The sequence below is a fragment of the Zonotrichia leucophrys genome, chromosome 1A, assembly GCF_028769735.1.
Source record: "Zonotrichia leucophrys gambelii isolate GWCS_2022_RI chromosome 1A, RI_Zleu_2.0, whole genome shotgun sequence".
Taxonomy (NCBI): Eukaryota; Metazoa; Chordata; class Aves; order Passeriformes; family Passerellidae; genus Zonotrichia; species Zonotrichia leucophrys.
The window spans coordinates 56,706,286-56,838,538 of NC_088170.1; the positions used below are offsets into that span (position 1 = coordinate 56,706,286).

General features: G+C 42.8%; 2 protein-coding genes across 3 annotated transcripts; one reads left to right on the forward strand and one right to left on the reverse strand.

The window, feature by feature from the left end:
* Nucleotides 1-7,881: 7,881 nt before the first annotated feature.
* On the reverse strand, nt 7,882-84,399 carry GRAMD4 (GRAM domain containing 4). The gene is made up of 19 exons (XM_064702800.1): nt 84,214-84,399; nt 60,357-60,567; nt 51,464-51,584; nt 38,280-38,400; nt 30,775-30,836; nt 28,737-28,869; nt 28,213-28,238; nt 26,331-26,422; nt 24,668-24,759; nt 23,702-23,750; nt 22,816-22,887; nt 21,469-21,512; nt 21,261-21,370; nt 19,899-20,053; nt 15,791-15,938; nt 15,241-15,334; nt 14,095-14,179; nt 12,317-12,385; nt 7,882-11,761 (listed from the first exon to the last, which is right to left on the reverse strand). The coding sequence occupies exons 1-19, from the start codon at nt 84,240-84,242 to the stop codon at nt 11,660-11,662; spliced, it is 1,815 nt and encodes a 604-aa protein (XP_064558870.1). The 5' UTR covers nt 84,243-84,399; the 3' UTR covers nt 7,882-11,659.
* A 192-nt stretch (nt 84,400-84,591) lies between these two features.
* LOC135442701 (histone H2B 5-like) lies at nt 84,592-103,548 on the forward strand. Of its 2 annotated transcripts, XM_064702801.1 has the most exons (3): nt 84,688-84,786; nt 93,041-93,137; nt 98,970-103,548. In XM_064702801.1, exon 3 carries the CDS (start codon nt 99,002-99,004, stop codon nt 99,380-99,382), a length of 381 nt encoding a protein of 126 aa, XP_064558871.1. In that variant the 5' UTR covers nt 84,688-84,786; nt 93,041-93,137; nt 98,970-99,001; the 3' UTR covers nt 99,383-103,548. The 2 variants fall into 2 exon arrangements, with proteins under 2 accessions (XP_064558872.1, XP_064558871.1); XM_064702802.1 differs by lacking the exon at nt 93,041-93,137 and having other exon boundaries at nt 84,592-84,786.
* The last annotated feature ends 28,705 nt before the right edge of the window (nt 103,549-132,253 follow it).

Consider the following 132,253-nt stretch of genomic DNA (forward strand, 5'->3'; position numbering starts at 1 on the left):
AGAGGCCAGTTTCTGCTTGGGCAGATATTTATCCTTACCTTGTTTTGCTCTCCCTCCCCAGAATGCCTGACATCAGTAACCAGGCAATGTAGACAGCAGGTACAGGCAACACACCTGCCTGTGTGCAGGCCTCATTTAGCAGCCTTAGGGCACAGGGTTTGCCATGCACAGCTCCCTCCAGCCCTGTAAAACCCAGTGGTGTCTGCTCAGGAGGGGCTGCCCCTTGGTGTGCCACAGAGCTCAGGAGCCACGTCCTGCCATTCAGAGCACCAGGAGTGCCCTGTGGGGCTCAGAGCCCAGGAGGGAGCTGTGGGTGAGGGAGGCTGGGGAAGCAGTGGGGAGCTACCCCAGCCATGCTGGCCAGCCCCTGGGGCAACAGAAATTGCACTCTTGAGGGTAAAGACATTTTCCAAGCGATTTTCCACCTGTTGTCCTTGTTAGAACCTAAGGAACCAGCACACATCCAGCTGGAGTTGAGGCCTCTCCATCCCTCTCCTGCCTACATATGCCAGACTCCTGTGTTGGGGGGTGTGGGATAACATTTACTTCAGCCTTTAGCCTCCACCTTGGTACAAAAGCTTTCCAGTATTACAGAGCACTTGGATTAACAACATTGCTTCTTGTGACAGTGTTCACAGGGGTCCAAGGAAGAGGGAAGAGATGAGGATCTGACTCCATGTTTCAGAAGGCTTGATTTATTATTTTATGATATATATTATATTAAAGCTATACTAAAAAAATAGAAGAAAGAATTTCATCAGAAGGCTAGCTAAGAATAGAATAGGAAAGAATGATGACAAAAGCTTGTGTCTCAGAGTGTCCAAGCCAGCTCACTGTGATTGGCCCTTAATTAGAAACAACCACATGAGACCAATCACAGATGCACCTGTTGCACTCCACAGCAGCAGATAACCATTGTTTACATTTTGTTCCTGAGGCCTCTCAGCTTCTCAGGAGGAAAAATCCTAAGGAAAGGATTTTTCATAAAATATCATGGCTACAGCTTCTCTTCTTGGAATGGGCAGAGTTTTCTTATAAAGGACTTAGGTGCCTGCCAAAACTTGCATCTCAATGCCACTGCAATCACTGGGCACAGGGACCTTTTCCAAGACCTACGCAGTAGCCAGATACTATTTTCACCTCATTGCTGATGTGCAAGTCGAACCTGCCAAGGAGATCTAAAGCAGCACAATGAACTCCAAGTTCCTTCCCTTCATTTTTAAATACTTGCAGAGGGAACCAGCCCAGGGCTCAGGGAGGATGCAGGCTGTCTTCAGCTATGAGCTGAATGCTCTCCACCAGAAGAGCTCACAAAAAACCACATTGTTAAAAATCCCACCCCAGAGGCCTCAGAGGTGCCCAGGTGAGCAGTATTGTGGGTGATGGAGACTCCAGCTTCAGCACAGTGCAATCCTTGTGCCCCATGGGAATGAGCAGCTCTTCCCCATTCTGTGCCCAGAACATGTCACCCCACAGCTCAGCAGGCTCTGCATGTTACACACCACAGCAGACAACAGTGCCTCTGCTTATTAAAAACACAAAATTAGACAAACCACAATGTTGCTTTTCCTGAAGAGAGCGTCAAAACCAACATCTGATAAGTATGCTTCATTTCTCACAGGGGCTTCCCTTCAAATTGGTTAGAAACCTCACTCAGCAGCTGTATGTCAGGAAAAAACTAACAAAGGGAAAGGACATTTAAATTACCTCAACCACATCAATATTAAGAGCAAATGGAGACCAAGGGTCCCCTGAGCCCAGACTGGCAAATCCCCCTGGCTCTGACAGCCACATTTCGGATCTGCAGGCTTAAGCCTTAAAAGGAGAGCCTGGGTAGTTCCTCCACTTCAGGAACTATGAAACCAGACAGAAAATTGATCTAATAGAAGAGGATAAAAGACATGGGACAGGGGAGACACTCATAACGGTGTCCCTCTCTCTTCACCATGGCTGCTCTCAGGATTTTGACACAAGGAGAGTCTTCTCCTGTCAGGTGCTCAAGTCTTTGTTCGTTGACTCATCCACCCCTGAGCAACCCAGTGCAATCACCAAAATAACACTCCTGAAAGCAGGAGAAAAGTGTCTTTCATTAGGGCTTTCTTGGCAGCATAACTCCTAAAAACAAGAACAAAAAAGTAGCTGAAACCTGGCATCTATATTCTGGTAATATATTCCCCACCAAAAACGTTAGCAGCAAGGAGGATTAAAATACAGCATTATAAAGTATTTCAGCCATAGAATAACATAAATAGCTTATAAAGTGTGATATGTTTCCGTGTGGGGCTAACAGATCAGTTTCCCAGGTCTGTCACAGGAACCCCTCAGCCTCAGCAGCACTGAGAGACAACCCAACCCAACATTCCCCACCCTGCTCTGGTGTTGGTGGGCTCCACAGCTCAGGCAGCTCATGCTCTCAAAAAGCAGGGGGACAAAATCATAAAGACCAAGATAAATACAGCAGATGCTGAGATCTCTGCAAGGATGCAGATCTGGGGTGTTTACGTGCAAGGTAGAATTCTTTCCAGGCTGAGGATATGGGGAGTACCAGGAGCAGGACATCCCCCATCTAATGTGAGTTAGTCCTATCTTGGTTTAAAAAATAGCAAGCATTAGCAACTGTGTACACCTGCAAAATATTTATATTCAGGCATTTGTGTACTAGGATCTGGGAAGCCTGAACTTTTTCCCAGCAGCCGCTGCTACTGCTGCAACCCACAGCACATCTTACATCTCAACTTAAAGATGAGATTTTTTGCAAAGATACAGGACAGCAGCAGGTTTTTTACATGGCTTAACAACCCGGTCCTGTATCTACTTGCATTTTATACCACCTCAGCAGTGCCACCACCCACCAAGCCACACAGTGGCACTCGGCCCCTGTGGGAGCGTGATGTGGCTGGAGGCAGCTTTGGGAGCTGCAGTGGGAAAGCTGCAGGGGCAGGATGGGCTGGGTGGGCAGCAGGAGCAGGCGGAGTGGGGCTGAGGGTCTGGAAAAAAGAGGGCTAAGCTGTGCCAACCTTCATGTGAATGTATCTGCTATGCACAGAGTGGTATTTTCAGTGCACACAGCTACATGTCCACAGGAACACATGCAGAAAGAAGGTAAAATTGAAGAGTAACATGGGCTAAAAATGCAAATTAAATCAAAACCTTTTAAAATTTAAATTTAACATTGTCCAAGGTCCTTATTCATGGTTTTTAGAATGAAAACATGCCACACACCAGACAACATGCCCTCTGCTTCTTCTGCATGGAGGCTGTGAAACAGCCATCTCCTCCTTGGAAGCTCCTGCTTCCAAGAGGGATGAGTCTAACCCAGCACAGCCCCTGAGACAACATGCTCAAACAAAAAAGCCCATGACCTCTCCTGGCTGTATTTCCTGCCTCCTCTCTACCCATCCCTGCTCTTATTGCAATGACCCCAAAAATTTGATGAGCAACAGCCACTCATCTTTTTGCCAGCTCTAGTTGAAATTTTGAGGGAAGGAGCTGGGAAAAAGTCAGTGCTTGAAGGAATTGGATTTAGCAGATTAAACACACCTCTAACAACGGCATCCCGATTCTTTAAATATTTGCACAATCAAATGCAGGTTGCACACATGGACGTTTTAGCTCGGTTTCTTTGCATTATCCTTTATTACTATATGCTCAGGATTAGCCCTTAACATTTATCCAAGTTATATTCAAAAGTTACCTCTGAAATCTGATGGACATTGCAAACCTGACAAGGGGAACACAGAGGTAATTGTATGTCAGATCCCTTATGGCCACCAAGACCATACCTGGGCTGCAGATCCAGGGCAGCCTGTAACACCTCCTGTGCTTTCTGGAAAGGGGGATAATGCACTGCTCTTCTTCTCACTGCTCTCATCCTGTGCTGGGCTCCTGCCCTTTCAGGAGGGTTTGGTGAGCCCCAGAATTGGCATAAGATAGGAAGCAGGAGGCAGGGAGCTCAGTTTGGCATGAAACCACAGGCATCTCAAAATGTTTGCTTGAGCAGAGCTCAGGTTTTTTCAAGGTGTTTACCCAGCTGGACATGGAGCCTGGCACTTCTGTAGAAGCAAGTGTTGACAGGCTCCTGTCATTTCCCAGCCAGGAGATGCACAGTAAGTCTTCACTAAGCTGTCCACATTGTCAGGATATAAAACAATAAAATTTCTCATACAGTAGAAATAAATCTTAAGCAGGAGTTAGTAAAGCAGCAAGTTTAAGATGTTTGCTGAGGTTTAGAGGATTTTATGTTTATTTTCCCGAGAAGTCCCGAAAACTGGGATTTGCCACCTTGCATGATGACCATAATGGTCATATTTGAAAATGTTTGTATTACAGCAATGCAGTCAAGCTAGATTTTTAATATAGACATTCTTTATACACTTTTTGGCATATTTAAATGAAGAGTCTCAACATATTTATACAGCTTTGAAGACAGTATCTCCCCTTTTTCCAAAAGTCTTCCTGAACCCTGCTCAGCCACAGATGGTGTGAGGAGCACCCACAGTCATCACAAATCCAGTTTTGGACTCAAAGCTGCCTCTCCCTCATATCCCATCTGTCTTCCCCTCACCATCTCAGCCCTGCATCACACAGGTGAAGTTCAGGGCTTAGCTGTGCTTTGCTTCCCTTGGAAAGTGCCCAGAGCCACTCACCTTGCAGAAGGATTTGAGCACAGACCCAGCTGCCCCCACTCCATGAGCTGTGCATCAGGGCTGCTATTTTGGTCAGTCACAGGGGTCAACACCCCATGAGAGCAATGTGAAGTTCCCTCCTTGAGCAGGAAAAGGGCTTTTTAAGGCATCTCCCCTGCCAGGCGAGTGTTGGGAGTAATGATGACATCCTGTGTAGCTTTGGAAACTTCTAGAGCATGTCCACTAACCAACACCAACACACTTCCTGTAGGCATCCCAAATGCAGGGTATGGCAAGAAAAAAACATCTGAAACACAGGAAAGCCTTGCATTATGAGAGTAAAGAAAGGTAAATATACACATTCACACTTCATGAGAAATGTCCAGTGGAGGCTGCTGTAAGCTCACACTCCAGGACCCATCAACAGTTTTTTCCCGAATAACATCTAGAAGATTTAATCCTTTTTACTTTTTTTTTCTTATAAGGGCTTCTTTTCACCCCAAATACTTCTTGTATATATCCCCTTTCTACAAATATATAACTTGCATGATATTTTTAAGGATTGTTAAGTTCAGAATCAACTCATGACTCTTATTCCTGCTGTGTGCCTGGTTAATATCTGTGACTGGCCAAAGACATTTCTGGGCAGGGGCAACATTTTTTCATGAAGCAAAACCAACACTGAATACAGTTGCTTTGTTCACAGACTTTATACCAGGAATCCTTCCCAAATACTCATCTGACATCTAAACAACCTAGGGAGAGAGGATTTGCAGAATTTCTTACTGACTTAGCCACAATGGGTTAAAACCTCACACCCTGTGCTCAAAAGATTGGCATGGAGATGCCTCAGCAAATAGCTTAGGCTCAAACATTCCTTCCCAAACACCATTTTGCAGCAGGCAAAATCATCTATATCTACATTTGCTCCTCTGCAGATACATGTTTTGCTCAACCAATGCTTGTCCCTGTAAAACTGGCTTTTTCAAGAAGAGATTGTTTGCTTTAAATAACTCACTCCACAAGTTAAAGAAGCATCTTCTTTCCCAGTCATGTAGATGATCAGGAGCAAAGACACGACAAATTAGCTTGAGGAAATGGAAGCCACTGAGTAATCCAAACCAGCAGACATAGCAATTTAGCTCCAATTTATACAAAATGGAAGATGTAAGAGGTGAAGGCAGCTTTAGTGAACTTGTGGCATGCTCACTGCGACATGGTCCATCAGTATCTCTAAATAATCAGAACTGAAATAATATTTATATATAATTATAAATAAAAAAATAACAAAAGAGTTATTTTTGTGAGAGGAAGAAAACTGGAACAATGCTGAAGGAGAAAAACAAAGGTCAGAGGAACCAGTGGAAAAGTTCTCAATTCAAAACTGTCACAGAAAAGGAGAAATTTGGGACATTTGGGAATGAAAAAAGAGCAACTTTTATCAATATCTGATATGGAATAGGGAAGGATAGTGAAAAAGGAAAGCTGAAGGAAATCATTATCCATATGCAACTATATGTCACAGAAATTGGAAAAAATAGAAGGAACTTCAATAGAGAATACAAAAGCAGAAATTTTGCCTAATGCACATCTCAACTAGGCTTTGCAGCTTTCAAGGTACAGAAAAGTGCCAGCTATTTAAAAAACAGGAAAAGGTATTTATCTATCCCTAATCTCTCTGCTTCCCAGTCAAAGTCAACGTGACTAAATACAGCATCAGTTCAAGCTAAATCTAGTATTAAAGACATGCTCATAACTACGTCCTTCAGGCACTGCATTACGCCCACCTGACTTCTGGAGCATCCACAAATCAGTGAGGACACTGTTGCAAGGGACTGATCCCTTTGCAATATCCCAACCTCTCTAAGACAAAAAAATCAACTTTTTACATCTGTATATCTTATGTTTCAAATAAAAATATTAAAAAGCCTAAGATGAGCCAATAATTAATGCACTAAACACTTAGCCTAACCTAAAACTAAGGAGAGTAGTTTAGTGAATCCAAGGATTCAGCAGAAGAACTCAGACTTAACTTGAAAATTACTTAAAAGTAACAGCAAAAAAGCCCTCAGCTTCTCCAAGCTGAAAGCTGAAACTGCCCTTTATCATTAACCCAGGGCTGCCCAGGCCATGCCTTGCTCAGGTGCACTGAGTCACCGTGCGTGGGTGACACTGCAGAGTGTGGCTGGAAAGCCTTTCTGCAGCAGGAGCTGGAGTACAGGGACAGCAGGTGAACAGCTCATTCAGCTCCATTCTGTCTTCCATGGGCTGCTGCAGTGACCTTGGCACAGCAAGCACTGTTTTCACGCAGACCAAGTCCCCTCAGACATACCATGGTGTCTATAGCCGAAACCAGACTGCCAGGCTCCACAATTTCCTTCCACAAAGCCTCAGGCAGGTGGGATTGAATCCAACCGCTGTGAGTAGTGCTGCAGGTGCAACTCACCTTGTACAAACACTTAACAAAGAACACATTAAACCAGTAAGAGAGGGAAGTTAAGTACTCTCTGAAAAAGTTAAGTATTGTCAGAACACTTAAAATAACAGCCTAAAACACCATTATACCACCAGCTGCATTGCTGCCACCAGGAGAGAACTAAATACTGAAATAAGGAGAGCAACACACTTTAACTTGTGCAGGATCCATCCCAGACTGGTCTATTTCAGCTGAGCCAAGCACTTGGAGCATTGCAGAGGCAAACAAAGGGGCAGGATGGGCTGCTGTGAGCAGGGAGCTGAGGTGACACAGAGGCTGCAGAGCAGCTGCTCCTGATGAGGGAATGCTGCTCCTGATGAGGGAATGCTGCTGCTGAGCACCCCTCCTGCACACCCTTGGGATGGAAAGGGCTTGTCCCTACCTCTGGCAGCACAGTGGAGTGGAGTTCTGGCTGACAGAATCTTGTACTCCTCCCAGCACTCTTGTGTCATCCATGCCCTCCTGCAGTGGCATCGTAAAAATCACTGTTTGCTTTTCCATTCATTAAATTAACCATGTAACTACAAAGGGACTGATGTACTCACAGAAAATACTATCATACACACCAAAATATACATACACTCTACAATAAAGTAACAGAATTATTTTAAATAAAATTCCAGTTCCTTGGGCTTCAAAAGCAATGACACCCACCCGCCTCCCCCCAGAGATGGCTGTGAATCTGCAAAAAGCACTAATTTACTTTGTTCCAAGAAATCAGGTGTAGTTTTGATAGATAAATAACTGAAATTTGCAAGAAGCATTAGCACAAAGCATTTTTAGGTTTATTTAAATAAAAATTATAATTTATACAAGACTTTTTAAACAAACAAGATTTTCTTAAAAAATGTACAGGGCAAATAATTTCATTATTTCAATTATTCGTACAGTATAAGTCTTCTGTCGAACAAAAGTTACACTGATAATGAATTATTTACAATTTCAAAATATAGACTCAAACTTCAGACATAAAAATTTTAACATCCATTATATTTCAATGATTAGTAGAAATTAAACATCTGCCAAAATGTACAGAGTTCAATAAAAACTACCAATGTTTTCAAACAGGTTTAAGTAGCCAAAAATCAGGTACATCCTTTCATCTCTTCACAGTCGGGTAAAATTCCTTTTCTCTTTGTCTGCAGAACGAGGGTGGAGTTTTGCTGCTGGCATCCTGTGTGATGTTGCTACTAATAAATAGCTTGTTTCATTCAATCTTGCCTCAAAAAAGCTACAGTGCACAGAAAGGCATGATTTCATATTTCAGCTTGTTTCTCTTTTGAATTTAAATGGTCAGTGATAAAGAATTAGTCAGTTTTCATCTCCCTTTTTTATTGTCTTTAAAAGGGACTCAAACTAACCAATGAACTTCTAAAGAAGTTAAATCCAATTACACGTGAATGATCCAGACATCCACAGACATGAACAGAATTGCAAATATAAACAGCAATCAGACAGACAGAATGACAAGAACATCACTTTCAGCTATTTAAAGCACTTTACATTAAGTGTTCCGACCCAGCCCGTTTCTGAAGGGCACCAGGCTGTACTGCAGAGCTAAGCGGGAAGATTGGAATTTGAGGTGGGAGCTGCAGTGTGATCACACAAGTGCAGGATGCATTCACTCACTGCCCATCCCCTGCTGCCCTCCAGAGGGTGCAGCAGGAGAGAAAAGCCCGAGTAAACACCCAAAGGTCACCTCCAGTCTCTGAAACCAGGGACACCCCGGGAGGAGCAGCTGTGCAGCAGGGAAACCGGATAACCCAATGTAAAGTGAAATTTGAAAAGTATGTACACACATGTCTGTCAATTATATTACAGCTCTATTAAAAAAAACCAAACAAAGAAATCCAGTCTGTTTTCTCTACACTAGAACCAATGTTGCATTGCAGTTTGCACTAGGTTTGCTGCTTTAAGGATTGCTAAATTTAAGTTCCCACTGTTAAAGCGTGGATTCATTTCAAACATCAGCACATCAGACTTTATAAGACATTTCTAATTTCTTCGTTCAGAAAATAAATTTTAAGAGTGTATTGTACACATGAGGCATTTCAGTCTGGGAAAAGGATAATGCTATCTTTTCTCCCTCTGGGAAGCCTAGGTGTGGTTCATTGTCCTGGCACCAGCAGTGTAGATCCTATAGCTCCTCCAGGAACCAGAATCTAGGAGAACCCTGGACACGAGGGTCACCAGTGAAGGGTGGAGGAGGTAATAAGTGCAAGTCAACTGATTTCCTACTGAAACTGCTGTTATGATCAGAGTGAAGGTATAAATTACACTTGAAAAATGATACAAAAATAAGAAAAAGAGCATGCTCTCTGTAAAAAATATAGTTTTCTGTTTTTTCAAAAAAAAAAAGGATAACCTTAAAACACATCCAAGGGATTTTCTTCTTAAGACAAAATGAATGAATCTGATTAAGATTTATATAACATTAAGCTATTTTAATGCCTATTTTTTAGCTGCACTTGCTATTCAAGGAAGATTCTAGAAAGAAAAGCCAAATTATAATATGTAGCAATTACAAAAAAGATATTAACTGATTTTAAAGTAGTTTTGATGAGAAAGATTTAAGATCAATAATTTTTTCTTAAACACATAACCTGAATGTGTAAAGTTATGAAACCATAAACTGTCAAGCTACATCCACTTTAAACGGTGGCAAAATGGATTTCCCACCAGTTCACTTGTATTTGAAGTTTCCAGGCCCTGAGTTACAGCATACCAAAGGTGGTCTTAGAAATGCACCCATTTTTCAGGTCATGTACAGACATGTTCCAGTGCTACTCTAAAGTGAGAACTTGAAAATTGCATTTTAACCGTTACAGTGGCTTCTCCCCCATTCCTGCTTACATTTCCACCCAGGGCATACCCCATCAGTGTTTCACTTTACAATACTCAAACAAATTATGATATTCAACACAATTGCTTCATAAAAAATTTCTATTAAGTTCTCATATCCTACCCTTTCATGGCCAGACTAAAATAAGGTTTGTAGAGTTTGACCTCCACCTTCTTCATTACTCCTGTACTTATTGACAGACTTCAAGTTAAAACTGTGCTAAGAGTTAAACACCCTTTGGTGTTTGCTACCCCTTTCCCTCCTTCATTTTACCCCTTTCCTTACAAAGAAAGGAAATTCCTGTTTAAAAAAAAAAAAAAAAAAACCAGAGAAAAAAATCCATGAAATTAAGTCTCATTTTACATCAGAATTTGCATCTCCATTGCTTTTTTTTAGGGCCATTCATATAATGTCTGGAGACATCTATACTACTCAACTCAAAAGACATAGCAAAGGAAAAGACACTCAGGAAGGCTTGGCATAACTCCTACTGTGCTTTCATGAAAATGCAAATAAAACTCTAAACCTCTCAGATGGGTGCTATTATATAGAGTATAAAAGCTCTCTAATATTAAAAGACAAAGGTCAATATGTGCTTTGCTGCTAGACAGGCCTGAGAGAGTTTAGAGGAGTGCAGCCTTCCTGTTTTACCTGGCAGTTGGGTTTAATTGTTATTAAAATTTAGTTCTGCAAGGGGGAAGACAGAAGCACACCAACGCTCCTCAAATTATATTTTGAGAGAACTGGTGCTTTCAGTTGCTATATTATAGCATAATTTTATCACAAGGTAACTCAAGAAAAGAGCCAAATTAAAAAAGATCACATCTGAGTTTAGTTTAATCGTTCCCACCTCAACACAAAAAGCCTTCAAGTCTTTAATGCATTACATACAAATGCCTTGTACATGCAACATGTACAACAGCTGAGCCCTTCTAGGACAAGTACCTATAGAAATATATTTATAAGATGCCTAACATTTTAGGAACAACATTTTGGTGCCCTCTTTTATAAAAAGTATCTGCCTGCCTTCCATCCTCTTGCTTTGGTTAACGAGGAAAGGAAGATATAGTTACAAACTTTCTCCTCCAATTTACTGTACAAGTAATTTAAACATCTCTATGCAGGAAAAATTGAAGTTAACCAAACCAGTAAAACATCCTTCTGCAATGCAAAAATTAGCAAGGAGGAGTTACTTTAAATGCAGTTGTACATATGGAAATACTAAGAAGCTAATACTTCCTTGGTGTTGCCATTGGTTTTAATAAAGGACCCAATTAAAAACTCCAAGCTGAAGAAGGTGACTTCAGGCTGCTGCAGTCATCATTCTCACATCTCAGGGAACAACAACTAAGATAAAGGGACAAATGAATCCCTAGTGACATCAGTGGAGATAAAGGGATCAATCTGTTATAAAGTCAGGTCTCCAAGCATCTTCCCAGCTTTTAATGTCAGTAAATAAACATTAAAAGTGCTTAATGTGCAAGGCTAATAGTGATGATAGCACTTTCACTGTTTTCATTTGGTTTTTTTGTCTTTTTTTACAAAAACCTTAAAAACAAACATGAAGGCATATATAAAATACACTTGGTTTATGTAACAGATAGAATATAAACCACCAGACAAGAAAAATTATTGCAAAATAGATGAGGATGTTCATTTTTTCACTACCAAGTCATACAAGAAGGAAGTTTCCTTTAGTTCTTCCAAGATAAGACACTAGCTTTCAGTGCTGGATGATGCAGATGTGATTTTCATGTATTGGCTGAAAATTGCCTCAAAAGCTTCATCTCTGTGTACCATGGCACCAAACACCAAAGGCTAAATGGCAGAAAAAAAACACATCATGTCAGTCCACAAAGAAAAATAATTTCCTCTAGGTATATTTTCGTCAAGTCACTAGGAACAGATTAATTGTGGTAGAAATGCAGTGATAAAGACAAAATAATCCTTTTGTCTATCAAATCCTTGACCACATGGCATATTTTCTAATATTTTTCATTTCCTTAAAACCTTCATCTGAGGGCCAGGCTCTCCCACCTCAAAGCCTCCTTCCCCCCCCATGGATGCTCTCAAGCCAACAGCTTTTTGTTTCAGACTGCATAGCAGGCTGCATGCTCCTGATGGAGGGTGCTGGGGAAAAGCTTTCTGAAGTGTTAGAGTAAAACACTCCAGATGCACTAGACCAAGCTGAATATTTAATACATTAAAATTCTGAAGACAAACACACTGAATAATAGACAAGTGAATTTTTTAAAAAGAAAAACCAGCCACTGGCATAAGGGGGAAGAAAAAGCCTTTATGCTTGTGCTAACCAGAGGAGGAAAAGAAAGTAAGAAATCCAACGCAGCAATACAGATACAGCCAGCTACTTACTTTCTGTGTAGATGGTGTTGATACAGCAATACCCATCCCTGATCCCGGGAGAACAGAGAGCACTTTATACTAAAAAAAGCAAAAAGAAAGCCACACACAAAGACATAAGATACCTTCTGTACTGAACAACTGCAAAAGATGCTGCAGAGGTTACACAATCCATCACTGGCCTGTCCTCCCAACCATGACTCAGAGACATCCAGTAAAAGCAGGATGAAGGCAGCTGCCATTCTCTGGAGCCTCATTCTCCTGGCCTTGCTGGGAACTGGCCAGCCAGGACCCTCCTCTCCCCTTCCTCCCAGGAGCTGCTGGAAGCATCCCCAGCCCCCCTGTGAGCATCAGTCCTGCCCCAGCCCAGGGAGCTGAGTCAGCCATGGTGAGGGGAACACAGGCAGGGCACACACGAGATGGGCCTGAGAGCATCACCCACAGCCTCCCCTGCAGGGCACATCCACCCACTCCTTGCAGGAACAGCAAGCAGACCAGAAAAAGCTTCTTTTTCAAAATTAGATAGAAAACAGAGTATCACAGAGTCACAGCATCATTAAGGTTGAAAAAGATTTCCCACCTTTGAACACCACCATGTCACCTAAACCACAGCACCCAGTGGCACACATGGATTGCTTGCTTGTTTTTTACAAAGTCCATAAAGATAAGAAGGAATACAGTTTGCTGAACTCAGAAGTATTCACAGGGAGAAAGTGACATTCTAGTCAGACCCGGGTTCCCCACCTCCAAATAAAACCACAGTACTTTTTTATGCTTGACTGCATGATCCCTGTCTCATTAAAAACACTACACAGATGCAAAAGAAACTTTATGGCAGTAAAGGCCTACTGAACAACAAAGTAAGTTGAAGCATAACGTTTGAAAGCCATTAATATGAATTATTAATTCCAGTAGGAATGTTCAATTTGAGCATAAGCTGTCTGCTTTACAGACATGTCAAAGAAATAGAAGGAATTAATTTGAAAATCTGGAGGTACTTATGCAGTAATAGACACCAGGCTGAGGTGCTTCTTTGCTCAACATGATTTAATCTGTTGTAAGGATGCAGCAGAAAGCAAGGATGTCTGTGTTCAAGATAGGGAGAAGTTCAGAAAGGGTAGCAAAAAGTGATGTTTAAAGGCCACAGAGAGTGGTGCAAGGCACCAGTAAACCCATTAGTAACCACAGGCTGATAAATCTCAGCCAGAGAAAGGACAACACTGCCCTTGCTTTGCTTCCAACCTTCCACTTCTTGCCTCTGTTACTGATGGGTCCCAACTAGATGAAATTCCAGCCCATCACAGTCTGGCTATTCTGATGATCTAAAAATTTAGATCATTATTTATCAATTTATTCTAATGATCTACATTTCTCCACTGACAACAATCCTGCCTCCCTCTAATGCCTCTACTTTTAAGGTGGTGCATCTATCAATATCCACACTCAAACTGAAGTTAATAATACACGATTCCTGTTACCAATAGATCTTCTTAAGGCCTACACAGCTCTGGTCAACAATGGAGTTTGTAAGCAACATAACTTAAATTTTAAAAAAATCTGGGAGTGTAAGGGTTTAGTAAACTAGTTTGTCTTCATGATTAGAGCAAGTTTGCTTGTGCTGAGTCTGAAAAAGCAGTTCTGTGAAACATTCATAAACAAAGAATTACATTTCACTTATACAAATGATCAGTGGCGTGCTTTTCCAAAATAACAAAAGCACAAATGCAAAACATGACTAACTGAACAGAAAACCAGTTTTCTCCCCCATTTCCAACACCAACCAGACATACCTTCTGGATATCTGTTATGTCCGACAGCTTTATAACTTTATTTCTTTTTGATGAGCCAGATTTTGAGCTTTCAAAGCACAAGTAACTGAAAACAAGAAAAGAAAGTGTTCATTTTAATAGAGTGTTTTAAAATAAATTTCTCAAATATCTTCTTGTCTCTTCTGAAGTTTGAAATCTCACAAGTTAACTTTCAAAATAAAAAAAAGACATTCAGTTAAGTTATGTCTTCTAATTGAGCACAAGCATTTATAAATTGTAGCAGCTGGCTGGTGTGTCTGAGAGCCCAGAACATACAGTATGCATACACACAAGAATTCTTGTATTTATATCACTGCACTGAATGGTTAAACCTGACAAGCATTTTAAAGACACACAAGGGACATATATCCTTAAACAGTTGAAATACCAAATGTCAAAAGGCTTATATGTCTTTCACCATCCTAAAAGAAGATTAATGAGAAACACTGTTAGTTTCATGTTATTGTGCTGCAGACAAAAGCTCAGATTTCTTAACACTGGAGAGCAGCCTCCATCACTAGGTGACACTGCATACAGATGAGCTTTACTTCCTTTCATTACACTCCAAAGGAATTTCAGTGCACGACCCAAACAGTAATGACCATAGCTATTCAGTCCTGGGAGGCTGGGAGGTAAGCAAGGAAATTTTAAAAAACAACCACTCACCCATAAAAATGTGAATCCAAGGCTTATTTGTCAGTTTTCTTTTTTGTTGCTGGTATTTCAAGGAAGCTAAACATTCAGCTTGCTTGAAAAAAAGCCCAGACTAAGAATATTTGTCAAATAGCTGTTGATCACAATTTTCAACATTCACTTAGGTTTTAGGTTTCTATTCTAATATCTATACAGTTAGTATGTTATCCACATCAAGAGCTGCAGCTTCTAACAGCTGTCTGTACAGAGCTACTTTGCATTCCTATAAAAGCCTTTCCAAGGCAAAATCTCATCAGTTAAGCACAGCCACACACCAGGCTCAGCTCTCCCTCTCCTATGATACAGCCTTGATGCTGCAAAGCACCTTGAAATGGCATTTTTGTTTCAAAACATCATTAAAGGACCCTTTTTAGATTCAAACACTTTAATGTCTTGAATTCCCTCCTAAGAAAGGTGTGGAGTGCAATGACTCACTTTTCTGTGACATAGAGAACTCCATTCCTGATGTAGTCTGTGGGCATCTTCCGATCTCTGTTGATCAAGCAACAGCGCCAGCCATTTTCACACACTGAAAAAGGCACAACAAGAAATCTGACTTTAAGAAAATGAGACTGGCACTATCCCCAAGTCTCCTTATACAATAGAAAACACTGAATATTAAACTTTAGATACTTAAAAGTGCTTAGAAAGAAAGGCCTAAGTCTTGTGTTCTAGACACCATAACATCTGTTTTAACACTTATTTTGAAAAAAAAAAAAGAAAATAAAACCACCCACACAATTATTCCCTTTAACTTGACTACTGGATTTGCATAACCATAAAAGGAACACCAGGCTGTGCACTCTTTCCAAGAGCTGCAAGGGTATGGAATGAAAGAGACCACCTCCATTCATTCTAATTTAAAGCAAGACCTTTAAATCAAAAGCTTACACCTACACAATGCACAGAAAAGGAATTCAACTTTAAATTATCCTTGGCTTTTTACAAAATATTCTACTAATGTAGCCTTCCTGTGGCATCATACCTGGCAAAGGACGTTCATTCTCTGGCAGGTTAAAAACTTCATGGAAATTTCCTCTCTTGGTGGAATGAAAACGACTTGTGTCCTCATCTTTGCTTATTCCAGTGGGGGCACTTGAGCCCACATAACTCCTGGCAGTTGCTGTTTGAAGCTGCAGGAAAAGAAACGTTATTCCAAAATCTGAGCAGCAACATTTAAGCTACACTCTCAAAAATAATTTAGCTAACTACTCTTTCTAAAAAAAAAAAAATTGAAAATCTATAATGCAACAATTTTCATTAACTACTTCCATGAATTAACTTCAGACTAGTGCACTATGCTGCTGCTAGAGCACAAGCCTCTAATATGCTACCTGAACATAACCTTTCAAAGTGCTGCCCTTTGATGGACACACTTTGCTGGGGTGAAGCACATGGTGCTAAATGCACCTATCTTAAAATACCATTTTTCTACAGTAAAGGCTATGTCTCATTAGATACAGTTAAGTCACTGCAAACAGCTCCAATGATTGTAACTAGTGGGATTACTAACAGACAATATATTATCAGTACTTGGCTTGTTTTCAAGAGATAAACAAAGTATTACTGCACAAAAGAAGTTAGAAAGAAAAAAGAGAGGAAAAAAAGCCACACAGAACTGAGTAAGCTCATTATGAATAGAAATGCTGGAAATGAAAGGAAGTTTTCCACACTATGATCCATACCTTTTCATGCCCTGACAGCTAGCAGGAAAAGAAACAAACAACACAAATGTGACAGTGACAAAAGAAAAAAAGTGAAATCTATTTAACAGTATAATACACAGAATAAAACATGAACTGAGTGGCACTGCAAGACTTTGCTCACAAACCAAGAGACTACATACAATGAATGCAATTAAAAAAGAGTTACGAGTGGTTAGAGCACACCAGTTCAATTTATTCAGGTTGCATTGGAAGCAGTGATCTTTTCTGTTCTTTGAAGTTGCACTGAATTTTGAGAGTGTTGACACATAAAACAAAATCTGAATGGTTGCTGGCATCCTTGGGAAGGAAAAAAAGTACCATGGAGCTCCTAAAACCATACTTGAGTAAAATCTGCTTCTAACAGAGATTGAAAGTCACTGGGGACTGCTCTGGCAACAAGCCCTGCTTCTGGAAGGAGAGCAGGCAGGTTCTTTTGGACAGCTCTTCCATTCTCATCTTGGTGGGGCACCATGACTGCAGAGCTGGCACGAGCAGCTCTGCTCTCAGCCCTCCCATGCTCATGCAGTTAAACAAGTGACAAACTGACAGCATGCCAGCCCAGGACTGAGCTCTGCTGCTGTAAATGCCCGGTGCTGCTGAGGGCCAGGCAGCCTTCAGCTGCTTTTTGTTCCTCTGCACTAAATTGGCAGCACTCAACCCCTCACAGGATTTACACACTAAGGAAAGAAATCCAAAGCAAATGAAAACTTGTGAACTGCAATTGCTAACTAGAAATCAGACTGACAAAAGAGGCACAGCTGAGGGCATGTGCCCTCTTACCTGCTTAAAGGTACATTTTTAGGATACTTGTAATGCAATGATGCCTCAGGGGAAAAAAATAAAGTTAACATGGAAAGCAAATGGCTGATGGTAACTAATATCGTTTCTGCAGCGCTGAGTCCCTGGAACCAAGGAAAAGAACAGCTTCTTCAACAATCTGTGTGCAACTAAAGATGAAAAGAATTCTCTGAAGGCCTTCTTAGACAAGCTGTTTGGCTGCACATGCACACAACCAGGTGAAGCACCATGGCCCAAAATATAAAAATTATCAAAGCAAGAGGTCTAATGCTCTTTGTGCTGGAATAAGAACAATTTCTGCTCTATGCTACACTGCTTCCTACCTACCTGCTATATAAAGAGATTTAAAAAATGGGAGTTTAAACTTCAGTACCATTACCATTACATCTGGTGGCTGAAAATATGAGTAGTTCTGCCCTTTCTAGTCCTAACTAACACATGCAAATGTTTCCTCTTACCACTCAGGCTTGAGACAACCAATGGCCAATTACTAAGATAAAAGCATTTCCATAAGCCTTAAATCTAACTGTGATTGGATTTGTAATGCTGGGAGAGTCCTGATTGTCTAAAATATCACCAACAATCTGGAGGTATTCCTTTTCACCTGATCTGCCATCAGCTTTTGACATACAACCTTTACCCATCAGATACTGCTGTCAGGACTGCTCTCTAAGGACACAAGGTCAGAGTGGGGCAAAGGCAATTAATATTGCATTGTGTCTAAGTTTACTCTGCCTTGTACACTGTTGAATAATAAGGAGCCAAAGCAAATGCACACATGCTGGCACTACATGTTTTGGGCTCTGCCTTTCCCATGGAAAAAAAAAATTAAAACTCTCTTTGGTTTTTACCTTTTAGTACAAAAATCTATTTTTCATACTATGAGGTTTGCAGAAATCTCTCAAGAGGTAAGAAAGTTTCTCTAAAATTACTGAGATGAAGTTCTTGTTTTCAAAGGCATTTGGAAGCAGGTAATGCAGTCCTCTACATCCTTTCCAGGCAGATGAGCCAAGGCCACTGAGCCAGATCTGGTAGTACAAAACCCCTGTCTCTACTTGTAAAACTAAAACCACGAAGAACAGCCAAAAGGAATCATTACTCTCTAAGTTTATGGACTCAAGTTCAACAATTCAGAATCCTTCCACCTCTGAGGCAGATTAGAGAGACTCAGCAATATGATGTCACAACTACCACAGTATGTACAAGATAACCTGAAAGAGTGAGCTTTTAAGATCATCTTCTGCAAGTAAGAGAAATACAGGCCATGGATGGCTTCATCCATGTGCTTATTTACCCCTCTCATCCCCTGGAAAACAGGAACGGGAGACTCACTTTCTGTAAGAAACTGTCCTTGTCCACTTCCTTCTGAAATATTCAGTTGTGCTGCAGTTATTTTACCATCCTATGCTCCACCACCCCCCAAGCCCCAGATTTCCTCTTAATAACTGAGGGTTAATTTCTTATCCCTTTTACTTTCCGGTTGTACACCCAGGCTGAATTACTGCTCAGTACTGTGTATTACAGACAGTACTCAGAAACTCCATGAATGCAATTCGATATTGTGCTAAGAAGCATTAAGCAAATGCTAAAATGGCATTAGACTCAAGGTTTACTACAACTATTTTAATTTTTAAACTAACAAACATTGACAAATCCAGGGATATGGAAAACCCTGACTCAGTTACCACGTCAGGCCCCAAAAGAATTTACCAAGATGCACAAAGCACAATACTTAGTGATTTAACTATGACATTTTTAAAAAAAGAAAATGTACTTCTGGAGTATGACATGAAGTCATTTGTCATCACTATGCTAAAAGGTCACCTAATACAAATAACCATGAGACATCATGTCTCATATGTAAACTACCTTACTACCTTTGTAAGTGATTATCCCATTAGAAAGCTAATATACTTTTAAAAAGGTAGTTAACTACCTTAATACCTCTATAAGTGATGATACTTACAATGGTAGTAAACTAATAATTTAAAACTATAAATAAATACACTACTATAAAATAATAAAAACTAATTTCTAAATTAGAAAGCTAATATACTTTTAAAAAGGTAGTAAACTACCTTAGTACCTTTGTAAGTGATTATCCCATTAGAAAGCCAATATACTATAACATTGCATATTATATTCAAACCTTTATCTATTTTTTAACTGCACTTCATTTGGATAAGTATGTAAATTTCCACTGAAAAGGGATGTCTAAGAATAGAGAAAGTGGATACAAAAATACTGTACTTGACAACAGTATTACACAGAATGTAGATTAAAAAAATTGGTATGAATATGGATGGTGTTATATTTGTGTGTTCAGCTTCATGATTCACAGTATCTCTATACATACATACACATTTTTGATAATTGATTCCTTTCCTACAAGAAACAGAATTCACAGAAGAACTGTAAATCTTGAAAATAATAAAAAAAAGGCATTTTACAATCAACTAACATTGATTGTAAGGATTTAATTAACCTTCTCTTTAATGTGCTCTAGTCACTGGAGAAAAGGAAAAGGGAGAAAGGGATCTGATTTTCAGAGGCTGAGAACACAGGGACAAAAAGATTCATTGCCCTTACCCGTCTCGACACTGTAGCATTAGATCTTTCTTTGAGCTGAGGATCTGTCAGGAGGTTTATCCAGATGATATAAGGAGTGTCATACTTAGCTCTTAGTCTGGGGCATCGTTTGAAGATAAAATCAATAAGGAAAAACTTGACTCCAGCATAGAGTCCTGAAAAAAAAGGTCACTGCAGTTTGAATGCTGAAGAGGCATTAAGAACATCACTGTTTTGATCATATTTTCAAAAGTTCACAAATGAAACAGAATTCTGTATATTTAGTCACAGTGTTAAAACCATTCTCCTAGGTTTACTATTTTGTTATTCCTCTTGCAACACCAGAAAATTATTTTTCTTTCCTTCCCATCCCCAGTTCCTTTAAACATTTACATAGCCACTATTATGCAGAAGAACATTTGAATAATTCAAACATATGTTCCTTATTACCAGAAGCATTCTGAAAACAGTATATACTACCAAAACAAAAAACACACCAGAGCATTCAACTATGCAGCTCCTGCAAGAATTTTAATGGCAACAGAGGGCTCTCATGTACTACATAAACCTCTATCTTCCAGTCCCAACTCTTATCTTATACAAGTTATTTCCTTGCATTCTGCCATTAAATCTGGGCTTAAAATACTCTCTAAAACCTTACGGAGTGCAGTTCAGATCTCCTAAGAGTCAAACAATTATTCCTCACACATCTAAATTCAATTGCTGTGTGAATCAAACCTACATTTATGTTCAAGCTAACTAAATGTAATACTAATTTGATTGCATCATTAGTTTAATGAGAAAAAATTAGAATTCTTAGTTCACAGTATAGGACTTCATACCATAGCAAGGACTCTCATGGTGCAGTGAGAACCCTTTTCTCCATTCCCAGCTGAGAATGAATGTCTGTAACAGACCCACTGTAGTCTGTTCATTTTGTCCAGCCCATCCTCCAAGTTTTACCAGAAATCCCTCTAATACTTTCATTTTTTCCTACATTTCATCCTACATTCCTACTTTCATGCCTCCTGTGCCATGTCACATATTTCATCTACAAGGATGTATGAGCAAAAAACCCTCAACATATAGGATTTTCCAGAAGCCTTGGAGCTGACAGTCTGAGAAGTTCTGCTAACAGCTCATCATAGACTTCTCCTCTTCAAGAAGCAAAAGCATTATCCAGTCTTTTCCTATTATACACTGAGATGGTTTTCAAAATGGTCATGACAAATGATGCCAAGCACAATGAAAATACTTTAGAACACTGCATGATTTATTAATGCAGGTTTTCTCTCTTAAACTCTAAAATTCTCCCTCTAAAGATCATGTAAGCTTTAACCATTAAGTCTGGACCGTAAGAGGTGAATTATTTATTGTGTTTACCCAATGCAAGCCCAAGAATCCTGTAGGGCAAAAAGCAGGATGCAATAAAAGCTGCCCATAGAGCAATGTAGAGCTTCTGTGTTATTTCTGGCTGGACCCACATGAACAAGCTGAAAACAAAAAAGAAGCAAAATTTCATTACCAGTGTTACAGATATTGGTCAAGTCTTGTTTTAAAAGGGAAGAAAATCTCACATCAGATAACTTACTTTTTAAATTTCTCCAGTATGTCTGCCATCTTGCCAAAAAGGTTCTGCACAAGAAGCAAGAAAATTAAAACTAAGTCCTGCATTGTTTTGGGGTTTTTTGTCCACATAATGAAAACAAATAGCTTTCTGACTTTGTTGGTAAGCAATTCTCAGAAGTGACTTTTTTTAAACTAATTTTTAGCCATTTATGTACTTCACAACTTAGTAAATACAGAATAGTAATACAAGATGACTTCCATCTCGTTTAACCTAGTTCTGTAACTTTTGTTTGATCCTTACAAGTGAAGAAACTATTTGATCCCACTGTCATGACTGGAAAGCACTTACATTATTGCAAATATTTTAAATTAAACTGTCAATCTAAGAGTAAAGAGCATCTGTTAGTAGGTAACAGAACTGAAGGTCTCTTCAGACATTCTGAGTATTGAAATTTCAGGAAGTGGTAAAAATGAATTCATCAAAAGGACTATCAGCTTCTTGGAAACAGACCATTATCAGTTTTTATAATAAACCATTGGAGACAGCAGATTTCAACTAATTCCAACAAATGGGGAGGCAACTGACCCCTGCTCAGGACTCAGGCCATACTCTCTGACCAATCCTTACTGTCAGAGCACCTGAAAATTTCACCTTCCCAATAAATTTCCGAAGGTGTTCATACGAACACAGGCACCACCCCAGCAGGAGGGAGGAGCAGAGCAGCCACAGTAAGCAGGGAAGGTTCAATCCCTTCTGACAGCAGCACAGCAGCAAGCAGGGCACAGGGCTGCAGCCACTCAGCTGCCACCTCAGCCAGCTCAGGGGGCTGGGAGAAAACCTTCCTTCAGCCTCACCAGTAGATTTCAAGGCTTGGAGGGGTTGGAGCTTTTTAAAACATGCTGTTTTAGAGATGAAGTGCAAACTGCTGAATTGACACAGCCAAACAGATCACAGCCTTCAGCTAAATCTTAAAGGAACAGAGTCTTCTTCATCAGTTTTGTGATTAGCAGATTTGTGATATGGATCCACACTCCAGTACATTTTGAGGATTCACCACCCAATCTACTTTATCAGAAGCTTCTATGATACATAAGGTAGGAAACTGTGAGAAGTTGCTTCTGTTCTCCTCCAGAGCTTGCTCAGAGCTGCAGTTAGGGAACCTCAACCCATCCTCTGAAGCACCATGGCATTTCAGAAACTCCAGGAATCTTACTGAGATCTCCTCTGCTCACAGGTAAAGCTCCCTTTGCAAGAGAAGTATTTTCTCTTTAAGCATTTGTTTTCACATGCTGCCTAACAACCTCCTTTGACCACCTGGAGCATGAACCCCCTTGTTCCCAAGGAGGCAGCCAGAGAGCAGCACAGTACCTGAGCCTTCTGAGCCACATCCAGAACAAGCTGGAACTTCTCAGACACGGTCAGGTCCTCTTTAGGGGGCTCCTTAAGCAAGAAAGAGACAATCCATTGATTAGCAGCTCAGATAAAATGTGTTTTTACAGAACAAGGTGACTCCTCAACATTCTCAGCAATACTCATCTCACTTTTAATTGTCTCTACATTTACCATTTTCCTCCCTTGTTTCAGAGCTATTTTTTATGTCTTTCAGTGGTGGTTATTTTAAGTTTTCAATGCTGTGGGGGGCTCAGGGGAGACTTTATCCTTATCTACAACTATCTGAAAGGAGGTTGTAATGAGGTGTGGGGCCAGTCTTCACCGCCAGGTAACAAGTGACAGACCAAGAGGAAATGGCCTCAAACTTTGCTAGGGGAGATGTAGATTGACTATTCAGAAAAATTTGTTCATTAGGAGGGTTGCCAAGCCTTGAAACAGGCTGCCCAGGGAAGTGGAGTCACTATCCCTGGAAGTATTACAGTGACACTTAGATCTGTCACTCAGGGATGTGTACCCAGACCCAGTGATGGGGCTGGCAACGCTGAGTTAACAGATGGACGTGATGTTCTTAAAGAAAACAGAATGCAAGACCTCTTGAAGATCCCATAGGACCTAATTTGGTCCAAGCTGACAAATTTAATTTTAATTTCAGAAATGTGTTTTAAGTTTGGAATATTTTAGGGTGAAGCATGTGAACCCAAGAGTGCTGTTACTAAAGACTTTTAAATTACAAGAGAAAGAAAAAAAAACGTAGCTGCAGCTTGCTCTTCCTTCCTTTCCAGCTACCCACACAAACACAGAGGAAGGTTTAAAGGTGCAATTTTTTCTGCGGGCATACAGGTGAAGCTGATCAAAGACCTACCATCTGTTCAGAAACTTCAGGCACAATGCTCCACTGTATCCTCCAACCCCTAGGAATGATGGAAATAGTTAGAGAGCAAGAACTCCATCCATCAACACGGCTTGTTTGTAAAAGGTAACAAAGCAGTTTTCTACAGTAAGCACTTATGGCTTAAAAGCAAATAATATAATCCCCAAATTAACAAAGAACCCACAATATAAGAGAAGAACAAGTGGCCAACAACAGCCAGCTTTAAAAATATTAGTTAAGTAAATACTAAACAGAATCACTACTTGTGGGTTTTACAACAAAACTTAATGGTGTGCATGGAGTAAAGGATTAGGAATATTTTCTCTTATTTTCTCATGCAAAGAAAATTACATCAACTTATTCAGAAGCCTATTTGCTACCAGCCATTTCCAGGGAATACAATGTCAAACAAGATATCAATTAAGAAGTCAGAAAAGTAGTTTACAACATGAACATTAAGGTAATCTACACCATTTTAAGGTGCATTTAAAAAAAAACAAACACCCAGACTTAATTTTTAGAAGAGATTGACTTTACAACTGGAAGGTACTTTGGATAAAGTATTTCAAGAGCTATGGAAAAAGGCAAAACTGCCATTTTAGGCCTAGATGAACATTCTCTGCTGGGAAAAACAGCAAGCTTCAGTATTGAAGGTGATGTTCTTCAAGTACTCTAAACATCACAGAATTAGAAATATTAGAATTTCAGTGAGCTGAGGGATTTGTCTTAGAGCATGCAACATTGTTTATGATAACCCAAGCCACAGGATACAAAGATAATTCCCAATAATAGTAAAAGATTATAGAAACTGAGCAATGACCCTTAGGGTATTTGGGTTTGAATTTCCCTGTGTTAAATGCAAGAAAAGGTAGCAGTTTATAACTCAGTGCAAGGATAATAAAACATCTTTCAAACAAAGCATTACTTAAGAGAGTAAGCTAGTATTTATGCAAATACCTGGCTATGAGGTAATTTAGGGATAACCTCAAAATTGCTAAAAATAAGAACATAGGAATGGCCCAGCCATGCCATACAGCATTCATGTAAATCTGCAGATTAAGAAGAAAAAACAAACAAAGAGAGGTGTGGATTACAAACTGGGGTACAATGAGTTACATGAAATACCACTTCCCACTGTGCTCTTGGGCTCAGAAACATGCAATTAATAGAAAAAAAATTAATACATTTTAGCCACTCTGTGATTGACAATGGCCCCACACTCAGGAATGCAAAACCAAAACTAAGAATGAACCAGATCTCCAGAGATGACACTTCACTAGTTCTCATCAGCTGCCTCAGAGATAGTACTGGGTATTTTCAACACTACAATTACTTGGAGGGGTAGCAGGGAAAAAAAAAAAAAAAAAAAAAAAAAGAGGTAAACCCTCAAGTCTGTGAATCTGCTACATGACCATGATATGGCCAGCAATGGCACAGAAGCCATGGTACAGAAGTGGAGTTACAGCAACTAGCCCCATACTGGGCAACAGGATAAACTCTCACTCTATTATTTCAGGTCCATTAAATCAAAAATTTTTACCAAGATGAAAAAGATTGCAGGAAAACAGGTTTTATTTTATGTAAAAAGTACAAACACAAAAAGCTTCAAAAGGTATTCTGTGCCCAGCTTCTGAAAACAGAGACTACAGTCTCTGTGAGAGACCCTAGGGTTTTTACTGATAACCACAAAGTGAAACCTTGCTCTGGCTCCCAGGTACCAGAGCTTTCAAAAAAAAAAAAAAAAAAACCAGCTCAAGTTTCTTCTTTCAGTTTTTATCTGAAATATGGGCTTACCAGGTGAGGCAAGAGAAAAACCAGCAGATATGGAGAAGGAACAGACAAAGGGCACTGGGAGGGAAGTCTCCTCCTCAATATTCATTCAGCTGTGCCATACAAAATAGCAGAAGGCCCATAACTTACAGGGAGTTACTATTTAACAAAAAGGTGTGTGATATTTTCACCACACAGCTATTGCCAATTTCTTTGACAGAAATTAATTTCATATACACTATGACGAAAAGAAATTAGATCATTTAATTAACAATAGGAGGAAGGAAAACAAATCCAAACTCCACTAGATACTTATGTTTCTTTGCAGCATCCAAACCTCATTAAGATAGCAGAGAAATGCTTGAACTTAACTCATAAACCTGATGTTTGCACATTGATTCTTAATGAAATCAAGGCATTTTGCCTCTCCTCAGTATGATCCTATCAAATGGCAAAGAGCCCTGATGGGGACAATAGCTTCTCACCAAATGTAACCACTATCAGCATTTCAGCCCTAGACAAAAAGAAACTATGCAGAGGCTGAAGTAACCATTGAATTACCAGGTCTGGGAGACTAGAAACAAGAAAGGCATGAACAACACCCAGACAGTTCTAAGTTATTTTAACAATTACAAAACTATGCTACAGGAGACCCAGGAAAACACAATTTAACTGGTTTTATATATAACAAACTGACCACTACTGTTATTTTGTGTCAAATGAAATTACATTTTTGATTTGACTTGAACTGTAGCACAACCCCTACTCAGATATGGCAGTTTCAAAGAATTTCAGCAAATAATGTATTTTTTCAAGTTCTTACTACTCCTGGAGGAGTAGGATAACTTACAATAAAGGCAATAGCAGAAGTGTAGATAGAATACCAGTCTAATAAGGCAGAAAGATTCTTCAAAAAATTTGTAACAGGTTTGGCACCTCTCTCTAAATGGAAGTTGAGAAAAAACACAGTATTAGAATTAGCTGTGAGTGGTTAAATCACTTTTAAATTACAAACAATCAAATTAGAAAACTACAGGAATATTCATGACATGTAATGATAAAAAGGCTTATCCAAATGAAAAAAAATTAAACCCACCAATGTAACTGAACAAATAAAGAATGCATTTCCAAAAAGTGAAGTGTTATCCAAGACAAAGATTATGTCTCAACTCTTAAGTATAGACAAAGGAAAAAAAAATCAACATCATTTATAAGGGTACCCTGATGCTAAAAGCAGCTTGTTCTCAGCCATGTTCTCACCACCCCAAAGACCCCTGGTACAGGTCAGTTTGTCTCACTGTAAAACAATGTACATTAAACCTGACTGAAGTACAAGCCACCAAGGAACAACCCAGAATGACAGAATCATTTAGGTGGGAAAAGACCTTTATGGTCATCACTGCATTTGACCATTAACCCAGCATTGCCAAATCCACCACTCAACCATGCCTCTAAATGATTTTCTTTGCAGAGCCTTCCCACCCACCACTCCTGTCCAGGTTGGTGTCATTGCAAACTGTCAGGGAATACTCCATGCTGCTGGCCAGATCATTGATAAAGATACTGAAAAGGACAGACCCCAGTACTGAGCCCTGGGGAACACCACTTGTGACCAGGTGGGTGTAGCTCCATCCCCACCACTCTCTGGGCCTGCCCATCAGCCAGTTTTCTGCCCAGCAATGCATACACTGTCCAAGCCTGATCAGCCACTTCCTTCAGGGAATGCTGTGGGAAACAGCACCAAAGGCTTTACTACAGCCCAGGCAGACAACATCCAGAGCCCTTCCCTCCCCTGCTGCTGCTCCACCAGCTAGATTAAAGCCAGGCTGGATCTCCTGGCTGTGTCTCTGCAGGACTCTAGCCATGGCTAGCACTTTGCTGCTTACTCTTCCTAAGCCAGGCCACCCAGCAGATGACTCCCTGAAGCCTGTGTGCCACCCTGCAGACTGCTCTGGCTGTCACTGCATGGGAGACTGCCCTGTGTGGGACAGGCCCACACACAGGCACACCCAGCCAGCAAGAGCAGCTCTTCCTCAGCTCCCTAAAACCCTCTGGTCCTCTTCACTACCTGGGCAAACTAGCTAAGGAAACAGGAGAGGGCTGCTGCAAGGCCACCAAAGTGGCTGTTGGACCACACCAGTTTTGCCTTTCCTGAGAAGAATGATGATACCTCCTGCACAGAGAGCCTCAGAAGCTCTCACCCTCTTTTGCAGTAGAACTCACAACTTTCCAAGTCTTTCTTCAAGACAGCCTCTGACTTCCTGACGCAGTTTGTATGACTTGAGACTGAGCAATCCCAAACACACTTCCTAAGTGAAGTAATTAAGCACTGGATTTCCTTAAGCCTCAGCAGCACAACCAAAGCAGCAGATGAAGAAGTGGAAGGGCACACCCAAGGCACTGGAAGAGCTCATGGACTCACGTGCTGCTTCCACTGCTCTGCTGCAGCAGCCTACACCAAGCCCATAGAGAGGATTAAGACCTGAAAGACTGGAAATCACTGGTGACAACAACACTCTGGAGAGCTCTGAGTCAGCCTCCCTGGACAACAGGGATCTAGATTTTGTGGGTAACCTAGTGGAACTTAGGAACAACCCAAAATTTAACTTTAATACTATTTTGTAAAAGGTATTCTGAAGGCAATGCATGTACACCACTGACAAGAAATCAAAAGTATTCTCCCAGATGAAACCAGAATAAACACAACAAATAAAATACTGCCAAGTACTTACTTAATCTTCTCATATTTTCAGTCAACCTGAAAAATAATAGATAAAAGCAATTTGTTAAAGAGACAACTAGTGCACACTTGTGTACATTTGATCCTTGAAATACTCTTCACACTTCTAAACTATAAGCCTTTATTCTGGCGTTTATTCTTGCCTATTCTTTATTATTTCTTGTTACAAAATGTGTTTCTACTAATACAGTCTACCTTGCATCAGACTGACTACTGAAGTTTAAAAGCCCTCCAGCCTAACTAAGCCTTTGTTCACTGTTTCTGGGAGGCATATGACAAAACCTGGTAAATAATACAAATCTTATTTTAATTCACACAGCAGATAAACTTAAAATCTCATGTTTTGTCCAAAGTAGTCAAAAAACTTTCGACATAATTCTGTACTTTTGGTATTATTTGTTATTGAAACACTTGCTGAAACCATACAAAAGGCTGGTTAAAAAGAAAAAAAAAAGTGAGAAGAAAAGTAACTTGTAAAGGCACCAAGAATTTCTCAAAATGACATTAGGGATTTACCTTCTAGCACTAAGTGGCTCTTCTGTTTCCACTGTATTCTCTTCTGGCTGAAATCTGAAGTCCTCAATATACTCCCCAAATTTATCACAAAACCACTTATGGAGTCTTGAGGAGACTGTGTGAGAGCTCTTATCTATAAAAAAGAAGCACTAAGTATCAGGATAGTGCTAGAAGACACCTTTACCCAATGCCAGCCCACTCCCACACAGGGTGCTTTGTTGGCAAGCACACTTTGCTCAGCTCCCCCATCCTTCACCAACACTCTGTGGAAACTTGCAATTTACTTGTGCCACTGCACAGGAACCCAACTGCATTAAACTGGTAAAATAAAACTAAAAGTGATTCCTGCATTGCTCTTAGGACAGTACATGGAAGCATTTTATCACCCAAAGCACAGAGAGTAAAACATCCTAACAAACAGTAATTTTTAGCAAACACAGAAAAACATTTTCTGGTTAAGAGACTTCTGTAAATGAAAGACTGATGTAAATCTCAGTGCTCCCTGTTGTGCTGAAGGGTCACCTTGAGAAAAGCAAGTTCAAAGCAAATCACTCCTGAGCAGAGAACTGGAGAACACCCTGCAGCCACAGGGATGTGACAGGAAAGGGAGGTGGAAACATAAGCAAGGTTCTGCAAGAGGCATTTTTACTTCCACTTTCCAACCACTGATAGTTCACAAAGATTGTGTGTGTGTGTCTTTATAGAGCAATACAAAAAAACCACAGAGTTTCTTTTTTTCTAAAGTCAGCCTTCAGAAATTATGCTGCATATACCACTTTCTATATATGGAATATACAGTCATAATACTACCTGGGAAGTCTTACACAACAAAATAATGAAGTGATGCACACTTTCTGTACGTCAGTTTCAGTGGAAAAATAACATAATAAAGGGGTACACGGCAATAAAATCAGGCTAAAAGCCTTAAGGCACTGCAAGTGAGAACAAAAGAATCACCTATAACACACAAAATTGTTGTCCAGAAGGAACAGACAGACTATTTGGAAACACAGCTCAAAACAGCAATGTCGCCAAAAGGATACTGGTCATAATTACTCCATGACCAAATTCAGTACAGAATTCCATTAAATTAATGTATGATTAAACAGAGACATGGAAGATTCATCAGCCAATTGCAACAGCCAAAAAGATGCATTTAAGCTCATGAGAAAAAGCCACTGGTGCTCAGAAAATAGAATCAAACCATTTATTAATGACTGACAATGAAATATAGAAAAACAAGGAATCTAGTGACTGTTTACAGCTGGGACAACCCTTCTATTTGAGAATAAAAATATGAAGTAGCTTCCCACATGCTAATACTTCAGAAAATACTGAGAAAGAGATTTTGACAAGAGGGAAAAAATGTCAGGTTGTAGCTCTCATAACAAAAAGCACTGACACTATGGAAGTACAGGAGGGGAATTTTCAGATTTAGTCCACAGATTTAAAAACCTAAATCTCAATCACAAGCTGTAGGAAGGGAAGTAAAAGTGTACTGAAAGATTAAGAATTTGACTGCTGCCTTAGTTGTTTCAGACATCAGTAGTACATTATTGAATTCATAATTAGCATCAGCTTGAGAAACGTATATGGCAGTGTAGGTGTCCAACAAATTAATAACTCTTATCTTACTCCTTCACTAGAATGTCTCTTCTTTTAGATAAAGGAAGTAGTAATATGATTAGTGGCATAACAGACCTTCTGCAATTGAGAACAAAACAGAACATTTTTTCTATGTATTACACCCGTTTTCTGCTAAGTCAAGGATCAGCAAGGCATGCCAGAAAGGTGAAGTGAGCCAATAGGTTTCATTACATACCTAAAGGCTTTACAATACACAATAAATTCCTTGCTCATGTATGCTAAGTCAACTACAAAAAGTAAATGCAAAATCATGTACAGAGATAGAAGTTGCTTGAATTGTCATTTATAAAAAGCTTCTTCAGAGGCAAGATTTGATTTTCTAAGGATCTTAAAAAAAAATCCAACTGAACTAAAGTTAGAGATCTGCTGTTAGAGATCTGACCAAGCTCACCTGTTCCATTGGCCTGTGCCTGTGGCTTTGCAGGTTGCTGAGCTGCAGGCACCTCTTCTGCCCTACAAAGAAAACAGAAACAATGTGAAATGTTACAGAGGGAGAATTTATTCCCCTTTAGGTAAAAGAAACACCAGAATCTCCATGGTTTCCATAGCTGAGATTATACAATCATGAAAACCCAGCTTACACCCTTTCACAAGACTCAAAATATTCACTGCACTTCAGATCCTGGGAAATGCCACCCACTGTGAGGTGGGGTTTAGCCATTCCTGTCACCAACAGCTCCAATTCACCTTACAACTGCTCAACAATGTAGTATTAAATTTCTTGCATTATTTATGCCTTTGTGTGGTATATTCATTGCAATGCCTGCCAGGAAAATTCTTCGGAGCCATGACTCTTCCCACAGCAATAAATTAAAAGGGATTCTATATCACAAGTTGATAATAACCACAGCAGCAGAACAAAACCACAATTTAACACACAAATCTTTAATCCTGCCATTGATACTAGGGTCAAACAACTTCACAAGAGGAACAGGTGTTAAGAATGATTTAAAATGCTATGTTGTAAACTCTCAAAATACACAGATCACAACCAATTTGAAAAATAACTTGAGAAATCGAAATAGCCTGAAAAACTGCAACAAAAATATTCTAAAAATATATGTCAAGAAGCTGGCATCATTGGTCTCACCTTTCAAAATGACTCAAGAATATTCTCATCCATTAAAAGTGAACAGATTTTTTAAAACACAAATGCTTTTGGCATTCTGCACATGTGCAAGGCCTCAAATTACATTTGTACACAGCCTCCAACTGCCAACCTGTGTTGAGAATACTTCAGGCTTCAGTCCCAAAGTCTTCATTCATCCATGCAGATATCATACAGAAAGATTTTTCTAAGGAAGCACGAGCTTTGACAACATAACACCAGCCACAGCAAGCTTTGACAGGGAGTTGTATGATTGGAAAGATTACTTCTTGAAATAAAAGTGTCAGTTGTGCAATTTCATTTATCAGGCAATGTAAGCATTTTCAAATGTTCCTTTCATCTTTTGCTCCTCAGAAAGGGAACCAAGTGAAACATGGTCAGGAAATGAAGAGCAAGAGGAGGGAATCCCACTGCACTGGGCAGACTGCAGCAATACAGATGGACATACACTCCTCTCTCCTGCTGTTCCTCTAGAAAGGATGTCAGGAAAAGATATTGCTATTGCCTGCACATGGAAAAGGTCATTACTACTGTGTGCTGCTCAACATGACCATACATCAATGAACATGATGGAGAAACTGCAGAACTTGTTACATTCCTTCCTTCCTAAGCATTCCCAGTCCTTAATGAGTTTTCCACATCCTTGTTCATTTCTAAAAAGAACATTTAGAAGTAGTTTACTGATTTATGAATTACAGTTCGACATTTATTGGTATTAATGAGCTGAATTCAATGGTTTTTGCTTTGAAAGACACTAGCCTTCATGATTTGACAGGACTTTTCCCCATGGCTTCTGTATTTGCAGCAGAAAGACTTTTGAAAGTCACCTGAAATGTCATCAATTTATTTTCCTTAGCTAAACTTTAACTTTGGTTCCTGCGCCATTTTACTCCAATTTCTATATAAGTCACAGGTTCCTCATCTAAAAACTCCTCCTATTCTTGCTTCTTCTCCCATACCCTTGCATCTCCTCCATTTCCAGCTCTCAAAAGATAGACAGCAACAAACATGATCAAATTTGCACCAACTCTTATACAGTGGTATCTTGTTTTCCTCCACCAGCCACACATCAGATGGTTACACCACATATTGAGCGTTTCAGCTGAAATCTGTCATTTGGGCTGTGCTTCACTGGAGCTGAAGCCACATTGAGGTGGAAAGGAGGTGGTCATTAACAAGCCATTCCAGCTGTGTGGAGGCACTGGCTGCGGTGGTATCACACCAGAACTCCTGGGACAGAGCCAAGATGAGATCCCAGCACTGTCAGCTGTCAGAGTCTTCAGGCTGGGTCTTCCTTTGACATGCTGGGATGTATTTTCAAAAGCAGCACAGCATCATTACTCCCCATGTTTCTTGGGCAAAAAAATCAAGAAAATCTCACCAAGAAGTAGCTCTGTACAGCAGCCTTACTGGGCTCCATCAGGAGCACGTGACAGTTGGCTTTGGCCCTTCTTGGTGCTTTTGTTTCATTTCTCTGGCAAAGTCTTACTTGCCATCTGCCTGTTACTTCTTCCCCATGAAGAACCTGACCTTTACGAGTCATCAGGTTAATGACAGCTCATTACTGCACCTGTGAATCAGGTTATAATTAGCCACTTCAGACAGATCTGTGACAGGAAGCTCAGAATTCATTGTTTGGGCTTGCACACCTACTGGGAAGTTCAATTGTAAAACCAGGTCATGTTGAACCATCCAGTTCATCAAGACCACTGACAGAGGGAAGAAATTATCTTTCCAGGTTTCTGAACCACTCTTCATGCCAGAGATAATTTAGAGGACTGAAAAACATAAACAGTCCCCAGAACAACACTGTGTTCCTATGTGGGCTTCCTAACAGCAGCCTGAACCTACGAAAACAAGCTGCATTAATTCCTCTTGGACACACTTTCCAGCCAGAAAAACGATGTAACACCAAAACATCCTCAACATGAAGTTAGGTCATCTTTATGCAACTAAAGATTGCAGCCATTTAAAGCACAGCTGTTTGAAACAGATAAGAGCAACCTCAGACAGTGGAGGAGACAAACACAAACTGTCTTTTTTGTTTATTTTAATATACTGAGGTCAGGGAACCATCAATATTAATGAATATTAGAGCTGTTCATGACCAGGTCACATGTACCTCTCAAAAGCAACTAGCATACTCTGATGCAGTGTCCATTCAGTGCTGCCCCACAGAACAGCACCCAAATGTTATTTAATTATTTAGTTGCAAGCATAACACAAAAGTTAAGGGAACCTTGACACTGAAGACCATTTCCCTAAAATAAACATTTTTGTTTATGCATATTAGGCCCTGAATCCAGCTGCAAGTTGAGATGTCTGAATCAAAAGACTCCCCCAAAAAACTGGATGCAGACCAGAATTGTTGGACACAAGAGGTGCAGTCACTGCCATGATGTTCTCAGACATATTCAAAGCATATTCCCACAGGCTAACTCCAAGTTCACAAGCAACCCACCACCAGTTTTTCAACCACTGTTGCAAAAGACACTCAAGGCTGTTAACACTCTTCCTAATGCTCAAACCTGAATATGTGTGTACTTCCATCAAAAGCACATTCCAACCTCATACATGCAAAAATAAGCAGGTGTTTTCTGAGCCTACTTTAAAAATATCTTTCAGGTATGCATGGCTTCTTACCCTGAAGAGCTGTTAAAAAACCAAGTTAAATAATTTTCATGTTTTCTATCTCCTTCCCATTAAAACACACCAAACATTTTAGAAGCCCTTGCTATTCTCATCTACAATGAAGGAACAATGATTTATGCAGAAGCATTGTCTATTTGGTCCTTGTAAAAATAGTTCACAATGGTACTAATAACAAGGTGTGCTGCATAAGTCACAAGCTGCTGGTAAATGGTGTTGCAAAACTTTTTGTTATTTTTCTTTTCTGCATGACTGTAGCTCACAATTTGCAAAATATGTCAGTTACAGCTCACACAAACTATTCCAGATTATTTATGCATCATTCTGCTCACAACATGTCATAAGCTTCAGCTGCCATACCAAATGCTGGGATATTCTGAACTGTATCTGTGGAAAACTTCAGCTGAGGCCACTGTATTTCTGAATAATCACATATACAAACAATAAACACCATGACAAACAAAAGCACCAAAAATCCTCTTCTTCCACTCTATCCTCTTTCCCGTGCACAACTGTGACCTCAATGAAGGAAGCTCACGTTCTTCACTAGAAAAAAAAAATTTAGATTTTGAACTTGTTTTCTCCTTGCCTAATATTTTTCATCATTTTTTATATTGATACATGTATTATCTGCCTCAAAAATACTTTTGAATACTGCAACTTTTAAAATAATTTCTTTCTTATACCAGAGCACAGTTTGATTTTTATTAGCATTAGTTTACTTCTGCAAGCAAAAAGAACAGTACATGCAAACCCCAGCCTTCAACTGAGTACCACAAAGCTGCTCCTTCCCCTGCCAGGGGACATATGAATCTCTATTTTAATACTGCTAACAATAACCTTAGAAGCAGGATGAATTTGACATAACCAGAGAGAACTTGCTGCAGTTACTTTGCTTAATAAAACTAAATTTCCATGAGGCCATATTTATTTATTAATAAATATTACTTTGCTTAACCAAATTAAATTTCCATCAGCCCATATTTAATTGGGCTATTACATATTTGACTATGTAAGCCAACATTTCCCTTGTAGTCTTAATAAAAGTATTTTTAAATGTCCACAATGAGATGCAAAATATAGTAAGCAGTGAAGAACTTCACACAATAAAGCACAAGTTAAGGAAAAATAATGGACAAACAAATTGTTCTCCTCCTGGGTAGAAACCAAAAAAATTTCAAAGTCTTATTTTGTTGTCACCTTATGCATCCTGCCTGCCACAAAGAGGCTGAAATAGTAGTAAGAGCAGTTAGAGAAGCACTTCAGTGGAGAGGATAATTGGCTGAATGTAATCCCCAAGTGCAATACCCAGGCTGACAGGACTAATGCAATCCTTAGGGTATCTAAATAGCACTCAGGGAGCCATGTCATCCTACCTTAATTTAGCAATCTCATTCCTGCTAAAGGTTTGCTCCTGTTCACAACCCAACAAGGTACAGATGTTAACACAAATACTGATAAACAAAGACTGTCCATCTCTTCTCTCTGTAAAACCTGTGCTGATAAGCTGCAGTGGGCCAGATGAGACCTGAGTCAGCCTTATTATTGTGAAACAGAGCAGGATGATGAGTACCATTGTGCAGAACCAGAGCTCCTCATCCTCCTCCAGGACTCACAGCCATGAGAAGATCCCTGTCCCCTTCTCTGTGCATGGCCTGGAGTGCAGGCACAGCCCTTGGGACAAAGCTGTGCCAGCTATACAGACATGGAATTTGCATCTCAAGCAATTTCTTCAAGGCAGCAAGTCACAGGTGAGAAATTATCCTTTCCTGAAGCATCAGTTTCACCTACCAAGAGCAGGGAACAAGGCTCAGTGCTCTGCACAGCTGTCACTGTGCCAGCTGATACTCCCAGCACACAACAAGCTCAAGCTTCTCCTCCTCAGCTGTCCACTCTAACAGGCAGTACCAGTCCAGACACACAGCCAGACCAACCAGCACAGGCAATAAAAATGCACTCTCACATCCGAGCTGTAAGAGCAACTTTAAAATGTCACTCCAAAAAAGTCCAGATGAGAGCAGTTTGAGCCACCTTCCCACTGCACAGTTGTGGTGCTGGGTGGGAACCAGACTCCTCACAAGGACCTTGGAGAGCCCCTTCTAAGCTGACTTGGCAGCACAGGTCAAAGACTTCACATAGACCAACCCTGCAAAGAACCAGTGATTTTGGAAAACCATCACTGTGAAATATCACCTGAAAAAATCCCACTGTAGTAGGTACCGAGAATAGAGGGAAGGCCTAATCTATCTTTTAGCTAAAGCCTTGGTGCACCAACACTGAATACTGTTCAAACTCTTAAAACAGTTAAAGAATGGCAACTGAATGGATGAAGGGGATGGAGTACTCTTAAAGAGACAGTGAAAAAGCTGGAACTCTAGTCTGGAGAGAATGTAAGAGAAGAAAGGACTCATTAAGGATGGCAAATAAACTAAATGCTGAACAGTAATTCATCAAATCTTACCATTCTGTAACTATGGGGCACTTCTTGAAACCACTATAAAATCTGTTATAAAGGAAAGCAAATAAAATGTTTCTTTAGAGTTAAGTGGGGACTTCTGTAAGGCATTGTCTCCACAGTTTCCAGAAGAAGATAGCTCCAGCAATTAACAGTGTTAAATAAATTCATGGATAACAGGTCTGCCAACAGAGACTGAAGTGAAAGACAGCAATGTACCTTCTGACAGCCTTAAATAAAGGGTATGTGTATGTTTACAATGAGTGGCTGGGGGTGCAGGGGCTGCTTAGCCTGGAGAAAAGGAGGCTCAGGGGAGATCTCACTGCTGGCTACAGCTGCTGAAAGGAGTTTGTAGCTAAGTGGGGGTCAGCCTCTTCTCCCACGTAACAAGCTATAGGACAAAAAGAAATGACCTCAAGTTGCACTGGGTAGTTTTAGACTTGGTATTAGGAAAAATTCCTTCACCAAAAGGGTTCTCAAGCACTGGAACAGGCTACCAAGGGATGTGGTTGAGTCACCATCCCTGGGGGTATTTAAGAGACGTGGATGTGGCTCTGGACTGCATGGTGTATTGGTGGCCTCAGCAGTGCTGGGTTAATGGTTGGACTTGATGGTCCTAAAGGTCTTTTCCAAACTAAATAATTCTATGATTTCATGGGAGCAGCAGGCAGACAGAGAACAGAAAGAAAGTAGGAGCACATGTTTCCTATAAATAGCCCCTACTTCCATTGCTACCAGTGGATGTGGACTGGCCTGAGAGGGAAGGTATTTTTACACCTGAGTACTGAATGAAGTGGGAGGCTGGGAAGAATTTGCATGGCACTGGGAAATTGCATATCCAAGCAAAACATTTTGCCTGTCTGCTCTTGCTTGTCACCTCTAAGTAAGTGGCAGTGCTTAGCACGTGGTCACCAACTCAGCCTGCACGGTGTCCTGTGACAGCACTGAGTGGTGAGACAGAGATCCTGCTCCCAGCCCAGGAATCTCAGCTCCTGCTGGGCAAGGTACAACAGGCAGCTCCACACACAAGGGGTCTAAACAACCAGCCACAAGCAGCTGCTGTGGTCTGGTGATCTGTGTAGCTAAGCAGAGTAAGGAGTGACTACATCAAATGCGATGCTTTGCGTCATCAAAATGGATGTCCTTGAAATGGGCGTGAAAGGACCTGAAAGGACCTAGAAGCATGGGGAGTGTTTCCATCTGTCACTGCAGTGGCAAGAAAAGCTCAAATTCCAGTTACATGTTTTTAGGGCTTTGCTGTGGCACTGGGACATCCTTGCAGCTGCTAGATTAAGAGTAACAAAGACTGGACAGTCTGGAGAAGACACAGGTTTTGAGAAGGATAAGCATTTGCAATGGCATGGCAAAGGCTCTGGCATTCAGTGGCTCCAGGAAGGCAAGATCCCAGAGGGAGAGCATCAGAAGAGGTGAAATGAAAAATATCTCAACTAGAAAGTGTCATGGCACTTCTATAGCTACAGCAGCATGTATGGCAAGTAACTTATATGTACATGGATGTTAATGATGTCATTTTACAGGACAACACAGACAGCTGCTCTCTCTGCGACCAGTAATTTATTTTAAGAGCACCTGGGCTGGAAACAGATGCTTTTACCAGCACTTCCCAGAGACAGACAGAGATCTCAAGTGGCTTTGAGCTCTACAGTGAAGATGTTTCTCTTACCTTGCTTTAAGTACTTCATTGACTCTTTGTTCTAGTTCTAATCTTCTCTGCCGTTCCTTTTCTAGCTCCTGCCTTAATGTTTCAGCGTTTGTTTCTTCTCTCAGCTTCCTTAGCTCCTCCTCTGTTAATTAAAGAAGAAGAAGAAGATAAAGATTTAGTTACCCTGAAGTATTTCTATATGAAATTTTAAAATCTAATTATGACAGATTCGGTGTGGGGGATTTTTTAGCTGTGCTATACCAAATATGTTCGCCAGAAAAAAAAAAAAAAACCAACAAGTATTCAAGGGCTAGACAGACTTCATAAAAAGCACACAGCTGTATCAGGTACAAAATGTTTCATTACAATTGTTAAGCAAGGAGAAAAATAGCTCCAAAGTTTTCTTTTCAAGATGCAAAATAAGCCCTTGGTACAAGATATCTTTACTTAAACATGGCATACTCTTCATTCCCCAAAGAAATAATCAGCAGGAAATGCTGCCTATTGCTAAATGCAGTGATCATAACAACAACAAAAAAAGTATCTGTTTTCTTCCCTCATGTCTGGGGGTAGAAAAACACAAAACCATAAACTCAAAAAGTTATATGATGCCATATAAACCCATTCCCTTCAATTCCTGGCACTAGGTCAGAGGGTGCCTCTATGAGCCTCAGCACCTTATAATTTTAAGAAAGGGTTGTGAAACAAGAAACTAAGTTAAAATTTTTACACTTTTCCAAGGTTTTTGGAAAAATGTAAAAACTACTAACTTCCATGTAATAATTATATATATAAATATACTCACATATTTACTTATACAAACACATACACACTCTCACAACATTTTTCACAAGAAGTTAGTATCAAGTAAGTATAAGGCTTTTTTGTGGCTAATTAGCCTTGCTTTTTGTCACTGGCAGTGTCCTTGCTCATGACCTTATTTTACTCTAGTGCTAAAATGGGGTCACTATTACTGACAGCTTTTCCCAGATAGGCATACATGAGACATGGCCAAAATAAGATTGGGAATCTCTCTCTTTTTTTTTTTTCCTTTTTCTTCTTAAACCAAAATTTACTTTACACTTTTTCTCTGGTATTATTTTTAAGCTCAATTACAACAATCAACAGCAGAACAGCAGTTGTATTTCAAGTTTCCAGCAAACCAGAACAGAAACAACTTTCTACTTCCACTGCCATTAGAAGCACAATGGGTTCAGGCTTTTTACATTGTTTTACAAGACTGGAACACCATTTTATACCCTCCAGAGGGTTATTACACAATGTCTTTTGTTTTTTCTCACATACTGCCTTCTAAATCTTTGATAATCAGAGGATTTTGGTATGTGAGCCTCACTGACTCCAACCACCATGGCTCTTGAGGTCTGAAGCCGTAGTGCAAATGTCCAGAGGAACTGATGCACTCTCTGTGCCCTGCAGCAAGCCCTGTGCAGGGTGTCCAACCTCTCCCTCTGCTGATTGTCCTGCAGCAGAGTAGGAGCCTCAGAGCACAGAATTAGGACAGATGGGAAGAAGACACACGAATCAAGGGGACAACACTATGGCTTCCATGGTCAGGCTACAACTGAGCTCCACCAAAAAGAAAGGAGTGCTGTTACCATCTCCACTGAGAGATGGTGACCCTGGGAAGAGGGGCTGGAGCACAGAAACCACCACGTTATCCCCCAGCCACTAAAACTGAGAATCCCCAAGGGTGGGACAGGGAAATGTCACTGCTGCAGAAGGCATTGTCTCTCCTGTCAATAAATGGAAATGGCACTGCTGCAGAAGGCATTGCCTCTCCTGTCAATAAATGGAAATGGCACTGCTGCAGAAGGCATTGCCTCTCCTGTCAATAAATGGACAGATATGGATAGAAGGGCAGACTTCTACATGGGGCTGTTCCTAATGATGTATCCACAAGGAATTCTAAATCCAACAAGAAAACAAAATTTATAATTAATTTACCCAACTTTCAAGGGCTTGTTCCACAACAAGAGCCTGCACACAGCTGAGGGGAAACATCTGTTGCACTTCAAATGCACTGGAGCTTGTGCAATATCATGAAGATATCACAGAAAGTTCCAAAGCTTGATAGAGACACTATCTTCTCAAGACCATTAAAGGGAAAAAAATTCTTCATTACGCATTTTTAGTTTGATTAAAGAGGAAGTGACTATGCATTTCGTGTACATAAAAAAACCACACACATTATAAATTAACCTCAATGTCCTTGAAAGTCAGATTTTCCAGCTTCCTTAATTCCAGCTGTTCTGACTGTGCTACATCTTGTACTACTAAAACCAAAACAAAACCTCTAGAAATTGTACCTCTTGTCCTCCAAAGAGGACAAGCAGTGCCAAATATTCTTCATGGAAAGAGGCAGAGTCAAAGGGTGCACAGTGAAAGAGGCAGAACTCCTATAAAACAAACAAAAGAAAATACAACATCCAATCCTTAAGGACTGTCATAGCTTCACATTTCAGAGCATTTCCTAACTTTCTCATACATGACTGCAATTCAAATCCACCTCATCAAGCCCTTAAAGCAGTATTTGTTGCTACTTTGGCAGCAGTGTGGCCTGGCACTGTAAAACCTTCGTGTTCAGTTAGTTAAATACTCCTGAGCCTGCTAAGCAACAGGAGCCACAGAGAGGGGAAGGGGGGGAAGTTCTTCCTTGCTCTCTCCCCTGAAATAATCTACCATTTGGCCAAGCTGAACTGCACTTTTAAAGCAAATTTCTCTGTCCCTAAAGAGCCCTCCTGCAGAATGACTGAAGATGGCTACAAAGAGCAGAGGTCACAGACCCCTGAGAAGAATACATAAGAATATTTCACCATGGTATCTATCTACTGAGTTTTACAGATGAGTACCCTCCATGATGCTGAGAATGGAGGGCTCCTTGGATTTCATCTTCAGTCAGCCAAAATTCAAACATCCTCTCCCCTCTGCACATGCACCAAAGGGTAAAACATGAAACATCAAGCTTCAAGGTTCCAGATTAATCAGTTTCCATAATTTCCTTCCCAGGCACATCCATCATGGCTCACTATCTCATCCAGGGCAAGAAACATTAAAATATTGCTGGAGGTTCAGTGCATGTCTTAGCTGGACACGCAGGTGAAGTGAGCAGCCATGAAGGTGACATGGCTAGAGGGGGAAATTACTAAAAGAAGAAAGTGTCTGCTGAAATACTGACAGAGAAAATGCTGGTATGCCTGGGAACTACACCTGGGAACCAGAAGCATTGTTGAGAAGTCTGGTACTTAGAAACCTGAGATACCCTGAGATACCATTGATAAGCACAAAAACGAGGAAACACAACAGCCACTTTTCATCTGAAAAGCTGAAAAGTAGCTCAAAAACAGGGAAAGCATCCTGAGGAAGAAAGACTTGGTAATTGCCATTGGCAATTACCTGCAGGAAAAAGAAACCAGTCTACAAAAATAACTGGCATGAGAGAACAGAAAACAACATGTGTTGGCTATTCTGGGTGAAATATAGAAATTAACAGCATCTATTGGCTGCTGAAGTGGTAATGTCCTACACTTCCTTATTTCTGTCTGATATGACTTAATTTTTATCCAAAACACAACTTCTCTCTCCAAGAACTTTGCATGCTGCACATACTTTTCCTTTCCTAAACAGGATGAACCCTTCACACAAACTTTCTAAGAGGTCTTGGACCCTCACCCAGGACAGTTTCCTCCAACATCTGGGATGGTTTGGCCCATTCTGACATCTGTCCAATAAGCTGGACACTGGTACTAATATAAACATTTGTAAATGTGCACATAAATAATCCATCATAATTACATTTTCTGTGGTTTTACTGGAACGCTTCATTAGTGAAAAGTTTGCAGTAGCCCATAATAGTATACACATATTTGGTTCCTGCCATACTATTGATTGTTCCCAGGAATTTGTAATAGCTCAATATATATTTCTATACATATACACACACACACATATATATTTGAGTTATAAATCATACATATAGTTGCTAGCCATGATTTTTGTCACAATATGTATTAAAGCAGAGAATTTAGAGTAAAAAACCTCCATGCCCTTGAGTCTTAGAGAAGCCTATGAAGTCAGTAATAACCTCTAAATACCTACACATTGGGTAACTCTAGGTTTTGATAGCAAGCGTGAATCTGAAAAAAATGCTTTAGAAGCTCTCTAGCAAAGTCAACTTGTGTAGAAAAGCAGAACAATATCTGGATGCTACAGCTCTTTTAAAATGAGCTATAAAAGTCTGTCAGACAAGGCAACAGTGGTGTTTCAATGACAGTAATCACTACATTTCTTATTGCACTGCAAACCCTAGGAGAATTGACCCCATAGTAAAGACCATCATCAGTGATGTATCTCACAGGTCACCAAAAAAACTTACCCATTTCAGTTTTTCTACAGCATTTTATCCTCTATGAAGTGCAATGGAACTGCTGCACCTGAACTCTTAGGATTTGACAACTGAAATTGAAAGACTTAGCATTTCAAAAAGCTTAGCTGATACCATGAAACTGCTGCAAGACAGCAGCACCCAGTGTTTTGTTGCATCATCTTACAGCATCAGCCACTACAGGAAATGAAAAATTTCAGTTTGCTCCTCAGAATGCTCACCTGTAAGAAACGCTGTGATAAAAAGCACTTTAACACCCAAGTGTTTAGTATTGAGTATTTAGTTCTGGTGAGACTGAACAGAATGTGAGTAGTGTTTAGAAAAGAAGGATGGTACATCAGGCTAGAAAGGCACGGCAGAATGTTGGATTTCTAACTCAAAACTGCTTGTGCAGTAAAGCGGATGTTTCCCCTAATCCCAGGATTGGAGGTAGATTAGGGAGCCTCCTTGTAGCTGTTTTATATAATACCATTTATTCCCAGACCTACAGGTATGCTGCAAAATCCCCCTCTGGGACAAAGTGACCAAAAATTTATTTCAGAGCAGAGCTAGAGACTGCCAGTCACTGTTTCTAGCTACCTGAATTCAGTCTAGTGCTAAATCTAAGGAATTTAATCTGAGTTAAAAACTAGAAACAGCAAAAAGCATGTGTGTAACCCTGTTATATTTACACGGGGAAACACCAGTACTTAACAGGACAAAAATAACCCTTCTACATCTATGTTAATCATGGTAAATCTCCTTACAACCCTTTGAACATTACTAGGGTTCAAGCATGTTATTTAATTGTTACTAAACACATTAAATCCCAGCCACATACTTTCAATCTGGATCTCACCAGTTGTGCTGATGGAGCTAGACACTGGGAGCTGTCCCCAGGGCAGGCAGCTTCCACCCTTGCCAGACTCCCAATTCCTGCAGAAAGCTAACATGTTAACTTTGTCCCAAGGTAAACCCACTATATGACACTACTAACAAAATGTCAGGAGTCTGAAAACATCAGATATTTTTATCAGCAGAGACACTGAAGAGATTTTAGTTGTCACCATTAAAACCAGCAGCAAATGGCAGTGCTGTGAAAGCATGGAACAGCTCCATCACTTATGATAAAGCAAAGACAAACAAAGAATTTGTGTGACCAACAAGCAGTGATGGAGGAAGAACCTGCAATGGAATTCTCTAACCTGTTTTTTTTCCTGCTTACACTTACTCTGGAATTTACATACTCCTCTGAAGACATGGTCACAGTTCATAGCTGTAACTAGATAGAGCTTAACTGTGCATTATTTGTTCCTGTGCTTCTTCTAATCCATGATTCTCCTTCTCCAGGGCATATGTTTTTTTCCATCAGTGACTTAAGAACCATGGAGATTGCCAAAGAACTTATCATAAATCTACCCAAAAGATTTCAGATAAAACATCACCTTTTGATCCCAGACATTGTGAGATATTCTACTTCTCTGCATGCCAAATGCTTGGCAAAGTGCTCACTAAAGCCATCACTCTAGAAGCTCCACTTTATTAATTGTCCTTCCTTCCTTAAGTCACCTCTTAAGGTCATGTCATCTTTCATGCTTGGATTTCTACACTTCACTTGGGAATCCCAAAACTCACTGCTTAGGAGGATTACTCTAAGGATTTTATGAAGGAAGAGCCTAAAAACGTCCTTTGTCAAAATGGATACCAGTATTATTGTTGTCCATAGCTCTTCCAGAGCTGAACAACAACTGGTCTGGAAAAACTCCTCTTTTTTGTTTGGTTTTTTTTTTTGCATTTTTGAACACCTTGATTTGTCAATTTAATGGCTTTCCCTTGTGGTCAGGCCTCTTGCTTGTTTGCATGAATCTTTCATAGAGCAAAAAAGATTTTCTAATAGGAATATTGGTGTCATAAAAAGCCAAAAGCCAGACAGAATCATTAAAGATTAAGTATCTTTACTTAGTGCATATACTTCCCTCCTCTCTGCCCATTTTATACAGGCATTTGGTAGAGTGGAGAAGTGAAATGCATAAATATAAACCCCACATTTTCAATATCACCTTTCTCCAGCTAAGTCTGCACACATCAAAACAAAGAAGTGACCTGTCATTTTCAGAGCCAGTTTCCCTTTAAAAACTTTAACACAGGTTTGGCAGTTAAAAGTTTTTTGCTTTGTTTTGTTTCCATCATTCCTTTGTGCTTCCCTTTGCCCTTCCAAAGACAGAGCTCCTGCCCCAGTACTGAGACTAAGCAGAGCTTTAGAGGACCAGTTTTTGGGCCTCTTTGCATGTGCCTACAGGCCAGGGAGCAGTGTGCTGACAGGGCTCCTGCTGTGCTGATCAGAAACAAGCCAACTCTGATCCAGAGACAGGGGAGGGAAGGGAGAGTCTGAACCAGCATCCTGCCTCAGACAGTTAATATTCACTGGTACTCTTCTCCTCACCTGAACAGCAAGAGCTTCACATAAAGTGATCTCTTTCACGTGATGAGGAAGACTGATTTATAAAACACATCATATTTTATAAAGTCTTCTTCCTCTGTGCAAGCTGTTCCAGCCTCCTCTCTCACCATTCCTGTCATGTCCTACTTGGAGTGGGTGAGGTTAGAAATAACTAAGATGCCATTGCTAAGGTTTGTACAAAATCATGATGCTGACTACCAATTAGTAACTTTACATTTACATTTAGTGCTTTCAGTGGAGCTTTCTTCATGTTGTAATAGACACAGACCTGGATCATTTCCCCTTCATTAGGGAAGGATTCTAAATTACACTTCCTGAAAATACAGCTTACTGACACCCCTTCTCAAAACATCAAGTGGAAAGTTTTGTATTGCTAGATACATTTAAAAGTTCAGCTTAAAAGCAATGAAAAATACTGCTCCTCTATGAATTTTCAGAAATTTCAGAGAATAAAAATGCCAGAAGTGTTGCAAAACCCACCTAAAATAAGCAGAGCTGCAAAAATGTTTTCAATACTGCAGGAATGGTTTTCACTCTGTGGTTTTGGCAGAAGTGAAACAGTCTATAAATGTTGAAATAACGTCTGGCTTAGGAATAGCAGCAGGCTCTTCCAAGGCTTTTGTGTTACTAAGCTGAGCAGGGAAATGCAGGTTCCACATGGAGCTCCCAAAATCTCTGTCCCAGTTACACAAAAGGGAGAGGCACAACAGTGCTGACCATTGCCCTGCCTGGGTTTTCACACGATCTCTGCAATTAACAAAGCCAAGCTGGGCACCCAAAAAAAGGCAGAAATAGGCACAGCCCACACACATAACACAGTGTGTAGGTGGGATCTGTTCAAGGCTCCACAGCAGCTCCAACAATACATCCCTCTGAGCACTGTGCTGCATTTTTTGTGGTCCATCAGCCTCATGAAAGGCAGTGTGACAATACAAGACCCTGCAGCATTTGGGCATCTTCACGTACAGCACCATCCCTGACATCACCACGCACATCCTTTGTGCAGTGACAAGAGCAGACTGCACAAACCAGGCTCAGACCCAGCATCAGCCCAGGACTCCAGCCTGCTGCTGGACTGCCATGGAGTCACATCCCTTCCCTCTGCCCTGGTCTCAGGAACCTCATGCTCTGGGAAGCCAAGCAGAGAGTGAGCAAAAGCCCAATCTCTCTCTTCCACCAGTCAGAGCAGAGTCCCTGAAGATGAGAAATGGAGATCTGAGTGCTCATTAGTCTCATGGAGGCCTCATTGAGGCCTCTTGACTCCCAAACAACTGATCACAACTGCCTCTTCCAACAGCATTTCCAGGAAAATGAAGTCAGAGTTTTGGAGGGTTGTTGTTTGTTTTTTTTCCCCAGGAATGTTAGAAATGAACTCAACATACACATTGAGTATTTTTGGGTATAAGCAAAATATTTCCTAAATCTCTTAAGAAACTTTCTGTAGTTTTAGAGAAGTCTCTCAGTCAGATATCAGACCTAGAAAAACTTTAAAATTTGTTAGGAAGCAAATGAGAGCAGCTCTAGTAAAGAGACAGCACTATAGCAAAGCCTGGACTCACATATTTTTACTGTGTCATCTCTGGGTGCCCAGGACAAACATTAAAGATTTCCCACCCATCACCACAGGCAAACCAGGCTTCATCAGAGGAACTCTACAATCTCATAAGAGACATGTAAATCTTCCAGGGATACATTTTTAGTGCTAAGGAGTCCAGGATTTTAAACTGAAAGAAAGGAAGTTTAGAGGAAGGAGTAAAGGATGGGAGAAACCCAGGGTGAGCTCCAGTGCCACAACACCCTCAGCACTCACCAGCACCAGCACACTTTATTTCAGAGCCCTTGGTGCAGCATCAGGATCACCTGGCCAAGGGCCGACCGTGTAACAAGGAATGGCCATTGTAGCCCACAGCTGGTATTTGTGTCTCTCAGATAAACACAGAGCTGCTTATTCTCTTGCCAGGGTCTCCACCTGCTATGCAAACCAGCTCAAATCAGCTCTAGATTCTACTTCAAGATTTCTGAACCTCAGGTTCAGACTACAGGCTGCTACATCAGTAAGAAAACAGCAAAACCAATGCAGTGAACCTATTCTTCTGCTCCTCTCTAGCTCTGCTACTGCAGCTGGTTCTCATATCAGGAGAAATTAAACAAAAGGTGTCCTGACACAGCTGGTAATTGGACTCTGGCCCAGCTTCACTGCCTATTTGTTGAACAGAATGACTGGGACTGTTTGAGGAGATATTAGCATTTCTGCACAGAACTGGACTTTTCAGCACAGGTCTTTTGCTGGTCAGCACACACTTGGCCTCTGAGGTTTAACACTTTCTAACGTGCCAGTTCTGCCTGGGAATGATGTGTGGTTTTCTAGAGCTCTATTTCCATGAAGTCAGTATTCTTCTAGGTTGTTCTTAGAAAGAAGCATCAGGTCATTTATATCAGAAAGTGAAGTGTGAACCAGAGAAAATCCTGTGGAGTTAGTCACACAAGTGGTTCAAAAAGGCACAAGGATGAACAGTGTGCCAGAGCAGAAATTTCAATGGGAAAGCACCATAATTCCAACTTCTTTTGTCATGTGGTATAAACATCATTACTGAGACCACTGATTTGGTGAGACCTTAAAGTCTCCTGCCACAGACTGCTGTGTGGTGTGGAATGCAAAAACCCTTGTGGGAGAGGATTCTATTTCCTTCTAGTACTCCTCATCCTCATGTAAGGTTCCTTTGATTTACCAGCTCATGACTAACCCTCTTCTCTGAGAGTCACCAGGTTTATTCACTCTCAGCTGGTGCTACCAACTCCTCTTTCCTGAGCTGCTGAATTCCACATTGCAAAAGGCCTGAACACCCTTGAAGTAGAATTAGCTAATACTTCATGTAAACCACAGGATGCATGTGTGCTTACAAAGCACTTTGTGGCACCAGGACAGGAGCACTGATATCTCCAAAACTGCCCTCTGTAAGCAGGCACAGGACATAACAGGAAGCAAGGTGTTTACCTCAAACAAAAAAGGTTCAAAAGCAGAAAGATTGTTTGGTTGGTTGTTTTGTATTTCAAGTGCAACAGCAGCAGATACAATTTTATTTTTTTGTTAAGACACAACTAGGTTTTGAACTGGAAACACTAAAATCACCACTAATCTTAGCATATCAATCTAACTGCCCTGGGTCAGTAGTTGCCTTCCAAAACTGAGCCCTTAACTAGCCCAAGGCAGTGTTCACTTGTATTAAAAACTAGGTTAGAATAACAGGAAGTCCTTTATAAATAAATGATTCTGATTGTCCCAGCTCCAAGAAAAGCTTTTTCCAACCACATGCACTGGAAACTCCAGCAGACCAAGCCGTTTGCACTCTTCATTCAGCTGCTGTTCCAAGATTTCTTCTGAAGGAGCCCACACCAACACCACAAACCCAACAGGCACATTTTCAGCATTCCTATAATAAGGCTCAGAATGAGCCATTAGATCAAGAGATTAAGACCATTCCCACACAGACAGGAAAAGCAACTTTAGCCCCTTTAGCTGGGAGAATCAGATGATCCCTGCCCCTTGCTTAAGACATTATCCAAGATCCCATTCTCTGCATGCCTCACTCTCCTGTCAATCCACAGCTTAAATCCCTTGCATTTCCAGACACATTTCATTTGCATTTACAGCTCTGCACATGCTAAGCAATTCCTCTCCATCTTCACATCTCTGGGTGTTTAGATTACCTCTTTGCTAAAGAAGACATTCATCTGGCATCTCAGATTTTTCCTTAGAAACAACAGCTTCTCTCCATACCTACTTGCTCTGGATATCCCCAACAGCTCCTAGAGGCTACAGTGAGGTTTGGGATGTGCTTCACTGAATGTGCTACTCAGCCAAAATGCACCCATTGCTGATGCCTGCTAACAGTCGAATGGAGTTTAGAGAAAAACTTTAGCACCTCAAATTACAGACCCACACTGACCTGCAGCTGTGCAATGTATGTGTACATGACACATGAGGTAGAGCTGAGAGGAAATTTCTCCTCCTTAAACCTCCTGGCTGATAACAGCAATACAAATAAAAGTCAGAATCAAGCTGATAACAAGTAGATACGAGATAACAAGTAGAACGACAGCACATTAATAAGCAAATGCATGAAAGTTTATATATTTCCCTCACTAACTAGCAATTGCTTCGATTTTTGCATGCCCAGCTGGAGGAAATGGAGTATGTGGACATGGCAAACAATATGCAAATTCACTATCATAGCAAGGTGTCCTTAAGGGATTCCATAGTTAAAAACAGTCTGGAAATACTGCAGAGCAACTAGCCTTCCTAAAAACACCTACTGCAGCAACAGGATTTAAAAAAAATAATGGCCAGGCTTTCTACCAAGGGCAAACTGAAGTGAACAAACTGCACATTTCAAGAATGTTTTTCTGCAGACCATTAGTTCACTTTGGGGAAGAAAACAATAATGAAGCATTTCTAGTATCAAAAATCCCAAACCAACTCAAAAGAGAAGGAAAAAGGAAAAATAAGAACTCAGGAGCCATATGCAAAAGCTGAACTCCTACTTCACTCCAACTGACAAATATGGTGACCTACTCCATCCCAAAGTTTTGAACGGAAAGTGGCCAAATAAGGGATAAGCTTCATTTAACTTATTTCTCAACCAGTTTATGATTCTTACTCTTGTTTTTATGAACAGAGTTACAACCAATTTGTCAGGACAATGGTGTTATTTCAGCCACAGGCTCTGGTGAAGTAGTGATGGCTGGAGACAGCCCTGGCTGACTCAAGGCACCCAGCTGAACCACCCCACTGGCCTGAACTCCCAAACATCTGCTCAATGTTTACACAAAGGGGAAACTTTATCTTCCCTATCCTTCCCGTGGAGTTCACTGCAAAGCTCTGTGCAAAGGAAAATTCAGCTACAAGTAACAGTTGATCAGAAAGTTTTCAAATTACAGCAGGATCCTGAAGACTACCAATATTCACAAACCTGTGTGCCCCATTTAGTTACTGTAAGGACATACTAAGAAGGAGAATGAATTCACCAGCCATGGAAGTGTCTGGGAGCCCTACCATGTTTGTACATCAAAAAGCACATCCCACTTCAAATCAGAAGTCAGTTCTGCTAAGTCCTGCTCTTTCTAATGTAATCACATGTGTCAACCTAGCCTAAAAAACAGCTGTGTAACAGGAGCTTACCAATGTATCTTTGGGGATGGAAGGAGTACATGGTAACTCTGTACCAAACAGTTAAATAAAATTCAAGTAAATCACTGAAACTAACAGGGCAAGTCAAACAGATCTTTCAGTTTTTACTTGACATTCCAACCATGATACCTCTTCCAGGTATCAGTGGAAGCTGACAGCAGCTTGTTATAAATTCCTGCCCAGTCTCCTTTATCAGGCCTCCCTCTTATACACATCAGGGGGAAAACATATCAAAGAAGTATTGCCAAGTGAAAAACAAGTCACAGAAAATTAATGACAAATCCTTGAGAACATGCTGAAGATAAAAACCTAAGTCTTGTCATTGGATTATAGCCTAGAAATTGAACAGAATCTATAGTCTTGTTATTTCTACTCCTTAGAAAATATCTGACAAGCTTTGAAGACATAAAAACAAACCTCATACTCTGAAGTTCAAAACCAAAATATTAAAATGGCCATTTTGGGAAGTAACTGAGCAAGAATTCTCATTAGTTTATTAGAGAGATCTCTACTTGTATCAAGTTATTTTGTTTGCTGTTTTTCTGTTTTTAACTATCCTGTCTTAAAAATCAACAGTTCAGACCTGCTGAGATAAAATCCCCAAAATCTTGCAGCTTCCCCTCGCCATGAATGACAACTTTTTCTCATTATACACACATATATACACATATATAAGCATAAACCCAAAAAACCAGCACTTTAAATTTCCAGACACTCTTCTCTGTATTTCTTACACCACTTACCAATAATACACATCATGTTAAGAGACTCGTGTTTTAAGGTGCATTATTTGTTGAAACAGCTGCCACAAAAATGAACTGGTCTCCCTGTCATAAATCTCTTCTTAGCAGTTACTACTGGAAAGCAAAACACCTATTGCAGGCACATTAAGGTTGACTTAGTTCTAAGACAACCTGCAGATGTCAACATCAAGACTTCAACTACGCAGCTTTTGTCACACAGTGAGTTTGTTGTGAGGAATGTAACGAGGAAAAAAATACCCAAGTGACCCAGAAACCCTGGGAATGCTTTTAAGTTCTTCTTAGAGAAGCATAAACCCACGTGCTATCTGCACATCAGCACACCTCAAAATTCTGATGCCAACTCCTACTGTTAGAGAAACATTATTTCAGAAGTCCAAAGCTATTCCTCTCCACAGAGCATTTTATACTTACGTAAAAAGTGTTTTTCCAGTAAGGCTATTTCCAGGTGACCTTTGATCTCATTCAGTCTGTCAGACTCTGTTCTGTTAAAATCCTGGACTCCTGAAGCCATGATGGTGGTCCCTGGACCAGCCTATAAGAAAGCCAGAACATACTGAAAGTTCAGAAGGATTTTTTTTGTGTGTGTGCGTGTCATTTAAATACATCAACTGATTTCTGGGGCCGTAAAGAAACAAGCATGTATTAACAACTCTACATGCCTCTTTCAGCATCAGATTACCAAAATAAGTGAATGAAAGCTAATCAAATGTGAATTTACAGAACACACTTCTGCAAACCTTGGGAAGCTACAGCAAACAAGTATTTCCCATCACCACCCTCACCAGTTCTACTGCATCATCATTTAATCCTTTCTTCTGCTGACTGAAAAGCCATATTTGTACTATCCCTCTCCTCTTCCCATAGAGTGAATGGTCAATGCTACACACTTTAAACATAAAATTGTGAAGCCAGCACAAGTAATACTTTTCTAGATAATCACTGAGCTACTGGGAAACACATATTGTATATTAATATCCATCTATGGAATGTGCAATTTTCAAGAGCACAGCCTCTCAGCAAGGAAGGGGCTCCCCACTCCCCCACAACAGTAACTCTCCAGTTACTGCAGAAGGATGTTGTTGGTGCCCAGGAGCTCACCCTGGCATGGTTAGGAGAGTAGGAAATCAGAAGATTGCATGCTTCAAGAGATCACCCCTTGAATGAACTCAGCAGAATACTGAAAATACTGCAGAAAGCAGGAATTAAAAAGTAATTTGATTAGTTAGTGAGACCACTGACAATGTCCACCTCCATGAATTAAACACAGAAAAACCCCAGGCCACAGAGCAGAAGGCAGGTGATGCCTTCTTTCTCTCATCAAGTGGGCATTTTCAGACAGCAGGGAAAAGGGTGGGTGAGGGCATCTCCTGGGTAATGGTTGCTCAGTGCTTGTGTACAGGCCCCACCAGGTAGGAAAAATCTGTCAATGAGAATTGCAGGAGTTTCTCTAGCAGTTTATACTCAAAACCAAAGGGATAGATTACAGAAACCTACCTCTCAAAAACGATCTCAAGACAAAAAAGGAATTTATTTACGTATTCTGACTATTCTCCACTCCTTGTTTGAACCCTGCAAACATACAGGAACCGCATTCCTTTCAAACAAACATGGTTAAATGTATTCCTTGCATACATTTAACCATGACAGCTTAAATTACATACATATATAAATTCAAGTAATGTACAGAAGACATTAAATTCAGATATTTTTTATGTTTTAGGAAAGATGTGCAGAAAGCTTACTGACAGCAAAGTACTTTCACAATTGGGATTGATTTGTATTTTCAAGATAAAACAGTGTGGAAATAGCTATTAAACATCTGTTTTCTTGTTTGAAACTGAGTTTAAGAACAGATCCTGAGCTTAAGCCTCAGAATCTGTCTGTGCAGGCATATCAGCAATCTGTAGGCAGTCACTGCCCAGCACCTACCTAGCACCAGCTCCCCACCTGGGCTTGCTGAACACAGTGCCAAGCAGAGACGGATGCTATTTCCAGTCCCCCAAGCAGCACCACCCACACACGCTCTGTCAGTGCTGCTGGCCCTGACGAGGAGCAGGAGCTCTTAGCTCAGCAGCAGCCCTGGGCTACTTCCCATCTTGGAGCTGGCAGGAATCACAGCACAGCAGAGAGGGACAGAGCCCTGGGCAGGACTCACACCGGGAGTTGCAGCGCAGCATCCTCCTCGCCATGCCCACATTTCCCCACCACTGCTGCCTTTAGACAGGAGGTGCAGTGAGAGATGCCATCTGCAGCTGCTCCAGCCACTGCAGAAGATTATCAGAGACTCTTTTCAGATGAGCACAGGATGCAAATTGACCTCTGTGTTGATCTCTTATCTACAGAGCTGGGCTGTATTTATTTACACTGCAAGATTTAGTGCTATCACTTGCCAGACATTAGGAGAGCCCCAAGGAGGATGGTGTGGCTGAAGCTGAAAAGCAGCACCCTTACAACACACTCCATGTGCAGGCACAAGGGAAGTGTTATTAAAATTCAGACGCTGCCCAGGCGTTAATGCATGGCTTTCTGCATTATACACCCACACCTAGCACAAAGGGACAACCTCTGCTCCCAGCATGCAGGATTTCACAGGGAGCTGTCTGAAGAAACAGTGCCACTGCTCAAATATTTTATTGATAAATAAATAAAATCACATACAGGACAAAGAGCAAGGAGCAGTACTCAAAAAGAATGTGCCTGAATTGGGCATCAGCCCCGTGCTTAGACTGCAGCTGCTCCCCACCCCAGGTGAGGGGGGACAGGAAAAAGAAAGGGCCTAGCAAGTACCTAAGCATATTCAAGTTTTCATCCTCACTGAAGGTACTCAAGATATTTTACCCAAAGATGTGCTACATTTCAGAAATATGCCTAGAGAATCAGCTCTGCTTTTGCTTCTTCAGAGCTGTTGAGTGAATAATTAAAAGCCCAGGATACCTTAACTGTGCCTCTAAGGAAGAAGGAAAGAGCAAGAGGTGCAGAGCACTGGGGAGAGTGATACCAGTTAACATGGTAATATCCTCATTCTTAGAGTTTCCAAATATGTTTATCTGCTAAAGCATTGGACCTAAGCAGCGTGGCATCCACAGACAGGTTAAAAATCAAAAGGTACACATGTTTAAACTAGCTACAAAACTTCTAACTTAGAGAGGAGAAAAAAGAGAAAGAAAATCCACTGAGTTAAAACATAAGGCTGCTCACTAGAATACTAGGAGCAAGATCATGTAACTAACATGTAATAAAAAATGGCTTATTAAGATACACAGTGACATAAGTTTGATGGTGCAGTCAATTTCCAAAATTAACATAATCACAACGTTTTATAAGTACCATTTAGAAACACACAGAAAAACTGAGGATGCCCGGGACACTGATATAGAAAACATTTAAACAGATGTCTCTGTCACTGAAGCTTTTCTCCACACCAACACATCTAAGAAAACAAGAAATAATGCCTCTACATTTGCTGAAGGTCAACTGCTCCCCTCTGAATTCAAAAAAGTCCCTGTGTCTGAAGCTAGCATATCTGGCTCAATTCACAAGTTAACAAAATCCTTGTATTAATTCCAGTTTTATCTGGGTAAAGGTTTCTCCTCTCTGCTGCCTCTGTGGACAGTGCTGGGACTCAGGCTGGATTACCTACACTGCCCTGTACAGATGTCCTTTCCAGTTTCTGACTCACAGTAAAAGCCTTGAAGGCTTCCACAGATTTCTGCTTTTCCTTCTGCCTCTCTAGCTGTGACAGTATTTGACACAAGAGCCCTCTTAAAAGGTTGGCAATCGTTATTACTTAGCCAAGACCATGAGAAGAAGGCAGTGCCTAGGAACACAGAAATGCCCGAGGTGAACACAGAGACAGAAGGGTTAAAGGAACATTTCTGATGACAACAGACTGCCTGCAACCCATCAGCAGAGCTCAGGGCTGCTTGTCCAAGCCACATCCAGCTCCAGATCTAAAACCCTTATCTCCTCACAAAAGCATTTTTCAAGCCATCTGCAGTTCAGGCTTTTCATACAGCACTTTCCAGCCCAAGACTTCTCTGCTTTCCCTCTCCAAAACCCCTCCATGCTGCAAGCCCTGGGATTTTGTTCTGTGTGCTGCCACTGCTGCTGTACAGCCACAGAAAGGGTCCCAGTCACTTCCCAGCTAAATGGATCTGTCCTCTCCACTTGCAGCACAGCACCTCTTCAGTATCACACAGAAACACAACTACTTCTGATTTCCTTCCACAACATCATATGTATGTGGATGACTTTTGTCTAGGAATATCTCACAAAATGGTGAAGTTTCCTCGGAGAGGAGCAGCTCTCAAACACAAAGGATGGGGAGCAGTGAGGACACAACATGCCAATGCCAGGGGCAAAATCATCCACTCAAGTCACTCCTCAGAGCCCAGAAAGTGGCTGGGACACAACACAGGGAAGAGACAGTTTAAAATAGAAATTTTTAACTTGCATTCATTTGAGGAAAAAAGAGAAGGGGAGAAATCTTCAGCAAAACAACAAACTACGCAGCTTGTCTTGTGAAGTTCTAGCCTCCCAAGTTTTTCATCTGACACTTCATGTGCATTTTCTCACTTCAAATTATGAAAGGGCTCCCCATGAATGATGCAATTACCTGCTGTAAGAAAAGGAAAAACTCAACAACATTGCATAAGAATGAAAGCATCTGCATGAATAGTTAATTCTTAGTAGCTATTCATGGAAACATACCCATACTGGCATGTTCCTAAACCACAGCTATATTCTACATAATTTTTTTAAAACCTAGTGCTAGCCAGGTTCAGAGGCTTTAACTTCTTAACTGTAATGTTTGCATCGTGCTTTATACCTTCCAATCCCTGTAAATGAGATGACCAACAGAGCAGCATTTGAGGTTTTAATTGGCATGTGTCAGGGAAAACCAAGCTATACTGCAAGAGCAATTAAAGTAATGTTTGCTGTACCACAATAACCCAGATTTAATCCTAGCACACTGGCAGGGAACTTGCATAAGTAGATTAGACTGCTTCCAGTACAATATGCCAGATACAAGAGAGCTTTACCAGCAATTCTCACTGCCAGGTTAGTGCCAGCCTACAGGTTTAAACACAGTTTGTTCTTTCTCTGCTCTGTGAAAGGGATGTGATCTGTCTGCAACACATTCATTCATACACCTGCATGTAGAACAGGATCTTGTCTCCCCTTCTGTACAAACAGGAAGGGTAGCACTGAATAAAGGGGACTTTAATTACTGAGCAAGCAACATTGCCTCAATTTCTAATGTCACAACAAATCACATGCTAATTGTTTTGGAATGGTCCAGGTTCCTCCCTCTACCTATTTTGCAATTGTGGTGATTTTACCAAACAATGCAGACAGAGCAGTGCTGCATGGAGTGTCTAATACCTTTGCCTTAAAAAAAAACCAAACAACCAGCTATGGTAAAGAGGGAACGAAGGAAGACATCTAGGAAGCCATTCAGGAATTGAAAGAGATATTTAGCAGAGAGTTAAATTTGTTAACCAGTACTGCTGTCTTGGCAATGATCTGATCACAGCATCCAAACACCCACCGCGACCTAAGAAAGCATCTCCTATTCAAGACATATCTGGTAAGCTGGGGCACTTAAATGAGAGGAGGAAACCCACACAAGCAAGCAGCCAGCCTGTAAGCTGAATCCAAACTAGTTCCAAAACTCTTTTTTGAACAAAAACTCTCAGAAACCACTGAGAATTCAAAGGAAAATATAAATCCTTCCACCTCCAGAGTCCTTGGACCAGGAGCTAGCAGAGTGCTTTACCCAAACACAGGTTAGGATGTTTATTATTGAACTAAATAGGTAAAGCTCAGTTTAAAGATAAAGAACAGGAAATGACCTTATCTGGCCATCCTTTCTGTTTTTTCACAGGGTATGAATTTTACATGTGTAACTTCAATAAGGCATGTGAAGTGTTGGGACTAAGTGCCACTGAGCAGTCTGTGGCCTGGGACTGAGCATTCACTTCATTTGCTGCAAGTGCAACAGAGGATGCTGCTCCTCCTGGCAGATGGTCAGGGCTCTGCAATCACAAGCTTTTATCACAAGGCTTTTTACTCTGCAACCTCCATTTGTATCAAGCTTTTGCACTCGTTTGTCAAGTTCAGATATATACCTAAAGAAGAGGCACATTTTTAAGAGCACTGTAAACCCATGAAGGGTTCTTCACTCATAGATGCGCTGTGCTGTTCTAATAGACAGAGATCTTTTCTTGATGCCTCCAAAATGAATAATACACCAGACAGGGGCAGGGGAGGGAAGCAGAGAGAGGCAGAGATGAAGTCTTTGTCTAGGGAATAGCTGACAGTGAAGATGCAGATAAGGGGACTAGGACCCTAGTTTTGGGTGCTTATGTTCAGTTCCAAGAGCCTTGCTCTTTCAAGACCATGAGTTCTGTACCCAGATTTTAATAGAAACCATGAAGGAACCGAAGTGGATCTACAGATACACTGTAGATCCTGTGTGAAAAGGATCCTACAGATCCTTTTCAGATAGGTGTGCTTTTGTTCCTTCTGATCTACAGGATCTACAGTAGACATGTAGATCAGAAGGAACAGAAGCACATCTATCTGAAAAGACATGTAGCCTAACTGCCATTTACACAGAAGACTTGCATTGGTTTTTGTGTGCTTTCAACAGTTTCCCAAAGGTATTAAACAGGAAGAAACCAATAAGATTTGGTTTTCCCATGATCAGTGTAATAGAAATATAATACTAAGTTGCTTACAAAGCCTATAAAAGAAAAACACCCTGCACAAGCAATTTAAGTTATGAGTTTTAGACACTGAATTAAAACCATTTCAGGCACAACTCAACTATATAATCTCAATAAGAAACAGAAAAAAAATTCAGAATTGCACTGTTTACACAACCTCAGACACCACTACTTTAATATTGATTTAAGTATATAAGCATTACTTTCTTTACTCTTGGCACCTCTGCAGCACAGGGGTTATTTCTTCTCCCTTCATTTGAGGGATGGGCAGCAGCACTGAGTGCACAGATGCCTGTGAGGGCCAACTGTTAATCTCCCAAAATTCCCATCTGAAATTTATCCCTTGTATGTCAGACCTTTCTCTTCATAGCAATTTTTTTATTTTGCTCATATCTGTAACACAGCCACTGCTCTTAGCATCCAGCATCACCCTGGGTTTGGAGCTCCCAAACATCAGAAGCAGAGCAAAACAAGGTTGATACCATTTCTGCTTTCCTCTCTTTCTTTCTCCCTGATTTTAAACAGCTGCCCTCAGCTGTATCCCAGGACTTGGACCCAAGGACCACAACAGCCTAGTGCAGAATGTAATCAACCAGAGAGCAAATGCTTCTCCAAGCTCCCTTCTCAGCACACAGAGATCAACATTTTGAGAAAACAGAGACCATCACTGCAGATGTGCAGCTGTTAAGGCTTCATTACTATTCAAAACTACAAGTTTACCTTGCTGTGCCCTCAGCTGCCCTCCATACCACCCAGGAGCTACTACTCCCCTGAAGAAATACAGAAAATAGTACCTGGAGTTTAAGGCAGATCTTTCTGTAGCCTCTAGCTCTGCCATCCAGATACTTCTGATTAATTACAAAAGGCATATGTACCAACACCAAACATAAAGCCTGAAGTTTAATGAAAATAAGCCAGTATTTACCTACAAAAAACTCAAAATACCACATTGGAAGGACAGCATCAAAGATTAGTCCCAGTATTCACAATACTTACATCTTAACAAATGACGAATGTCACAGACACAGTTTATGAAAAATCCTTTCATTCAGATCTTTTTCTCCTGAGAAGCTGAGAAGCTTCAGCTTCTCCATGTTTTGCTGCTTTGGAATGTGATTTGGAGAATTGTTTACCCAGCATGTGAAATTGTTTTTACTAGATGACCAATGACAGCCACCTGTGTCGAGGCTGTGAGCAGTCACAGGATTTTATTATCATTCCATTCCTTTCTATTCCTTGCTAGCCTTCTGATTAAATCCTTCTTCTATTATTTTAACATAGTTTTAATATATCCTTTTGTTTTAATATAATATATATCATAAAATAATAAATCAGCCTTCTGAAACATGGAATCAAGATTCTCATCTCTTCCCATGTTGGAGTTACATGCAAATTCCACATCTGGTGACCTCGAGTGAGGAACATTACCACAGATACATGTCTTCAGTAGAATAAGAGCAAAGGAATAGCACTTAACAGATTTCCTTGTCTGAGAAGCTTGAGGATTTCCATATAACAGACTTTATGTGACCAAAACATGCTCTGTCATTACCACCTGTTTGTTCCATGATCATAGGAAAAACATTCTGGCAGAAAAGCTCTCTATAAGAAAGACTGTATGTAGTACCATGAAAGCCCACTTCAATTTAAAAAAGATAAGAGCTACAGAACTAGATACAAGCTGCCAGCCCCAAAGGAGATGCATAAGCATATACAGTTTAAAATCTTTTAGTTTACAGCTTCCTGTGAGCAAGCCCCATGCTCCTAGCCATGAGCCTTCAGACAACAGTCTGATTACATTTTGGGGATAAAAACTGTACAGGAAGCTTTCAAAGGGTGACAGAAGTTCTGAATTCCAAGCACCTTCCACAATACAATTATATAGACAAATCTAAAGTAATACTGTGGCACTCCAAGCTCATGGATCTACAGCCACTTCAGCCACTTCTTAACACTTAAAGAAGGATTTTTTTTTTTTACTTTTTTAACAAATATTTAACTTTTCCTTAAGTAATGTCTTTGAAAAACATAGGTGTGCTTTGGTGCTTCTGCTTATAAGCACCAAAACATTTTAGCACCCCCTTCACAGGTTTAAACCAGCTCTACTTGCATGGAAGCACTACTGGTTATAACACTGCAGTGGAGAAGGAGCTGGTGTGACCCTCTAACACCAATGAAGCAACCAGAAGTATTATCCTTAAAGTCCTGGACAGTGTCATTTGAGCAGATCTGAGCTCCTCAGGCTGAAAAGTTGCCTTTTCTCTTTCACATGTCCATTAGTAATTCAACAAAACAAATAAAAACCAGAGAGCATCCAGAAGCACATCCAAAGTTAACAAACCTGTCAACTCACAATATCTAAAATTAGAAGTAAGGACAGGGAACTGTAGTATTGAGAAATTAATTGATTTTTCCACAAAATGAAGACCTATTACTGGAAAGTTACTTCCTAGCCCATAATCTTCAAGTTTTACAACCATTATATAAGGATAAAGAATTAGTAATTTCTGTTATTTTTCTGCCTGTAAAGTAAATAACATAATATAAAAAATTATACTAATTTGAGTACTTACAGGGTCTCTCAACTCCTCATTGTCTCGAGCTGAAGTTCGAGGTATCTTCACCGGGATTTCATCTCCACATTCAGTGTCTGAAGCATTTGGAGACTCTGCTAAATCAAGGAACTCATCTCTCTTGTGACCTCTGAACCTTATTTTGTCCAACTTCTTTAGCATGTTCAGCACTGCACTTTTCTGCTTTACCTTAACATGACGGTTGGAGTCTCTGCAAGAACAAGAAATCAAGAGTATTTTAGAAAGCTTGTAATAAATCTAAATACACACATTCTTATCACTAACTACTCCCAACCATCTTTCAAGTGCCTTCCTGCCACTGGAGGAAAAACATGCTTAGCTTCTTAACAGGAGTTGTTTCCATAGTGTAACAGATGCATGGTTTAGTTTGCAGTAGTTGATCATTTACCTTCTTCCCAGACTATCATGTCCCCTCTCTCCTGGCAGTTTTTAAAGCAAGTCAGAATAGGCAGAAAGCAACAACCTGCACTCCAAAGAAAGATCAGGAAGTCAGCTCCTAACAGATTATTTGAAACGAACAAAAAAAAAGTTTAGCTTATAAGTCAATGTTCTTCAATTTGTGATGCTTCTAATCAAAGACAGGAAAATCCACCAAGCTTCACAACCAAGTTTTAAATTCCCAGACAAACCAGAGCAAAAGAGTAAGGATGTTATCCTATCTCACTATGACCTCAGGCTAACAAAACAAAGTACCGTGGGTTTACTGAAAAAAGCCACAGACAGATCCATGCAGAAGATTTCATGAAAAATTAGACAGTTGAAACAGACCATAAATCATATTCAAGCACACTGCCAAAATCCTTAAAATTACCACAACTGACAATCTTGTACACCCCTGAAATTATACTAGGAGAAGCATTTTGCTTTTTAAAAGACACCAGAAGAAAGTTTAATTTATGTGTGCAAACTCATTGTAATGGCAGCTTTTCAAAACACTGCACTGTATAATTTCTGATTTAATCCAGACTTGCCAAACTGGTCCCATTCAAGAAATCACACTCTGCACCAAAGGTGCCAAGCTTCACCTTTAAAAAAAAAAGCCAAACCCAGCAGTTAGTTCCTTGACCCTGTCACTCCTGCTCTGTCAGTTTATAACAAAACAGCCACAATTATCTCAGCACACAGAGATTCATCTGGAGGACAATGCCATGCTCTAGCAAATGGATTTTTAAAAACCTTTTTTGAGGCACTTGTTCCTGGTACTACCCTTTTGTCCTCTATGGTCAGCACTACTATCGTCTTCATTAGAGGTCATGCTTGGCTTCATGGCACATAATCCCAGACACTGGTGTGAGATGGAAGTACAAAGGTAAATTCAGACTCATGTCACTTCAGGAGTAAAAACAGAGAGCAAAATACAAAAATCTTCTGCTACCACAGCCTTTGTACCTAAGGCAATTCTCACCTGCTAGAACAAAGCTCTTTTCAACAGAGCTCTTCAACTTTCCCTATGGATTCTCCACTTAACCTAACACTTTGGCACTGACTATTCACTCCAAGTTCAAACCAGATCATTCCCTTCAAATATGTCTTAGTTTGCACCTCTGCCAAAGTTTATTAGCACCTTTCAATTAAACACAGAAGTTTTAAACCAATACAAACCACTTACAGTACAGCTGACAAAAAACCCCCACAAAATTCTTTCTTTATCAGAGATGCTTAAAGTTTCAACCTGTGTTTAATCTATCACTTATAGAGAAACACTTGTGGTAACTCACACCAAGGTTATTTTCTAAGAACAGCTTTACTTTGAAGTTCTTTTACTTGTCAGAGCTATGTTTAAAATAGAAACACTTCTTGCTCATTCATTGACTATTTGATGAAGAAACTTGTCAGCTATCACATCCAGAAATATCTCTAGGCCCTACTATTAATAGCAATTAGGGAACAAATGGTATGAGGGAAGTTTAAACCTCTGATAAGCACCAGCACCATTGTGTTGTTCTCTCTCCCATCACATCTCCATCTATTCAACCAGATTTACATACCGTGTAGGAGACCTACAGCAAAGCAGCTGTAAACCAAATCCTGTCTGCTCATCATGCATGCTGCCACTGATAATGCTACAGCAGTGCATGGAAATAATAAGGCATGGAATAGTTATTCCTTTTCTGGAGTGGCTGGCAGCCCATAATGATGGAGGACAAGCATCCATCCCATGCCCTCTCTATCCCTCTCAGAAATGGAGCAGTGAGTGCAGATGAGCACCGCTGTCCTGGACAGAAACAGGAGACCTCAGCATTGTCCTGTTAAAAGCACATTTATCCACTGCTCCTCAAAGGACAGGGCTGGATCTGGACATGTTTTATAGCCTGGTATATCCAGTACTTTCACAGATGGTTCAAGATGAGAGTTCAGCTTCCCTTCCCCTTAGCATAAATTCACATTCACTTGCACGCGTAAGAAATGAGAAGCATCAAAACCATCTTGAGACAAAGCAATCTCCAACCCTTTGAATGAAGACTGAAAAAAACCACAAGGAAGTGAAGAGACCCACTGGCATAACTGCCAGGAATGGGCACCATTTGGGGAAATTGAGCTCCTTTCTCATCCTAGGACGGCTCATGCATTTCAGCACAAGGTCACAGAATAACCTGGCCAGCAGGTCACCCATGAACACATTTATGGTATTTTTTTACTCACAAAACTGATGACTTACCCCTATGTATGTTACTAACAAGCCTTTCAAAAATGCAAACCTTTCTTTAAATTACTCCACTGAATGAAGTCAGCATAAATTCTGATTTGACAGGTATGTCCATGAGGGTCAATATTTCTAAAGGATTATTCAGTAGGTTAACCATTAAAGGAGGACATCGTAAAGAACCACACTCCAAGCATTTCTGAAGTGCCTGAAGTACCAGAAGCTGGTTTATAAAAATATCTTCTCAGTTAAAATTTAAAAATAATAAGATCATTTTGTCTAAAAATTGTTTTGCATGTACCAGGTTCCCAAATTACTTACAGTTACATTACATTAACCTAAGCAGAAATGTAAGCTTGCCAACAAGCTCCTATGAAAACTCATTATCTGGCCTCCAGCCAAATGTTGGATCTAAGACAGGCTTTTTATGTCAGCAGCCTGTTCCTGCAACCAGTAACTTTTTTTTTTTTATGCTGACATTTCAGCAATTTCACTAGGAAAAAAAATTCTTGGAGATTCTGTATTCCAACTGACTAAAGTCAAATTTAGGCAAGCTTGGGGAAGCTTTTATAAAATGAAAGACCAGAATCTGATCTAGAATTAGATTTACTGTAAAATACAGCAACTAAGTATCAAAACACTCCCTTCACCATCATAGCTATTCATCCCTCACCTTCTCCCAGCTACCTATCCTGGACCCAAACACCCATTCTGAGCCCAGCTGGTTCAGCTGTGGTTATTTCTGGCTGTTTCTACTAACTTCCCATACCCACTACATCAAAACCACCAAGCAACTCTCTGCATGTGAGGAGCTCAGAGTGCAAAGGCAGACCCACATCTCACTCTGCTTTCAAACTACTAACAAATACCATAACACTCTAATAAAAACACAAGTATCTTAACTCCATGCATTTTAAACACTGCCAAACATGCATTTCCCAACACTGCCATACATGTGACAGTAATCAAGTGAAACAGGTCTATTTTCTCCATGCTTAAAAAACTTCCTAGCTAAAATAATCTTTAAAGGTTTTCTTTCTAATTGCCATTAATATCTACCAGCTAAAACAAGTCCTTCAAGCTGGAAGCTTTATTCCTTTTAGAGAGGGCCAGGGAAGAGATACCTTTATTTTGACCTGCTATGTAAAACCCTCAAAAAACTGTCAGACCTTTATTTCCAGTGAAAATATCAAGACCCAAAACCAACATACACTCACGTTCCAAATTTATACTAAGAACAGAAAAATCAAGTTCTCCCAAACTTCCACATGAAAATTGTAAGGAGATCTACAAGAAATTTTTCAGCCTACGTTTATAGAGACGCTTCAGTAAGCAGACAACCATTTCCAGGGAATATTGACAGCCACCCCTGCCATCTGGAGGGACTTGTTCATGAGAGGTGTTCCCATGGACAACCCTCCCACCCCTTCCTGCCACTGCCACCCCATTTCTACTCCTGCATGGAGGAGGAAGAGGTTGGGATGAAGAGGGAACTCAGAAGTGCAGTAGCCAATGAACTGCTGCTGTCGGAAACCTGCCTAAACTCACCCCAGAGGCTCCCACAAGTAGTACACAGGTTTAGGTTTTCTGTTGTTGCATTTAGTTTTTACACAAGTGCAGTCTGTGGCCTGGTAGACCCAGCAGGGACTGAACAGCTAAATTTTCAAGTGCGCTTTTCAGAGAAAGGGCTCTCCTTCACAACAGAGGGTTCAGTCAGCTTTCCTTGGCTGTTAACAAAACAAAAACCTGCTACACAAAGTCAAACAGCATTGCCTCAGCAAGTGTTAGTCTGGAGCCTGAGGGAAAACAAACAAAGAAACCACTTAAAACATCATGGATGAATTTCATTCCAGGTCAAAAAGGCCCTACAAGATATGACACAGTACAGTAACCTTCAAAGCACCCCTGCTTCTTTTGCTAGAAAAATAGCTTTTCAGATGCAAATCTAGCATACCCCTAGTTCTCATTTCTACATTCCATCTCCTTCATATTGTCCTTTCATTCTCAAAATGCATTTCTGTGGAAGTCCAATGTAAGAGCCCTGGTATCCAAGAAAAGCCAGGCTGTGAGTGGATGAACAAATACAGACATTATTGTCAACACCAGGACTTTTTGGTCTTATCGTGAGGACGGGATGTGCAAACTGAGGGAGTGGAAAGTATCAAGATTGTGTTTGGTATCCATTACTTCTATAAGTAATGTAAATGCTCCTTAATAATAATACTCTATAAGTAATGTAAATGCTCCTTAATAATATCCTGAGAGTTCACAGGAGAGCAGTAACACAAGACAAACTCAATCCATCACATACACTGAAAATTAAGCTTGGTGTATTAGTTTCTAGACATGTTTAACTAAAACTGAAAGGAACAGTGAGTCTATCTAAGCCTAATACAGATTCAGAGTCCCCTGTATAATGTTCTGTGCAAAAAGTTCCCTCCTGCTACATGATTTTTCCCCCCAATATTTCATTTTAATGAATGGAATCTCATTTCAAGTCACTTTCCAGACATTTTGTACTTATTAATATTTAAGAAACTAACCAGAGAAAGATCAACTGCACTAGAGAGCTCCTTGTCCGCTCAGCTTTTCACAGAATCAGAATGGGTGAGAGTGGAAGGAACCACAGTGGGTCATCTGGTCCAACATCCCTACTCAAGCAGGGTCATCCCAGAGCACAGGATAAAAGAAAAGGACAGTTTCCTTCCCCCTGTGCACAGACTTCTCCCAAACTACTCTCCAGAAGGCTCACATCTCTGAAGAAAGCCAAACTTTACCCACAGTTCTTCTTGAACAACAGAGAGTGCTTTTGTAAAGGGGAAGTTTGTACTTTTCAAGAAAACTTTTCATTAAGCTCAACTCAACAAAGATTTTAGTACACAGAAGGGGCACAACTCACACTCAACACGGCCCTTTCGTGTCATGAACAGCTCCAACCTGAGACTGAGCTCATCCAGGACAATGCAACATTTTGGTTCTCAGTATAGGATGTCATCACTTGTCATCGGAAACCAAGACTGCAATACTTTAGGCCACACATTCAGTTGGATTGGCCAAGAGCAGCTTACAAACACTCTCTGAAAATTACAAGCATTGCACAAGTGCCCTCAATTTCTGACATCACAAACACGCAAACAAATCTTCCAGCTGAGCCCTCCCACACTCATCACAACAGGTTCATCCTGAAATAACACTCACTGCTTCAGCGTCACAGGCTGGTCAAGTCTTCCTTGAATTACATCACCCTTGGCTTCAGGGCCAGAACATAGCCAGAACAAACTCCTTTCTGGTTTTGAGTAACATCTATTAAAAGCTCCTGACAGGGTCAGGAGTCCTTAAAACTCTAGGAACAGACTAGACTAGACAGGGATAGACTATGGGGATGGACTCTGTGAGTTGTTTCTCTTCATAATAGGTGAAATTATCAGGCTACCCTTGAAGAAGCATTATGCTTAGTAACTCAGGATTATTATGCCTGTGAGTTTGAAGTGAGACAACAAAAAAATCCCACCAGAATCACTTCCTGCGTGTTACACACTCCCAGCAGAAGCAACACTCAGTTAACACAGTTTGGAAACCAACAGGAAGTTGTGCTTTGGTGTTGAGACTTAAAACAGATGCAGCTATTAATTAAGCATCACCTCAAACAATTTATATTGTCCACTGGGAGGAGGAGGGGAGGAAAAAAAGAGTGGAAAGCTGTGTAACATGTTCTGTAGTTCAATATGGGGACTGGAGATGTAGTTCAACATACAGATCTCGACTGCCACTGCTGAGGTTGTCACAGCAACCATAATGCAGCTTCATGAATATGCATTATGCTAAAATATATCTTTTTTTCCCCAAAAGGGAGTAAAGTGTCATTCAGCTCACAACATGAAGCTCCCTGGGAGACAAATCAGGACTGCACAGTAAAAGTGACTTGTCTGCAAAACCTTCAGCTTGGCTGCTGCCAACAAAAGGGCTGGGGGAAGAGAGGAGACCCAGAACAGGGTGCTTTGGGGCTGTAGGGATCTCTTCTGTACCTTCCTCAGACAGTAATTCACACGTATCTGGCAAAAATGTTAAGGCAGACATTCCTAAAATGAGCTGCTCAGCTCCTGCAGAGTTGCAGACCTTGATCCCCCAAGCACCCCCAAGCCCCTGGGGACCAGCCCTTCAGTCAGCCGGGCAGCAGCACCAGTGATCCTCCACAGAAGGGCGAGAAGGGGGAGCTGCTGCTCAGTGTCCCAGACAGCTGAAAATGGGGCCCTTGACTTGACCACCACTGGAAAATTGTGGGTGGACAGTTCACCAAAAAAAAAAAAAAAATCCCAAACCACACACTTGTACCTATCCAGGTCAAACCCCACTGTGTCAAGGAACAAAAGGCAGTAATTGTTTCCACTGAGTATCTGTGGGAGCTGTACTTTGTCCTTAACTCCCCATTTACCCTAACATTTCCTCTGCTAACAGAGAGCCACCACACACACTTCTTCTGTCTGGCATCATGAAACCTGTCTCTCCTTGTGAAACCTAAAATTAACAAGCTTTGTTAAATTAATTTGTCTGTAAATTGAGAATTTTAACTCCTGAACAGGAAGATGAAACTCATTCTTCCTCAGGACGCCTGTGTGGGAGACAATAAAAGTGAGACCCTGGTTATGCCACCAGAAGAGCTGCACAAAAAAGCCCTGCATGAAGACTCTGCCTGCAGAGAGGATCTCCAGCAGCATGCATGGACTGGAGGAGCCACCAGCTCAAGCCAAGGCAGACAGCCTGTGAAAGGGTTAGCATGTCGTGATAAAGGCTACTGCTGACATGAACTTCTCCCCTCCGGGTCACCCACTGGGCCCTCCTTTCTCCCCTGCTGTGCTCCCATCCCAATCCCAGAGAGCCCAGCCAAGCCTGAAGCCCACGAGATCACAGGCTGACACCAAAGGGAGCAACCACATTAATTTCTGCCACAGCCTTTATGTCATTTGATCACTCATGCAGTTTATCAGCTCATTGCTGAGCAACTAATTTTTGTGTTTGTTTTCTGGCAAGGTCAGTTTAATCAGAGCAGACAGGGATGCAGTCTCACTCAGGGAAGCCCAGACTATTGGAGATTCTGCTGCTCCCACACAGAAAACATTTGCAGTGGTGGTGGGCAGAGGGAGAAAGCATCCTTTTACAGGAGCCACCTGCACTTAAATGAGGTTAAACTGCAAAGCCTCACCCTAAAGACAGTGTTCATGAAGCTGCCACAAGGCACATTTCAGAAATTGAACTCGAGAGCTTCATTCCCTACTCTGAAGGACAGGGAAGAGTTTGTCACAGCTTGGCATTGATAAAGGGCTTTTTTCTGCTTCCTTGCTCTGAATTTTGTCTCCTAGTCAGGGCAGAGCTGAGGGTGAAGACAGGAAGATGAGCATCACCAGCTTAGCAAGAGCCTCTGCACAGAAGGCTCAGGCAGCTCAGAACTGGATGGGCTTCCAACAGGTAAGAAGCTGGGGCACACAGCAAGTGCTGCCCTCAGCAAGCAAAGCTTCTGCCTATAAAAACAGAGACATGGGGTGACAAATGGGGCAGAAGGACAGGACACAACTAACACAGGGTAAGATTAAGTCATCACTGCACTTATCTCTTCCTCCACTGTTCAAATGGAAACTCTAAGAAGTCTAACTTGACACAACACTCAGAATAATGCTGGTCTTTTGCAATCTACTTTAAAATAAATATTTAAAGTTGGAAGTACATATACTGGCAAGAGCATCTTATGCAGACTAATAAGTTTATTAAGAAGGTAATCACTGACTGTTTATAAAAACTGTGAGCCCTGCCAGCCTTGAAGAATTTTGATTATATTCCTTCAATGTAAAAAAGAGCAAGTTATTGACACCTCTTTGATGCCAAGTTTTTCATCATCTCAACTGCATGTTCATCTTCAGAGGGTAACTACAGATAAATCAGAGAATGAAGGTACTGCTAAGAAAAAAAGACACTGTAGAAATGAGCTGCAACCCAAGCTGAAAAAAAGATTCTTTGAGAACAGCCTTCCAAGGTCTACACAGACTGGCTTGGTGCTAGCAGGTATTTCTTTGAGAGGACTCTCAGAAGCAATCAGGGTGTCTGATCACAGCTCACTCAGCAGCCTATGGAAACAGAGCAAAGGTACACAGCGTTGTCTAGTTTTGAAGAATGTCTGTGCATTCCTTTTTGTTTGTTGTGTGTAAACACAAAGATGTGAAGCAGACACAGCTCACAGCTAACGAGCACAGCCTGACCCATCTCTGCTGTGCACGTACAGCCACGAGCAGAGCCGAGGGCACAACCCAGGGCTGAAGGGGAGCCTGCCCAGCCCTCACCACCTCTGCTCCTCTGCCATGTGACAAACACTTCCCTGAGCCACACTGCCAAGCCTCCTGCGCTCCTTCGCTCATGGCCAGGCCACACAGAAGGAATTACTCAAGCTAAGAGGCAAAAGACCACAGGCTGCAACTGCTGTGTCACACAGGCAGGGATAAAATAACTCCCTGACTTTTCTGACACTAAGGAACCACAGGCCCGGGTTCCCAAATACTTCCCAAATTACCTATCTATCAGGGTACCTCACTGAGAACAAGGGCCAGAGTACTGAAAAATGGTCTATTCTGAGGGTCTTTCCTCAATTTAGGAAGACAATTCAGTAGAAGCCAACACTAGAACTTTGAGTATCCAGTTAACATGAAAGCATCCAGATGCAAGTTTTCAGTGAAAGATTCCCAAGATGCAATAGTTTTGTGTACAACACTCGGTAACTTAGTCTCTCCAAGTTTTAACTAACCTACTGCTGATCTGAGATGCTGATCTTTCAATAACCTTCTGAAATGTGAATGTTGTAAAAAAAAAAAAAAAAATCAAGCATTTCACTTATGCTGACTACAAAAATCGAAAGACAGACACAACTGAGGAAAAGAACTGAGCATTTTACCAAACACCAGTAGCTCTCCAACTGCTATGCAGTTATAAAAATAATGTTAATGCATTAAAGATTTTTAACTTCTCCCTTTGTGGTTAAATACAACATTGCAATTCCATGAAGAACTATAAAGACATAGCTAGCACATGCCAATTACAATCACCACTATAATTCAGCATATTTTCTTTCCTACTATATACTGGCCCTGAGCTTACAAAGAATGTGCATAATCTCCAAATCACAGACATTTCCATGCAAGCAGCAGAGCCGCTGCTCATTCTATTCCTTGTCACTTTCTCCCAACAAATATCTGAAAATGCTTCTGAAGTTGGTGCTACAAGTACACAAGAGAGGGAAGTTGGTGCTACAAGTACACAAGAGAGGGAAGAGGGGAAAAAAGTTAAAATACACCATGGATTACACAAGTTTGCAGTATTATAATTACTCATCATGTCAACTTCTAAATGAAGGGGCATAATATATTGTTTAAAAACTTGCATAAATCATGTGCAAAAGGACAGGCACAACACACAAAAATGGGGTTTATCAGAGTAAGTTAAATGAAAAAGTAACACAGAAAGACCAAGTTTTATACAATAAGTCTGGCTTCAGGCATCAGCTTAATTTCTGGCACTGTCTGTACTACACAGCCACTTGTAAAAGCCATGTAAACTATTCCTTGAAATCTTACCACAGAGTAAAAAAGCCAAGGTCAAGTTCCCACCAGACTGACAGTAGCTCTGCTGGAAAGCAGCACTCTGGAAAAGAGCCTCCTTCATTCCACCCACGCAGCTTGTCAAAGCACGAGAGAGATATTTTACTCCACGTAGAAGAGTTAGGAAATAGCAGAGGAAGTTGTGTGACACAGGAAAGCACCGAATCTGGTCTCCAGTTATCACAGACCCCTCCTGCATTTCTTCTGACTGCAACCCTTTATTACACTGCTGTTACATTTGCTGGGAAAAGAAAGAAATCACTGCACCCGAAATACGGGTTTGATATCTGAACTGCAATTACTTGTTTAAATAATTAACCCAGTGAAATGGCAGGCTCCAGATTGAAAAGCCCTGCTGCTCAAGGCAAACCTCTGTTCTCTCACATTTCAAACTGCACCATTCCCACAGTAGCCAGAATATCTGATCTTTGTCCCCATGCTTACAGTAGAAATCCTAAATATTTAAGAAACAAAACTCCCAGCTGGTGTAGCCATACCAGGGAGCAGAGGGTACAGTTCTGTGAGAAACAAGATCCCTAAGGAATAGAACCACAATCCTGCAAGTTAACTCCTTTGTTCAGTAAACTGCTCAGGTCTTCTGCCATAACTGCAGATCTTTCATTTCACACCTTGATTTTAACATGCTTGGGACAGCAAAACTCAGTAGAAATCTTTGCTATTAAATCTGATTCTTCCAAGAAGCAGCTGTTGTCTGGGATCTCCTCCACACTCCTTCCCAACTACCTCTGCCTATAATATCAATGCTGTTCAAAAAGCCAATTTGGGTGATACCACTAACTGCTCTAAGAAGAGGACTGAGGATGGACACCAGTGCAGCCCAGGAAAAAGCTGCCATACACACTTAGCAGCAGTGAGAGTTCAACAGGCAATGCATGGAGAAGTATGAAGGTGAGGCTGAGCAAAGTACATCCCCTCACCCCACCAACAGTCACAGATGGGGACCATAGCCTATGAGGAAATAGAATTCCTTGGAAAGAATGATGGAGAAGTCAGGGAGGGAAAGAAAAAAAAAAAAAAAAGAAGAAGAAGACATTACCCAAGTTTCCCATGCATTCTTGTGTTTTCTTACAAATTCTACTAGTTGACAAAACCTATTTTATTTTGCAAACAAAACCAAAATAACTCATCACTCAAGACTCAAGACACTCAACACTGCTGGAAACAAGCTCCAGCCAACAATCATAACACACTTATCTTCACACTCAGGGCAGCTCAGCTCCCCACCTCCAGCAGCCTGGCACACACAGGCTGCCACAGGAACAGGGACAAAACATGGAGATGGTGCAGCCACATTCTATGAGCAAATCTGAGGCCTCCTTAAAGCAAGAACAGAGCCAAGAAAAACTAAATAAAAAATTCCATAATATCAAGGAAACACAGAAATTATGCTTTACATAAGTCTGTATGGAAGATACAAAGCCTCTTCCTAACAATAAAACACACAGCTGAGGTAATTACCATAAGCTTGCCCAGTTCATACTAATTTGGTCATATTTGTAAAAAATTAACATTTTAATGGTGTCTCTTATATTCTACTGTCTCATAACTGCAGATGACAAAAAGTTATGCACAGGAGTTAACAACTACTTTCTGAAGCTGCCTGAAACAGCTGGAACAAGATTATCTTAGAGCAAGTCTTTAAATAAAGCAGGGCATGACAACAAAACAGCTCCACCTCTCTGCAAAGGGAGAGCCTGCTGTCAGCATCACCACCAAAGTGTACACATGGGCTAAGTGGCATTTCTCCCAAGAGAACCAGCTCCTCTCTTGAAACAGCAGTACTAGCTGGTTTCTACCAGGTTTCAACATGATATGCCCTGGACACATGGAAAAGGAAAATAAAATCTCTCCCAGATTGGTCCATCTGATCCCAAACATGGGGTAGCACATGAATCCAAAGGTGTCTGCACTTCATGGATCAGCTTTTTTAATTTATTAACCAAGCCTGTAAAAGCACTCTAAATTACCATACTTTTTGCATCTCTATTATAAAAAAACCCCAGTACTTTCTTGTCTCAAAATGTCACAGCTACAACGCAAAGCCTGTCAGGCTGCTAAAATAATCCAAAGCCAATGACAGCAAATAGCAACCTGGCACATGTTGAGCCTTCAGACTCAAAATAGATTTAAATTAACACAAAGATAGAGGGAGAGAGTTTAGTAACAAAGTGAAGAAACCAAGGGAAAAGAAATAAGATTCTATCAGTCATCATTTCAATCAGCCCAAACAAGTCAAAAGGCAGCCAGAGGATGGCATTTACGTCTGCCTCTGAGGCTGGGACGAGGGCCAGAACTACACTCCTTGAGCTGACTTATTTATGCCACGCTGGCACTTCAGTTGGCAGCCATAAAGGTGCAGAGGTCAAAGTCCCTGAGGAGAGACCATGGATGTGTGTCCTTCCGAGCAGCGTGTCTGGAGCCGGGAGCCACAGCCCTTGCAGCCACCATCAAGCCTCTCCAGCTGCGCCCGTTTCAAAGCTGCCTCAGCCCACAGAGGAGATTTCTGGGGAGATCCCACCTTTCTCCATCCAACCACTCCTACAAAATCCAGTGTTTTTCCAAGCCAAAGCCAGAGAGAAGCCAGCGGTGCCTCACTTTAACACTGAGAGGCCACATCACCAGCTGAAGGCCAGAGACCACCCACAGATCTCCAAAGACCTCATCAAATTCTCTAAAGAATGTGGGGATGGATACAAATGAAGGCAGAGAGCAACATTTCTGAAACTTCTGTCAATTTCTTAACTGGGATTTCTTACAGCTCTAACTTATTCCCAATTTCTTAAATAATAATCCCATATGTAAATCTTGGAATTTTAAAACCTAAACCATAGATTTCACTTTTCAAGAAGGATCCCAAAAGCTGAATTACAAGTCAAGCTCAAATTCCTGCATAGGGATATCAAGCCTTTTGTTTATACTACACAAATGTTTTAACAGATACAGTCTCTCAAAGTCATGGAAACTTGGAATTCTGAGACTTTTTGCATTAATGTCAGAAGTATACTCAAGACTGCAGAATGTGATGGAACCACTAGTTAGTACTGAACTCCCACTAGCCTCTGACTTACTTACATGATTGGCATAAAAGTTAAAAAAAAAAAGTAAAAGCTACACTATATTATTCTTGAATATACTGGGGATCTCCAGAGCAAAATATGCTCAAATGCAAATTACAAAACATCAAATTTGGTGAAAGGAAAGTAAAAGGAAAATTATATCTTTGGATTTCTTTGTTGTAGACACCTGGAGCCTCTATCCAGCTGCAGGATCCGGGCAGACAGACTAAACTTGAGCAGGGACTTGGATGGCTGGAAATGGGATCTGCTCTAAACAACACCTTAGTCTTGGAAGAAGAGCTGATGAGTAACAGGGACTGGCTGTCTTTAGGGTGAAAAGAAAAGCTGTAAATACACAATGAAGGGATAGTTCATCTCCTATGGATACCCCTGCCAAACCATTCTATTTGTTGGATAGTACAAAAGCTTCAGAAACCAAACAGCACTTTTAATTAGGGACTGTTCTAGCTTTTAATTGCTGCCCTCAACTTTGATGCCCCAGCACACCAGGGGCATCAGGCTTTTCAAAAGATCTATTGCAACAGCAAAATAAAAACCTCCCCTTACTGAAACCCTTCCTTCAGAAGAGGGAGGCACACAACCCAGGGACATGAAAGCAAGTTTTTCCAAATTATAAGACTGTTTCCTAGTAAATGTGAAGGTTTTTGAGTGCCCAGGAGTCACAACTGGCACTGGGATCAGAAAGCTGGGTCTGATTTGTATAGAACCAGCACTAAGAACTTTGACCAAGAGCTCACATCTGTACAGAAAAGGAAGTCTTTGGATTTGCTATATTGTTAACAAACTACATAGGTCAGACCACTTCCTACTGGCATTCTTATGCAAGGGTGCACGCTGGACTATAATCACACTGCCAGTTATGACTACACTTTTCAAAACAACTTTTAAAGTAAAAGTTGAATCTACTAGTAAGTCCTTATTTAAAAATAAAAATAAGCTATTCCGATTATCAACTCATATGAAAGAAAACCTGCAAGCTTGTAGCTAATCTACCTCAAGATCTCGTGTCTGGTGCTTCCTCTGTGGTTCAGAACCATCGGCAGTGCATCTGTTTCCTAAACACAGTTTCCCATGTCTCATTTCACACAATGAGCAACCTGTGGTCGTTCCTCAAGGTCAAACCTCCTCACAGTGTTTCCAGTAAGTATATGGGTCTCCAACTGACTTTTCTTCTGGCTTTTACCAGAATGCAGTATTAACCCACAGCAACTAAACTACTGCTTGATTAAGAAAGTTCTAGAAAACACCAGTCTGTGTAACTGCCAATACCTAGTTCTGCTGGAGCTTTTGAAATGAGAAGTAGTAGTTAAAAACACCAAGGAAACAGACACTGGTTTTTGTGGCAGCCTATGTAGTGTTTTCAAAACTCATCTAACAAATGTTCAGCAGTTAAATGTGCACATGAAATATTTTGTTCAATGAATGAGATCTGCTGTACTTTCATATTAGCTCTCAGATGTTATTATGAACTTTTAGCCAGATGAGAAGAAAGCCTCCTTCAGGGTAAAACAAACAGTTGTAGTTTGCTTCAGACAATAAGGAATACAAACTGCATGGAAGGATTTTCCATGATTTAACTGTCACCAACAACAGACTAATGAGTCACAGACAACGGCTTAATAGCTTATTGCTAAAGAAAAAAGTATTTATGCAATTTCAAAGTATTAACAACAAAACACAAAATGAGTTTTGAATAGATCGCTGTAGTGTCTCAGGTTAGCTGTAACCACCCAAGTGAAACTCAGAGTGGACACTGGACACAGCCAGGCTTGCACTGCACCAGGAAAACCAGACAGAAAATGTCAGCCATTGTTTCCTACTCAAAAAGCATATACTGTCCCTGCTTTCCTTTAACAGAGGACTGCAAGGGCCAGAGAGCTTCGCCAAGCAAATTCAAACTGCTAACAAAGTCAGCTCCACATTCCTCCTGTAAAATATTCCAACAAATGGTATTTGTGCTTCATTTATTTTCAAGAGGGATAAGTGATCCAGCATTAGAGAGAATCTTTGTTGGCTGAACACTCAAACTGGGGAAGAACTGCGACTGGAAGAAACAGGAAAGCAGTAGAAGTAGCTTTACAAAATGTGTATTTGCTGTAAAAATATTGCCTAATATAGTTTTCTGGGGAAGTCACAACTATTCTACCTTGGCTGGTTATTGCCATGACTGCAAGTAAAAAGAGCTGTTGAATGCATGTACAATCATCAGTCACATAAGCAACCCTGCCAGGGAGGGAAGACAAAGTTTCTCAAAATGGCCGAGACCTTTCTTAAGTATCAAAAAGCTTTTGTTTTCAGAACATTTCTTCCAAATAGAAAAAGGCTTGCTTATTATTCCAGATAATCTGGAAGAGAACAGAGTTCTCATTTCTGCAGTGTTTTGAAAACTCTTGACATTAGTTTTATTTACTGCAAGTTTCCAGGAAGCTCTTACATCTGAGGACAATCTCGCATGCCCAGCACCTGGTAGCAGCTGTCAGCTCTCTGAAAGGATCACCGAGCTCAGCCCCACTGTTCAAGGCTTGTTGGGAAGGGCATTCCCACTGCACACCCGCTGGGATCCCACAGAGCTGCTGGGACCATGCAGGCTCTTATACAACACCAAGTCACACCACATTTTGGTACAAAAAGTGACCTCAGACACTTGGAGGTGTCCTCTGGGTTACTTTGTAGATTAGCTTTTAAACGAGTGTGAGATATTGGATAAAAGCACTGCAGAAGTGCAAAGAATTATGAACTTAATCTAATTGTAATAACACCTGCAGGTGGTTTAATGCTTTGAAAAGTCAGACTACACAAAGAATATATTCAGACTGATTGTCATTTTTCCTACTCCTTCCAAGAACATAACCCTTGCAGAGCATTGCAAGACTTAGTAGTCTTCAGAGATGTTTTTTACTATTATCTGATGATTCCATCAGTCAAAGACACCCATGAGGATCCCATGAGGATGCTCTGGATGTTTTGCTGCCCCCACGTTCCACACTTGACAGCTATCTTTGCTCCACACAAACAGGATGGCAGCTGCTGGGAATCAAACATCTCAGCTAAAGACAGCAAGGTGCACGAAGGCAACTCCTTTGGCACCACTCCCTGTCTCACAAGGGAAAAGGTGAGCAAGAGAGAAGATGAAGACAGCCCCTAACACAAAAATGAGTTCAGAGATAGGATTGTGGATTACAGATCATCTTGCACTTGTTTTCAATCAGGTAAAGGTTGTGCTCATCAGAGGCCATGTAACTACAAGAATATCACATTGAAGGTACACAGCATTTCATCTTTGGGTGCCTAAAATGCCCTTGTTTTTTCCTGTTCCAACCTGGTATCTCGTTGCAATACTTGTGCATTTCACAAAACACTCAAGAGCCCAGGCTATTGCTCCCTGCACTCCCAGAATGGGGTTACAGGTATTTTCAGACTGGGTTCTACTGCTAAGATCTCTAAGGCTCATATTGGACATCCCATTCTCTCCAGACAACGCAGAATGCATAAACTCACCCATTTTCTGGGTTATCCCTGACACTGGTAGTGGTCTCACTACTAGAGAAGTGTCATGGGAAGCAGCTTTACCCAAAGCACACAGTCATCCAGTTCCCTGGATTCTGATCTGGAGCAAATTACAGTAAATTACAGGGTTTAGACACCTTCGTCAGTCCTAATGTAAGGTGGGTCCCTGAAGCTGTACAGCTACAGACATCACCTGGCTCTAAAAAACAACATGGAAAAAAAAAAAGGATATCCTCATCAGGCTTCTTACACAGCAGCAGGGACTACTCGAGGTGAAGCCCAAAAAATGCCTACATTTTAAGAGATCCTTCTCCAAACACCTCATGTCTCCCCACCCCTATGGCTGTGACACTCCTGGAAAACTGCTGACAGTTAGAAACCTGCACACCTCTGTGACACTTTCCCAGGAATTACAACACACTTCTGACCTTGAGAAGCGCAGCAAGGTATTTTAAAGCAGTTACTGTGCACACCTGGGAATGCAGAGAAGAGATCCAGAGAGAAAGAAAGAAAACCATGCAAACCATTTTCCGAATGCAGAAGGAATGTGGAGCCTCAGGTAGTAAAATACATAGTGAGAGGCTGGAGGACTTTTTTCTGAAGGTACCTCTAAAGCTAAAATTCTCTTAAGGAGTCAGCTTTTTCATACACATTTCTAACTTAAGAAGAGTTAGTTTCCAAAATTTAAGTGAATTATAAATTTTAGTTTATGAATTAAACCCTGCCTTGAGAGCATCTAAAGATGCTTGTGTATCCTTCACTGAAAAACCTGGTACTAATTTTTGATCTCTGAATATTGGTCAGTTTCCAAAACAGTGAATTTGATCCGTTCTCTATGTCAGTAACCCTGATACCTGACATGAATATTGAAGGAACAAGTGGCTTTTACAACATGGTAAAATGCCAAGCATTAGTAATGCTAGACACCAATACAAACTGCTGATAGTCCTGTCAAGAGATCTGGTAAGACAGTTTTAGCAGCTGGAAACTAACTGCACTCAGTCATTAACTGCATGCATCAGGCCAGTCTGAATGGTTTTGTTCTTTCCAATTAAGGTAAGTACAGACCTCTAATGTTGTGAAGTTACTTTTGGGGGTATACTAAGAAAATTTGAAAGGTGCCTATTAATCGTTGTATTTGGACACAGAGAAGGCAAGCGACTTCCAACTGCTTTTTCCACATGATTTTGCTATATTCTTTAAATACCTTCAAAAGATCCTATCTTAACCAACCACACATATTAACATTAACAGGATGTAAATGTAATGTAAACCATCACATTTACTTAATGGTAAAGAAATTAGCATCCCCTCTCAAGGAGTTTGATGCAAAACCCACAGATAAAGTGATATTTTGTGCTTTTTGCCTTTTTCTTGTTCTTCTCTCTCCCTCCTGTCCATGACCAGCACTAGCAGCATTACACCAACATCTTTATTCTCCACCTGGAAGTGTTCACCTAAAAATAGAAGCCCTGTTGACCTAAAAATAAAGCCCCTGTTTACAAATTCTGTACTTAACACCAACTACAGAATCACCCACATACGCACACAGCATCCAAACTCGCCTGGGTTTGTGTACAGACAGCTGCTCCCCTCCAGGCCCATCTCCGGGAGATGCAGCTATGCACAAGTGCCCAGGGCTGGGCAGGGCAGCCCCAGCAGAGCACAAGGGCGGCTGCTGGAGAGCCAAACCAGCCCACAGCAGGAATGTGCCCTCACTAATGCAAGCACACGTTCATTATAAGCTGCAATGAGCTCTGTTTCAGACAGGAGTCTGCATCAACACACCCCAAAAACACATGTCCCCATGTGACTCAGCATCCAATGGTTACGCTTATTAGGCATGTGCAGCCAGCAAACCCAGTCATAAATCCCTTAATCACAGGTCAAAAGAGTTGTCAAAGCCTGCACTGATGGGATCAGCAAAATGCTGAAGTGTTTTAAACAAGGAACATTAGCTCCCATGGAAGGCAGAAGTACTCAGAGTGTACCCAGAGTGCAAATCATCAGTGATTTACAGCACCAAAGTGACCTCTTGGACCTGCATCCAAAAAAACAAAATGCACAATTTACTTTAAAAGTTTCTTATTTTTAAAGCACACTAGGAAACATGAGGCCACAACTGTAGCACTGTGCCCAGTTCTGAGGGCCCCAGCACAAGAGATACATGAACATACTAGAGACAGTCCATCAAAGGGACTGGAGCATCTCTCCTGCGAGGAGAGGCTGGGACTGTTCAGCTTGAAGAAGAAAAGGCTCATGGGGAGGATTTTATAAATGTAGATCAAAAGCTGAAGGGAGGGTGTAGAGGTGACAGCGCTGGGCCCTGCTCAGTATGCCGTGACAGAAGCACATCTAAGGGGCACAAACTGAAACAAAGTTCTCTCTGCACATCAGGAAACACTTTTTTTACTGTGGGAGTGACTGAGAATTTGCACAGGCTGCCCAGGAAGGTTGTGGAGTCCCCATCCTTGGAGATAGTCAAAAGCCATCTGGACTTGTCCCTGAGCAACCTGCTTTAGCTGGCTCTGCTGGAGCCAAGGGTTGGATCAGGCATCCCCAGAGGACCCTTCTAACCTCAGTCATTCCATGATGCTGCAAAACAAAAAGACTAATTCTCTTCAATTACTGATGAGATACCTACAGCAAGTTTAAAAAGAATACATCAAACTTCATCTAAAGTGTATCTACAGGCAAAGTGTTCTTTATGGACCACCACAAAAGCTTTCTGCATTAACCTGGCATTTATAGGAAGCTGCAACCAAACAGAATTTCAGTTTTTATTAAAATGCAAACTAGTTTTTAAACTTGGAGACAATTTTGAGTATTCTCAAGGCACATTTAGAGAACACTTCCTGTGGGGTTTTCTCCTTATTAACACAGGCAAATATTAAACATATACAGTGGCCCAGGATGCAAATAGAAAGGATTTTTTCAAAGCGAACTGTGAATCTTTACTTTCCGTCATCCTCAGAAGCAAAAAATCTGCACTTTCAATCATTTAAGCACCTCTAATAATTGGGTCTTGTAAGCCATGGAATTAAATTTTCTGCTTCCAGAGCATGCACCAGGAGAAAGGATTGGGTGTTCAAGAGAGAAGGGAAAACACAGCAAGAGTGCTCCCACCCACAAATACAGCATTTCTGATTTGCATCTGATAACTGCTCTTTCAGTTTAGTCAAGACAAGATTTACTTTGCAAATGAAACCATACTATTAAGGTGAAGAAAAACACCCAGAACCTACTCTCTCTGAAGACTGCAGAGCCTGTTAATATTTATGAAGTCTGAAGTAGCTTCAAAGACTCTTTACTTCATTTTCCTTATGTCATAGCAAAAAGCAGCACTAAGTCATTAAATTTTAAGGGGAGTTCACAACCAAACTCTAACTCTTTTAGTAAATTCTGACCTCTAGGAAAAGGTGTAATTTCTTTGGTTTGGGAGTGTGTGTCCTATGGCAACAGCAACGAACACAAGGTGCAAAGAGGAAACTTGCATGCTCAGTAACTTCGAAGACCAAAACAGATAAAAACCTCAAAGCACCCAACATTACAACTGAAGCACTGTATTTGTTGTCTGTATTTCTGTGCACAGATTATTACATGGATTAACCTGCCAGGTTAAGGGCAGTGGGCAGAGAGGAAATCTAGGGTTTTGAAAATCCCTGATTAAGCACTTACTGTCGAAAGCTTTCCCTCTGATCAAACTGTGTGTCATAAAAATAACACATTAGAGAAAGCGATCTCTCCTCCTAGCATGGAGGCTGCCATGCAGATATTCTTTAGCTGCAAAACTCTGTGTAGGAAAGAAATAGAACCAGAGTTACAGGATAATGCGAGGAAATTGTGTACTTTATTTGGGCCTGACACAGGTTTGGACAAGAGAGCCTCCAATTCAAGATGACAGAATTCTCTGAACATAATACTGGGGTATTTTAGTTACAGCCAGGGCTTTCAAGACTTTGAAGTTAGAGAGCATCACTGCTAAGCCTGATAAATACTGGGGGTAAGAGAGGGAGGAAGAGACCACGACAAACCATTGAATATCTACATAACTTTAACCCCAAAAAATCAGTGAGGTATATGTTGCCCTTGACTCAAGCCTTCCTGAACAGCATTTATTACCCAGACCTATAAAAAAGAAAACATCAGGAAATGTGATCTATTACTCCTTAAATAAAAAATTATTCACTATAAAATTGTTAATGGGACTATATGTTATACAAAACACAGACTGGTGTTCAAGAGTCCCTATACATTTGGTGGTGATACAGTCAAAAAATAAAATGTGAATTTTCAGCAGACAAAATAAGGAGAAATGGGATCTTTGTTATTCTTCCAACAGATCTGTCATCACTTTGGGGGTTAAACAGCTAATGCCTCTTTCTAGTTCAGAAGTATCTGTATTAAGGATTGAATACTCAAGCACCAAAATGATGCTGAAGACATACCACATATATGTAGTACTACATGTATGTACTTCATTTGTATCCACAGACAATGTTTCATACCCAGTACCTATACCTGACCTTTAACAGCAGCACTAATCACTTCTCAGACACTGAAAGGGTTCCCTTGCCAAAACAAAGTCTTCCAGCTGGGGTTTTTCCCCCCAAGGTCTCAAACAACACTGAATCTCTCTGGCACATAACACTGCTCCAGCCATTCATTTGTATAATGAACTTCTATTCCTATAACCTTTCAGTATCACTCACAGAAAGAGAAGGGGTAGAGGCAGGGAAAAGTTTCTGCTGTAAATCACTGGGAACTAGATTCCAGCTGGAAAGACAGCAGGGCTGTGGTCAGCCCCCTGATTTTGCCTCCTCATTTGGGATCTCCCTCTACCAGTCTCTTTGAAACCGGGTCCCATGAAAGAGCAGAGCCAGGACAGGCTTTTCCCAGCTGCTGCCTTAATTCCTCACCACCCGCCCAGGTACTGATGTCAGGTCACCAGGACACAGCGATGCTGGCAAGGCATCAGCAGGAGGTGAAAGCCTGGGTGATGCCTCCACCCAGAGCTGAAGCTGTACCATGCCAAGGAGCGGCACACACACATCCAAACAGCAGCAGCCAACCCCAGGCTGCTTGAGAGCCACCCCCTGGCCAAGGACATGCTGAGCACATCATACCTCAATCATGAGAAAAAAAACCAAAACCAAACCTATCTGTCTGATACTTGAACTCAGGTTAGTCCCACCTACCACCATCCGAAACCAGCTCCGAGAGCTTACCTGCAGAGCAGGATGCACGGCATGGCTCATTTCAGTTCACTCTGGCATCTCAGCCCAAAACCACCTTTATTAGGGCAGTGGGATGAGCCAAACATTCTTGTGGCAACCATATGAAAAATAGTGAACCATAACTTAGGCTTTCATGGAATTTTGCAAAATTCAGTGCCATAACAACATCGTTTTTGTATTTTATCAGTTTCAGAGCTAGCAGCTTAACGTCAGCTTCTGAAGAACACAGACTAGGACTAAAAAAAGCCTTCCCTTTCTGAACAACTAGATGTGGTATTTGATAACTAAATATGGCATTAAAAAAAGTAGTTAAGCTCACACTTCTAATTCTGTGGAATGAAATTATCTATCACATGTTAAAAGTAAAGGCAGAATACTGCCAGATAATGCAAAGCACAGGACCTGAGAGCCCTACTTCATTAAATATTTCCTCTCCCCACTCACATCTCAACCACCACTGGAAACACGATACCGAGAACTTGTCCATCATTCATTCCATAATCACACAAGCTTAACAGTACCACATCTACTAATCTAAAATTCCTGAGCTGCAGCAACAAGGCAAGACACAAAAACATGACAAAAAGCCGTCATTTCCATTTGCCCCATTTGTGCACACGATGACCACAGGAGCACACAGAAGACCACAAAATCTACGCATACCTATTGACCTGTCTGCAGGAGTCCAGGCTGACATCCTGAATTGCAAAACAGCCATTTACCATGCCATCCTCTCTGTCTCCTCCCGAGTAAGCTCTCCAGCAGCATTCCTCTGCTTCTACTGCTCCACACCAAGAAGCATCCAGACACTGCATGCTCTGAGCAATCAGCACATTGCTGGCTGCTATTTAACACGAACGTGTGCCCAGCCCTGAACTCGGCTAGGCACAGCCACCGCTCAGGAATCAAAGCTCACAGCAGAACCTGCATTCCCAGCTCTCATTGCTAAATCGGATGCCACCCAGCTGCCACCCCGGCCGGGGGCGGGAGGAGGCAAAGCAGGGTGTGACGCAGCTCCCGCTGCTGCTCCTCGCCAAGGGAGATCCCTGCACGCAGCCGGGGAACACCGCGAGCCCAGCCAAGGGCCGGGAGCGGCTCTGCCAGCCACCGCCGCCGGCAGCCGCCACACGGCCCCGGGACAGCAGCTGGGGAGCCCGGGGAGCTCGGGCTGCGTGTGCACACAAGGATGTGACCTTTACCGGGCTCACCGCCGCCCCATGCGCTGTGTTTACTACAGCCGCTGCCTTCTGACTGGTGGCGGCGATGCCACCGCCTGTCCCCGCAGCCCAGGGCGGCTCCTCCGTGCCGGAGGGGCGCAGGCAGGGGACGAGGACCCCTGCTCTGCCCGGGAAGCGGGGAGGGAGCAGCCGGACACCCCCTGCGCGCACGGGGACAGCCGTGCCGCAACCGCCCGGGCAGCCGGGCCACCGGCCGAGACCTCCGTTGGCTGCCCCGCAACCTCCCGGGCCGCCCCTTCCCCCCGGCCCCGGGAGAGCCGAACAAAAGGGAACGGAGAGACCAAGGGACAGCAACCCAAGGGTTCCCGTCCAGGGGGTGGCGAGAGACACCGCGCCCCGCTGTCCCAGGGAGGTGGCGCCGGGCTATAGGTAAAGGTATGGACACCCAAAAATAAAAATTATTATTATTATTATTATTATTATTATTATTATTATTATTATTATTATTATGCCTCCGAGACAGCGAGGCACTCACCCTGCTCGGAAATCGGAGCAAACTCTCATTCACGCTCCCCGCCGTGCCCAGGCCGCCGGAGCCAGGCGACGCCCCGAGAGCCGCCGCTCTGTTGAGCGGGGCCGGGCGCGGCCGGGGCCGGGCGCGCCCGCTCAGCCCGGACAAAGCGAGCGCGGCGCTGCTGCGGGCGAGGCGGCAGCAGGTGCCCGTCCGCCGCCGCGGCCGTGCCGAGCGCCCCGCGCAGCCGCCGCCGCAGCGCCCGAGCCGCTCGCCGGGGCCGCGCTGCGCGCCCGCCCCGCCCCCGGCGGCCCCGCGGCGGGAGCCCGCAGAGGCGGGGGCGGGCGGAGCCGGCGGGCGGGCTATGGGCGGTGCGGCACGGCCCGGGCCGCAGCGGCGGCGCACAGCGCGGCGCCCCGCCGGTCGCAGCCCGGTCGGGACCGGAGGCGGGTCCCGGTCCCGCGGCCCACCCGGCGCGGCGGCCGCCGGATCTGCGCGGAGCGGCAGCGAGCAGCCCCCCGGCCCCACCGCCCGCACCTGCCCCGCGCCACCCCGGCGCCTGGAGCTCGCCTGCGGAGGAGTCCAGACGCCCAGCAGGCAAGACCCTCCCCTGCGCTGGCTGCCTGCGGTGCGGCAGCGGTGGGCACCGCACGCCGCAGTGTCCGTAGCGGGGCCGCGCTGCCCGGCCGTGAGGGCTGCAGCACCGCCGTGCCGCGATGCGGTGTGCGGCCAGCGCTGCCCTGCCCTGCCCTGCCTTGTGCTCGACCCTGAGCCCCGCAGAGTCGGGGCTTTGTCGTTCCCCGGGCTTGGCGAATGCACCGGCACGGTGTCAGCCTTGCCAGTGCTTTGCTGCCATGGTGGGAGTCGTATCGCCGGAGCTCAGTGCGCTCCGGTTAACCGGGGCTGAAGGCGAAGCCCGGGCCGGGCACGGCCGTGCGGGGCTGGGGCCGCAGCCGGCACTGACTGACTGCAGTGGGGCAGCGGTGCCCACGGGCCGGGCTGGCCCTCGGCAGCCTCGCCGCTCACATACCGGGGAGCCTGGGCCCCCAGGGAAGGAAGGGATTATCCTGTGTACAGACCCCCACTGTGTCCATACTCTGGAGGTTGTTAATTATTTAGTGAGCGTATAGGGCTGTAAACCACTGCTCATGCACTGTTTGTTGTGTTTTGTGTTGCTTGTGGTTAACCCTGATCTTTTTTCCGTAGCTTAAAAAATGCAGGGAGTATACGCCATAGGAAACCCTTTTTTTTCTCATTCCTCTCACCTCCAGTCTCACGGGTTTGGTGATGCAGGGGCTGCCCAACCGAGTGGCTGCTGTGCAGCATAAGCAATATTATATTATACAATTTTGTAATGATTTGTCTACCTCAGCATGCGCCTCTAGCGCAGTGGAGATGAGCCGGGGTTTGCTGCGCGGCGTCCTCCAGCGAGCCCCTGGAGAGGGTGGCCCTGTCTCCAGTGCTGGTGTCCGGCAGATTTGTCCCTTTGAAGGGTGGTGATCGATGGCACGTTCTGTGCTCACCAGCATCCTTGTATTTCACGTCATCTCGTGCCCTTTGCATGCAGGCTGTGTAACTCTTTCATTTTTTGATATCAAGAATTTATGAATCAAAAGGTGGGGGAGTGTGGAGGCTGAGTCAGATCGTGAAAAAGGAAAGCCAAATGAGAGCGTGCAATTGCATATCACATTTACAAACATGGTTTCATTCATCTACATATGTTGCTCCTGTTACTACTAATAAAGCTCTGGTTTCTCAGACTGGAGCTACCCTGGGAACACTGATCTTCCTGGTGTTTTTTCTCTATAGCCTCCATAGTATTTGTGTTACAGTATGTTATTTTCCTGATTATGTTTTCATTATATTGAACAGGTTAATATCAGAAAAAATTTGATAATATGAATGTACTTCCCACACACTCCCTCTTGTTCCTATTATTTGATGTTCTGGGGAGTGACAGTTTATTTACAGGCAGCAATTTCTTTCCCTCTCTACTGGGTAAATTAACTAATTATAATAACAAAAAAAAAAAAAAGCTTTTTTTCTTGAGTGCTTACCCCTGTTTCCTTCCTCTTTCTTTCCTCATTTTGCTAATGATAGCCAAATCCAGCATGGTGATTTTGGACCTGCAGGAAATTTACCTTTATCTACTCAAAGATTTCTACAGAAGCCTCTATGGGCAAAGGGAGCCAGAGACAAAGGTCTACTTTAAGCAGAATGTTGTCTGGGGTTTACTTCCCCAGCAGGGAGGTACAACTGTAGAGTGTTCAGTAATTAATTTAATCCAGCGTTGAGAGAGAAGAATGATTGTATTGGGAAAGAGGTTTTTGTCAAGTATCAGATGTAAGATTTAAGCAGCAATTTCAATGACCTTTGTGATTTCTGTTTCAGACAAAAGGCAGCAACCTAGGACAAGGGTATCATTACCTTCTCCCAGCATTGTCCTTTGTTCTCCTTGGGTTTAGCCTGTCACTTCCTAGGGTTTGCCTCTGTCCCTTGTTGGGACAGCGGCACCTCTCACCCGTGACTCTCAGAAGTGCTGTGCTAGCAGGTGATTTATTTTCCCCCACTGCTCATTTCCCATCTCTGCTGTGCAAGGTCTTTTTTTCTTCTTCTGGCCCTTCTTATGAGTTTCTCTTTCCTGTGTCTTATTTATACTTAAGTATTTCTGCCTTACCAAACATTGTGGTCATTACTTTATCTTCCTTCTCTGTTTTTTTTTCCACTCATTTCTTTTCTCTCATTTTTGTTCCCTTTCATATATCTTCCTCTTACATCTCTTTTTTTCCCCTCTGTGTCATTCTTTTTAAAGCCTCTCCTTCTCTCTCTCCTTTCTGACATCTCACTTCTGTCCACTGCCTAACTCTACCTTCCTCTTGACATTTCTTCTCCAAGCTATTGCTTTGGTCACTGTCCTTTTCCTCCCTTATATTTACATATATTTTACTTTAATATTATGTATATATATGTATATATATATGTATATATATATTTCCACTCCACATCTTTCACTCTCCAGCTGAAAAAAAGGAATTACTCATGCTGATAGTCTGATCCTATTTCATCTCTTTCTTAGCACCTGAAATACACTGCTCCTGCCCATGCTCAAACATATGTATTGGGTAGACTGAAGAACTATGTGGAAAATGTTCCTAAATTCAGATGTGTACTTGAGAAAGCATCTTGCTCAGGCTGCACTGTGAACAAAGCAGATGTTGTGCTCCCACTGACATTATTAGAGGAGGATTTTAGGCCCCTTGAAGAAAGAACCTCAAGAACCTAATGACATTCTTTTTATGCTTCTCAATTTCAGGGGGGGGTTTGGTAAATAAAAAGACTTACATTTTAAGTGAGGGACTCTGCCATATCTTTGAGATATCCCTTGGATGCTGGACTGACCCAAAATAAGACCTCCCAAAACGTTTTTCTTTCTTCCCCCCCAGCTGTTTTGTTTTATGCATTTGTTAAGCCAACATTGTGCAGCTGTTGGAAGAAATAGCTGCACAAAAATGGCTTAAAAAATGCAAAAATTGGAGAAATGCTTTCTCCTCAGCAGAGCTAAGCTCTTCCTTTGGAAAGGGCTCTGTGTGGGGTGAGACTGGGATTTCAGCTTGTCAGCTTCCCTTTTTTCTGGAGCCAGAGGGAGAGGAGAGAGCTGTGACTGCAGGATCATATGCATTGGGTGGGAGATGGAAGAATAGATGCATAACCCAAAAATGCTACATTAACCTCAGAGGGCAGGGGGAAAAGTTGTTTAATAATTTTTTCCCTTGACTGTCACTGACTACAAACATCATCACTGAGGATTAAGGGCAATTGTTAGATTTTGCTATTTAGATAAGAGTCTTAGTTTTTAAAAATATAATTTATTCTTTAAACTACTTTTTTTCTGTGTTGTTCAAAGAGCTTACTACTAACTGGCTGGAATGAAAACAGCTCCATCCCACGGATTCCACCTCCGCTTTCTGGCAGCTTACCTGACTCATAAAGAGAGTGGGGGGTTTTATGTGCCACCTACAGCAGCTCAACATTTTCCTTTGTGGTGAGACTTAATCACCATCCTTGTCATATTATTTCATCGACCTTCTTGGAGTAGGAATCCTTTACCTTTCAAACCAGCCTTAAAACTTCCTATAAAAATAGGGCGATGGTTTTTTCCTGAATTTGGTGAAAGTGCCTAGGTGGTCCAATGCAGCAAGGTTTTCTGTGTTATTTTTTAAAAGATAACTTTTACCTGAGGACTGTGGAAGAGAGAGTTTCCATTTGCAGAGGACATATCTGTGACACAAGATGTGTCACCTGGAGAGTTGAAATCCATCAGCTGAAGGTAGAGGACCATCCCCCAGGTAATCACTGCAGGTGGTGTGTGCTGAGGGGCAAACTGGGGGCTTTTAGCCACCATGGTCAAGGATGAGAGTGGGCAAAATTTGTCAGAGACAGTGCCTATATTAGAGTCAGGAAAGACAGACATGCCTTTGGGCACATCAGATCTCTCCTTATAACCTGTTTGTGTAACCTCTGTGGCTGTCTCTTGTAGGGAGAGAGATCATATGAAGTAGACTGATATTTGTCAAGCAGAAAATACCGCTGAGAGAAGACTGCAAGGTCGAAATGAAAGCAATAAATAAATATATAAATAAATAAATAAAACCAATAAATAAACACAAAGATGGCAATGCAATAGGTAATGTGTACAGGAGGCAATGGAAGAAGGGGTAGGAGAACAGAACCACCCCATGTTGTTGGGAGTTACAAAGAGGACATGAGTTATGCTAGAAAGCTGGGGCAGAAAGCATTTGACATTTTTTCTGCAGAAATTCTTGGAATGACATAGGGGAAGGGCAGAAAGGAAGGTATTCTGGAGCTCAGCACTTAAAGATAGAACCAAGTGTGAAGAGAGGCCAGGGAAGGCATTTGGTAAGAGTCTCCTCATTTCTCTGTCACAAAGGCAGGTAGAAACAAGGAACAGCAAGGAAAGGGGAACATTGAAAGGACTGTAGTGAACCATTGGTAAATATCGAAGAAGGAAGTGTAGGGAAGGGAAGCTGCTTCCACATTGACAGAAAGGCAGAAGTCCTCTTTGGTCCTCTGGAGGACCTGGAAATTGACTGCGTGACAAGTGGGGTTATACAAGATGGGAGACAGAGAACATTCTGTCAGGAAGGAGCTGTCTGACCACACCTAATATAAATACAGGCTGTTTTCATTCTTTATGTGTTTGTCTTAAAATGCACTGCAGGTGCAGCACCTCTGCCCTGAAGATATGGAGGCTGCAGCTGTCCTGACCTCCCAGTACCACCATCCTCCTTCTAGCATGCCAGAATTAACCCCATATTATCTCCTCTTCTGCACTGGGAGTCCTCAGCCCAGCCCCAGTCATCCTCCTTACCAACTGCAGCTGCTTGATAACTGGGACACAACTCAAGAAAAGGACTTGGCAGTCACCTGCAAAGATGTGCTTCTGGAAGCAGAGGCACTAATGAGCTCTGTGGAGGGAGTGTGCTGGGGAGGCAGCAGCAGGGAGGGAGGAGAGCAAAGGGTGAGCACTTCATCTGAGGGAGAAACAGCTTGGGAGGCTGTTGGACTAAAGCAGTGGGGAAACTAAGGGCATGGAAAGCTCAGGAGGAAAGTGCATGTGGGAGGATGGAGCCAAGGATGGTTAAAAATAACAGTCTTGTACAGCTAGTAGGGCACTCCACTGGCATTTTAAACCTGCTGCCTTTCTGAGTTTTGAAAAGTGAGCTTTACATTTAATTGTTCTAATTGCTACTGACCATCCAGGACCACTGCCATTTTGTCCAGCAGCCCCCATTTTCTTCACTGCTGCTCCAGTGGTTGCAACTAGGTCTTCAGCATATTGCTCTTTGCATCCTTGCCTGATGTAAATATTGGTGTATCTCCAGTTATACCTTGATTTCTCTGGAAGGGAGATGGTGTTTTTTAGCTTACATCAGCACAGTGACTAGCACACTAAATTCATGCAATAATGATCTATCACAAATTAGAGGTAAATCAAAACACTATTCACAAGCAATTTGTACAGTGTGGAATTTGGGCATGGGCTAACTTGACAGCCATTTCTTTTAAAGTTTCTGGAGAGCTGCCAGTTTTTCAGCCCTGTGGCTGTTCAAAGTACTGTGGTAGTCTCTGTATGAATACCACATGTGAGACAGGACCAAGTGGCACAGACCTGCTGGGGCTTTGAACCTCCTGGCACTTGGAATGGATGTGAGAAAAAGAAGGAAGGAACAATAAATAAAAGAATAAAGGAAAGAGAAGTACAAAGTGAAGGACATCTGTGCATTCTGATAACAATTCTTCAGTAGCACAGCACCATAAAAAAATGTTGCCTGGTTAATGTAGAGCAGTTACTTGCTATGCTGGAGCCATTTCCTAGAATTTTTATAATATCAAGTTTTGTCTTTGAAATATGGAAGGAATGGATTTCTTTGTCTTTCTCTGCTCCTCCCTTGCCTTTATCCTCCCAGTTCCAAGTAAGGATGTAAGCGAGGTTCCCTTTCATCTCCAGTGTCAATTTATTCATGAACATTATAAAACTGTTTGTCAGTTCTTGTTTCAGAGTTTACTTTTACCTTCAATAACTCTAGTGTCTTTAGTGCTTGCCCCCATCTGTTTCTGGAGGAAAGCCAGCTTGTCTCTTCAGGGGAGCTTTGCCAGACCTGGCTGTCCCAGCCCTGCTTCTCTCCTTCCATCTAACAGACTCTCCATTTTCCTGTTTCCTACAGAAGATGACCTCTAATGCTCAGAGGACTCTCTGCCTGTGGTAATGTGATCTGGTGGCAGCAGCAGAAAAAAGTGTCAGTAGTCTTGGATCGTGTTCCCAATCCAGTTATTGAATGATCTGGGGAAGGACATTTATCTTTGTTTCCCTGCAGGCTCCAGTAATAGTCACACATCTCTGTTTTACAGTAAAATTGCTTTTACCATGCCAAATTAATTATTAATACTGACATTACAGTATTTTCAGTGTCCTGTAGAAATTAAATCAGATGCCGTGTCACTTGCTGTCCTTTAGCTTGTGACATGGCTTGCAGTCCTTTTGGATATACCTGTCTGGTACCTGCTGTGTTTACAGTCTGTGTTCCCAGGCTTTACCACCATTATAAAACAGCTTTCACATATCCCTGACTTTTTTGATAGCATGCTTTCTGCTATTTTTTTCTGAAACCATTTTCAGGACTTGCTGAAATGTGAGTAATGTAGCGGGGAAGGGCTGATTGAAGTGAGAGACTCATTTAGAAGGAATGTTGGTCATGATTGATTACAGCTGTACACATCATGCCCTTGCCTGACATTTCTCCCCATGTAGGGGAGACTTGGTGGTGGTGAGGTCCAGGTCTGTTGAGCATACATGCCTTAGACCTATATAGATACCTTGAAGGTTGTTAAAAGGTTTTGCTGGGTTTATTTTATCCATGACATTGAGAATATGTGGTAAGTACACAGGTAGATCACCACATGGTGATGTACCTATCACATCACTCATAAAACCCTTCATGACCTTGATCTTGTCTTCAGCCTAATATGGGCACAAAGCTTTCCACTTCAGTGTGGGTTTATGTCCAAATTATTGTTCTCAGTCAGTGTGGTTTGGCCAAAGTACACATCTTGGGGTACAATCCCAGCTTTTGTTTCTTTTTGCTACCCCAGTTATCCATGGTGCTGGAACAGGGTTACAGGAGCCTGCCAAAGCCTGCGTGAGGGGTGTGTGGGAGGAGGAGGTGCTGCATGTGTCTGCATTGGTTCCCACAACTCCTACCTTAACTCAGAGCAGCTCTCATTACTTGGTGAAGCTTCTTCTCCCTCTGCCACCCACTCTCTCCCTACAGCCTGCAGGTGTTGGGCTGTAGCTTCTCTCCTATTTTTGGCTGAATGGCTGAATTAGCACATTTTTAATGGATGCCTATTTCAGCACTTATGAAAATAGTCTACAATTTTGATAATTCTCCGTTACTCCATAAAATGCATAAAAATGGTTTGCTTAAATGTGATAGCAGTTCTTTAGGCTTATTGTCATTACTAGTTTAGAGACCATGGTTCCACTGAAGAAGGAGTTATTTAGATATAGCAGCCTTAGTGAGGTTTTGCTCTCCTCCTTTTCCAGAGAAATTGAAATTATATCGATAAAGAGCAAGCGATTTTTATTTTTGATACAGCACAGAGAAATTTGTTTCAAGTCTGCAGTTTTTATTTTCAATAGCATAGAGTGTCATGGAATAAGTAAAGCACCTTTCTTCCATTGGTATTACAGACCCCAGTCATCTCTGATTTTGGTTCTCACACCCATCTCCACTAGTTTGTACTTTGCAAACCACCAAAAAGATAAAGTAGAGCTTGTGATGCTTGTGAGCAGTGGAGCTGCTGTGATGCCTTGCTCCTTCTGCCCAGCAGGATTGTCCCAGGTCAGTTGGGACAATCAGCTGTCCTGACGTGGGGAGTAGGCTCTGACCTCTCCCTGCCTCCAGGGCAGTTTTGCTGAGTTAGTCTGAGGATGGGAGTGAAACCCTGCAGTTGGACACGGGGCTGCTGCTGACAGGCTGGTGCCCAGGGGTCCAGTTGGGTTCAAGTGGGATATGAAGGGAAAAGAAGGCTGTGGCTTGAGGAGAGGATTCATGGCAGAAGCAGAAAATCCTGATGATCCTAAAACTTGGGGAGGAAGCTCATGATGCATTTTATGTCTGAGGTTTTGCTATTGATAAAACACCAGGAAGGAAGTGAGCCTGCTTGTGTTCTCTGTTGGGCTTCCTGAGGATGGTTGTGATAACACAGAATCACTGAATGGTCCAAGTTGAAAGGGACTCACAAGGATCATCAACTCTAACTCTTACAGGTTTCTCTGAAACCCTGACCCTCTGTGGGAAAGCTGACTGGAGTGTAATTGTAGCAGGTGCTGTACCAACTGGGTGTACCCCACACACATTTAACAGGTATGGGTCCATAGAAAACATCATTTTTCTTTTTGTATTTATTGGATACTTGCTCAAGCATGTGGATCAGGGCTATCCCAAAGCAAGTACACAATAAGTACTCTTACAAAAAGCAGATAATAAAGCTTTTTAAAGTACTCCTTTATTAACTGTAACAAAACCTTGATAAAATATGAGGTCTGATTTTTGTGAAGTAATGAGCCTTTTGAATTCCAGTGGAAATCAATGTCGCCTGTTGGTGCTAAACATCTCTAAACATTATACATGTGCTTTCAAACCTGTGTTAAATCCCCGTTGACTTCAGATTCTCTCTAAATCAGCATAAGGACTGCTGTATTTAGTCTCCCCGACAGTCATTCTTCTTGCAACATTGTCTCTCTATTGCTCTAGTTGACTCCTGGGTAAGATTTTATTTTCTTTAAAATTTCAATGTATCTTCTCTGCAGAGAGCTCTGATGTAGGGCTCTGCTCCTTACTTTGTAGGTAATGATACAAAATCTCTGACTGATACCCCTGCAGCCCTGAGAATTACTTGCAACTTGGGCAGAAGTAGCACAAGAAATTACAGCTGTTACTGGTGATTAAAAATGTGCTTTCTAAAAATCTTAAATTGAAATTATAGAAAAGAACAGAAAAGATTCCTGTAGTATTCTGTATAGAACTCCCAAGCAATGGGTTAGCACAAGCAAGATAAGAATCAGTAAAAGAGCTCAGACACAGTGCTCTGCTCTGCTTGTATTTGTTCTAAAGAAATCTGAAAATCTATGTGAGCATCATGGGTCTGTGTCTGGGACTGAGTTTGTAGCATTGTCCTTCTTTGTCAGTGAGTAGAGGTCATCTTCAATTTTAACCAATAGTCACAGCCCTCTGTTCACTAGGAAACTGCATGTGTATATCCAATTTTGAAAGGTAGCCATTAAATGAAAACCTCACAGGAACAGAGATACAAAGTGCAGCAGAGCATGTGGAACTGAGGATGGGGCCTTAGTGCTGTTACTGGATTACCTGGGAGGAAACCTGGGATGTCAAAAATGTTTTCTGTACCCCTCCACCACTGGAGGAAATCAGGCATTTCAGATTAGTTTACCTTATTCTAGGAAATTCTCCTCCTCCTTACTTCAAAGCAAATATTACCTCATCATCACATGCTAGACAACATACCAAGGGAAAAATTCTCTTCAGACCAAAATACAACTATCAGTTTTTGCACGAGGCAACATCACCAATGTCTCACAATGACTCATCATGCATCTGCTTTATACCTGAGGCAGAGCTTGCTACCAGATAATCACAAATATTGTTTGTTTTCCCAACTATGACTATATAATGACACCTGACAGATGAACAAGTTCTTGTATAATAGTAGATGGCCATGCATAATAAAAAGGAAGAGGATTTGCAGTTTGCAGAAATTCTCTTTTCCAATAACAGTAATTTGCTGACACATTGTAATTTGTAAGCTATATTTACCAGATCTCAGAAGCATTTCAGAGCCGGTGAATCCATTAGAAAGCCTTTTCCTGTTGGTGGAAACATTCCCTAATTTTTTACCCTTTGTGCTTCAAAGAAAATTAAACAAAAAGCAGCAGCAAATTTCATTTGGTATTTCTTGGCATGCAGGAATAAAGCCAGGTATTCTTTCTTTTATACAGTAGGAGAAAATGAGGAAAGGGGCAATAATTGGACATAATGGACAGAACATTCTTATTTAAGGGGCAGAATTATCAGCAGGTATCTGTTGATTCTAGGAAGGATTAAAGTAGAACATCAGAAGATTAACAGATATCAGAATTTCAGATGTCCAAATGATGAGAGCTTGAGTTTTTCCCTACAAATATTTAATTTGTCACCAAAACCTCCTAAGAACAAAATGCTGATTCTGGAAATGTAACTTTATGGTTGAATAGGAAATTACAAAAAGGGCATGAGGATATACAGTGAATGCCCCAGAGCTCATCATAGCAAGGACAGCTTTCAAAAAGAAAAAAAAAAAAATTTAAAAATCCAAGTGCTGTTTCCAGCCCTTCATGAGGAGAGGTCCAAAAGGGCAGCTCACAGCCCACCCACGGTTACCCATGCACACTGCTGGCAGCAGCTTGGCACTGCTCCTACAGACTCAGCAGCAAGGCCAAAAATGAACAAAAATCTTCCCTGCTTGTCTCTCTCCATTGATATATCAAGCCTGGGGATAGGAGACAGCATCAGATTCCACGTGGGATTTCTCAGCAGGGCTCCTCTCCCATTTCAGATCTGAGAGACTGTGGTGATTTGTGTCTTTGAGTATGTTTTTCCGTTCACTTTCCCTTTAATGATGCTGAAGAAAGGAGTGTCAGCACAAAGGAAGATGTATCTGTCACTGGCACTGCTCTGGTTTCTGGCAGCACTCAGGCTGCTGCTTGGAACTGGCTGGAAAAATTATTTTGCTTGGTTTTGTTGTTGGTTTTCTGAGGAAGGAAAAAACTGCCCGCACTGATAACTGATTTAACTCAGAGCATACAAAGCCATAAAGAAAAAAATGTTTCCAGAGATTTTTCTCAAAGACCTGAAACTTTCTAAATGTGCTGCTTGAAAATGCCTCCTCATGCATGGCCATGGCCTGCATCCCAGGGACCTCAGTGGCCTGGACCTGGAGGTGAGCACCATCTCTTCCTAGGAGTCCATGTGGGAATCTCAGGCTGCAGTATCCCATGAGAGATGTCAATCAAGGGAACACAGCTCATAAAGTGTTCATGAAGTTCTACCCAGTTTCAGTTTCCAAATGTCACAGAATGGATGAGGTTGGAGGTGCCTCTGGCAAACATCTAGTCCAGTCCATGCTCAGAGCAGGGGCAGCCCCTGTGGGTTTCCCAGAGCTGTGTCCAGTTTAATTTTGAGTATCTCCAAAGATGAAGATCCCACAACCTCTCTGAGCAACCTGCACCCAATGCTTGGTCTGCCTCAGAGTAGAGAAGTCAGTCATGCTGACAACACTTCCAAAATAAAAACGAATAACTATTAACCTCTCCATGTTCTCTCTCCAACTCTCTCCCTCTTTTATTTTTTTCCCCCTTAAGGAAACAAAGATATGCAACTATTTTATAAAAAGAAACCGTTCTTTTGAAGGTCACTTTTTGTTTTCCTCAACAAACTCTCCACAAAGACACTTTAGGAATAATCCCACTAGTTCTGTACTTATACCAGAGCAGCACCTGCTGTGGGTTGCACTGCACTGTTGACAGAAGGATTGGTGATACTGTTGACCATTTTTAACATTATTTATTTAGCACCTGGCTAATGCACTCAGGCTCTGCCTGCTAGGCACTGCCCAAATAAATCACAAAGAACACAACCTGTTTTCAAAGAAGGTGATATTTACCTGTTAAACAGTCAGCTGCAAAGAAATGGGTGGAGGGAAGCACAAGCTTTTGTGCTGATCTCTGAACTTCAGCATTGTTGCTTCCCCCATTGCAGCTATGCATGGGAGGGGAGTGAGATCTGGGCTGTGCTACCCAAGGGTGTTGGCTGATCTAATGGATGGAAATGTCCTGTGAAATCACACTGGTGTCTGTTGGGCACTCCATTCTTTTAAAGCTGCAGTAGAAGTGCACTTAAGAATTAATACTTATTTTAGAAGGACATACTTTTCAAAATGCTTAAGAAATATCCATTTGCATTTTTCAGTTGTGGTGTTTTTCAGTCAGGAAATGAGCTCAAAAGAAAAAGAAGCAAGTGCACAGTTATTTCTTCTTGTAGAAAAATCATTTTCCATTGAAAAGGCATATTTTCAAGTCTACAAACAGGGGATTTCTTTTCCCAAGACTGTTTCCCAAATAGATAAGGAAAGGAAGAAAACTTGTGATTTCACCAGAGGAAGAAAATGTTGTGTTTAAGTGGGCAGGTGTCAGTTTTGAAAGGTGTCCAGAACTTTTGGGGCAGTCCAGCACTTGCCATTCCAAATGCCACCACTGGGAAGAATGCTAGAAAAAAAATTAAGAAAGGAGATGAGGTGGCAGAGTCAGCTCTGCCTGCAGTGCCCAATTTTCCCAGCTCTAAGGACACTGGTGCTGACTTTGGCTTCCAGACAGGAGGGTGCTTTGGAGATCTGTGGTGGAGATCTCTCTCCTCAGCATCCCAAGCAATGCCAGCCTGCTCTTGCAGCTGGGCACAGCCCTGCCTGGGAATAGCCCAGCTGGGCACAGCCCTGCCTGCAGTGCCCAGTGCTGGCCCTGGACAGGGGCTGCCAGAGCAGAGCCCAGCCCTGGTGCTCGCTGCAGGTGGGAAGCAGCCCCACACAGGCTGGTTTGGAGCCATGGAGGGGATTTGGAAGCAGGAGCTGGTGCCCCCTGAGGTGTGGGTGGCACATCAATCCAGCCTCAGGATCAGAGGTGTCTCCTCCCACGGGGAGCAGCTGGGAACTTGGTCTGGGCTTGTTTGCAGCAGTGCTGCTGCATCTGGCTGTGATGCAGATGGAGAAATCAGACATCCACTCACTCTCTCCCAAGGAGGAGAGGCAGGGCTGAGCATGCAGCCATTGCCTTGGCACAGGCACTGTTTAGGTCCTTCTCTGATACTCAGAGTGTGCAGACCATATGTTACATCCCAGCTTTCTCTCTTCTGTTTACTTCTATCCATTTCCCATGTGCCAGCAGCCCTGAAGCTCTTTTTTCTCTACCAGTCTCTCTTGGCCAGCAGACTATAATTCCTAGGCCATCTTCAAAGGAGATGCAGAGCAATAAAACCCAAGCCCTGGGGTGATGCTGTAAGCTCATCCTCCAGCAAAACCTGGAGGAGCCTTGTCTTTCAAGGGAGCATTTGAAGTGTTCTCTGAAACACAAAACCATTTACCAGGTTGCAACACAGTTATTCCCCTTGGCCCATGAAGTAAAGCACATGTAAATTTGTAGTGTAGGGGCGGCACACAGTTTTTTCATGGGTTTACACACTGGGTTTTTGTTACTGCACTTTGGATGAGAGCAGTCAGCTGCGGGTCATGGCTCTGCACATTGTGACCTAATGAAGAAAAACTCAGGGGAGGATCAGACATCTTTGGTGTAACTGTCCAGCAAAGGCTTGCTCTCTTGAAAGCAAAAAGTATCAAATAACAGGAAATAATTTCTTCCATCAACATGTACCCTGAAAGCACTTTGCTTTTTGACTCCTATCCACATTTCTGTTTCTCGGCTGGGTGATTCCTGCCACCTCCTCTAGGCATTTTTACTCTCTGGTATTTTTGATAGCAAATGTGAATACGGATATATTCCTGTAGCTCCACCAGCTAGCTTAAAACTGTATTATTTTTTATATTTCACTGGAAAACATGGTGTCAAACAATAGCCACGGAAATGCAAGCACCCTCAAAGTAAACTTCTATCTTCATGCAAATAAAAAGGGTTTATTGGAGATTGTAAACCACATAAAATAATTTTGACCAGTCTCATGTGCCTGCAGTGATACCTTGCAACAGTCTTGGGCCCATTCCAGCAGGATTTGATTTAATCCATGCTGCAGTTAGTGTTTTCTTTGGAACTGCAGTGTTCTCAGAAAGATGTTCAGGCTCCATCTCATATTTACTGAGCAGATGCCAATTAGGCTTGTGTTCAGAGATGTTGACAAGGCCAGCGTTGTAGGTATTTAAACAGAGAGCAACAAAAAGCCATACACAAACCAGAGAAATTCTTGCTGGCAGTTCAGAAATGCTGGCAGTTCAGAAATGCTCTTGCAGGGTCATGGGGTGTTTGTCTCAGATTCTGAGCTGTTACTTGCCTCCAAATCATCCTACTCCTCTCATCTTGCAGTACAATTATTCTGTAGAAGGTCAAAAAATAATTAGAATCTTTTTATTTTCTCTCCAAGCATCTCCAAGACACTGCAAAAGAGCTCTCAGGATGCCAGAGCCAGCAAAGTCAACCTCAGCCCCCAAAAAGGGCTCCAAGAAGGCCGTGACAAAGACGCAGAAGAAGGGCGACAAGAAGCGCCACAAAAGCAGGAAGGAGAGCTACTCCATCTACGTGTACAAGGTGCTGAAGCAGGTGCACCCTGACACGGGCATCTCCTCCAAGGCCATGGGCATCATGAACTCCTTCGTCAACGACATCTTTGAGCGCATTGCTGGCGAGGCCTCGCGCCTGGCGCACTACAACAAGCGCTCCACCATCACCTCGCGGGAGATCCAGACGGCCGTGCGCCTGCTGCTGCCCGGCGAGCTGGCCAAGCACGCCGTGTCCGAGGGCACCAAGGCTGTCACCAAGTACACCAGCTCCAAATAGCTCTGTGGCTGTCCCCTCTGCAGCGGCACCATCGAGCGCAGGGCCCTCCATGCCAGCACAGGCAGGCAGCCATGGTCTGGGTGAATGGTCACAGCTATTGTCCACAGCAATCTGCAACTGGGGATGGGCATGGGAAGCTGCCCAGAGGAGGAGGAGACAGTGATCTGGATATCAGCTGGTTTCCATCATCTGCTCAGGATGTGGGAAGGACCTGCCGAGGCTGGCAGTGGAGGCCCCTGCTTTTACATCTCATTCAAAGAACTGACCAGCCATGGTTTATCCAGTCTCCTCTGTGCTTGGCTAACATTCCTGTTTGGCACTGGGACTGGGGGACTGGCAGCAGCAACAAAGAGACACCCTCACTGAAGTCTTCCTGTTTGACCACTTTCTCACAGTCATCTGATATGGGTACTGAGGAGTCAGCATCCTCTCCCTCAGAGCTCGAATCCCTCCTGGTGTGCAGTGCCTCAGCCCACCCCGTGCTGGCAGAAGTGGCATCAGCAGCTCCCAGGCACATATTGATTCAACAGCTATTTGTGCTTGACAGCCTGTTTTAAAGAGCAAACCTGGCAGGCAGGCAGATGCCCACGTTGATAGCAAGCACTAATCCTCCTCCTTGCTCCTGATGGATGAGCCATGGAGCAGGATGAGGGTGCTGGAGCTGCCCACTGCCTCCCACCTTGTGCTGAGGTGGAGGGATGGACAAGTGGGATGTTGGGAGTGGGTCTCTGTCTTTCCTGGCTGCTGCTTTGCCTGCCTTAGGACTTGCTTTGGCATGCAAGACATTGCTAATTCTGCTGCTTTTTCAGAGACTTTTCCTGCCTTGATGCTGCCTGGGTGTTCCCTTCCACCATAAGTGTGGGCAAGATGGGGTGGTGCCCATGGGGGTCCCCTCTCCTGTGAGCAATAGGATGGTGCAGGACAAACAGCACAGATGTTGTGGGCAGGGACTGAGGATTTGGGAAGCATCTGGTGTGGGAGCACAGGTGGTCAGTGCATTTTGAGGGGTGGGAGGAAGCTGGATCCCCTCAGAGATCGCTGCAGGCAGCTCGCCTGGCCCTGCCCTCCCTAATTCATTCAGCAGTTAGAAAGCAAAAGCAAAACTGGGGGCTGGGTGGATATATAGGGACACTTACCTGCATCCCAGATATTTAAAAGATTAAATACTTTTAAACTATTTCAGATAGTCCCCTTATCTTTTCAAAGTCCACAGTAAGGTGAGCAATAATAAAATCATGATAAAGCCATAGAGGTTAAGGGAGGAATGTCTTGGTTACAGGTTTATCATGCCCAGACTGCTGGATAACAGAAGGGCCTGTGTAGAACTGGTGTGAAGTTGAAGCTTCCTACTCAAACCACAAAATTAGCCAACATTAAAAAAATTCAAAGCCTCTGGTAGGCAGTAACATTCAAACAAAAAATATTCATGTCTAAAATAACAACAGCTTTCTGCACTTACTCTGTAAATAAAAGGAGCAGTAAGGAGATAGGATCCAGAACTAAGTGCAGATTCTCCCTAAGCTTCAGGACCTTGCTTTTAATTAAAAGGTAAATTCATATCCCAAAATAGCAGCCATGCAGTACATTTCTATCTTTCCCCTGCCTTTATCTCTATCCTATTTCTTTACACTTTGAGAGTGATTGGGACCTTTGGCAAATTTATGTTGCTTTTGGAGCTGTAGGACTCTGCAGCTGCAGAAGATTCTCATTGCAGTCATTTTTCCAGCTGGTCTGAGGCATAGCCCTGCTCAGAAGCCTGGGAGCAGCCTGGGGTCTCTGTGCAAGAGTGAAGGTCAGTTTGTTTGTGGGCTGCTCACACACCCCTGCTCTGGGTGTCAGCACCCCACACTTGGGAGGGGGCCAGGGGCCACATCTCCCAGGATCACCTCCCACGCTCTGCTCAGTGCTACCACACAGCTGTGTCTCATAGCCTGGTGCTGACAGCTCTCAGAAAGAACCAAACCCATCTCCCTGGCTGCCAGCACCCACAAGGAGCAGCTGCCAGCAGCAGCACCTGTATTCAGTGTCAGTGGCATTGGTAACCTGGGCCTCTTGGCCAGGACACTGTGCAGGTGACAGCTCAGTACTCCCTTTTGTTTCCAGTCAGTCAGAATCTGATACCAAAGATGAGCATGTACCTGCAGTGGGCCCGGAGCCACCATCCTTGACACCTCTGCCACAAGAATCCAGGCAGTGGATGATGCACCAGGGGCACTGCTGGGAGTGAAGGGCTGGGTGGCATTGCTGGAGCTTTCTTCTTCTGTCCCTGTGAGCTGCAGGTCAGAATTCATCCCTTTGAGGAGCTCTCTTGAAGGCAGGAATTCAGAGTGGAATGAGCCCTCTCCAGTCTAAGCAGTGTGTTTGAGCCAGGACACATCTCCTAGGATCACCTGGCACAGCCTCTAAACTCTCACTATTTGAGCAGAGTCCCACTTGAGTCTCCACAGCTGCAAGAAATCAAGAAAATAAAATTAGGGTTTGGCCCTCCAGGGTCTCCTGGGCAGCTCAGGAGCCAGGAATGAGGCTGGGCACTCAGATGAGAGCTGCTCGCTCCATACTCAGAGTACTGGTCCCATTTTCTTCTGCCACTGTTGTCATTCTCCATTTTTGGAGATTGTTTCAGAGAGGAGAACCAGTGATTTAAATATACAAAAATACTTGAAGGCTTAAAGAAAACTTTTATATTGTCTAAAGCCAAATGACTGAGGCTGATCATGTCCATGCATTTATAGTTTAGGTTGTCCTTTTATGCATCATTTGCTCTTCACTGTCCATTTGTAATTTTTTTCACTCACTCCTGACAATGTGAAGCGCAGGATTGAAGAACTGATCCATGTTAAAACAAAACTTTTTTTTTTTTCCCTTTCTTTCAAGCTTTGTTTTAACCCTGTTCTGGTGGCTGCTCTGTTCTGTCATACATTTGTGCCAGCAAAGGGAAGGGATGATCGAGGAAGGGCAAGGCTGGTATAAGCTAGGACTGACACAGAAAGCGTTTGGGAAGTCAATGTACAGGACACCATCCACACATCCAAATGGGAATTAGTTTGCATGTGATAACCTTGGGCTGAGCCTTAATATTAGAGGCAACAGAAGGTGGTCTGAAAGTTCAAGGCTTGATTGTCCTGTAAGTAGTCTGAGGTGTGACATACTTCACAGTTTCCTGGTAAGGAGATTTGCTGCAGAAGATGGATTCTGCACTACAGGATCAGTGCTTTTAAAGAATACATATTTCCAGCTCTGGAATTGAGAAAATGTTTTAAAAGTGAAGATACCAAGATACCAAGCCCCACTATCCCTACCTGATCCCCTCTGCAGTCCCAAAAGCATCTCTGGGCCATGCCTGTGTTTTGCCAACTCAAGTAAATCAACTACAGATTGAAAGTTGGAAAGGAAGATGAAAAAGGTAATACAGCTTTGATACTAACCTCATATTAACCCCAAGGATATCACTGTAATTGTTATTTGTTATTTGTTTTCATGTACAATTTAAAAGAGAAAACAAGCTGCTATAGATCTGATTTTCCACCCTGCTTCCCCAGAAGGGCCTAAAGTCCATCAGCCTTTCACAGCAGAGTTCAGCCTGTAGAGGAGCTGAGTGTGGAGGCTTGCTCCTGCTCAGGACTGACAGGTTTTTAGTCAAGCTTGGGGAAAATGAGCAAAAACCAGTGTGGAGGATGAGTGCCTGTCCTGGGCACAGCTGTGTGCCCCACAAGGGCACTGAAGAGTCCTGCCCAGTGGAGCTGTGTGGCCTGTGCACCCTTCACTCTGGTGAGAGGCAGCCCCAAGTCCTGCCACCCCTGGAGCAGAGCTTGGCATGGCCTCTGCATAGCCCTGAGCTTCTGTTCCATCACAGCATGTCCAGAGGGTTTACATCCAGACCAAATTGTTTGCAGGCAAAGGAAGAATGGGAACTGAATAATAGAAATCACTTAGTGACAGAATTTGGAGGGTTTCCTGGGACCACCACCTGGGGAGCAATCTTTCATGCTTACTCCATGCATGGTATCTCTTGGGCTTATGTACACAGAGTTTTTCTGACAGTAAGTGTTACATCAAGTATGATCCATGTTAAATTGCTGCTGGGTTATGACTTTAGTGCTAATTACCTGCTTTCTGTTAAGTGTCTAAATAAAATGTAACTTCCATCCTGTTGGAAGTCAGTGGTACCCAGCTGTTGGGGTGTCTTTGCTTCTGCCTTATCACTGGTGTTCCCCAAGCCCTGCATTTCTCCCTCTCCATGATATTTCCTCCAGGCCTGGGGTGACAGCAGCCACCCTTCCAGCAGAGATGGAGCACAGCTGATCTGACAGAGGGTCAGTCAAAAAGCAGAGCAGCCCCTCACTGAAGGGATATCACAGGCTGCCACTGGAGTCCTCATGGGCTGTCACTCAACCCAAACATGAGTGCAACATCAACGTCTGTTTTTCTCGAGCCCTTCCAATGATCTTGTCCCAGGCAGAGCTGAGCCTGCCATCTGTCCTTGCCACACTCCTGCTTGGGGTGTCTCTGCCTAGCACCCATCATCTACCCCCAAGCAGGAACTGTTTGGACTGAACAATGTGAGATCCTGCAGCTGAAGAAGTGTTTCATGCACATTCAGAATTTCTGTTAGCTGAATTAACAATTGCTAGCACTAGAAACATCTTTTCTTGGACTCTGAGAATTTTATAGGCAACAGCCATGGGATAAGATGTAGCATCTGAAAACCCCAGAAAGAAAAAGATCTTCCCTTTAAGGAATGGTTGGTAAATACACTCCAGTGAAACACTTACCTGCTGGACATCAGTATCATAATGCATTCCCTGGAGTGGGAAATGCAGGGGCCATGCTGGACACTGACTGCTGGAGAAACAAGACTTCAGACATGGCATATAACAGCAATCAGAGCTAAAAGTGTTTCTAGTGTCTCTAAATAAATACAAGCTTAACATAATTGGGAAAATCAGCATTTAGAAAAAAATTCCCAGCCTATAACTAACTCATCTGAAATATTTATTTCCAAGGAAATAAATTTTGCTACCTGTACTGATTTCCATTTTCATACTCCTTTCCAGAGACACACCCACAGTGCAATTTCAGAACAGAGCTGACACCAAGGTATCACAAGGTTATAAAAGGTAGAGCATAACACTATGGTCGTGCTTCTCCAGGACGTTGGGAGATAACTTTTTTTTAAATTATCCAGTTATTATCTAATAATTACTGACTGGTTATTCAAAGACCATTAGTGGACTCAGGTGCCAGATGAATGTTGGCAGAACCAAGTAGAAGAACTCAGGAACGTCAAAATAAATGATGAGAGGATGAGGTTTGAATTTAGAGGAGCAACCCTTCCTGCAATTAGTCCACCTGTAGAGCCTTTGCCAATGGCTGCTGAAGATGCTAGAACTGGCACAAGGACAAACTACTGGGAGAAAAAGTCTTTAAGTCTTGCTAAGCACATAAACTGTGCTGAAAACTATTATAGGCTGAGAGAATATAGAAAAGAAGTGACTGGATTACATGAAAGATGTAAGAGATACTTTGTTTCTAAAATAGTTAGGGTTAATAAACACAGATGTTGTGAGAATAAGGAATGGACCTTCTGCTTTCTCATATAATGGAAAGCTGTTCTCAAAAGCATTTCTCATTTTCTCCCTTGAAGCAGTTGATTAAAAAAAAAAAGAAGAAATACACCATTTCCTGCCTTTTAGTGACTGTAATGCTAATTCCATCCCCTGGGAAAAAAAAACAAAATAAAACAAAACAAAACAAAAAAAAAAAAAAAAAAAAAAAAACCAAAAAAACTCTTACAGAAATTAATTCAGAAGAAAATTCTTACAGATTTAACTGTCTTCTAATAACAGAAGAATATTCCAATAGTAATAGAAATGGGAAGGTTGGTGGGAATGAGAAAGGAATGGCAATGGGTGGGTGGGTGTGAGGCACCAGAAGGGACCAAAGGCAGGAGACTGTAAGCGATTGCTGCAGGATTGACAGATGCTGGCGAGAGCTCTCTGAGGAGCTTACCAAGGTGCCAGAACACACAGTGTGCTGCTGTTTGGATACAGGAAATAAAGGACAGGGAGTGAATCCCTGGTAAATCCCAGGGCTGGAGCAGGATGGACAGTGTAGCTGCTACCAGAAAAGGTACAAAAGGCACATCCAGAGCCAGCACATGTCACCAGTTCAAGAGCAACACAGGAATGTGATGCAGACATGAGGGCATCATCCCTCATGCTCAGAGCAATTGCAAAGCTGGGCACACATATCCTTTGTTCTGGTCAGAGAGCTTGGATGCATCTCATGAGGGTGCTGCTGCTGAAAAATAGCCTTGTCTGCCAATAAGGACACAAAGTCACCCTCCTGTAGGGATTTGTGTTCAGTTTGCTACACTGTGGCTGCTCATCAATCTTTTGGGTACATCCAGACTTGGGGCAGGAAAACTTTCCCATCGTCTGGGCACTGCTCCCATTTATGGGCCATTAAACCTCCTCCTAATCAGGTGTGGAATGGTGCTGAAAACAACAGTGAAAAGCATTCTTTATACAAAGTACAGCCCTATTTGCCAAGACTCAGAAAAATGTCCAGCACAACTTTTCAAACAAACCAGGAGATGTTTCTGACCTAATCTGCCATATGGACTCAACACATTCTGGTGAATACAATGCCTGCCTCTGAAAACCTCGCTCTGGATGGGAGAGCTATGATATGAGCTACGAGTGCAGCTGATCCAAGCACCCAGTGTCCAAACTTTGCCTGACACTGCCTGGGAGTAAAAACCAAAAAAGGAGGGAACTTCAGTACAGCACACTGAATTTCACTAAAGTAATGGAAATGTGAGGGTATTGAAACTTTGGGTTTTTTGGTAGTCTTTTGGTTTGTTTGGAGTGTCATAGTATTCAAGGGGTTCAAGGAACCCTGGTCTTGCAGGCACAGCTGGAAACAGGCTATTGAAGTGCTCCATCCCAATAAAACCTGCCCTTGCACAAAGCTTTATGAGGCATGACTAAGTTATAGCAAAGTGGGAGGCCTGCAACAGTGAGGGCTGCCTGAGCATGATGAGAGGAAGATGGTTGCTTTGTTAGGAGGTTGCTTTCTTGGGATGAACATGTATCTCACAACTCATTTTTCCCGTCATCAAGGTAATAAAAAGTCACATCTGAGTACTGACTTCAGAGATGCAGGATCCTCCCATCTCTTCTACAAACACCCTGCAAATGCTGCATCCACTGTAATCACACCAAATCCATGCTGCTCCCATGCTGACTTGCACTCTGGCCCTGAGTTAAAGCCAAGCAACTGCAGCTTGAAGTGGAAAATCCACAGTGGAGTGTGGTGGTGTTCACAGGGGTCCGAGGATGAGGGAAGAGATGAGAATCTTGACTCCATGTTTCAGAAGGCTGATTTATTATTATATTAAAAGAAAATTATGTATTAAAACTTACTAAATGAATGGAAGAAAGGATTTCATCAGAAGGCAGGAAAAGGAAAAGGAAAAGGAAAAGGAAAAGGAAAAGGAAAAGGAAAAGGAAAAGGAAAAGGAAAAGGAAAAGGGATGATAATTAAAGCTCGTGACTCTCAGAGAGCCCTACCCAGCTGATTGTGGTTGGCCATTAATTAGAAACAACCAACATGGACCAATCGAAGATGCACCTGTTGCATTCCACAGCAGCAGATAATTATTGTTTTTCTTTTCCTCTGAGGCTTCTCAGCTTCTCAGGAGAAAAATCCTGGCAAAGGGACTTTTCAGAAAATATCATGGAGACAGTAGAGCAGAAGAATGGGATCAGAATTCATCCCCCAGTGCCTCTTGCAGCTCGTTTTGTAGTGAAAGGCCCGAGACACCTCACGCTGCAGCTGACCTTGGCTAACAAAGGCTGTCCCAGTGGGGTGTGCCAGCAGTCACTGGGCACTGGGCAGGAGCCAGCCCGAGCCCCTTTGGCACGGATGGTTCAGCACAAAGGAGCCTTTCCAGCCCTGCAGCAGCACCACGTGCCTCTGCCCATCACACCTCTCCCTAGGCTTTAAATACAAGGGACAAAAGTTTTTGCAAACCCCTGATTCTGTCCATTCCCTGAACACACGCCTGAAATGCTCTTGTGGCATTTAAGCGTCTTCAGATGGAAAAGAGAGAGCTCAGGATTGCCTGCCCCATCTCTCTCGGAGGCAGTTTGCCCGATGGATCCTCCTTCTGTGAAAAACACCAATCACTTGTTTTTATCATTTTAAAAGTTTAATAGTAATAAAATGGTTATAAAAATAGTAATGCAATTAGAGTAATAACAATTTGGACAATTTGAATTAGGACAATATGAGACAATAGAGACAAAGAGTTATGGATATCCGGGTACCTTTTTCTGGGCAGCAAGAGCCTGGAAAAGGACACATATTAACAGAGGATTAACCCTTAAAAACAACAGCCTGTTGCATATTCATACACCTCATACATGATGATGCATAAATTCCATTCAAACACAGGATTCTTCTCATCATTGTTCATTTCTTCTGATAAGAGAGCAATAAATTCTCTTTCTCTGAAAGATTCAGGTGTCCTGTGGCTGCTATCTTGCTGCGAGTCCTTTCTTTAAAAAAAGTATCCTGCATAGCATAGTTTCTATTTTAACATTTTTTATAACCTAAAACTATATTTAACACAGTACTTAAGAGAATTAATACAGCATTACTTTCTAACACAATACATATAATATTCATTTTAATATTTGCGAAAAGCCAATCATAAAATACACATTTTTCACACTGCCATACCTGGGAGCTGCAGGGCAGGACACTGAGCCCCCTGAGCTGCACAGAGCTGGGGCCAGCAGCTGCAAGCCATGCAGAGCCATGCATGCAGAGCCATGCAGAGCCATGCAGAGCCATGCAGAGCCATGCACCCTGAGCAGGGGCCTCCCTGCCCAAGGGAGGGCAGCCCAGCAACCAAAAGCTCTGCAAGGTTTTAAAGGGATTAGACGTGCATAGATGGCAAGAGGGATTTTCATAACAAAGGACTAAATAGATGCGAGTTTGCAAGCAGCAGTAGCTCTCTGCTTTATTGGAAAATTACACTAAACACAAAGAAACCGCAGGAAGAAATCTTATCCATCCTGCAGCTGCTGCTGTGGGACTTGCAGCATCCTCAGAAACAGCCCAGACCTGCTGGTCCAGGCAAGGAGCCTTCCCTAGGTGAAGGCAGAACAGAAGATATGGCCTTGCTGCCCTTTTCATGTAAATGAACAGTCAGGTCAGACTGTTCAGAAAGAAATACTCACATTTCAGAAATTTTTCCCCCTTTTTTTTTTGTTTTGGTTTTTCTGTTTCTTTTGCTTTTGTTTGTTTTGTTTATAATTTACCACGTTGATAAAATTATCCATGTTTTCTTTGGGCTTTAACCTGGCTGTGGGTAACTCTGACACCCAGCTACACAACTGTCAAGGCCTGAGCAGGCAGCAGCTCTGAAAGTGGTGTGAAAAATGTGGAGGCAACCCCAATATCAGCAATTTTGCTTCTGGAACAAAGATGCCAAAGCATCTGTGCCTGTACAGGGCTGAACAACTTTCTGCTGATGTTCTCCCTGTTTGTCTCTCTTAAGCTGTCTTAGGAATTCAAGAGCAGGGAGCCACTGCTTGCCCACTCAGTGCTATAGGTCAGGGGAAGAAAAAGCACCCTGATTTCTTCCATCTGCTTGGCTGTGTGGGAAACAAGACTCTTATTTCCCTGCCAATGGCCCTGCCATTACTCCTGTGCCTATCCTGGGGCATGCCTTTCTACCCCACTGCTGAGGCTGGGCAGCTTTTTGGAAAAAAGAAATCAAGTAAAACAAGTGTAGGAAGAGGCAAGCATTCCTGAAGCAAAGGATAACAGAGCAGTACCCTAGAAACTGTTTTTATAACATAAATTATTAGTGAGGAAGTGTGTGTGACTTGGAGCAGAAATCCATTCCCCAGGGAATGCCATCTCTTCCAGGTTCCCCACCAAGGGCACTTTTGCTTTCTTATATTTTTGGACAAGAGATCGATTTAGGAGGCAGCCAAGGGTGAGAACTCCTTGGATATTAGACACACACGTCTCTTTACCACAGTTCAGTGCTTGCTATGGATAAAAATCCAACCTCTGCTTCTCATTCTAGTTTCAAAACAGGTGCATTAGCCGGGTCTGATGATCCAAGTACCAGTAGTAGTACCAGCATCTGTGGTTGCTGTTGTTATCAATGTTCATGAAAGATCTTTTGCCTGTCCATGAAGGCAGTTGGACACTGAAAATGGTGTCCTCTCCATTTGGTGGTTGTGTCACATTCCTGCACTTGTCAGATGATGACCCAGAAGAGGTAAGAGCCACATCAGACAGATTTCTCTGTCCCCTGGGGCCAGCCAGGGATAAGGTTTGACTGGGTGCTATAAAATATTTATTGGAAGACATGTGGTTAAGCTGACATCTCTGCTCACTTGTGGGATTTCATGGCACAGCACATCAGGCTGCATTTCTTTGTGCAGGACTGCTCTTCTCCTGTGCTGGATCTCTCTGGCTCTGCCAGTGAGCCCTCACAACTGAGATTTTAGCTGTGGACTGCACAGTCTAAACCACATCATGTGTTTTATGCTGTGTGTCTTGCTAGATGCCCAGTTGCTGTGCTCAGTGAGCTCCAGTGAAAGATCCTAGCTGGATTCTCAGGCTAGAATCAAGTGAGATTTCATTAAGAATTTAAATATTTTTAACAAGGTGGAAAAATCCTTTTTCATCAGCTAAGATTAAATTCTGCCCTTGAAGCCAGCCGGCCAAGACACCTCCAGCAGGGTGCTGAGTCACACAGCTGAAGATGGAACCACCTTGTCCTTGCAGCAATGAGTGTGAGCAATGAGCAATGAGCAATCTGGGCTCTGAGCCCTGAGCTGAAACAGCACCCTGACATACTGACAAGCCAGGCCAGAGGGAAAGGGACCTGGGACACAGCAAACACTCTCCAGCAATCCAGTCCAAAGCCTTGAGCCTGAAAGCAACACACACATACAGAGCTCCTTCAGCAGCTCCTGTGCAAGCTGCCTTAAACCTGCTGCTGACAGTCATTGTCATTCTCATGGAGAAATGTAAGCTGTGGGAATGGCAGAGCAGTATTTGGTATAAATCAGTTAATTGAAACTCAGCCAGCTTGTGTCATGGCTTAAATAAACCTGAAAGATTTCATCACAAACATTTCATTTTTATTTTAGAAATGCTAAAAGAATTAAAAGGAGAGCAAGTCTCAACATCAAAGAAAAACTTCTCTTCCATAGACACTGCTCCCAGGCCCAGGACAGGCTGAGGATGGCAAGGCATGGCCAGGAGTGCCAAGGGATGCTGCCAGGGACCAGGGCTGCTGCAGGCAAGGGCTCTGCTGCCCTCCTGTCGCAGACATCTTTTATGGAAAATCCTTTCCTTAGGATTCTTCCTCCTGAGAAGCTGAGAGGCCTCAGGAACAAAATGTAAACATTGATTATCTGCTCTGTGGAATGCAACTGGTGGGCCTGCAATTGCTCTCATGTGGTTGTTTCTAATTAATTGCCAATCACAGTCAGCTAGCTTGGACTCTCTGTCCAAGACAGAAGCTTTTGTTATCATTCTTTGCTGTTCTATTCTTAGCTAGCCTTCTGATGAGACTTTTTCTTCTATTCTTTTAGTATAGTTTTAATGTAATATATATAATAAAATAATAAATCAAGCCTTCTGAAACATGGAGTCAGATCCTTGTCTCTTCCCCAATCCAAGAACCCCTGTGAGCACCGTGACACCCTCCCCTCACTGCACTTTGCTCAAGTGACCCCCTCCTCCTTCTGCTCCTCCCTGCATGAGGCTGGTACAGGCAAGGAGGCTTTGGCTGCTCCTCCCCGACAGGCAAGGAGGAACCAGCTCCTCTCCCTCTGAGCTCCTGTCTCCAGAAGTAGATTAAACTTGAAGAAATGAAGGGCTTATCCATTTCAAAGTCCCCCAACAACAATGTAAAGGTGAAAAGGCCTCAAAGGATTGCTCATCGTGCCTCTGCATGGAGCGGGTTAGTTTTTACACTGCTGTTGAGGGAGGAGTTGTGGTCCCCACACATGCTGTCAGCTGCAAAAACCCAGCATGGATAAAGGAGCATCATTCTGCTTTACTCCACTCTGCCTGGATGACAGCTATCTGATGTGCTGGTGTCTCTCATCACTGGAGTTAAGAGCAATTTCCATTCTGTGAGCCAGCTGACATGCACAAGCAGGAAGTGACCTGTACCCCAGGGGTGCACCCTTCTCTCATTCTGCAATGGAAGGAGCCTGGAAACCTTTCTTGAAGAGCAATGTCTGGAATTAGGCTGTGATAGGTAAGACATGGCTGAGGGGGAGCACAGATCCATGACGAGTCCACCCAGCAGTGTCTGGTGGCTGGGCATCCCCCAGGATGTCACATCCTGACCTTCCCCCAGCAGCTGTGTGTAAGCTACTCACTGTTCCCCACGGTGAGCTGCTGGGCTCAGAGATGCTGAACAACATCTGATCCAGTCAGCAGGAAGCTCATCCAGCTCAGGCTGGCATGGACATGTCCTCTCCACAGACATGATGCTCACAGGGACAGCCAAAAGCCCTTCCAGAGCTACAGCCCTTCCAGGCACCCATTTACCATCTCTGTGGTTTTTGGGGCAGAAACTCTGCCTGGGTCACCTCTCAGCAGGGCTCATCTGAAAGCAGGGTGTCAGGGGTTTGGGTCATGGCCTCTTGGAAACGTGGGGAGCCCTTGAGAAGATTGTCCTGCAGATCTGTCCTCACTCACCTGCTCCACTGGCACAGCAGCCTTGCCTTCCCCACTGAAAGCCTTTCCACTGAAAGAGAAAACTCAGTGCTGCTTTCTGAATCCCACAGAGGGCACGATAAATCCATCTGCAGGGAAAAAATAGAAAAAATGAAGTGTGCAAGTTTTGCAGACAGCTTTTGCAGGCACCTGACATCAGTTGCCCATGTCTGTCCTGCCTGCAGCCGCTGCCAGAAGTTTTTTGCCATTCCCATATCTGTCCTGGAGGAAGTTGTCTCTCTGCTGTTTGGAGACTGTGGGCACCAGCAGCAGCTTGAGAACAGTCCTGGGCTCAGGAGCTTCAGCTTTAGCTGCTGACTGCATTGGGCTGTCACCCTCAGGAAGGCAGAGCCACCTGGCCAGGTTTCTCCTGCACTGAGCTGCACAAAGCTGGGCAAATTCAACCAACAGCTGCTCAGGGACTCAGCTTTATCTGGTGCCATTGGTCATGGAATGGCCTAAATATGCCCTTTCATCTTCTAGTTAGAAAGAAAACAGGAAAATTATCACTCCTGTTACCCTGCCTCCCATAAAAAAGGAGTAAAGGAGAGCACAAATTCCTGAAGCTTTTGGAGAGGGTTAAATACTGTCACAGACTGACCAGGCTTTGTATTCAGCCATCCCTGCTCTCCCTCCAGTGTTCCTTGTGCCTAACTGCACTGGCCACATCCATGGTGCTCATGTCTCCCATGGGCATATTTTGCAGCAGAGCTTTGATTCCATGAAGTGGGTGTTAGCTTCATCCAGTGTGAATAATTTTGAAGGTGGGACTGCAGGTTCGCTCCTCTGCCCTGATTTGGAGATGCCCTGAGGCAGACAAACCTTTACACTCATGTCACAGACACATTTTATGAAAAATCCTTTTGCTAGAATCTTTTCCTCCTGAGAAGCTGGCAAGCTTCAGCTTCTCCATGTTTTGCTGCTTTGGAATGTGATTTGGAGAATTGTTTACCCAGCATGTGAAATTGTTTTCACTTGATGACCAACGACAGCCACCTGTGTTGAGGCTGTGAGCAGTCACAAGATTTTATTATCATTCCATTCCTTTCCTTGCTACCCTTCTGATGAAATAATTTCTTCAATTCTTTGGATAGATAGTTTTTATATATCATTTTATTTTAATATAATATATATAATAAAATAATAAATCAGCCTTCTGAAACATGGAGTCAAGATTCTCATCTCTTCCCTCGTCCTGGGACCCCTGATAACACCACCACACACTCACACAGAGGCAGCAGGGGGATTAGGGACAGACTTTTGAAGCCTGTGTCTGTTCTCCTGGTGCTGAAGGAGCCAGGATCTAGCTAGCAGAGCACAGTGCTTTCCTCAGCAGCAAAGCAAGCTGTGTTTAGATCCCAGAGATCTGGGTCCCTTCGATGCTTCTTGCGAGGAAAATCAAATGCTTTGCAACTTACTTCATGAGGTATCTGTGGGAGCAGAATCTGACACGCTGCATCTCTCCCTAAAACTAACATGATCCTACTGCAGGGGAAGTCTGGGGGATTAGCAGCACTTAATCACACAGTTCTTTGAGCAGTATAAATCTTCCTGTACTCAGGCTGGAGAGTCACAAGTTAATGACAAATATTTGTTCTCTCTAATGTGTGTACCAAGGGAGGAGTGCCCAGCTCCTTCCAGCTTTCCTCCTCCATCCCTCTGACAGCTCCACCACCACCTGCTCGTAGAGCAAAGTGGGCACAGGAATAAAATCCATGCTGGTTTTTGGACAGGCAGGCAATACAGGCTTGTAATGTGAGAACATGCACTTTATTTTTAAGTGCAGTGAAGAACTTGGGCACACCTTGTTGCAGATGGAGTGATGCACTTCACTTGAAAAAGAGAAGTAGCAATATTCTTATTGATATAAAACATGAGGTTTTTATAAGCTTTATAAGTTTAAAGCATGAATTTTAAAACATTTGATAGCAAATACAACAGTGATTTAATGAATTTGATGGCAAGATGCTCTTGGTGATTTGCTGCATAGAGGACAGAGTAACACAAAACTGTCAGGGAGATATTCCCTTTGAGTCCTGAGGTTCACAAAGACCCTCTTGCATTCTAAACTCTAATTTAAGGAGAGTTAAGGAATGGTTGGACCCAAACTTAGCCCCAAAATTGGTCAAGGATTTATACATAAAGGATTTTACATGTACAATCAAAGCCTTTAATCATTTAGCTAAGATTTCAAAGTTTCAGAAAATCCAAAAGGAAAGCATTTAATTCTTTCCCCAGGCTGTCTTTCCTGTATATTGCTATTATTGTACCATCTTTCCTCCAGGACCCCACCCCTCGCAAGGGTCATTGCTCAAATTCCCTGGGAGCCAGGACCAGCCCCACAGGCTCCCCCTGCTTCACCTCAGCTGCCAGGGACCCTGAGCACTCTCCTCTGCCTCCCAGGCTGTCCCAAAAACAGCTCCTACTCCCCAGCAGCTCTTCTCCTCCTTGTCCTCCTCCTCATCATCATGTGCTCACCCTTCTCCTTCATCTGTAAAGACAGATATAGCCTGTGTCTCCCTTTGCCAGAGCCTGTGAGTGCTGGATCATCCTGCCCTTCTCTGCTCTGCTCCCTCTAAGGAATCAGACAAAAAAGAAGTTTCTGCTTTACTTCTGAGGATTTCAGCTTATGAGAAGTTCCCACACAGTAGATCACAGGTGCAAATTGCTCTCAGTGAGGACACTGGAGGGGCTGCCTGGCCAGCTGGTCTCACCCTGCCAGGCACAGTCAGAGCGATCACAGCTCATGGAACCAGGCGCATTTGTAGCCCTGGGGCTGCAGACTGAAACACCACGGTCCAGAGAGGTGACCAGATCCCAGGCTCCCAGGGATCTATGCTGGTAGAGAAATAGCATGAAAATAAACCCAGAGGCTACTTTTCAATAGCAGTGTCACCCTGCTGAGTGGCACCAGTGTGCTGCTGAGCCATGTGCACCTCCCAGTGCTGCCCCCATCCCTGGGATGGCACAGATGGGTTTGTGTGGCCATGCTGGGACCCCCTGCAGCAGTGGCTGGTGTAGTCACATCCCACAGCCCCATCCCAGGGTGTCCCCAGCACCCTTCACATGGGTCTAGCCCCATAATTTACACCCTTTGGGTTCCAGCTGGTGTGGTTTGAGTTTTTGTTTTGCTTTGCCTTCTTTTCAGTGGTGAATGAACAGTTCTTTACGCTGTAATTATGGGGGACAGTTGAATAGCTACAGCCTTGCTCTGCCAAGACAGACATGTACCATCAGGGCTCTCATTCCAGCTTGTATGTGCATGATCTGTGGTTGTCACAGACATCTTTTATGGAAAATCCTTTCCTTAGGACTTTTCCTCCTGAGAAGCTGAGAGGCCTCAGGAACAAAATGTAAACATTGATTATCTGCTGCTGTGGATGCAACAGGTAGATCTTTGATTGGCCCATGTTGGATGTTTGTAATTAATGGCCAGTCACAGCCCAGATGGCTCGGACAGACAGCTGAGCCACAAACCTTTGTTATCATTCTTTCCTATTCTATTCTGAGGAAATATTTTCTTCTATTCTTTTAGTATAGTTTTAATGTAATATATATCATAAAATAATAAATCAAGCCTTCTGAAACATAGAGTCAGATTCTCATCTCTTCCCTCAACCTGAGACCCCTTGTGAACACTGTCACATGTGGTATAATGGGGTCCTGAGCCACATGAGGATCACTGAGCTCATTCTCTCTATGAATGATAATTGGTGCAGGCGATGTATAAGGTTCAGAAAAATTCAGGTCTTTGAAAGTTCAGGATTGATGCTGCTCCTGTACAGAGAACAAATGATCTATGTAAACTTTGTCCTCAGTTTTCCATTAGCTTACATTTGCTAATGTTTCTGATCTATGCAAGTAAAACTGATAAAAACTCATTAAAAGATCATGAATATAATACATGCACTGTTGTGGATATCTAAGGTTCATGCTGTAGGATCATGAGGATCATGTGGATATCTAACACCTGTGAATATTGGTGGCAAGATTTGGACCCTTTTTAATGACTCTTTTTGTAAGGCCACATTATAAAATCTGTGATTTAGAAAACACTTTACAGGCAAATTATTAAATTTTCCTAATTAAAAAAAAAAGAAAAAGCCCACCTTCTAAAGAGCTTTATTGGCTATTCTTTGAGAGATCAAACAGTTATTCAAGTGTTTTTATCATTGTATGAAAAGGTAGAGCAACTCTAGCATGATTAATTTTCCATGTATTGAGTAGAAGGGATAATTAGGGTGTGCTTCATACCGATTGACTGCAGTGGCTTTCTAATTAAGTAGAGGACTGCAGAGCTAATGAGATTCAAAATTAATTTTTATGTATGAATTTTGCCAGACCTATTTTAAGAACCACGAAGACTGATTGGTCAGAAGCTTGCTTTTGATGTCAATCAGATTGCTATTTTGGAAATGGGCGTTTTATCACCAGGGTGGCTCCTTTGCCGCGGCTTTTGCCTCTACCTGGTGGCTGGAAGATGAATTGCAAGAATCCCGGGGTGTTTTTGCTTGAAGGCAGGCAAGAACATATGCGAACATGAAAAGCACTCTAAGATTTTACCATTTGAGGACTTATATTTTTCCCCACCCCACAATTGGGTCAAGTAACTATTGGAAAGGACTGGTCGTGTGGATATGTGAATGAATAAGGTACATTCATCTCAGCATCAGCAGTCATGGCTCACATATCTATAAGATTCCTTTGAAATCATCAACAATCAGACAAGCGAAACCCAAAAGACACAGTCAATTCGATTTTCAAAAGGCATTGGGTAAATCCCACAGCAGCAACTTGTGAAATAGCTGCCATGGATTAAGAGAGAGTGTTTTCATGTGAGCAAGCACTTGGCAAAACCCAGGCATGCAGCAGCATTATTCACAGGCATGGGGAGTCCCAGCTGGAGTCCTGCACTGACATATGCTGTGGCTCCTCTGAGCAACCAGCTCCTACAAAACCCACAAATGAAGGTTTAATAGACCTATTATAGGGAAAATAGACCTTCTGGGATATTGAGTAATGTCAGTCAGTATGCAACTCTCCAAAATAATAAGGACAAAAGTTATTTCAGCAGCTGCTTAAGGGTTTCAGAACACACAGAAACTGGACAATAAAGTGGCAGGTGAAATTGCTGATAAAATACAGAATAGTTTAAGTCAAACCCATCAGCAAACCCAGTTGTAGCCTCCAGTGTGCAGAGATAAAACCTGAACAAGCTATTGCAAATCAAAACAAGTTACACAGTTCTGGGTCCACATTTCAAGGCAAATATAAATGTGAAAATATGTTACAGAAAAAACTGCAGCCATTAGCCCTGAAAATAAATAACCAGGGGGTGGGAACTGTGTGCATGAAGTCTTGAGCAGGATGGAGAAAGGGAGCAGAGAACATTGTCTGAGGGTGTTTGCAGCCCTGAGCAGGTGGCAGATGCCACAGGGAAGGAGGAGGAGGGTTTCTCACACAATGAATGCTGAAGTTCCACAGCAGTTTGTGGGAGGATACCAAAGTTTGCACAGTTCAGAAAGCAATCAGCCAAATTCCTGGAAGAAAAATCAGTACGTCACTATTGAAAACGAAGGTGTTTTTTCTGGTCAGGAAGTCTTTGGACCACAAATAGTTGCAGTCTGCAAGCACTTCCATGAAACACCAGCACTTTCCCCTCACCTCCTTTTGCTCTGCCTGCAGGATCTGTCACTGCCAGAGACAGGGTAACAAGCCAGGAAGCTCTTTGGTCTGCTTATTCTTGATTTTTTTGGTATCATTTATATCCATTACATCTCACATTTGAAGGAAAACACCAAAGGTTACTGAGCATTTGCTGGAGCACATCTCATCTCCCACTAGGTGACATTTCAAACCTCAGCAGGAGTCATTTACAGTGTCTATAACAGGAATGGAGACAGCTAGCCAGAAAAGCCTCAGCTAAATGGGAAAGAGGGCTAAATTCCTTTATATTACTAGGTCTACAGTGTACAACAAGTGCTACACTGAGCAACTGCAACAAATTCCCACAATAAGTGTACTTAGAAAGTCTGTATAGCATGTAAAACATTTTAACTCTGACATACTCTTGTGAGCTTGACTTTGCAAAGGCAGTAAAGTTCATTTAATCTGATGGTTGTGTGGTTTTGTGTGAATAGTTAGTAGAAATTTGTTGTCAACTTATTGTGAAAGTTCCATGCATTCTCAGTGATTTCTCATGGGCATCTCCTCACAGCACTGACTCCTTCTCCCTCACAGTACAGACAACAAACTCCAACTCTCTCCTCACCCAGCTGACCCACTCTTTTGTAGCACTCAACCTTATTGGGCACAGCTGTGGCCTGTTAAGGGCAGCCTGTTCCTAATCTTTGGTGATTGGTACAGCTGGAACTACTCAGGGGTGAGATTACCTTCTGCACCATTCTCTTACATTCTATCCCTCCACAGAATTTTTTTAAATTTTTTTAATCACCAAGACTTTACATTTGTAGTGAACACTTTTACAGTTTGGGATGATTTTCCTTCATCAGGCCTAGTATGGCTCAAGCTGCTCTCTCCCTGTGTAGGCAAAGCCTGCCCAGATATGGAAATAACCCATTAGAAGGTTTTGTGTGCCTGCACCTTTCATTCAGATTGTGCCCCAGGGCAGTCAGTGCTCCCCCAGCCCTGAGAGCCTGATCATGGTCCATGGTGAGCACTGGTGCCTCACAGGCTCAGCCCAGAGGTGCTGAGCACCCCCTGCCATGGCCCCCACTTGTTGGCATGCTCTCCACTGCACAGCCAGCCTAGAGCAACACCAAGAGCAGGAGAACAGGCCTGTGTGGCTTTCAGACAAGCCAACAGCAGCAGCAAACCCCTGCAACGGCACTGCTGGTTACAGCAATACAGAGGCAATCCAACCCGAGCTGAGAAACTGGGCTCAGCCCTGCCAGCTGTGACTATCACATCCCAGCATAGCTCAACTAGCAGAACTGTCTGTGGATAATAGAACATTCTAGATGAACAGCACCAGTGAGAGCTGCCAGGGAGGTCCCACAGCCCTCCATGTGTTTGGTGTGCCCACTGCCCCTGACCAACCACTGCAGTACTGCAAGCTCATGCCCCAAGCAGCTCCAGCTGCTGGGATTCAGACTGAGGGAGAGGGAAGACCACAGACAAATGCTTCATTAGGAGCAGCCATGTCTCTTGGATCAGCCTGCCATCCCCTCTGTGTGGTGGTGTTCACAGGGGTCCAAGGAAGAGGGAAGAGATGAGAATGTTGACTCCATGTTTCAGAAGGCTTGATTTATTATTTTATGGTATATATTACATTAAAACTATACTAAAAGAATAGAAGAAAGGATTTCATCAGAAGGCTAGCTAAGAATAGAGAAGGACTGATAACAAAGGCTTGTGACTGACCAAGACAGTCTGGATAGCTGGGCTGTGATTGGCCATTAATTAGAAACAAGCACATGAGACCAATCACAGACGCACCTGTTGCTTTCCACAGCAGCAGATAACCATTGTTTACATTTTGTTCCTGAGGCCTCTCAGCTTCTCAGGAGAAAAACTCCCAAGGAAAGGATTTTCCATAAAGCATGCCTGTGACCCCTCTGCACACCCAAAGAAGGCTGTGCAGTGACAGTGACAAAGTGCAGTGCCAGCCCTGACCCTGGGCAGCTCCTACAGCAGCTCCAGGTTTCACTGGCTCTGTGTTACAGGGGGATGGGATGGCCTGGCACAGGCTGACTGCAACCAATGAGAACCATCCTGAGAAGTTCAGTACCAGGTAGGAAGCCTGCCAGATTGTGAGACTATTGTGATTTTCCACTTTGCAACCACTTTCTACTGCAGCATTGTATCTCAGTAAGTCCTAAGATATTGGTTTCAGATGGGGCCAGAAGAAAGGGAACACTAACTGATGCTCTCTCCTGGCAGTTTCATCCCTCTCTTCTGTTCTGCCTCAGTAGTTTACCTGGCTCTGTCTTCCTTGTCCTGTTTTATCCTGCTTTTTTCCCACTATTTGTTGTCCTGTTTTGAACCACAGAATAGTTGACTTTGGAAAGGACCTCCAGAAGTATCTGGTCCAAGCCTCTGGTCAAAAAAGGTCATCTACAGCTGGTTGGCCAGGCCCATAGCCAGATGTCCTTTGAGTATCTCCAGGGATAGAGACTCCATAAAATGGAGACTCCTGGGCAGCCTGTGCCAGTGCTCAGTCACCCACTCAGTGAGAAGGTGATTCCTTGATGTTCAGAGGGAAGCTCCTGTGTTTCAGTTTGTGCCCATTGCCTCTGGTTCTGTCAGTGGGCCCTGCTGAGAAGAGCCTGGCTCTGTTCTCTTCCCTCCCTTCAGGTGTCTGTATAACCTGATGATATCCCCTGAGCCTTCTCTTCTCCAGGTGAACAGTCCCAGCTCACTCAGCCTTTCCTTACAGCAGAGGTGCTCCAGCCCTTCCATCATCTCCAGGCCCTTCTCTGGGCTGTCTCCAGCACATCCATGTCTCTCCTGTTCAGGGGAGTGCAGAACTGGGCCCAGCACTCCAGGTTTGGGCTCCCCAGTGCTGAGCAGAGGGGCAGGATCCTCCTGACATCCTCGTCCTGGGAATACTTTTCCTGGAAGGACACCAAAAGCTCCCTTTGCACTCCACAATACCAGGGGAGCAGCACTGCAGAGCTCACCTGAGAATAGATGTCCCATTGAAAGGGCTCTAACAGCCAAGCTCCTACCAATGGATTAGCAAAGTAACCACTTCTGTATTTTAGAAAAATGCCACCTTGAGGCTAAACAAGCCATCTGATCAAAAGTTACAGCATATGAAAAAGGCAGGGACTCTCCAACACAGCCTTGCCTCAATCCATAAAATAGGGGGATATGGGGATTTTTGAATGAGTTAGAGATGGGATGTTTGAGGTTTTACATTTTGAGATTTATTTTTCTTATCTTCTACATAGGTAGGAAGGGTGAGTTTGGTTTACATCTTTATTGTATGGCTCAGAAGGTCACAAGACAACAGGTGGAGATCATGGATTAGGACAGGAAGCAATCTTGGCTGTAGAACAGTAAAACTCAGATACAGGGCAATATGCCTTCAGCAACCCAAATATAAACGCATCTCTGACATCTGCAGGTTTATACAGCATGCAGTAGGGTGAGAAAGCAAAGAAAGAACATGAAAATTTCCTCCTCCAAACAAGACCAAATGTTTCCTTTCACCCCTTTCCCAATGAGCAGCCCATTAGCAGCCAGTGATATCCATGCATGAGAAGTGCAGCATCCCAGCACCCCAGCACTTTGCCCCATGCCCACCCCAGGACTATTCCCTGTCCCAGCCTGTGCTGACAGCATGCTCTGTTGGTTAAAATTTTCAGCATAACACAATTTTGACAACATTTTTCATCAGTGAGAGTGGCAGCTGTGGGAATGCTTTTACTTCTAAGTCTCTCAGCCTCCTCATAGTTCAGAAAATATTTCGTTTTCTCTGCTGTGGGTGGAAATGGAGATCAGCACTTTCTAATGTTAGAGCAGTGCTCTCTGCATGAGTAGCAGAGTCCCAATATTTCACCCACAGTCTCAACACCCAAGGGCACCCTGCATTTCTCTAACACGACATGGCAGAAGGTGCAACTAACCATAGAGGCAGCAGCTAAGGGTGATGCTGCACACTCCAGTAGGAATGGTTAGAAATACCCCAGAGGATTTTTTTCACATGAAATGTTTTGGGCCCCTGAGGACACTGCAATCATCAAAATGGCATTTATAGCTGAAGGTCAGGTTGTCACAGACATGTTTTATGAAAAATCCTTTCCTTAGGATTTTTTCTCCTGAGAAGCTGAGAGGCCTCAGGAATAAAATGTAAGCACTGATTATCTGCTGCTGTGAAATGCAACAGGTGCATCTGTGATTGGCTCATAGAGTTGTTTCTAATTAATGGCCAATCACAGTCAGCTTGCTCAGACAGAGAGTCTGAGCCACAAGCCTTTGTTATTCATTCCTTCTTATTCTATTCTTAGCTAGCCTTCTGATGAAATCCTTTCTTCTATTCTTTTAGTATATATAATATATTCATATAATATATATAATAAAATAATAAATCAAGCCTTCTGAAACATGGAGTCAGATCCTTGTCTCTTCCCTCACCCTGGGACCCCTGTGAACACTGTCACATCAGGTCAGGAATTACAGAATCATCAAGGCTGGAAGAGACCTTTTGGATCACCAAGTCCAACTGTCAGCCCAGTGCTACCCCTGTACCCCTAAACCACTGAACTGCTCAGGAGCAGCAGGGTGGGAGTGGAGCTTTTTGGCTCTGCAGAGCCCTGTGAAATCATTGCTGTGGCATGGCTGATGGTGGGATTTGACCCCAAAGCTGCTCTCTGGAAATCATCCTGTGTGGCTCTTGTTTCTCTGAGGGCTGTGAGACCCCTGTCTGTGGGTACAGGGAATCAGCCTGGCAGCAGAGGTGGAGTTGGAGCACGTGCCTGACAGCCCAGTGAGCTCCCACTGCCCCAGCCTGTGACACCAGGGGTAATTTCTGTCCTTTTTCCTGACTGCAGTGTTCAGGCTAGAATACCTGAAGATAAGGCTGTTTTGGGGTGTGCCAGATAGAGCAGGAAATGACTCCTGGCTGTAATGAAGCAGGAAAGAGGGTCTCTGGTATCCTCCCACAGCCACTGTGGTGCTGCCAGTGAGGCTGCTGTGTGCTGAGGGTTCCAGTCACTGCAAATAAGCTTCACCAATTTTACTTAAAAAGCAGAATTTGGACTGCTTCCCAGATTATAATTACCTATATATAAATATAATGATAATTACGCTACCTAAGAGAGACCTCAGAGCACAAAGCTGACAAGTGATGACAACTAAATTCATTAAGAGTGCAAATGATCTTCCTCTCCTTTATGAAACAATACTGAGTGATCTCTGAAGAAATCCAGCAGCCAGAGACACAGTCTGTTAGTAAGTGGTGAGCCTGGTGAAAGCTGCTGGAGAGGCAGGTCAAGGAATCTGGTGCTCAGGAGCAGCAGAGCAGCAGAAATAGAACTGCTTAGACACCAGATTTTGAAAATGCAACGTGTTTCATACATTTGGAGTGGAATCTGTCATTCAGCTTGTTTAAACTGGGGAGTAAATCAGGGCAGGGGCCCTTTTTCATCACAGAGGCCACAGGTATGGCTTGGCTTGCTCCCAGAGAGCCGCCAGCCCTTTCACCTTTCCCAGCACACACAGGGCAGCTCTGCCCAGGTTTCTCACAGGGCACAGTCCCAAGGCTGTGCAGAGCCAGCCTGGCCTGGGCTGCCCAGGGAGGGGAGCTGGCACAGGCAAAGCCCAGCCTGGGAGCCCAGCAGCAGAGCAGTGCCCACAGCCCTGAGCCCTCTGGATGCCTGCAGATGGACGTGGTGCCTCTGTGCACCCAGCCCAGAGCCAGGGAGAGCCTGAACTGAGGCCAGCACAGTGTTAGTGAGGTTTTTTAAAGTGGTTTTTCCTATTTCTCCTATTTCACTTTGTATTTCTCAACATTCAGAGTTGCCAAGCCTCAGGGATGCCAATGAACACTCACAAATATGTTACAAAATGCATCTATGAGTAAAAATTACTATTCTTGGGACTCCTGGGAGAAGATTAAAAGAGGTTATGGTGCAGAGTGTGCTTCCAGGCCAGGACTAGAAACCAAGACTCTGCCTCTGAATTCTAGGTATGAAATAAAACAAAGAAAAGGGGGGACATAACAATAGCCATAATATCTCACATGGAAATCCTATGGTGATTAGGAGAGGTGCTAAATGCTGACTTCACCTTCTCGTGCTGAAACAGCCACAAAGCTGTAACCCCCATCATTGTCTGAGCGACCTGCTATGCTGACTTCATATTCCCACATTAAGCATTTCAGTTAACATTTTTATTTTTCCAACAAGGCAACTAATTCTCTGCCTGCAAGTGTTTCATTAGAGCTGAGTGTTTCCTCCCCTAAGAGGCTGAAATCCCTGGTCTTTGAATGTAATTTAACTTCTAGAAAGTGAACAGGTTAAACCAAAGTCACAGTGTCCTTGCTTTCACTCCACCTTCATGCCCATCCACAAGAAGCTCTTTGAATACTCCTTGATAAGTTGTTGAAAGAAATTTCCTCCATGATTTTCTTCTGCAAATGTTGCTGTGTCCAACGAGCCCGTGGCAAGCTCATGAAAAACAGGTACAGGGGCCTCCTGCCAGGAAGGAGCCAAGCAGGAAGGGGGCTGGGTGTGTAGATGCTACAAAAATAACGAAATAACCCAGCATTGTTTAATCTAGTGGCATCAGATCTAACCAGCTTCTGGAGAAGAATCTCCTGGTGCTGAGCAAGTAGGCAATATAATGGCAGATGATGGTTGATGCTGATAAAGACAAAATAACAGAGATTGGAGGAAAAAGCCTAATCCTGTCTCTGTGTAAACCATAAAAAGTTCAGAAAATGTTAGTTCACTCCATCAGAAAAATTGACCCTAGAAAACAGCATTTCAATATGATATGGATGTCTAAATACTACAGAGAGCTGAAGGAAATACTAGGGGAGAAAATGGAGCAGTCTGGATTCTAAAATCATATTGCAAGCATCCATGTGTAGGTACTGAGGGGTAGCTGCTGATGGTGGCTCTTGTAGCACCACCAGGAACTGCTCCCTGGTGACCACATCAGGGTGTTTGTAATGTGTTGTTGGACTTCAGTCCCAAACCCATCACTCAGTCAAGCTAGAATGCCTACCAAGATAGTGCTTCCCTTTTGAACTCTGTTCTTATTAATTAGTGCCCTAATCCCCCCATCAAGCAACAGGAGCTGGCAAACCCAGCAAATCTGTCCTACGGCACCTTTATTTTGATGAGCTGACTTTCCTCAAGCAAACTTTCCTCAAACTCTTGGCCAAAGCCACAAGAGCTAACTTTTAAATCTGTTTGTACATCATAAGGTGAGACCCTGTGAGAAAGAAAGGGAAAATCCTGCAAAACCAACAATAAAAAATAATCTCCAAGGGTTTATTTTTCACTCAGTACCTCAGTTAATGTATAGGCAAGATAGGCAAAGTACAGAAAAACACATCAATGTGCAGATTTGGGCTTTCCAGTCTGTTTGTTTACTTGAACTGGATGATTAGTCTCACATTTTATTTATTCGTTTGTTACAGTATGTGGTACAGAGCTTGTTATTATGTAGAACTACGTTTCTGATGCATTAATCTCCATATCACTTCCTTCATAAGTAACAATCAAGCCTTACTCAGCTTTCATTTGTTCTTGGCCACTGTGCAATTTTTGAACATGAAATTTGCTTTTCTATTGGTTTATTTGTCGTTTTGCATGTTGTAACTAGTGGAGCCTTTAGCTAAAGTGAGGAGGGAGAAAATACCCAAACCAATTTAGAGTGAGAAAACTCACAGGCAGTGTTTGAGTAGGGTGGGGCTGAGCTCCTTAGGGGAAATTATAAATGGATGGTATGAAGTCTAAAGAAATAAACAAGTTCCAACACTGAATTGCTGCTGCATCCACTGAGGATTTTAAAAGAGGCAACAGTGTGATTGGCTGCAACAAACACCAAGAGAACTCAAAATTTTTTCTACTCTTTCTAAAAGAAAAGCTGCATACAGCCAAGAACATAATTCCTGCAATAAGGATCTCAGCATTTTGAAATCCATTCTTGGCTTTAAGAAGAGTGAATGTTAGCAATAAAAGTATTTTCTGGAACACTTCCAAACCTGTGTGGTTCCTGCAATAGGGGAAGGATCAAATTTCACCATATGGAGCTTGAACCAGTTCTTCTATTCCTAAAATGAACTCAGATTCAATGTGGAAACATAAATTGTTTTTGCTCATTTGACCATTCTTGGGCTGGACACGGAACAGATTCGCATGGGGACTGAAGTCCAAATGCCTGCTCACAGAGGAGTATCTCATGCTTTTGTTCTGTAGTGATTGGAGAAATAGTCTAAAATCCTGGGTTTATCCAACTTAAACTCACTACAGTGATCCTGTCAGCTCCTGTCCTCAGACTAGTTTGCACCCTGTGGCAGGATGAGGTCTCCTGGAGGGGCTGTGAGCACACACAGATCCTCTCTGTGGTGTCTCTGAGCACAGATCCTCTCTGTGGTGCCTCTGAGCACAGATCCTCTCTGTGGTGTCTCTGAGCACAGATCCTCTCTGGTGTCTCTGTGCACAGATCCTCTCTCTGGTGCCTCTGAGCACAGATCCTCTCTGTGGTGCCTCTGTGCACAGATCCTCTCTGTGGTGCCTCTGAGCACAGATCCTCTCTGGTGTGCCCTGTCCCAGAGAGATGGGGTGACTCAGCCAGTGACAGACCAGGGCTCTCCCCTCCATCTGCCACAGGCACGGGGAATCTTCAACACTGGACAATTCCTCTTTTCTCCCCTTTCATTTTTTATCAGGCTCTGTCTGGGATCACAGAAGATTGCACTCTGCTGATGTGCAGTCCCAGGCCATGGAGACACCCATCTGTGAGGGTAGGATGTAACAGCAGCCAGCACAGGTAGTCTAAAAACCAGTGAGCTATTTATTATTTGGGTTTGTTTTGGTTTTTTTCATGTCTAATATGCTGCTAGTTTATTTGAAAGAATGGGTAATAAATAACATTCCCCTCCAACATCCATTATTCACTTGTAATGTGTGGCACAAAACATCCAGTTTCTTTCATGTTGCTGGAAAATTGTAAGGTTGTGGAATAAATTGTGGTTAAAGGCTGTTTTATTACTACCTGTTGTGGTTTCTTAGATTATTTTCTCAAAGTGTTACTTTAGCAGGAATAGATCATTGGTGCATTTGTGAAGTGAATAAATGCAGTTATGAAGATGTGATACATATATCAGTTTATGTTAACACTATGTATATGGAGATCTCATACAAGATATAGGTTGTGTTGCATGGATACCTAAATTTGAGGATAAATTTTCTTCTTCCCCCAAGCAAGAGTTTAGATGACAAAACCCCTGGTTTGGAGGGGTGGGGTACACACTGCACATCACTTTTTTGCAATATACTTCAGCAATCTGATGCCAAAAAACTTTTCACCACTCTTGTTCTTTAAAAAACACAGGGAAAAAAAGGGAACTATTTTAATACAGCATTACTGAATGTGAATTTTTAAGTCTTTCCTCAAACTACTGGTGGGCTAAGAAAAGCATTACTGAATGTGAATTTTTTAGTCTTTCCTCAAACTACTGGTGGGCTTTTCTTAGCCCACCAGTAGTTTGAGGAACCACCTCTTCCACAGGGATGGATTTACACTGAATCACTTTATTTCCAACCTCAAAAATACTATTGGATCTAGATGCAGGCAACCTCACTCTGCACAAGCATTCCTCTGGGCTACAGTCCCAATAAAAGAATGATTCTTGATATCTCCACTGGTCTTGTAAACTCCATGTTTTAGGAAAATCCCTTACAGTTTAACTACTATTTTTTTTAAGCTAAGCACTGAATTAAACTGGGTAACAATTAAGTCCTTCTTTTGTTTAAAATATATATATTTCTCAGATTTTTTTTTAAATTCACTTTGGAAAGAAACTTGAAATATTTCACTCCTCCTAGACAAGTTGAAACAGAGCTTTTTTTTAGCTGTGAAATGAATATGTCATCAATTGGTACTAAGGAAACAAAGGGTCAAGGAAAACCTCTCCCACTTGCATTTTTTATGAACGTTGCTCATCATGGTGATGTCAGTGCCATTTCTTCTATAGGAAAAGGACAGCTCATATGAGAAAATCTGCAAAATTAGACACAAAGAAAGTATCTGGTTTTCTTTGGAGGATCAGCCTTCACTAAAAACCTGCCAGCTAAAACAAGAGAGACATGAAATTCTGTTTTTATTCCCCACCTTGAGTTGCCTTTACCAAACGTTCTGTTTCACTGCCGCCTTCTCCGGCTCTTCTGGACCCACAGAACAGCAGCAGGGACAGATCCACCTCTGGTCTAACAGCGACCCCTGTTTCCGTACAGAGCACTCTGAGAGCAGGCATGAGTCATTTATTTCACCACTGAAAAATCATTTGAGTTGCCAGAGTGTTAGACCATTCCTTTTGCTAGAGCAGTGAGTCAGTCGTAAACAATTGCATTCACCATTTTGGATTGGAAATCTATTTTAATGGCACAATAATCTGACAAATGGTGTAATGCATGCAAGGAGCAATAAGGATAATACGTTTAATAACAAAACAGTGAAACATTATATCAACAAGATGAAATTGACTGGAAACAGAAGGCAGGTAATACAAATAGGGAAAAGATGGAGGATTTTGTGTAATCATACACAAAATTGGTCTATACAGAAGATATTACAGTATCTTCCCAACTCACAGTTACCTCTTATTGCAATAAAAAGAAAAGAAAAAAGTTTAAACGGTCTTTTCTTACAAATCTATTTTGTCTTGAAATATGTACTTCGATCTCATTTTTAAAGAGCCAAGAAAAGATATTATTTTATAACAAGACGTTATTTTTCAAATTGTGGGCCTTGAGCATAGCAGCAAGAAAATGTAGAAGGAAGAAAGAAAAGTATGGACTTAAACTAAAGTTTCCTTATGCGAATCCCAAGTTAATATTGATTAACCCAGCTACCAAGTGAGTTGCTTTGTTTCTGGAGCAGGTCACTGCATCCACTCAAAGTCAAAAAATGAATGGAAGGTTAAATTTAATTTTTTTAACTTTCTTTTCATGAGCAATCATTTTAATCAGAGGATATGCAAAGACAAGTAAGCTTCTAAATTCCATTTTTAAAAAATCTCAAATAGAGTAAAGCTGAATCAGCAAAACATCTTCCAAAACAACAATTTAACAATTTAAAAAGCTTTTGTCCTCCAGACAGACATACTGGCAATTTTCCAGGTGGTCATTTTTGTTTTCTTTCTTTCTTTCTTTCTTTCTTTCTTTCTTTCTTTCTTTCTTTCTTTCTTTCTTTCTTTCTTTCTTTCTTTCTTTCTTTCTTTCTTTCTTTCTTTCTTTCTTTCTTTCTTTCTTTCTTTCTTTCTTTCTTTCTTTCTTTCTTTCTTTCTTTCTTTCTTTCTTTCTTTCTTTCTTTCTTTCTTTCTTTCTTTCTTTCTTTCTTTCTTTCTTTCTTTTTCTCTCTCTCTCTCTCTCTCTCTCTTCCTTCCTTCCTTCCTTCCTTCCTTCCGCCACTTCCTTCCGCCACTTCCTTCCGCCACTTCCTTCCTTCCTTCCTTCCGCCACTTCCTTCCTTCCGCCACTTCCTTCCGCCATCTTCCTTCCGCCACTTCCTTCCGCCACTTCCTTCCGCCACTTCTTCTTCCTTCCGCCACTTCCTTCCTCCACTTCCTTCCCCACTTCCTTCCTTCCATTCCTTCCTTCCTTCCTTCCGCCACTTCCTTCCTTCCTTCCTTCTGCACTTCCTTCCTTCCGCCACTTCCTTCTTCCGCCACTTCCTTCCGCCACTTCCTTCCGCCACTTCCTTCCTTCCACTTCCTTCCTTCCTTCCTCCACTTCCTTCCCTCCTTCCTTCCTCACTTCCTTCCGCCACTTCCTTCCGCCACTTCCTTCCCCACTTCCTTCCGCCACTTCCTTCCTTCCTTCCTTCACTTCCTTCCGCCCTTCCTTCCTTCCTTCCTTCCCCTTCCTTCCTTCCTTCCTCACTTCCTTCCTCTACCTTCCTTCCTTCCGCCACTTCCTTCCGCCACTTCCTTTCTTCCGCCACTTCCTTCCGCCACTTCCTTCCGCCACTTCCTTCCTCCTCTCCTTCCTTCCTTCCTTCCTTCCTTCCTTCCTTCCTTCCTCCTTCCTTCCTTCCTTCCTTCCTTCCTTCCTTCCTTCCTTCCTTCCTTCCTTCCTTCCTTCCTTCCTTCCTTCCTTCCTTCCTTCCTTCCTTCCTTCCTCTTCCTTCCTTCCTTCCTTCCTTCCTTCCTTCCTTCCTTCCTTCCTTCCTTCCTTCCTTCCTTCCCCTTCCTTCCTTCCTTCCTTCCATTTCATGATACCACTAGAATCTTTTCATTCCTTCCTTCATATTCGAGTCCTGCCGCCGTGACATTCCTCTTCCTCCTACCTCATGACACTTTTGCAATTCCTTCGGCACTACGCCGCTCGTTTCCTTCACTCCCTGTCCTTCATCCTGCTGAGCTCCTTACCGGATTCTTAATCAATCGTCCGTCCGCTGGTCCGCCACGCGCGGCTCTCCGATCCCGCACTTCCCCATCCCCCATTCCTCCTCCCCGCATTCCATTCCCCATTCCCATCCCCCCTTCCGCCATTCCCTTCCGCATCCTCCGCCCCTTCCGCCGCCCCCACCAGCCTTCCTTCGCCGCACTCCGTCTTCCTTCTTCCTTCCTTCCTTCCTTCCTTCCTTCCTTCCTTCCTTCCTTCCTTCCTTCCTTCCTTCCTTCCTTCCGCCACTTCCTTCCGCCACTTCCTTCCGCCACTTCCTTCCGCCACTTCCTTCCGCCACTTCCTTCCGCCACTTCCTTCCTTCCTTCCTTCCTTCCTTCCTTCCTTCCTTCCTTCCTTCCTTCCTTCCTTCCTTCCTTCCTTCCTTCCTTTCGCCACTTCCTTCCGCCCTTCCTTCCGCCACTTCCTTCCGCCACTTCCTTCCTTCCTTCCTTCCTTCCTTCCTTCCTTCCTTCCTTCCTTCCTTCCTTCCTTCCTTCCTTCCCTTCCTTCCTTCCTTCCTTCCTTCCTTCCTTCCTTCCTTCCTTCCTTCCTTCCTTCCTTCCTTCCTTCCTTCCTTCCTTCCTTCCGTTCCTTCCTCCTTCCTTCCGCCACTTCCTTCCTTCCTTCCGCCACTTCCTTCCGCCACTTCCTTCCGCCACTTCCTTCCGCCACTTCCTTCCGCCACTTCCTTCCGCCACTTCCTTCCGCCACTTCCTTCCGCCACTTCCTTCCTTCCTTCCTTCCTTCCTTCCTTCCTTCCTTCCTTCCTTCCTTCCTTCCTTCCTTCCTTCCTTCCTTCCTTCCTTCCTTCCTTCCTTCCTTCCTTCCTTCCTTCCTTCCTTCCTTCCTTCCTTCCTTCCTTCCGCCACTTCCTTCCTTCCTTCCTTCCTTCCTTCCTTCCTTCCTTCCTTCCTTCCTTCCTTCCTTCCCTTGCAAGAATGCATTTCATGGAATGAAAACCACTGAAAGAATCTGTTTTATTCATAATCTTCATATAAATGCGGAAGTGCCTGAACCGCCCGTGACAGATCACTCTGAAAGTTGCCTCCCAGCTGCTACAAGTGACAAACTTTTGCAAAATCCCAGTCGGCAACTACGGGCCGCTCGTTGTTCACCACCCCGTGTCTTCATCCTGCGTGAAGCTCCTGTACGCGGGATCTCTGTAGATCAAATCGGTCCGTGCCGCTGGCTGCGGGAACGGCGAGCACGGCGGGCGGCTCTCCCGCATCCCCGCATTCCCCATCCCCGCATTCCCCATCCCCGCATTCCCCATTCCCGCATTCCCCATCCCCGCATTCCCCATTCCCCATTCCCGCATCCCGTCCGCGCCCTTCCCGCCGCCCCCACCAGGGGCCACTGTAGCCGCGGGGATGCGGCCGCAGCTCGGGCGCGTCGCTCAGGCGGCCGCACCGCTAAGGGAAAAGTAGCGCGACGTACAGTAATCAGCATAAATTCGTAGAATTGACATTATTATCACCGGCGCGACATTTTCATGGGGAGTTGAGCTTTGCTTCTTCCCACAGAAGTTTGCGTCCTGTTTATTATTATTTGAGATTTCCTCAAAGAAATCTTTAACTCAGGGCTTCAGATCCGGCCGGCTGCTCTGCGTGTTTCAGAGCAACGCGTGAGCCCGGCAGCAGATCTTGCGCCGGATACTGGCAGCCCCCCTTGGGCCCCCACATGATGCTCATCTTGCCCTGGAAAGTAGTTTCACTTTATTTTTCCTCCTCCATAGCGAGAATTTAATAAACCGAATTTAAATGAATTTCTGTTTAACTTTGTCCTGGACGACGGACTGAGACGACAGGTGGCTGCTGCGTGGGGAAGCGGGCGAGAGTCGCCTCCCGCGGAGCTCGTTCCACGCGGGGCAGGAGCGGAGCCGCCGCAGCGAGCCCTGCCGAGCGCGCCCGGCCCCGCCGGGACACGGCAGCATCCCCGGCCGCCGAGGGGCGCCGGGCGGGGGAGCGGGAGCCCCGCGGGGCTGAGCTCGGCCCGGCCCCCGCCGCCGCCG

Excerpts from the sequence above, each read along its gene's own strand:
- GRAMD4 (XM_064702800.1), bottom strand. The coding sequence starts at position 84,242 with ATGAGAGTTTGCTCCGATTTCCGAGCAGG. Across the intron at positions 14,180-15,240 it reads GTTCTCTATGTCACAGAAAA|TTACTTGTGCTTTGAAAGCT; the intron begins GTGAGTCATTGC and ends TCTTGTTTTCAG. Across the intron at positions 11,762-12,316 it reads CAACACCATCTACACAGAAA|CCTTTGGTGTTTGGTGCCAT; the intron begins GTAAGTAGCTGG and ends TCTGCCATTTAG.
- LOC135442701 (XM_064702802.1), top strand. The coding sequence starts at position 99,002 with ATGCCAGAGCCAGCAAAGTCAACCTCAGCCCCCAAAAAGGGCTCCAAG.